Source organism: Etheostoma spectabile, chromosome 3, assembly GCF_008692095.1.
Source record: "Etheostoma spectabile isolate EspeVRDwgs_2016 chromosome 3, UIUC_Espe_1.0, whole genome shotgun sequence".
Taxonomy (NCBI): Eukaryota; Metazoa; Chordata; class Actinopteri; order Perciformes; family Percidae; genus Etheostoma; species Etheostoma spectabile.
Genome location: NC_045735.1, coordinates 16,589,349 through 16,712,812, shown reverse-complemented (window position 1 = coordinate 16,712,812; position 123,464 = coordinate 16,589,349). Strand labels below are relative to the sequence as shown.

General features: G+C 39.3%; 1 protein-coding gene across 2 annotated transcripts; it reads left to right on the top strand.

Moving 5' to 3' along the window:
- The first annotated feature begins 4,995 nt into the window (after nt 1-4,995).
- On the top strand, nt 4,996-122,039 carry cntn5 (contactin 5). 2 transcript variants are annotated; one of them, XM_032509553.1, is made up of 26 exons: nt 4,996-5,094; nt 5,280-5,421; nt 5,516-5,677; nt 38,553-38,671; nt 51,785-51,991; nt 58,721-58,844; nt 58,945-59,120; nt 67,679-67,774; nt 75,156-75,359; nt 81,883-81,985; nt 87,354-87,535; nt 90,865-91,001; nt 91,154-91,283; nt 93,674-93,818; nt 98,783-98,910; nt 99,314-99,501; nt 103,360-103,480; nt 105,152-105,310; nt 108,906-109,055; nt 109,881-109,951; nt 116,744-116,978; nt 117,073-117,182; nt 117,623-117,809; nt 117,967-118,079; nt 118,942-119,110; nt 120,671-122,039. In XM_032509553.1, exons 4-26 carry the CDS (start codon nt 38,617-38,619, stop codon nt 120,772-120,774), a joined length of 3,294 nt encoding a protein of 1,097 aa, XP_032365444.1. In that variant the 5' UTR covers nt 4,996-5,094; nt 5,280-5,421; nt 5,516-5,677; nt 38,553-38,616; the 3' UTR covers nt 120,775-122,039. The 2 variants fall into 2 exon arrangements, with proteins under 2 accessions (XP_032365444.1, XP_032365453.1); XM_032509562.1 differs by lacking the exon at nt 4,996-5,094 and having other exon boundaries at nt 5,155-5,677; nt 99,314-99,489.
- Nucleotides 122,040-123,464: the final 1,425 nt, after the last annotated feature.

Genomic DNA, 123,464 nt, shown 5'->3' with positions numbered 1-123,464 from the left:
CTTTAAATATTTCATCCCTCAGTGAGACTTCTTGCAGCCCCTTTGCATACATAAGCACTCTACCTAGTAGATGTTGGTGTTACCAGTAATGAAGAGAATCAGTCCACCAACCAAAATATAATTTACCACCTCTATCTAGTCAGCATCTGCTGAGCAATAAATATAAATTGCTAAGCATGTAAATGTAAAACTCACCATCTGTACTAGTACATTTATGCTTTCCTGATGTTTAATTATATATCTATATATATATATTTATATATATATAATCCAGAGACTGTGAATGCCAGACAGATGCAAGACGTCTAGAAATAATAAAACACTCTTTCTAACTTAACTTATATCTCAACCATATATTAATTAAACAGAAATGTATAATATATAAACATACATTTCATTAGATTGCATCAAAGATAAATGCTATCTTTCCATGCTGGAGTCAGAGGTTGGTGCAGCAGCCTGTGCAGTAGTGAAGTGGAGAGCAGTGTAGCACAACACAGCTCTCAGGGTGTTTAATGAAGATAAATTAAGACGTTTTGTTCGTGGATACTAGTGCTGTGTTTGCTCAAATGCTGAGGATTGCCATCTCCTTAGCCTTTTCTTGGGAAATTAGGATTCAGTCAACTGCAACATCACACACCACCTTGCAAACCGCAGATGTCAGATATGTGTGTCTTCAGAAGTGTGAAAGTGCTCATTCCCACACTGACAGAACGAGACAGACTTGAGAGAAGTAAGATTATGTAAAGAACAGGGTCTGCCAAGCGACATGACGGATCAGACAGGTGTCGCAGATGTGCTCTTGATTCCTATTTGACACCGCTACAGTAACCCATAGGACCGCATGCTCTCAGAACAGTTGGTTTGGAGCAACGTGCATCTTAATTATAAAGGACAATTTAAACCCTTATACAGTTCCATTCGTTCGTTGAAAAGTACACAAAACAAGTCCACCATTCCGCCAGCTCACTGTTTATCTGATGACTGAAGGTGACAGAGCTGTTGAAACAGAGGCTTCTACACTCTGGAATGCTTTGCAGCTAAAAGAAAAGCAGCTAAAAGACATATCTTTTTAGTCAGGCATTGGTTTACTCACATTGTTGACTGCACTGCTATGTATTTTATGCCGTTGATATTTCCTATGATTTTTTTGTAGTTTTTAATGATCATTGATTTGTTTTAATGAACTTATTTATTTTGCCTCTGAAACGCGTTGTGACTCTATAAACTCTATAAACTTCACATACTTACTTATGCACTTACAAGTTTGGTTTTCTAGTGAGCCCACATCCAATTCAAATGATGGGTTGTGTTGGAAATTTTAGTTTCCTATAGTTTCCTCCATTCTGCCAGCAGCTCACAGATTTTACCCGCCAACGTCATATAAAGTTTGGCTAACAGCTTAGAAAGTCCTGCATCCTGTCACACAACTCATGTCCACATGTGTCATGTGTTTGTCAGGCCATCATTTCTAATAATTGTCTCGCTGAAGAGTACCACCTCTGTAATTATGTGGGACTGCTGTGTTCTTGCCACCAACATGTTGTCATTTTCTTCATTTTGGAGGAGTTTTTTTGGGACCTTACTAAAATATAACAGTGAAAGTTCAAGCTGTCCTGTTTACTATCATCCTTGAAATTATGTTAATTATGTGTTTGCAGTTAATTACAATGTTCAAGAGAGGAAAGAAAAGCAGATCAGACAAGGGGTGGGAGGGATACCATGCAAAATCAGCATGGGAGCTTCGTAATGGTTGGCTAAATGTATCCTTTATTCCAATTAGTATGCCAATATATACAGTAGCCTAACATGTTTAAGCTAGTGTGTTGGGCCCAATTACAATAACTAACTGCAAATGAGTTACAGCAACATCTACGGACCATCCAGATTGAGTTCCTCGTAAATACTTTCAAGCTTCTCAGGTATTATGGTCACCATGACAGTCTAAAGCCTGCAATATACTGCAAACAAATCCCATCTCACAGGCAATATAACAAGTTTTCATCTAGAAAAAGAGATGCTGCAGTGGACTGTGATGTGCGAGCAGGCCTGGTATCGTATTCCTGTTGCCTGGTTAAAAAAAACATGTGATTAGTGGTGCTTTTAACATATGGCTTGAAAGAGCATGTTTCCGATTTATTGTTGGTTTAATTACACCTTCTTATCTTAACTGGAAGTTCGGTAGGTGGACCAGTAAGATAAATCTGCTGCAGAAAACTCGGAAAGAAATCCATCCACTGAATCTGGCCCCTGGATGTGTACATGGTGTTGTTTTTACAGTTTTATCTGCATTGTAAAGCTTCACAATAATGTACTTCATCCCCAATATATTTCTGTGGAGTCAAAACATAGCGTTTGAGACAGAACTGTGTTCATAATTATTAGTATTTTGACTGCTTGTGTTTTTTGCTTCAGGACCTTTTCTTTTGTCATTTTTGCATGTACAAAAAGGACTGCTCTGCCAAAAAGATGCCACTGCATTATACAGTAGATAATTGTTTAGTATATATTCACTGTGTTGACACGATAACACTGAATAGTTTCCTGCCATGTAGTTTTAAAGTACAAAACAAATTGAATACACCATATGTGAATCTAAAACATTACTCAGCACTGATGGTCAGAGCCCAAAACTACTAAGCTTAAGCTAAAACACATACGTAATAATAGTCCTGTCTTGTGAAACTTATATTCACTGTGCATACTAGAAGCAAAGCTCTCCAAATGATATCAATGCCAACAATCAAAGCAGTAAAGGACCCTTAAAAGACTGCTTTTAAAAGATGGCAGCGAGCTGATAAGAGCTACAAGCACGGGAATGGATCTATTGTGCAATAAGAAGAGCACTCAGTCATGGGTACTGTTTAATTAATGATGGAGGATAGAGATAGGCTGTTAGCTCCATATTGTCAGTCAAAGACTCACAGCAGAGGGTGGCAATATGAGCTATGTAACTGACACATGAAACAGAAGGAACTAATCTATACTCCCCAGTCTAGTACCATTACTGTTCTGTTAAGAGGTTGGCTGCATGACACACATTCATTTTTTTCTGAATGGAGAAGACTAAACGCAATTAATACATTCAGCATTAGAAGAAAATATGGAGAGTTTTTGTGCTGCTTCACGTTGGACTGAACATGCAACTTTAATCTTGTCCATACTTAATATAATTGACAGAAAACATGACACCTTTTAAGCTTCACACAACTCTTTGTGCCAATGTACAGTACAAACAAGTAATCCAACAGATGGAAATAATACAACCAATTTTCTTTTATGTTATTTATGAATTATTATGTTCACATTTATCAGTCTGGTGGTTCGCCAATATATTCACCCTTTTATTTAACATTTCTTACTGTTTCTAGTCTAAATGAAAAATGAACATAGGATTAAATTAGAGCATGAGAGAGCTGCTTCAAAACAAACAAATAATTCAATAGGTAGGCTGCAAATGGAACGACAAAGAAGAAAAAGCTGAACGCTTCAAACAAAAGTCTTTTTCAATCTGATTCTGAACTTCAATTAGGAAGTCAAGTGTGCCTATTGATTAGGAACATGCATGGATCTGCGGCCAATAGTAACCACTGGCCTTCAATAGATACCCGTCCTGTCAGAATATCCCTGTGTAAGGAACCCCTACCTGTCACCTCACACTAATAGAAGTCAGTTTGTGGTAAACAGCTAACTTGTCAAGATAATTTGAAAGGAAACAAACACATGATTGGAAAATGGTCACATTAATTCCCAATGTTCAGTGCACATAAGTGTAAACAGTCAGACAGAACCAATAATGAATACCAGAACTTAAGCAATACCTGTAATACGGAAGCCGAGAACGGCCATGGATTTTTTAAATTAATTTGTTATCTTGATATAACAAAGTTTGTTTTCTCGAGATAAATTAATTATTAAGTTATCTCAACCTTGAAGATCGTTTTATCGAGATAACAAATGAATTAATAATGTGTTCATCTTGAATTGAAACTACTGCGCTGCCACGAACGGCTTCCGTAGAGCCACTGGCTGTAGCTGTAGCTTATATATTATTTATATATTATATAGTATTTGTATGATTATTAGCGCCACTGGCTGTAGCTGTAGCTTATATATTATTTATATATTATATAGTATTTATGTGATTATTAGCGCCACTGGCTGTAGCTGTAGCCTACGGTAAGTATCCATACACAAATGGGAGGCTGAAAAACTCTGTATCAGCAGCTTCAGCTAAGCTAACGTAAATGTAGGCTAACGTTAACTTAGCAATGTGATGCAAAACATAAATGTTTGTTAATTCATTCAATAGTGTTTTGTACAGAAGCCGTTTGTGGCAGCGCATTAGTTTGAATTCAAGACGAACACATTATTAATTAATTCGTTATCTCGATAAAACTATCTTTGTTATGTCGAGACAAAGAAATAATTCATTCGTTATCTTGAGAAAACAAACTTTGTTATCTCGAGATAACAAATTAATAAGTCATTATCACGAGATAACAGTGTATTAAAAAAAATCGCCAGAGATGTAGCTAGCTAGCTAGCTGGTATCTCTTTGCTAGCTAGCTAGCTAGCGAAGAGATACGCGCTGTTATAGTCAACGAGGTGTATATGCACTGTGGCTACCTGAATCCATATTGTCTGAAATGGTAACATTAAAGATTTGTATTCATCTCACTTTTACTGGTGTAACGTTACTGTTATTTAAACCAACTGGAAAAAAACGGTTTCAAAATAGGAACAAATCAATGCTAGCTAGGTAAATCAATCCAGGTTATGTTGAGTGTTAACGTTAGCTAGCTATAGTGTTAACTTTATCTTAGTTAGCTAATGTTAAGTTGACGCTAACAACTCCAATTTTGATTAATATATAACAATAAAAAGCTTGCTAAAAATAGCAAAAAATCTTCAGCAGTCAGTTAGCTAGCACTGCAGATGATAACTTCAGCCAAACTTCAATTTTAGCAGTGCGTGTCTTCCATTTTGCTAACGTAACATAGCTATGTGCTAGATGGTTGTCATAGCAGCCAAAATCAGCCTTATTGCCTGCACCTGTTAGTGGAAATAATGTGCTTTTTGCACACAGCACAGGTAACGTTATTGTTTTCCCTCCTTTTGTGAAACCAACTTTACTAACGTTTGCAATTTTGCATTTGCAGAATGGCAACCACCTACAAACAATACAACACATTTAGACAAGGATAGCCAACGTTACGCAGTGGCAGAAAAGGATGCCACTCCTTCTAACTAACTGAGGGCCACCTTTTTTCCCTCAGCACCAGTGAGACGGGATGCTGCGCAGCAGAAAGAGCCTCAGCCGGCTGCAGCGGTGTAGGCAGAAGAGACCAACGTTACACCAAAGCTCCGTCCACCACGACGCACAGCCCCGCCAGTAAGCTCCCTGAAGTGGAAGAAAAGGTTTGGTTTCGCTCGAAGGGGAAAGCGCTGGAAATAATGTCTATGAATTCCTATTTTTGTACTTGAGGATTTACTGTTTACGCTGGCTAACCAGATAGAGCGACAGAGACGAGGACCCGGACTTGATATTCTTAATACCGCTGCCATTCCGCCGTTTGGGTCGGGAGGGAGAGACACTACGGCGGTCACCACAACCGGGATAACCTGGGAGAGAAGAGCCAAAGAGACGACGGGCGACTTTTTTCATTTCATTTCCGTGAGTAAAGTATTTTACTTTAGTCTTTCCATTTGTTTTGTGCATGTTGTAACGTTAATGGAGCTGCAGCTGTATGGGTGGACGCAGGTTGTTAAAAGAGAGTTCTGCTGACAATACTCGTGATAATAAGATATTTTTGGATGGTGTCATTTAGCTAGATATCAAAGTTAATGTGGTTTTTACTGTCTTCTGCTCTTCAGTTTGGGTTATTTCTCCCCTTATTGTTTCAATAACTTCTGCCTTTTCATAAAGAGTGACTGGAGTCCAAATTAAGCATGTGGGTGATAGTGTCAAGATGCCCAAACACACCACAACGTGTTAAAATTTAACATGCTATTTATCATGCCTTGGGGGAATAACCTTTCCAGGTTTGTGCTCAAATTAAAGGTTTCATACACTGAACCATCCATACACTGAGCCTTACAAGAGAGAAAAGAGGTCTGGCTGCTTTTGATAGGAGCTTAAAAGGATACATAAACATATTTTGGTAAAGAAGAGAGCTCTCCTGCAAGGGCAGAGGCAGGTCCTTTTTGATTTTGGTAGTGCATCTTCAGGTTAACAGAGCAGGAGGCATCTAACAAACCACTTACCACACAAGTAGACCCACAGGATTGATCTAATCAGAGATGCAAATTTCCCAAACTCTAATTTTGTGGCTTCGCTGCGGTTGAATGTTTAGTATAATGCTATCATCTGACTGTGCTGGTGACAGTCGAGTTGTGCATCATGGCTTGGGGGCGCACAGACTCTTGTTTGATCTTATTGATTTGGCTTTTCCAGAACTGTTTTTGGAGGCTGCTCAGACAGCAGTGTGGTATTATTAAGCCATTATTCAATTAGGTATATTATTTCCAATTTATTCTTGAAGTTGCTGTGACTTTCTTTTAAATGACAGCAATTAGCCAAGTGTTGACAGGTAGAATAGAGTCTGCCGGAGGAAAATACAACCTTTAAAAGTGTGTCTGCTGTCAGTGAATCCCCCTGCTACTTTCAGAGACACTGAGGAACAACATCATATTATTTTAAGGTCAGCTTCTAATTTTAAAGTCACTTACTATGTCGCTACAATTAAAAGACTCCTTCATATTTAAACCACAAACCTTTGGATCAGTTATCATTTCTAAAAATACCAAAACTAATGCTTTGTTCAGTCTTTCCAGACTTTAACTCAAATATAGTTGTACTTTGGAAAAATTAAGGCTGGGCAATATATTGATATTAAATGGATATGGTCATATGAGACTAGATATCATCTTATATTTTCGTATGACAAATAACATAACTGCTGTCTTTTCCTGGTTTTAATGACTGCATTACAGTAACGTGATGTTATCTTCTGAACTTACCAGACTGTTGTAGCTATTATTTGCCTTTACCTGGTTAGTCTTTAAATGTCCACATTATTTAATTAATATTATAATTGTGAAAATGTTTTGGGAAAGCACTACTTGTCATCCCTACAATATTGTTGAAATATAGATATCAAGGTGTTTGGTCAAGAATATCATGATATTTGATTTTCTCCATATGGCCCAACCCTAGAAAACACTGCTGATCAAACATCTCTGATGTAAACGGCATCAGAGAACATGACAGATGTACTGTAAAATTCCGTCATGTGGCTTGTAGGCTGACATTTCACCAGAAAAAGGGATTTGTCAACAATAAGAGAACATGTGATAGTACAGAAGAAATATCTTTCTATGATTTCTATGAATCATGATGCTCAAAATTCTCAAATGTTGCATGTGGTGGGTCCTGATCCCCAGGTTGAGTTATATACTATGTGGTGTGTATGTACAGTATGTGAGAGTGGGACATGCACAGAGAAAAGTAGCCCACTCAGTCTTTTCTTGCTTCAAGCGCAATTTCATTCACATTCTTTGAAGGACTGTGAGTTGAGCACATCTTCTTCACATATTCTTTGCTACATTGATGCAGTCAATATACAATTTTGCGACTATGTAAAGAAATTGTAGCCAAATCAGCAAAACCTTTTTTTTTTTTTCTTACACCGACTGCTCTCTTAACTTTAGCCGGGTTATATTATGTACGGACACCAACCAGTAAATCATTTCACTGTAAAGGCAGGCGCAGTGTAAGCTAACACTGTAATTAAAGCATAGGAGCCTGTTTGACTCAGGAGTGCTAAACATACAGTATGTTACCATGCAAAAAATAGTAAAGGTCTGTCCATAATTTACAGCAATATAACTATTTCTTTGAATGTTACCTATGCGGCTGTAAATCAGTGTTAAAATCTTGTAACCTATGTCACAGTCTAATGCTGCCACGATTTCCTGTTAATGTTATACAGCACAGCATCCATTAAGACTTAATGATGGAAGCCTTGCAAGGCATGCTTGTGATTTCAAATGGGCCATAATTTGCCATAATGTTAATCTAGATATATATATATTACATGATACCTAATGTGCTTAAACGGTTTTTATATCAGCCTACACCGCTTAGTTTAATTTCCTGAAATCATCTGAAAATGGTTTATCTCACCAAGAAATGTATAGTTAAAGTTGCCTGGCATAGTCCTAATCACAAGGAGCATCACCTGCATATCAGGGGAATAGATGGAGGGAATGAACAGCTGGGCCTGTTTCACTTGGCACGAATTAGAGGTTACCCCCATCCTTATCAGATGTAAATCAGTTTATTTGCTTGCAATACATGCTGTAAAATGTTTGTAAATCCACTTGGGGGCAGGTGTGAGATGAAATGCAAATTGGTAGATCGGCTAACCTTGATTAAAAATTGAATATGTCTTGAAGTTACAGCTGTCCCATCTTCTTAAATTAAATGATTATTGACATGGGCCAACAGACATGGATTTATAGCTAATTGAAAATGACAACTCTGGTGCAGGCAAGGCCTTAAAGGCCCTTGGGACACTTGAGAAACATGCACACAAGCAGTGACAAGAGAGAGGCTGAGGATAGAAACTGTCTCACTTAAACAATGGCACCCAAGGGAGTACTATTTTCACTTACAAATCTGAGACTAATAAAAGGAAAATGGACAAAAAATGTTGTGCAGCTCACACTTTGAACTCAACATGTCCCTCTTGTCTTTTTTTCTTACAAGGTTTTCAAATAAAATTAAATTTAAGTTAATTGTCATTCAACGTGTTAGTTCAACATGGAAGTTGCGGAGCATCCTGAAATCTGTAAAAAACATTTCTTTTCACTGTCCAGAGCATGCAAGTGTGCAACTTTGCTCTCAAAACACAACAGTGACTAAGAATGTAGGTCCTGGGCCTCTTTCCCTGGTAAGATTTGAGATGACATGCATTTGCTAGATTATGGACTTTCTTTTTAAGGAATGTTGGTAATCTTGACAGTGGCTAACCTTTCTTTGGCTGCCCTCCTATTTAGTACTTTGTAAAGGAAGCCCACTGCTGGTCTCGCACAGGCGGGAAGACAAATGTCCCAAAGGATCCATCTGACAACTTAATTTATATAATTGCTCAGAAGCATCTGCGTAAGAAAGTCTGACTTTCAGCACCCTCCTCCACTCCACTTGTCACTATTATGAATTTCTTGGATTTGATGTCCAATGAGTCAAACCGACAATCTCAAGTCACACTGATGTTGTCATACCGAAGCATGTGTGAACTACATAAGAAGCACTGCTAATTTGATTACAGTGTTGCATCCTTCTGATGGAAAGCAGTTTCAGTATTCAATCTTAATCTTGAATTTTGGTCAGTGCTCTAATCTTGCTCTTGTGATGCAGCCAGCCGATTGTTGTACAATAAATCCTTGCACCATGGAAAATGTGTACATATGTTAAGCAGTAATCTAATTAAAGTGAGTGACATGACGGCATCAACGTGCGGATCTTCTCTCTTGATTTATTTGCAGCCTACAATCGCTTTGATAGTTAGCAGCTGATCTAAATGGCTGAAATAACTTGTTTTGGTTAGCTACTATGTCCCACAGCCTGGGGTTGGTTAATTATGCAGTCCCTTTATCTGTTTGTCTTTGTGCTGTCCTCATTGTGCTAACTGTGAGCAAGTCATCTGCAGATACCTGCAGGCTCATGTGCCACAGCTGAAATAGCTGGTTGGGAAAACATTTATTAATTGCATTTATGGAACGAGGCAGTGTGATAAGAAAAGCTCACACATGCAAACGTGGCTATTAGGCTGTTTGTTAAGATATTACAATCTATTTGGACATAAGAACCATTGCCTCTAATATTAAAAAATTTAAACAGTAGCACCCTTTACACAAAGGGTTAATGCTGCAAAGATGAATCAATTACTTGTCGACATTTAAATTAATTGCCAATTTTTTTTATAATCTGTTTCGTTTTTTTTTTTTATGAAAAAATGTTTGATTCCAGTTTGTTATATGTGAAGATTTTCCAGTTCTTTTACTCCTCTGTGACAGCAAACTTCTTTGAGTTGTGGACAAAACAAGACCTTTGAGGACGTCATCTCGGGCCTTGGGGAATCACTGATCCACATTTGTCGTTTGTTTCGGACATTTTATAGACCAAACAACTAATCCAGTAATCAAAAGTAATAAACATATTAATCGACAATGAAAATAATCTTTATTTGCAGCCCTATAAAAAATTTCTACTTCAGTCACATTACGTTTGTTAATATAGGTGGTACTGAAGTAGGAACTAGTTTGTCAGTGAAGTGAACACCAAGTGTTGTGGAGATGGTGTGGAGAGAGTAGTGATGATGGTGATGGTAGAGAATAGCCCGGGGATGGAGTGTTTTTCAGTAGGCAGCTCCTGATTTTATGTGACAGTAAAGGGCCTTATCTTCCAGGGCCATGATGAAGCACAACACTCTTAGATTTTTTTTATCTTATGAACGTCGAACAATCTCATGCTCTAGACAGATTAGTGAGATGAAGGTGTAAAACGGGCTATGCCGTTTCAGGGGAGTCAAATACAGGGTCTCAGGCGATATCTGCATCATGCTGATAGTAAAAAATAAAAGATTAGCTAAAATTACTGACGCACTTTTGACCTTCAGGTTCAAGGAAGTCAAAAAATATGATTTGTTTTATGACATGTTTTGATTATGTTTTTGCTAGTAAACAACTGTGTGTGGCAGAGAGTGAATGACACTGTATCTTAAACGTTCGAAAAGCTAGAGATAAAACATGAATAACACTCGAAAAGCTTAAAGACCAAACTTGTTAAAGAAGTCCACTGAGGACCAACTTGCAATCATCATTAGAATAGAGAAAAGTCTTTTAGTTAGTTTTGATGCTCACATTTATTCAGCTTAGGTGGTTCCCAAATGGCTTAGGTGCTGCAGCTAAGCCTTATTATGCTAGGGAAAACCCAGCAATAGCATGAGAGAGCGTCTCACTCCCAGTCTCTTTTGTACTCTACATTTAATTCTGTTTCTCATTACCTCAGACAGGGCATTTATCCCCTAAAGAATAAGTTGGGTGTTTTTATTTTTTTGTACCCACTTAAAATTCATTGGAGCCCGAACCTTTCTTAACAAGTCTTTTTCTAGGTCTGTGGTATCTTAATAAGTCAAACCTCCAAAGACATACAGAGTAACTCTGGGCCAGCATCAGCAGTGTCAACAGCAATCAAAGGCACCTCGAGAGATCAATGAAATTTTTCACGTAACATTTGTTATTATACCTGATTATGTGTAATTACCTTGTTACATTTTGATCTTTAACCCTAATAAAAAACGTCTTTAGGCTCTGTTGATTAACAATCCTCTTTGCCAGCTTGTTAATGTTAAATGGCTTCTCAGCTTCTTGTAAAAGCACCGACAACATCCTTGCACAGTATATTTTCAATAATTTATTAGATCCGTTTTTATTGTGATTTTCCTTTTTACCCATTTTAAAACTGATCTCTTTGTGTTATATGTTCCTGTTAGATTGTAGGTGTGGAAGCATCACATGAGTAAGATTTAGTTTGGCTCATGTGACAGACTGTTAAAAGGCATGTCAAAGCTTTTTTTCTTTCTTTCCGAACCTAACCAGTTTTTGAATCCATAAAAGGAACCCCTAAGGTCAAAATACCGCTCAATAAATATCAGATATTTATTTATTATATATTATATTATGCACAGTGGTATCTTTTGCAACCCAGTGGGCATTTTTTTTAAAGAAAGCAGGGATGCTGTGCTGTACATTAATAGGAGGAGGATTGTTTTAGGGTAACCTTTCTTACAGTACCAAGTCATGCTTCCTGCAGGCTTATGATGAGTTGCTACGTTCCACTCTCATGCCTCCTTTTTCCCGAGAGATGAAATGTGTATGGCGGTATCTGTCAGAATACAACTACAACAGGGCGGCTGTGCTTAGCCGTGCTTGTGCAGTACCTCTGTGTTCATCGGCGTGTGACAAACACTGGATTTATTCTACTAAAGTGAGGGAGATGTAGAATAATTTCCCCAATATCCTTCTAAAATGGCATGACATAACGGCACTAATATGAATAGATAATGATTGATGTTTAGTGCTTTTATGTTTTCTACCAGTGACTTTCTGATGAAAATCTTAATCTGATACATTGACTGTACAGAAAGTGAATGACCCATGTGTGAACTGGCATATTATACAAAAAACGGCATTGTATTCTAAAGGAATACATCAGTAAACAAAATACATGCTTTTACAAGTGTAGGACTTAAAACCAGTAAAACATCCTCCAGATATTAGCATGATGTGAAACTTCATTAGGCATTGAGATAAGACGGAAGCACGGACGCATTTTACAGGAAATAAAGAAAAGAAAGCTGCTCTATGAAGCTTGTTTTCAAAGCTACTATTGTGTGGGGAAGGCTGAGGTTTGATATGACACCGTTTCCTTATCAGCTGTCAGCTTGCTGTGGGTAGCATCATGGCTGCAGTCAACCTGAAAAAAATATTACAAAAACATTGCTTTGTGCTGAGATGGTATTTCTCAGATTTTAAATTATTGTTCTAGGTTTCATGGTAGCTCTAGCGTCATTTCAATATGCACAGTTGTTTCTTCACATGGTTGACATTTTAATTTCCAAGTCAAAGTTCACCCTTCCTTTTCCACTGATTAGCCCTTAATAAAACCATAAGACGAGCAACCTGTGAGCAGCGGCTGAGAGGCTGCTGAACTGTCTAATTTTCCAGCAGTCCGGTAGATCAATAAATGTAATAGTTAACATAATGGAAGATTAATGGGAGATGTGACAGCAACAATATTGGTAGCAGATGAATTGAAATGAAAATAACAGAAATCATTTTGGCCATAGTCGGTTGTAAAAATCTGATCCTTTGATAAGCAGCTTCCAATTGGTCAACAACTGGATGTTTGTAGTTAATCAGCTACTTTAAACATCTGCTGCAGAGTAGAGCCCGAACGATAACAGATTTTAAGTCTGATAACAATAAAAATATTTGGTTATTTAAAAATCTGATATTCCGATATATCGGCCGATATACAGTATATTTAAAGATAAAAACCAGAAACGCTTAAATAAACAGATTCCCCTAACATTAGTTATTTGTAGTCCTCATTAAAGTTCTCACTGAGTTCTCACTTAAATAATATGAAAATAACGTTTTATTGCCACAACAGAATAGAGGATTATCAAAATATATCAAGTTCTGATAACTAAAGTGTAAAATTACAAACTTAAGATATGAAACTTAAAGTCCTTTTGAACAAAACTACAACAGGGACGTTGTAGAGCGTCCTCTGGTGGACAGGCTATACAACGCCATCACTAACAGGGACGTTGTAGAGCGTCCTCTGGTGGACAGACTATGCAACGCCATCACTAACAGGGACGTTGTAGAGCGTCCTCTGGTGGACAGGCTATACAACGCCATCACTAACAGGGACGTTGTAGAGCGTCCTCTGGTGGACAGGCTATGCAACGCCATCACTAACAGGGACGTTGTAGACCGTCCTCTGGTGGACAGGCTATGCAACGCCATCACTAACAGGGACGTTGTAGTGCGTCCTCTGGTGGACAGACTATGCAACGCCATCACTCATAACATGGTTGATGTTGATTCTGATAAGTGAATATTTCCCAAAAGAAAATTGTAATTTTTATTGGCCATAATAAATTCTGATACCAAAAGTTGGGGAAATGCCTAATATCGGCTGATTTGGCCTGCTGATATATCGGTCGGGCTCCGCTGAGTATGGTAGTGTATATATCTGTGTATCTAGTTAGTTTAATTCGTTTTTCAATTTCAAGTAACTTTTCATTTATTAATTCACACACACAAACTAAATGCTTTAGGTGCATACTGTACTGATTAAATATGTTGTTTAAACTAAGCTGCTGTAAAAACAGCCAGAAGAAGAGTTATCAGCCAAAATGATTACCGTGTGTTTTTATCTAATCGGCTGACTGTTTTGGTCCAATGCTGTTTAGGATGAAGATTTCTATTTGCATTAATCACATTTCTATTGGTGCATCATCATCACATTTACCTTTAACAATTATCTGTAATTTTGTTCATTAGAAAAAATGATCATGGGATGTAAAAAATGATGCAAAATGGAAACCTCCAATTCAGTTGCTTATGTTAACCAGCAACATCTTCACTGTATTCTCCATAGACGAGATGAAGGCACTTGATCACTTAGGGAGCCAGACAGTGGAAATCCCATTCAAATACACTGAGATTTAATTAGTTCTATATATCATTGCCCTTGCCACAAATGTGCCATGGGACTGTACATAATTGTACTGGGGACGAGTGTGTAACACAGAAACTCACGGCTACATCTCAGTGGCTGTGGTGCTCTACTATTCAGCCGTGACTCTTAAAAAGTGATGGCACGTTTACAATGCTGATCCCGGTCACAGCACTATCACATTTCTATGAAAGCAATCTTTCGAGGATGACCGGAGATTGCTGGATTTTCCAAAAGCACCTTTAACACTATACGTTACTTTACTATAGTTACCATAGCAACTTGTGCCCTTTTGATTTGAGCAGGGAAAATCAGGTCAAATTATGGCTGTTAGACGTGAACTTTACCTCACAATAAATCTAATAGTCGGTTTCCTCTTTCCAACCTGTCACTCAGCGTGCATCTCTCCATCTTACCTTAATTGCCTGCATTCAGTCTAATATCAACAAAATTATGAAACATTCATTGGATTCAGAAATAAAAGCATTTTGGCTAATTCACAGAGATTCTACCATCAAAGCAAGGACTTTTGAAAGACCATCTGTGCCTTCACTTCTCTTTGCCTTCAGTATGTCATCAGGGGATTTTACAGTTTGTACCTCTGCTATCTCATTGTTAAATGGATTTTGTAAAAGACTGATAAGTGGGAGCATATAGCATCACTACAGACTTGTCATATTCAGATATATTCTAAGATTCTGTTACATACAGGAGAGGAAATCTCGTCCTCAAACCTAAACCATGCCTCGGGTCGATTGCCAAGGAATCCCACGACACCATACAGAATATGACTATTCTAGGTAACATCGTGAAACATGCATTATGCTGCGTTGTGGCCTTTTGTAAAACCTGTCCGCTTTGGCAGTTTGAGTCATGTGACCGTTTTTATTTACCGCAACAGTCCCAGTTTTAGGGGATTGGCTGAAAAGTTGTCACGGACATAACTATGTCATGCACTTAGGCCAGTAACAAAGCCAGTTATTTAAAAATGTGACCGATGGTTTTAAACGGGACACGATCGCCAGCCTCCTTGTGTTTGTTTGACCTTTTGATTTCACCACCCCGACCTGCTTTACTCCTTTTTCCGCACAAAAACTACTATCTCCACTTCTCAGCCTAACGACAAACAGAAATATGGGGGATATAAGCAGCTTGCACAGTGAACCTCTACGGGCGTTTTCTGGGTGAGGACATTCGCTAAGAAGCAATTCGGGCAGATAGTTTAAAATGTACGTGGCTTACATGAATATCTGACGGTGTTGCTATGCGATGAGTTATTGTTGCTAAAGTAATTGATAGCTGGGATTGTCTTTAAATTAGTTATGACCATTTAGTTTTGCATCTTGCTTCTACATCCAGTTACTGCTAGTCTGTATTAGAGCTGTCAGTCTTCCTCTATAATTTTTTTTTTGTTGTTCAAATAATATTTGAATATTTAATGCTCATACGCAGCCTGTTAATATGTACTACACTACTCAGGCTTATGCAGAGTCAATGCCGTTATTAGCATGTAGTAGTAATAATAATACATACAACATACATACATTTTATATAAAGGCTCCTTTCTCAGCACTCAAGGAACCATACAGGGATACATAAAAACATAAAAAAATAAAGAATGCAACAAAAAACAACAACAGTAAGAGGCAGAGCAATTGACATCAAGTGGCAGTTTTAAACCGATGTGTTTTGAGTTGCAATTTGAAATTGGGAATGAATCAATGTTTCTAAGTTGGGGTGGTATTGAATTCCAGGGGTGGGGAGCAGAGCGGCCGAATGCTCTGTTCCCCGTGGTGGGGAGACAGGCGGAGGGGACAGACAGGTGTATGGAGGAAGAGGCTCTGAGGTAGTGGGACGCTGGAGGACATCAGACAAATATGGGGGGGGGGGGGGCAAGGTTGTGCAGAAGGACTTTGAATTGGGATAGTGCACAGTAGATACAGTACGGTCAGGTAATAATCCCAGCTCTCTCCAGGAGATGGAGGTAATAATCCCAGCTCTCTCCAGTAGATGGAGGTACTGATTCCTGCGCTCTCCAGTAGACGGCGGTAATGCAACACTCCTCCGGCAAGTTGATATTTATATTTTCAGCATCATTGTTGCCGTTCATTTATAATTTGTTACATTTCGGCGCGTGCCAACGTTCCTTATTCTTGATCAGCGATGTTAACGTAGCTCGTTAAAGTCTGCCCTGTCACATGGGCTTTGCCTGGTCTTCGTATGGAATTGGCAGTCTGAAATTTTATAAGCGCTGCTTAAACCCGTCGGTGAGCTATATTTGTTATCACATGAAACTAGACGATCTAAGCAATCCATTGATACAACCATGTCATCCTTGTCCATAAAAGAGATATATAAAATAAGGTTCCAAAGTAAAGCCGTTTTCAAAGGAGTCACTCTTACCTCAAGATATCAGAAGAAAAATGGATATCACGTTTTACACTGTTGCCATAACTACAGATTTCAGGATGTTGCAAGTTAAACTATAAAGAAGAGAAATTCATAATTTGCTCGACATATTGTAAACATGTTTAATAGTACAGTAATTTCCACTCACCAGGGTAAATACATGCTGCTCCCATAAGACTAAATGTATGCGCAGTTGTACACCCTGATAAAAAATAATAGTTTAATCACTGGCTTATCAGATGCTGATCTGAACACCTGTTTGATGAGGTTTACCTGGACCCACAAGACTCTCCTCCAGCATCAGGAGAGACCCAGTATCCACAGGATGACTTCGTTGACCTGAGAGCGTACATGACCAGTTGACACATCTTCACCCTTTAGGCTGGTGGAGGACATGATCCGGACAGTTAACATCTGCTACTCTGTGCATTATGTAAACCCACTATATATTTTCATTACATTGACTTTGGATAACATGGTTTTATTTCTAAGCAGGGTTTGGTCATTTTTATGTGGAGTAAAGCTCCTTAAGTGCTATATAATATGCTTATTTTCACAAAGACTGTAATTGTTTATGCTGGTGATATGTCTGATTTAATGTTTGTTCAAGGATCAAACACTAAGTCCATTTTACATCCTGACTATGAAAATGTAATCCTTGGTGGTGACAGTAAGCAACACAAAACATTTGTTTAACAGTTAAACTTCATTGTTTTGACAGATAACACTATGAATAAAACCGTATTTTGAATGGGGAATCAAATCTAATCTGCAGCTTGAAAAACATTTTGCAACATAAATATGACAATAACAGACAAATAAAAACTTCAAGTGAAAATCTCTAAGTAACTTTGTGAAACCAGAGTTCTTTTCACGCAGCCTGGTTAATGTCTATGGACAGCCTAGTCCTCAGTAGCTGCTGATACTTTAGTTACTGAGCAGTTGAGAAGTATGACACCGTTCGAGCAATAACTTCCTCCTGATGGCTTCTCATGCTGTGAGTCTGGTGGGTCCAAGTACACCTCCTCAGTGGTCAGTCAGATTTGTAAAACATGGCAGATTCAGTGTTAGATTAATCTAGGCTATCTTTTTTTTTTTCACGCTGGACAACGGAACATACATTTTGTCTTGAATAATGGAGCTGCATATATTTATTTATTGTGTAGCAATTACTGTTCTAACTGTGAATAGTAATTTCAGCATTTGAATAGTATTGATTTTTTTATTATTCGAATTACATTCTACATTCGGAATTCAATCCAACAGCCCTAGTCCGTACACTACTTAACAGATTAAAACATCATTGATATCTAAGTTTGTTGGATTCAGATGAATTCATTTTAAGTAGCTAGTCCTTTTGATGCTGACAGTGAAACATCCGTGCACAAGTGGGTGAATTAAATACTCACCTGAGCTGTACAGATCCAACAAAGAGCCTTGAGACAGTCCCCTCGTGCCAAATCACATACTCATTAAAGCTCAATTTTCAGCAGAGCTCACACAATACTAGTGAGACACACAGGACCTGTGTTATTTAGTTTCCTGTGAATAGGGAGAAAGTCAACCATCGCCCGATTGTTATGAGTTGTGTTTTTGAGACAACGCGCTACCAGCTGTAACGCTTATTATGAATGAATACATAATTGAACTTGAAATGTAATTTGTTCAAGACTCCTTCTTTTTTGTTTTTAGACTGCTTCTTTTGGCGCCTTGAGCTGTGTAAACTGTTCCACTCCAGACAACTTTGATTGTCTATACATAACAGCTTTAACCTGCTGCGTTGGCTACTTTAAGGATGCAGTGCAACATGTAGTCTCCGGTGTTTTTCAGCAGTTTTTTAGGATGCTGATTATTGTTATTTTTTGAAGGGTCAGCAGCCCTATTAAAGTACCTTATTGTTCTTATTATGGATGGTATATGTGGAAACTCTTGGGTAACACAGCGTGTGTTAAAAATTAGCAAGAGTTGGTGCAGTGTTAGTTCTTTACTTTTTTTTAAGATGTTCTCAACACACACTTACCATGAACGAGATGTAGCACCTGATGTTATATAGCTATAGCTATTATAACTATAGCATGTGGTGTTAGGAATGAGTTTGGCTTTTACTGTGTGAAGCAGGTGCAGGATCTGTGTGTTAATTTTGTAGTTTCTATTAACAGCATACTAACATCACAGTGGGTCAGCCATTAACTCCAACAGCTTGTATTTGCTAGTTTCTGCACACACCTGCAGGATGTTTATGTGTGTTATCGATTTTTCTCAAAGGACCATGCTTCTTGGCTGTCAAACTTTACATACTAGATAGAATGAGTTTTTGTTTACATACTTGAAAGTAAGCCAAAGAAAGAATGGCAACACTATGTCCAATAAGCAAACCTGAATCACTGCACATCAGCACGTTTTTAGCTTACAGCTTTATGTTTGCACTGAAGCAGAGTTTTATCACAATATCCTATTAGAAAACGTAAGACAAGCCGTCTGTTTATCTTCCTGAAACTAGTAAATATAACATGTCTGAAGATCACTCAGGAAGATGCACCACTCAGCAATAGAAGAGTGAGTGGTGCATCCTTGACTTAACTCAAGTGATCGTCCACAGAGAGAGTTATTTTTGGAGAACAGAGTTTAAATAGAGAACATTTACCTGGCGATCTTTCTTTGGCGATTAGACTAAGAAAGGGTTCAATTAAATTTTGGAAAGTTTGGATCAAATTGTTTACACATCTCTGACTGAGTTCTTATTTTGATTGATTGAGAATTAAAAGGGTTGATTTAAACCTAGTGATAAATAAGGTTAATATGAGATAGATCTTGGAAAGGGATGGCAAACAATTAAAATGTATTAAATGAAAGGTCAGAAATGTTGATTGATTAAAATAAAACTAAATCATGGAAAACTAAAATATATGAATGAATTATCAAAGAGCAACCTAAGATAATTTCTCAAATTTGAACATGCAAAGTAAAACGTATCCCAACAAATCACCAGCTGCTCATTAGATCTAATGAACGGGAGCAAAGTTGGCTCCTTAATTAAGCTCAGGTGTCATCTCAGGTGTCATCAGGCTGTTGCTGGAGGTAAATGTGCCATTTACAGCCCTGAAGGTCTTCAGTCAGTTGCCACTCTAGAATCTAGTTTTGCTGTGTCACAGATGGGAATCTAGTAAAATAATATGGCTGCTACAAAAATAACATATCAGAACAAATAAGGCCACTTTAGATGGAGTCATGCTAGGAATGTTAATAATTTCTGACCGATTAATCACTTAAAAATACAAACAAGTTCATTTAAATTTATAAGTTTGTTTTCCTTATATGAGAAGTAGGGAGGCACATCGTCATTCCATCACACAGGTGGACTAAATATGTCACACCGACAGTAGACGTCACGGCAACATCACGTGACGATTCTAAAGACTGCAGAGTCAGCAGTCAAAACCGTCAAAGTATGACAAAAAAACTGTAAGCCTGTTGTATAAGAAAAAATCACTTATAATCAGTTAAAAGTATAATTATGCAGGGATTTTTTTAAAAACAATAGTATAGTATAGAAAAAGTCATTTTGCTGTGTGCAGGAAGTTTTAGGGCGTGGTCAAAGAGCCTTTGGGCCATCAGTGGGTGTCTGACCCCCAGCCAATAACCGAGTGCAAGGGGTGTGCAGCCAGTTCTCATTCCCAACCGCCACTTTGCCCCTCAGCCTCTTACATTGCTGCACAGACGCATTAACTCAAAATCTGTCAATGGAGGCGTGGGTCTGATTATTTGTGCTTTAGAAAAATCCTGCTGCAAAACAATCAGAAAACAGCGTATGTTCCTCTGATTACTACTTAGCATGGCACCCTCTCTCTTCATTTGGGCCAGTTCTCATTAATATTCAACCAGCTAAGCTGCTTGACTCTGATTGGCTAAGAGCTAGCAAGTGAGAGCCTGGCTATCAGCATCCTTTACCCAGTTCATGAATATTAATGAGCTCAGGCAACATGACATCAGACTGACCAGCGGTTGTGATTGGCTTGATTTCTCCTCTTATTTATTTCTAGTGGCTAGAGCTGACAGAGGAGGTAGCAGTTCATCGTCACAATCACCACATAACACAAACACACAAAATTTTTTGAGTAAAAACGTTTTTGTGTGGCAGGGCACCTTTTAAGCGTTTTCTTTCTGCAAAGTTTGCGATTCTCATTACCGACTGCTAGACAACGCTCACACCTGAGAGCTATTGACCATTACATGCCGCTATATGGATGAGGACTGGCAGGTAGATTCAGCTGTCCTACTAACACAAAGTGTGCCAGGCACACGCAGCTGACAACCTCAAAGCTAAACTAATTGATGCGATGGAGACTTGGGGACTGGGAAAGTTGCTAACTCTCCCACACCGGTGAGCAGGGACTCAGTTGGCTGCTTGTCTGTTAATGGTCAATGATCGGTTAACAAGGGTCAGTTATCGGTCAGAAAAAACCTCAGAGAGGCCAGTTTCTGCCCAGGTCTAGGCAAGGCAAGGCAGGCTTTTCTATATAGCACACTCAGCAACAAGCCAATGGGCTTAACATAAAACATTCAGGAGCAATTAAAATCAGTTCAATTCTTCAAAAATTGAGAATAAAAACAAACTTAATAGAAAAAGACAGGTCTTCAGCTGCAGTTATCCTCTTCTGGAATGACATGGCTTTTCCTCAGGTGCCACTTTTACTGGACTAGTGTTGCTATAGCAGGGGTATTCAATTAAAATTCAAAAAAGGGTCCAGTTACTAAAATTTCTTCCCAGCAAATGTCATAACCTCATAATATCTAAATTGCATTGCATGGTCCTGTGACTGCCCTGCCAGTAGTTTGAAACTTGGTTGGAATGGAGGTAGTGCCATTCTCATGCACATGTGCAGGTGCTCACTGGTGAGCCTGCAACGGTACTTGGTTAGACCGACCATGGAGAAGCGTCTCAGACACAGTGGGTAGGCAGAGGGCAGCAGGTCAGTGGCTTCATGCTCCATGCTGTCGGCTCTCTCACATCTCTCTGTTGTTCCCTCTAGCGCAGTTGTTCCCAACCTTTTTACTTGACCCCTTTTTCTTTCACTTTATAAACTGACAACCCTTAACTAAACTACTGTACATATTGTATGAGTATTTCACATAATATTGTATATAAATATATTATACTGTGTACTATATATATTTATATGTGTGTGTGTGTGTGTGTGTGTGTGTGTGTATGTATATATATATATATAATAATTGTATACACATATGTATAATTAACCCAAACAGGACAAATAACGCAGTAACTGCTGGCGATTTGGATGAATTTTGAGTAGATCATTTCTTGTGAATATTGCATCTGAGATGAGTTTTCCTCTTATTTTTAATACAGTTATCTAATGTGATTAGGTGTGTTTTAATTTTTATCAATCATACATACCATAGGCTTCTTTATTGAAAAACTCTGTGTTTTATTCCACCTGACGCCTTGCCATTCCTGTACATTTGGCCATTGCTCTTTGGTTGTTTTTCACAGAGAGGGAAGGCTCTGGGTATAAAGCTTGTTTTCATAATAATCCAAATTTTAAAAATAACTTTCATTTAGTTTTTTTTTCGCACAACTGTTAAAATCTAGAAAGCCTTGCAACCCCCCCCCCGCCTTTGAAGCTTTGGTGACCCCTAGTTGGGGTCGGGACCCCCAGGTTGGGAATCAATGCTCTAGCCAACTGTGCACGGTTAGTCTCTCATTGCCAGACCTGTCTCCTCAGCGCTGGGGAGTAAAGTCTGGCTATACACCACAGATGCATTCTGGGATAGGAGAAAAAAACATTGGGTTGTTGGCATTTCTTTAAACCAATCACAATCGTCTTGGGCGGTGATAAGCTCCAGACGCAGCGAAGGTGGCTCTGCAATACACTGTCAACAAATATTCTAAATTCAAATATATAGTATAAAGAAACAGACTTTAGACTGGGAAAATTTATATTTGAGTTTTATAAGAGGGTAAATAACTGCACTACCAATTTCAGTTAGTCATGCAGTGTCTGTTTTCGTTGAAATACAGATTCAGACAACTTTTTTATCAAGTGTAGCTAATTAACTTTAATTGTGTAAGATGAAAATCCTGACTGATGTCTGGTGTGTCCTCTGCAAGATGGTGTCAATACTGTTCAGCCTCGACTCCAGATGGTTTCCTAGAGACAGAAACACCACTCGGTCAGTCAGTTCTACAGCTAAACGCGTTGGCAGAAATCCTGAGTCAACGTGTTTGTGTCCATGTACAATCATGCACAAAATGAGTGCTGGGCAGTTGTTCAGATTTTAAACTATAGCAGAAAAAATTCAATTTCTTTTAATTACAGATCTCTACAATAACAGTGCTGGAGATAATTTTGGAAATGGCACATTGTTTCCCTTGCAAAACAATGGCGTGGGTTGGTTATACCGGCATAAATCCTCAAATAAAAGCCGGGGCCTTTATTTACCTGAACCGCACAAGGTACCCGGCTTTTATTTTATTTATTTGGTATTACTTATTGTTATCAATTTCTCTAGACAGTTAGCATACTGCTGTCTTGCTGTTTTTTGTTGCTTAATTGTTTTAAATCATAGCCTTATTACAAATGTTACTATTATTATTATGTAAGACTTTCACTGTGTGTGCATTGTGTGCACACAAACCTGTGGTGTACTGGGACAATAGGTTTGGGATCATGAATTTTCTGGCTTAATGGATTTGGCATAATAGCCTCATATGTTCATACACAGGGGCATGTACAGTATATATGCATTCACTATACATAAAAAACATTCAACAGCTTACCTTTCCTTATATTTTGAAGACAACACTTGGATTTATGAGCCATGGTGAAATGGCTAGATAGATCATTTTAATGTCACTTTTCAACCTTTTACAGGTTTCATGATGGTGTGTGCTCCCCTGGCAACCATCTCTAGCTCAGGGCTTTGCAATTCCCTAAGTAGCCTCTGCAGTGAATCCAAAGTTAGAATGACTTGACATCCTGGTTATTCGAAGAACTAATACAGTAAATTGTGTGGAAGAGAGAGTTGAGTGGAAGAACGGTAATAGGGTGCATCAGTCAGAATACATTTTTTAGGGTTTTGTTTGTTTGGCCAGTTACAAATAGTTTGAGTGGTCTCAAAAGACTACATGGCAGAGATGACTGTGAATGTACTGCTATGATGACAAGACAGATGATATTTAAAGTGATTTTAAAATGTGTCTGAGTAGGAATGCAGTTTTTGCGATGCATCATGATATTATATCACATCATATACAGCTATTTCAGTTCAACTTTACTCACTTAGCTATATTATCCAGCATTTTCCAACTACTATTTGAAATTTTTATTTCTTTGAGACATGGAATTGGCCACCTCTTCATAAATACACTTTTTTTTCCTTCCTGTATTCCTGACAGCTGCAGAGATGATGAACACCTTTGTGGCTTACTCCTCCCTCAGTCCGGGAAATGACTGTTATTTCACCATTCAGCCTCAGTGTGCATCCCTGCATTGATTCTTGCAACAAACACTGATGGATTTTAATAACCTCAGACTAGCTATGTCACGATGATTTAGGTTAATGGAATATGCCTCATTTTTACTGCAATGACTTTTGGCACAATGAATAATTGGCATACTGCAAGGTGATGTTAAGAGAATTTTCAAAAAATGAGTTTCAGTTACTTAATGGGAGAGGAGTGTATGCTTGCAGTCCCTCTTAACCCATTTTCCAACTCATTTCGGCTTGCCCTGAATTCCTCCACATAACTTCATGTATGTGTGCCACTTCAAACAGTAGCACCTTGCTCATCGAGCTTTGAAGTGTCAGCTGTGTCAAGTTTTCATATTCAGTCTCTAAGGAAACATAAGCATTTCAGGCACATACTTGATGCTCCCTTCTTTGTCACGAAAGCCATCACTGGCTGCACAGGTAATTTTACTACTGTGAATGGTGCTAGCTCCATTCAGGTGTGCTCTATCGTGTGTTGAACACAATAAGTGCCTGTGCTGCTCCTCTCTTTGGTAATTGTCTTTTGATTGAGGTCATCGGGACAATTAAAACCATTGAGGGGTGAAAAGTGGTAGCAAGAGACTTGATACAGCTATACTAGGTAGTAGAAAGGATGAACAAAACGTACAGACGAGATAATTGTGTTTCGGGAGCCTTGCTGAAGTCAGGATAGGGCACTGTACAAAATAGCTTTGTCTGCTGCTTTATTACAGCGTATTAATCATAGCCTTATTCAAAGAAGCTATCAAAGGTGTCATCAGTGATCAAGAGAGCTTAATTCTCTGATTTTAAGAATTATAATTCTGTAATGTCATGAATTCTCTTTGACTTCAGCTCAAGTGGCACATGGTATAGCACGTTTTATAACCATGAACGGTTTGGTGCCAAATGGCGAGTCTAAATGATCATGACTTGAATCTGTGATGTCCCTCAAACATAAAACAAGGAGCTGACAAATAAACAAACTAACTAAAAAATGCTGTCAACCAGCAATAATGACAACATTCACTTTGTTTCCTAAATCTGGAAAAACACAATTGGTTGTGTCAGTACTGGGGAATTTTCTCATGATTTGCATCTCTACAAAAACCCATGATGGTATGTCACGGGAGATATGATTTCCTTCATTTGTTGTAGGGCCCTTTAAGCAAATCATTGTAATTTTGTGAAATGCTGGTTCTTAAGAACATGACACATCACTCAAGCAAGTTTTGTCAATATTGGGTCAGTAGTTTCTGGGATCTCGCTATTGACTAATGAGCTAGAGACGGATAAACTGTTCAAATAATGAATAGTTTCTGAACATTCACACACCGTTTGACTCGAGTGCATTCATTCAGCTGAATGTCACGTATGAAACCAGAAAATATACACTCAGCTCCAGGAATTCCTCCTGTGATGTGTGACAGTCACATTGCATTTGTTATCTACTCTGGCCATTCTGTGTGAATGTGTACCAGTGAAGCGTGGGTAGAGCCAAGTTGTCTCTGTGTGGGAGACGGCGGTGGATCTGTACTAATACACACTAAATAGTCTGAGGGTGCATGAGAAACAACGTTCAGGCTGAAGATTTGTAGTTTTCATGTTGTAATGATTTATTGCAAGGCTACAAAAAATAGACTTAATTGTCTTTGTTACAAAGCACTCATCCAGTTTACACTATATACAAAGTTTCTTAACAGAAGCATCAAAAATAGCAATGAATCAAAAAGCTTTCTCATGAACAGGTTTGTGTGATATCGTACAATAACTTTCATACAAAATGATGGCGTCATGTTGCATCTGGTCTCTTGACTGTTAAGTTTAACAGTCTTTACAGTTAAATGTAGCATACAAAAGGTGACTATGAGCCGGGTCAGGGCACCGTGAGGTTACGGCCGTGGCAGTTACAAAAGGTGACTGTCCTGCTGCCACCACAGTTAAGTTTATTCACCAAAATGACTAGTTAAGATTAGAAGAACGATTGTGCTTTGGGTTAAAACACCGGCCCCCTTAAGTCGTACTCCCTGGACACAAACACCGGTTTCCCGTGTAAAAGCCTTAACTTCTTCCAGGGCACAAACTCCGCTCCACTGCTCGAAACGTTCCAGGACCCTCAACTCCCTACATGGATTTTTGTGCTTTAATACAGTGGCAGTCAATGTACTGCATACAGTAAAAGATAGGTGGAAAACATACCAATTACTCTGATTACATTTGGTAGCTATGTATGAATGGTTTATGTGAACAGCCTAAATAAATACACCAATTGAAAGCATCTCACCAAGGCTTAAATACATAGCCCTGATGGTTATAACATTGCAAATTTCCTAAAGACCAACTAATTAACAAAGTGTTTGCCCCAATTAGATTTTCATTACCCATTTGGATAACCATCAATGACCCTTTTTTAATAATCATCCCTGGAGTTGGATTGTTATAAGGGGTTCGGCCTGTCTTCACACTCATTGAAGAGTTTTGTGAATAACAAAAAGGCTTCAAATTGGAAGATGTCATCTTCATAGATTGTATGCCTGTAAACCTCATTAGTAACACACTCATCATGAACATTCATGTTGCTCTTGTTAGTCCAAATTCTCATCAATGTCATCCTGTAACGGAGACTGAATAGGGTGTAAATGATTGGCTACTTGATACCACTTAAAATGAATACTTGTAAATGTTTCAGTGAACATGTACAATGACAATACAAAATCCACTTGAAACTGAACTAAGATAGTGCTTTTCAGAGTATTTTGAACAGTAAATTCAGAACAGTGCCTCCCCAAGCTGTAAAGCTGAGCATCAAGACTTGAATCATGATGTCATCAGGTGACCTTTTTGGAGCTGATCCAGTGAAACTGAATTAATGAATGATGCTGTGGGCTCAGAGGATTTTCGGTTTAAATATTGCATCCAAATGAGTTTTTTTTTTTTTTTTTTTTAAAGTAGGGCTTTCAGCTGTGATTCAGAAAATGTCCCTGTGTCCCTGTAAAATCACCATGGGTGCTGTCGTCCAGTCCCAGGAGTTGTGTCATTATTCACTGTCCACGAAGCAGCTCCAGAATTTGCCTGTAAATGACATTACCACAGTCTGACTCTGCTTTTCAAGGACAGACTATTCATATTCAGTTTATTAAGCTCTGGACTGCAATATTACAAAAACATGTTTGAAAGGTGCATGTCCTAATGTAGCTGATGCCACTTAATAATCAGTAAAAATAGTAAAAGTTATAGTCTTATAATCCATTAATAAAAAGTCCATTTGGGACACACATTTAATCGTCTATCTTTAAACGTCTCTTTTGAATCGCCTATGCCAACGCAGCATGTCCCCGACCCCAAGATGGAAACGTGGTAATGATATAAACCAATAGAACTGCTTCAGCCTAGTTTCTGTTGCACAAACAAGTGCATGCTGTATCTTCTAGATTTCCTCTGGATTTCCTGAGGCGGAGCAGAGATTTTCTGGGTGTGTATGCGTGGTGTAGGCCTAGGTGCAGACCTCCACAGGCATGCTATTATGCATATTGGAGTCATATAAGAGGTAGCAGGAAATTAAGCAAAGTGTATTTTCTTCACGTTGCACTTGTTGACACCTTGCTTTGATGATTTCAAGTTTTCAGCATTTTGAACTTTGCGGTAATTATAATAAATTATCTGAACTTCTACGGATCTTCTTCGTGCTTTGTGTTTTCTCAGTGGAAAATAAACCACTAACCGCATCCACATTTTTACTTTTTAATTTTGTCTAAAATATTTTAAAACCAAAAAAGCTTTATGCTTTTCATAGATGATTCTTTGAAATTCATTTACTTTATTTATTGTTATTAGTCCACATTCTTCGAGCTCTTTAGGAAAGGCAGTTGACTACTTATTGAAAAGAGAAAACATATTGGCAGAAAACATACAAACTCATTTTTTACTACATTTTTTTAAAACCTTTTGACTTTTCATTGCTCAACAACTTTACTGCAATCTGGTTTCGACGTTTTCTCCATTCATTAAAGGAAAACCATTTCTTTTCTTCCTTATTCACACCCAAAAATAACTTGTTCTAAGAAGAGAAACATGTACAGTTCGTAAACATGAAATTAAATGTTAATGAGTCATTCCCGTTACGCTGCTTAGTGTACTGTACAAGGCAGTTGAACAGAATTCTCCTCAGATGTTCTCTTACAGAATGTAGAGCATGCTCTATAGTAGAGGTCTGCATTAATGCAGGACTCCCACAGGTCTTTCTGGTCCGAATGCAGTTTTGAGTAGTGGAGGCATGTTTTAATAGCTGTGGGCGGTGAAGTTGGAACACTTTGTGTGTGATTAAAAAAATAATAATGAATGTCGTTGACGTGGAGATAGTGGGATATTTTATTGATAAGCTTGACCCTAGTCAGAAATGTTCAGAATGTTGAGATGATTAAAAAATCAAAAATCTTGTTAATCTACAGTATGTAAGCTTTTTTCAACAAATAAATAATGCAGCAAATTAATTTAATTTCCCAGTGTTTGCCTGAAATTGGCTTTTCAATGGTTTTATTTGCATTTAATTTCCTGGTGTTTCTGACATGGGCCCAGTCAAGAAGTCTACTGGCCACAGCTTCGGGAACAATGGGGAAAGACAATAGAGCACCAGAATGTGGAAATGTGCAGCAGACAGGACCCGTTCTGAAACAATATGAACATTTCCATTGCTCATAGATTGGCTGCGTTCACCAGCTGCTTCCACAACACCTTTGATGGCTTTATATATGCTGTTTACCTCATCCCTGGGCTACGTGCCATTTCTAAGTAGACAATTTATCAAGATGAGTGACAAGTGGAGGAATGGGAACTCTACCAACTGAGGGGGTTGATAGTGAGACAAATGATACGCAACCTGCCTTAAAGGATAAAGTTGCATACTAGCTTTCATCCTATGTGAACCCCTTCTTAATCTTCCATTGGTATTTGCCGAGGGAGGGAAGAGCTCAATTTAAGTTACTCATCTACTGTTATTCATCCTATTAGTTGTTTTTAAGAGTTTGCTATGGCTTTAACACAACTTAGCTAAAGGCTAATCTAGTAAATATGTTCATTTAACAAAGAGCTTGTTTTGGTCAAAGGGAGTGAAACTGCGAGAGTAATCCCCGCATTATCATGTTTTAACTTTGATCCCCTTGCACTCGGATTAAAACCTCCAGTGTGTGCAGCAAGACTCATCCCAGTCGCTTGTTTAGGCGGAAATACAAAAATGGCTCAAGCAATGGTGGCTGTCTGTAAACTACACATTCCAAAACATTTGTTATAATGCATACATTTTATTTTTTTCTGGGAACCACTTGAGTAGATAGGGACATGTAAAACAGATTGTATAGTTGTGCAGCTTGACTGTTGCTGGAAACCCATTTAGACATACAGTACGTGTGTGTGTGTGTGTGTATACACTTTTGTTAAAATATTTTATATATTTTTGTTTCTTCCATGTCAAACTAGTTCCAAGGCATTTACAATAACAAAAAACCCACATTACCACACAAAAAGTCCTAATAGTTTGTGAATTACTTCTAATACACAGAAACTAACCTGTCACTATAACTTGTAATTGTGACTAATCACTAGAGCTGTAACTCTTCACTGGTCTCACAAGTCAATTATGATTATCCTGTCAGCGAATTGATCCAATATCACGCTGCATCAGCTCCTCAATATTATATATTGCTATACATGGTTTTCATCAACAAATGAACTCCCCTTTTTATTATACCTGCTTTAAAAAAAGTCAAAATCAACAAGTGACATCATGAGGCAATAATCGATTATGGTCTTTCACTGCATCGGTGCAGAATCGTCCAGGTCGGCATCGCGATGCAGTGATTAATTTCCATCCCCCTAGTAATCACCATTTTGAAATAGTTGTATTTATTATTTCCATCAAGCTCCCTATCGGGCTTTGTTTTAGACAAAAGCCATAACTTTGTGTACTTTACCCTAACACGTTGCTGCTTTTGTTCACACTAGAGCCATAGAGAGAGAGTTACACAGATCTCCTCAGGTCTGGAGTTAGCATAGTAACTTGAAGGATAAATCATCACCAACTCTTGTTTTATGCATGATGACATACACAATTTCCTTAACATTTACAGATGAGAGTATATGTGAGGGGATAGAGAGACCCTGTATTGTCCAGGACCAAGTGTCACTGTAAATTTAAGCTTTAAAGTAGGTCATGGTATGCTTGCGGGGGGGCTCTTCAAGTGAACTCTGCTACACTGGCATGTGGTGCTTCTTTGTGTGCTTTGTTCCAGGTCTGTGTCCACCTGCAATATAGGCAAATGTATCTCAATGTATAGAGTACATAATATTGTAGAACTAATTAGCTATGCAATGTCAAATATTTACAACATTACAATGTATTAATTCTACACAAAAACTAAATTCATATTAGTAGAGCAAATACTAATGGGGATTTGTACAAAATATCTGTAATATACACACTCTGTCTTCAAGTGTTCGTGTCACAATATCCACAATCAATGAGCAAGTACAGCAGAGATGAGTATCTCAGAGAGCAGTGAAGTGGCATTCACTCACTGCCTCTTACACATATTTTTTAGGATGATTATATTGAAATGGTTATTGAGCAGTAAGATGTTTGCTTCTGGTACTGCTAGGTTCTTGTGCCACTGCTATTGGTTCCATTACAGATGCTACTAAAACTGTGCTATTACTATCATTACCACTACTGTAATCACTACTGCCTCTACCACTTATTATTGTCATTAGCACAAATTACATGGTTGGTGTAAGCGCTTGCATCTAGTATTTTTAAGAAAAAACAAAAGCCACCATGTTATCTCTATTTTTATCATTTACTTCATGTGTTTCATATAAATACTAGGAATGTCACCCGATTCAAATATTGACCCTCCCTTCGCCAGCAATACATTTTTCTATAACCCTCCAAAATAATTGTGAAAAGAGGCATGACCCTCCCCAACAATTTATTGATGTCTTCTTTTCTGGTTTGCGCTTGGCAAAGATGTACAGATAGCTGCTGGTTTTTAACAACCATAACACACATGATTTAACCTCTGCTTTCTCATCTTACACTGTTATGGGGGGGGCGTTTCAGTAGATTTACTCACTATGCATGGAAACGAAATGCACACTTCCTGCATTACTTTAAATACCAATGTACTCCTCTAGTAAACTAGTATTCACATGAAATTAAACAATAAAACATTGAGACCATTCAACAAAGCACACTGGTAATACTACATTCACCACATGAACTGGTTGCTATGGGCTTGTCACTAGGCTTCCTCAGTCATTGTATATTAGCATAAGTAAAGCTGACGAACATGATCCAAAGCTCCATTTCTCAGACGAGCTTCAATTTGGGAGCTCGCATGCTACCACTCCTTCCTTCTCAAATGTCTCGAAAAGGCTGTGGTTTGCACAGTTTCAAATCACGGGGACCTAGTCGCGCGCTGTGGGCGTAGGAATCAGAAATACAAAGTTTGTTGGTGTCCAAAACTGCTATTCAAATATGGGCTGTTTTATGAAAATTGATGGGTAATTGCAAATGTAGTACGAGTCTGACGTGATAGCCGGCGGGTGCCTGTCAGGGTCGCTGGCGCGTCCTCCGAGCCTGTCCCCCTTCACAGATCCTGAAACGAGGCCTTTATTTCCCCGATGGTTTGTTTAAATAACTTAACACATATCCATTATAAGATTAACTGAAACCTGTGGTTTTTTGAAGTTATAAATGCTCCACAAAAGACTGCGGGCGTATTAAAGCCCGCTGATTGTGTGTTATTGACTCCAAACTCGTGTTACTGTCATGTTGCGTTCTTTTTGGGTCAGACTTATCTGCTAGCAATGGGGGGCCGAGACTGAGAGCTACATGGTAAATATGCACCAAACAAGCCACTTTGAAATTTTGCTGTTTTCATGAATACAAAAGTTGGGTGAACCCCCCCCCCCCCAGACTAAAATGTTGGCCGACTCTCCCCTTGACAAAGAATAAAAAGACATGACCCTCCCCTATTTTCTTTCAGTGGTCCATTCCATAAATACAGAACAGCCCCTAATCGCAATTAATCGCTCATTTTTTATCTGTTCTAAATGTACTTGGAAAAGGATATTTATTTAAGTTTTGAATGCTCAAGTGGTATTTGAGACTCAACATGTGTGCGTGCATGTGTACTCTACTACCATGGCACTGATGACATTCTTGGTCTCATTCTAAGATCGACTCACCTTCCTTGATGCATAAAATGTATGCTAATTGGTGAAATATACCATATGTGTGCAAATGATAATTACATTGTTATTATTAGATCTGGGTATATCTTGGTAATACAATTGTCAACCTGGCCTCCACTTGGCTTTATCACTCAACCTTTGTTGCTCTAATACCTTTTGGTAAAAAATACAAAGGTTAGATCCGTGACATATTTCAATAGAGAGACAGCCTAGTTGCTAAATAATCCATTACAAGTTGGTGAATTTCCCCAATAATACCCACAATGTCAGCGCTGACAAACATGGAACATATACAGTACAACAGTACAAAAATACAGGCTCACAGTGCAGTGATCTGATCATTCATACAATTTTAACAAGGCTGTCAGACGCCAGAGATGTTCACAAGTCTTTGAGCTTGAGTCCAAGTCAAGTCTCAAGTCTCTGGCCACCTGATCTGTCCCTAACACTGTATTGTTAAATATGATTAATTCAAAGCATGTCCTGTAGCTGCCATCCATACAGTACAGTACCAAAATCAGTTGTATGATAACTTGGGCTCTACTTAACACATCTCTCTAGCCCTCGGACCTGGTGAAGTATTAACCTAAGCCTGTCTCATCGTATGAATACAACTATTAAGATACAATTTGCCTGTTCCCAGCTTTAGCACAAGACGTTGCGATGGTTAGCTTGTTACCGGTGACGATAAATGCTAAATGTAACGTCTCTTTCACATTAGCAAGTGCCTGACCTATCTGGGTGCGTTTTGAGAGAACTGATGGAGCTCCACGTTGTGGATCCAGCATCATTTCTCTTGGTGCCACACACCTTGCATGTAGCTGTTGGCTTACTGCCACTGTTTACCAAGTTATTGAAAGCAAAACCAACAACAAAAGGCCCAACTCCGGGAGGACGTGGTGTCGCCATCCTCAAAGCATTTTTGATATGTGAGTGCACGCACATAAAGCATAGGGCATGCGTTTATGTTGCACATTATGGCAAAGGGCAGGGGACATGCAGCTCGTCATACGTTTCCCCAACGTATATGTGCCAATAAAAAGAAAATAGAAAAACATGAATTAATTTAGATTTAAAAAGCAATAATTGCATGAAAACAAGTTGTTGACGAGTCTCTAAGCTCGAATCCGAGTCAAGTCTGAAGTCAGTTGTTTGTGCAACTTAAGTGCAACGCAGGTGCGTTTTCTTTTTAAAGGTGACCTGCAACACAAAACCGTTTTTTTTAAAGTCTGTTAGGTCCATATGTGTGTGTGTGTGTTATTTGATGAATGTGTCAGCTCTAGCCACTGAAAAGAAATAAGAGGAGAAATCAGACCAATCACAACAGCTGGTCAGTCTGACGTCATGTTGCCTGAGCTAATTACTATTCATGAGCTGGGTGAAGGATGCTGATAGCCAGGCTCTCATTGGCTAGCTGTTAGCCAATCAGAGTGGAGCAGTTTAGTTGGTTGAATATTAATGAGAACTGGCCCAAATGGTGCTGAGTCTTCCTGCAGGCTTTCTATACCACGCTAGAATGGCTTGAATCAAGGTCACCAAGGTTACAGAGTCCATGGTAGAAGTGACGTGTGGCAGGGCACCTTTAAACGATTTGGGCGCAAGATGGGAAATTAACAACTGCATCGGTTTAAAATAGACATTTGCGACATGGCCCATAGTGTGATTCATTAGTTGCCAGATTGTCACTCTCCAGCGGTATCCCTAGTGTGTCTTTCCCAGTGTTTTTGTAGACCTCTAGCTTGTATTTTTTGACTACGTCTTTTGCCTGGATTGTACAAATAAAGCTCCATTACATTTTACTCTATGCTTTGAGTCGTGCATTTGGGTCCACTGTTATATCATGACAAATAATACTGCTGCAAGTGGCTGTTGAGAATAAGAGATGCGGTGGTTATCAGGCGATGTTTGTGATTTGGGAAACCAAGTCTGCTTTTGTTTCATGTGTAACAAGCCCTGCGCAAACACAGGCATGAGAATAAAGTAGAGGCGTCGCATTCAGAACCATCAGTGCACCCTGCGCACTCCCTCATTAATATCCATCTGGCCGAGCTGTGGCAGAATCCAGCTCTACAGCCCCCTAATGTACATAATATAGCACATACCTGGAACAGTTGCTGTGTACTATGGAGTGTGCTGTTTTGAAGGATATTCAAATTAGAATAATTGTCTGTAAAAGTGGTGGATTGTGTATTTGTTATTGTAGTGACCCTTTTGCCTATAAAAAGAAATGCCACCACCACGGTTGCTGATTGAAAGCCTCTTTGTTTTAGACACGTGCAAGTGATGACGGAATGTGCCGGGGTTTCAGTACAAAGACAATTGTAAAAAGCTACTGCCCCAACTGGAAGGAGGTTCAAAACCAACATTAACCAAAATGTCTCTTACAGTTAGGCCATGTTTATGCTTTGCTTGTCATTACCTGTCATTAACGTTATCTTGTTGGCAGGTATTCCTACCTAATTAAGACTTATTTTCATGTCATTATGCTCTATGCCTATACGCATTGCATAAGTTTGTCTCTGTCTCTCTCAATATCAAAACGATTCTACCATTTATTTCTCCTGTATAAAGTATATGGTTGACTGGAAAGTGAAAGGTGAGACCACAAAGGACATGTCTGGCAGAGTTCTGTGAGACACTGAGCAGTCAAGGAGGGTGAACTTTACATTGTCTGAGTGCAGACCAACTTTATTTGATATACACAAGGGACACATGCTCTCTGATAAAACCTTGACAGTAGACAAGCGAGATTCCCTTCCCAAACCTCAGTTACTGTAACTCACCGGTAACTAAAGAAGTAGTATTTTCAAGATAAAGCATCTTCGCTCAACATTGTGTTTCACATTTACTGTAGTCATGACTTGTACTTTACATCTAATGTGCAGTTGCAATACAATGTACTTTGACACCTATGCAACTTTAAATATTACATTATTTGTTACCACGTTTTTATTTTTGATACTGATACCTTCACAATGAGTATATGTTCATACCAATACTAATCTGATGCTCATTCCTTCTTACTCTTCTTTTTCCTAAACCTTTAAATAAGCCACCCATATGCACCTTGCTTGTGTGTGAGCTAGAGCTGCAACTAACTATTATTTTAATTGTTTATTAATTTCTCTATTTCTTTCTGGAATAATGGATTAGTTGCTGGGTCGAAAAAATGTCAGAAAACATTGAAAATGCGGATCGGTGTTTCCTAAAGCTCAGGACGACGTCCTCATATGTCTTGTTTTGTCTTCAACTCAAAGAAATTCAGTTGACTGTCACACAGGAGTGAAGACACTAGAACATGTTCACATTCAACAAACTGACATCAGAGAATTTGTATTTTTTTGTTATGAAAAACAGACTTAAACAATTGACCGATTATCAAAATAGTTCCTGATTAATTTAATAGTTGACAACTAAGTGACAAATCTTCGCAGCTCTATGGAGAGCCATGAACCATTTAAGATTGGTGCGCTGCTTTAGAAGACTTAACATCAAACTGTTTTTCGTTATTAGTAGTTTATGGAATCGATATTTGGAACCGATATGCATTTACTGTACGGTAAAAAGGAAAATCTTTTAGTCAAAATTAACAACTTGGAATGTTCCAAACTCCAACACAAAGGTTTGTTTAAATGCTTTAGGCACATGCCAACAATTTGTTTGCAGGTGCTGTAGTGGAGCTAAAGTAGCGCACCTTTTAATGAATTAACAATATTGGTTATCTGTCAAATAAAACACAAATACAGATAATCTGCAAAAACTGCCAACTATTGAACCCAATAATTGGTGGATCCTTTGTATAGACTGATGGCTCAGCAGTGTAATTGATTATGTTGTTTGTCGGCTGTGCATGTCAGACATGTTCATTTTTTTATATATATGTATATGTTCTGACCTATGCAGCCAACAGCAGAGTACATTGCTGCACTGCTACGGTATGTTTAATTTTTATGTGAAGCTTACAGTGAAGGATAATGCAGACATTTTCCAAAAAGGAGAATAGTTTTTACCATCCTGGGTAGACAGCCGTCTAGACAGCAGACCTTTGGCTATTTAATTCTTTTAAACTTGGAGATAAGAGTAGCAGAGGACATATAGCAAACAACGTGCAAAAGACAGCTAAAACAGCTTATATTACAATGACAGAAATGGATAATTGGATTTCTCTCTCTCTCTTTGTTAAATTCTGTTTTTCTTTCCTTCTGTTTCTAAATAACAACCCTAATTGCTAAGTAACTAATTGTAGTAGCACTGCAGGTGCATTCTGGGAGGATAGGGAGCAAATGAGGTGAGGCAAAGACAAGGAGGCATAAATGATGAATGTGAGCCGGCTCCTGGTGGATCTGGACATGCTTCCCTCAGCCCTCAGAGCTGTCTGTGCCACTGCATTAATGATCTGAATGACAGGCAACCCCAATGAAGATGAGAGAGCCTGTTAGTGAGATAAGGAAAGAGAGAGAGGGAGCATACATCCAAACATGTTGACAAAGAGACAGAAAATATCAGATGCATGCAGAGGTACTGCTCTTTCAGTGGAGATGAATGGCACAGAATAAGAATAACAAGCTCAGCACATCTTACTCTCTTATTAAATCAGCAGCATTAGAATTGTTTGCAAATATAAATCCATAAGTCCAGAGAACAGTGTTTTTGTCCATGAATATCAGTGTTTTAGTTATGGTATAGTTATAGTCAGACTTTGATGCTGAATTTAAAAAGGTGCTATTGAATATTGTAGCAGTGTAAATCCTGAAAGTCTTTTTGGAATAAAGTGAGTGATGCATTTACAGTATATTTACATTTCTTTCAGTTCTTGTTGGTGCTCAACCCCAGAAACCCCAGAAACCGGAACTAACAGAAACCTAATGTGTAGGGCTGCATAGATGAATTGATAAGTTGTCAACTATTAAATTAATCTGCGACTATTTTCAATTGATAAATCGGTTTGAATACTTTTTTTATGATGATGATTCCAGCTTCTTAAATGCATTTCTTCACTTTTTACACATATTTCATAATTTTCTGACATTTTATAGACCAATCACCTTATCGATTATTGGAGAAAATCATCTACAGATTTTAGGGCCAGTTGAAGCCCTACTCATGTGTGTCATTCCCTCCCAGTGAAAGGCCTGGTTTGACTAGTATGTAATGTGCAAGACTTATTAAAATGGACGCAAATAAAGCAAGAAGAACAAATCTAACCACAGGTTAAACTAGAAACTACTGAAAAGGAGAAGTGTCTTGAAACAGAACACTGTTTTCAAGACACAGGCGCTCCAACTTGTTCATTATTTTTGACACGCCTTGTCGTCTTGAAATGCTTATGTAGATGATTATTGAATTCATGTATCTATTATTATTCACAGCAGCAACACATTCTTTAGACTGCAAGCTGTACAAACTATTCACACTGTGTGTGGAGCATACTTTTGCCAGTTTGATACTCTGAACATAAGAAAACGTGTGTATGTGTTTGTGTGTGTGCGTGTGTGCGCGTGTGCGCGTGTGTGCGCGTGTGCGCGTGTGTGTGTGTGTGTGTGTGTGTGTGTGTGTGTGTGTGTGTGTGTGTGGTGTGTGTGTGTGTGTGTGTGTGTGAGAGAGAGAAACTGTGAGCTGTGATGGACTGCAAGTAATTAACAAGTGTGCGTAGTACCCTTTAAACCAGCAACATACATAAAGAGCAACATGATCTATGTTAAAATGAAATATTTTAAATAAAAGATGTTTTGAATAGTAATACTGCTTTTGCACCACATACAGTATGTTCTTTAAATAACAAGAAATACAGGCACTGGTGACTCTGCAAGCCTCTTTCTTTTTATACATAATTTACTGCAGATGTAACAAAAACTGCTGTATTTTTTGCACAGTGAGGTCACAATAAAAAGCCTAACTATATTTAATTATTTTACAAGAACTAGTGGAATGGGGGTATCCTTTATTGATCTAAAATGTAGATATGTCATTTAGTGTTATTAGCACAGTGATTTGGATTGACAGTTGTAGGGCTCCTGAGCGGGCTTCTGGATGCGTGTGATAACCAGACGTCCTCCCACCAATGGATGTTTCTCTCTGTTTGTAGGCACAGCTTTAATGAAGAAGCAGACCTGCTAACATTCTTGCAGAAGGGACCCTCTTCAACAAGTATGGGGTCACCATGGAAACCATTTCTCCTCCTGTCTGTCATCAGTAGCCTTTCAGGTAAGAAATACAAATGTCACTGTTCAGAGATGATGGCAAGAAATATTTGTCCAGAATATGTTTAAACACTGATATTAGAAGAAATGGTACAGTACACACTGCAATCTACTGTAATGGCATAGCATATTGTAAATGTGACACAGCTGGGAGATCACCATTTATGGATGTGAGAGGTCACACTTGGAGTGGCGGCATCAACACCTTTGAAAAAAGAATGTTGCATTTAAAGTTGAGTAGAAGTGACGATGTCATGGCTCACTGAACATCCCTATTCTGTTAGGCTTTTGAGTCTCAGAGATTTGACAGAGGTTTCCCTGCCTTTTCAGTGAATGACGTCTAAGATGGCTGTAAACAGCAGGTGCTCTTAGAAAAAGCATCAGCTAGTAACAGGGCCACGTTCCTACTGTAGTTTCATATTTTGAAGATGGAGACAAAGAATCAGCAGGGCTGATTAGCCTGTCGAAGTATTGAGAAATACTTTCTTTTGTTAGTGCCTTAGTGGCCCAGTAGGAATCGAAAACCTCTCCATGGCAGGGCTGTGCTCCATCCACTGAGTTGAGTTTTCTGGTAGAATATCTTTACCGGTGCGATTAGTACTACATGCACAATTTGATGTTCCACATCAAGCGTTTCCCTTGGTCAGTCTGGAGCATGTGTTTGCCGGTCTAATGGAGTCTGCCCTTTTAATAGTTCTTTCAACCCACCAGAGGAGGGTTCATGCACTCTGTGGCTCACCTCGAGCTTTGTTTCTGGGAGTCAAACACAGCGCTGACCTTACTCGTTAAATGGACACGACTGTTTCTTAGGTTTTGCGCCTTCTGTCTAGGGACTGTTAGATTCTGAATCAGTTGTGTATTTATTTTATTTTTTTAAGATTATTTTTTGGGGGCTTTTTCCCTTTATTTCAAAGGGACAGTAGATACACAGCCTACATGCGGCACACACTCGTATGGGTGAGCTAGAGGTCGCCCCAGTTGTGTACATTTTTAGAGGAGAAAGATGTTTTTTATATGTATGTTAAGTATGATGCTTTGGTTAAACAAACTGTCACAATAAGCAGTACCAATCCAAGGACGTAACAAGGTCCTACCTTTGTATTTTGTATTATGAAGATGAACCAAAGTTAATTATTGTAACTTGAGTGCTGGAATGGGTTGTCCAACACTGTCACACTACTGCTCTCCCTGAGGATGCTGGTCTTGGTAAGACAACTACTGCTTTTTATTGGAGTATTTCTGTTGGCCATATTGTGCATTTTGCAATGATTAATTTTCAAGGCTTCTGAATTTCATTGGCATTAGGAATGTTAATGATTAACTGTTATCCAACAATAACAGTTTTGACTGAATAATACTACAATGTTTTTTGCAACTTTTTGTTGCATTGTAAAAGACAAAAACGCTTACCAGTGGTTCCCAAACTGAGGGGCACGTCCCCTGGGGTGCTGCAGCGATGCTAAATATGAACAAATAATGCATGGTTCTGCCATTTGACTGGATAGGACTCAACAACACACACCCAGCCTCGCCAGCCTCGTGGTGCATTCAAAGTTATAGTAAAATACCCTTTTCCCATCCAGTATTTTTTTTTTTTTCATTTAACAGCAATTTATTGCTGACATAAGTTATTATTATTATAAGTTATTGTTATTACATTTTTCCAAAATCATTTAAGTTTGACAATCTTGACAATACATATACAAGAGCTATGTGAAAACATGCCACTATATCTGTGAGCATAGACAGGATAACAATACTGTACAAAAAAACACAAAGCAATAAGAACAACAGCAAAGCTATTTCAGGATGACATCTTTGTTCCAAGATAAGGAGCAGTGTAAGGCGTCTATAGTCAGAGATGGTGTTAGCCACTTCAGCATTATAGAATGATGCATATAGTACTGTGTACTCTAAGAAAGGCCTGTGGTGTTGTTTGCATAAGCACTAGAAATGTTTTTGTAATCTAATCATCGGCATTTTAAACAGTTGTCTTTAAAGTGTAGATCTTGCCTCGCCATTAAGTTTGTGAAAGTGATTTAAGAGAGGCGGGGGGACGTGTACTGTAAAAGAAATGGTGAGGCTACTTGAGGATATCTTTTAAAGATATCTTCACCAGCAATAGACCTCACTGACTGCATAGAACTAGCAGTGTGGTGGATATCAGCACACTTAAGTAAATTGCCGTACTGACAGTTCCCCTTCTGGATTCTTGAAGCAGATCAAGGCTTGATAGAGTACAGTAAAACGACATTCCTCAAGACGCCTTCGTTATCTGGTTGTCACATGTGCACATTGTGCTGCCACCCTCTACAAGTTTAAAGCATAAAGAATCTGTTTAATTTTTTGATCAGCCTTTTAGATTAAAAAAAAAAAGTTTGGTCGTTTAGACCTAATTATGTGCAAACCTATTCAGTCAGTCAGATTCCAGAATGACTCAGAATGATACACAGTCAAGGACATAAAAAGATGTTTTAACTGCAGTGTAACTGCAAAGTCCAATGACTGATCTTTTCAGACGAACACAGGCACTTATCAGGTCTCTCAGGCACACCTGCTGCGGGTGTCTGTCTGATTGATATGAACAGCAACGGCCACGGCGTCCAAAGTACAGTAGGGGCTGTCGTTGCAAACCCCATGGGCAGAGAAATGGGAAAACTAAAGGAAAAATCAACACACTCCATCCCAAAGGCTTCCCAAAATCTACTGGAGGACTGGACAAATAATAGACCCCAGGTACGGTATAGTATTAGTGTTGTTATGAGTATGTTATAACTATATCTATATAAATGTAAATGGTCTGTTCTCATGTAGCGCTTTTCTAGTCTTAACGACTACTCAAAGCTCTTTTCCATAGTACAGGACCATTCACCATTCACACACATTCATACACTGCGGCCGAGGCTGCCGTACAAGGTGCCACCTGCTCATCAGATACACACTCACACACATTAACACTCTGATCTAGGGCCAGGGATCGAATCACCAACCTTCCCTTTACCATCTCCAACAGAAACCACTGTTCCCAACCTGCTCCGAACAGCTCTGTTGTAGTCCAGCTTTTACTTCAGAGACAAACGTACGTCACTTTGTAACACACGTTATAATGCTCACTTAGCTACTAGCATGGCATGCCCTCACACTCTGCTTCTGACTGGCTAGTAGTCCTTACCTAGGTACTGTCAGGGCCCTCATACTCTGCTCCTGACTGGCTAGTAGTCCTTACCTAGATACTGTCAGGGCCCTCATACTCTGCTTCTGACTGGCTAGTAGTCCTTACCTAGGTACTGTCAGGACCCTCATACTCTGCTTCTGACTGGCTAGTAGTCCTTACCTAGGTACTGTCAGGGCCCTCATACTCTGCTTCTGACTGGCTAGTAGTCCTTACCTAGGTACTGTCAGGGCCCTCATACTCTGCTTCTGACTGGCTAGTAGTCCTTACCTAGGTACTGTCAGGGCCCTCATACTCTGCTTCTGACTGGCTAGTAGTCCTTACCTATCTACTGAGCATGTGCGACTCCCAACAAAGATTGAACAGAAGTGAGATGTCTCACTCTGTAGCAAAAACAGAGAGCTCAACACACAGGGTGAAAAGAGGAGCTGCAGCAATGTGCAGAACACCAAAAGTATGATGTTTTTTGAAAATGAAACCACGTAAACCTATTCTGGTAAAACCTCTAAATACATTTATGAACCTGAAAATGAGCAGAATATGAGCACTTTAAACTAGTTCAAGAGTTCTAAACAGGGACTTTGTGGTTTGTGCAGTTAATGTGTTTCAGTTGAGTAAATTCTGTCTATTGATTTTTTATCTCAGCATTTGGTTCTGTGGTACCTTGGGTGCATGAAGTTGACAGAGTTTACTCCGCTTGTTCATTATCGGTGTCTCAGCCCTCTGTTGCTACATTAACTTCTGCTGTCTTACTGCTTTGCAAAGTATTTGCCTTTCAGTAAAAGGGGTCGTCTCTTTCTCAAAGGCCTTATAGGGTTTTATTATGGGATTGATTTTTCCACCTTTACAATTCATTCTCATGTGGAGAGTAATGTCTTCTTTTATTATCAAGACTGCCATTTCAGCCACCAGAGGTAAAAAAAAGAAGTAGATTTTCTGGAACACAAACTAAATATTCCAAGTTTCAGACAAATTTATTACAAGCTCATGTTTTTTTTTAATGTTTGTAAACCTACCTGCCGCTCTCATTGTTGAACACTATTGCCGATTAAAATGTATCTTTTTAAAGACGAGTTTATCTATTATTATTTTTTATGTTACGCTAAGTAAAGTTTATTCATGTCATATCAGTCTAATGAAATAGCAGCAGTGTTTCCCACATTATAATGGCCAATGGATTGTTTTTTTATGGAGAGTTGTTCATTTTACCAAACTATTACTTTACAACACTTGCTACTAATGTTGGAGCTTAGGTAAAAGTTGAGGTTTTCCAAAAAACAGCACTTAGAGATGAGTATGCTTTTAGAGCTCACAACTGTCAAAAATATGTCAAGATTTAGTAAAAATGTTGCACTTGAAACTAGTTTTCAGTAATATCAGCAACATGAGCCTTGATCAGCCACTCCCAGAGGTGTGAGGCAGTCTTTGTCTATTATGGTACTTTTGACAGGATGGCTTGTGTAATGGATTATTGAGCTACTGTTCTTTCTAAATATTCTGAAAAACACTCACTTTGAAGACAACCATTCCCCTGTTCTATTTTATTTTCCTATCTACCTGTCTCCACTGCCCAGTCCTCATTCGTTGCATAGATATTAAAATCATGCAGTTGCAAAGAGGGCAGCACAATTAGATTTCTCTCATGTTTAAAAGTGGGCTGGGCAGGCATGATATTGGGGGCCATTTCTTTCCTCCCCCCCTCCAATCTGCCTCTGATTGAAATACATTGCCTGGAGTGTTAAATGTGGAATGGTAATTCAACTGTTCCTCAGCTAACTCTGAGTTCTCTCAATATTAAATGTGTGTTGTTGGGAATATATATGTGTAGTGCTGTATAAGTGATGCATGAAGTCATTTTCACCAAGGGCAAAAGAGTCGTGCACCAGAAATATAGTTGCATGTGTGGAAATGGATGAGTATCTGCATGCACTACACAGCTTGACCATGCAATGAATATATTGCTGCCAATGTATAGGCTACCTTTAAACATTAAAATACAGAGCTTTGTTAAAAGTCACTCCAAGCAAGAGAGGTTAATGCCCCAACACGCCAGTACCCAAAATAATATAGTGGATACCTAAAACAACAATCCATAGCTGTAGGTTACTATATTTGTGTGTACAAATACACACCCTTTGGGATTTCCATTTGGGTCCCACCATCAGGGACTAATGGACATTGCTCCAACTGGCAGGAGAACCAGAGCTGTGACAGCCTCTCTTACACTCACAACTTGAGCCAAGGAAATGAAAAAAGGAAAGGAAAAAAAGTAATAGTTGATTTCTGTAAGCATGATAATTTGGGGTAAACATTCAACTCTTCAATTATATTTGTTGTGTACAGTGACTTAAACTACAATCAGTACCCGGGAACTGAATTTGGCATTTCAGAGTACACAGATCTACATTGAGCCTATGCGCTGAAAAAAATGTAGCCTTGCTTAGGGCCGCAACAAACTATTATTTTCATATTCGATTATTTTCTCGATTAGTTGTTTGTTATAAAATGTCAAAAGGGTGGAAAATGTGGATCAGTGTTTCCCAAAAAGCCTGAGATGACGTGCTCAAATGTCTTGCTTTGTCCACAACTCAAAGATATTCCTTTTACTGTCACAGAGGAGAGAAGAAACTAGAACATATTCACATATAACAAACAAAAAGTGACTCAAACAGATTAATTGATTGACCAAATAGATGGCTATTTATTTAATAGTTGACAACCACTAATTGATTAATTTTTGCGGTTCTAGTCTAGCTGTCACGTTCCACATAGTCTTAAGCCAAGTGCAAAAGGTTGTTGACAAACCTACGTCACTTTGTAACATACGTTATAATGCTTGCCTAGCTGCTAGCATGGCATGCCCTCATACTCTGCTTCTGACTGGCTAGTAGTCCTTACCTAGGTACTGTCAGGGCCTTCATACTCTGCTTCTGACTGGCTAGTAGTCCTTACCTAGGTACTGTCAGGGCCCTCATACTCTGCTTCTGACTGGCTAGTAGTCCTTACCTAGGTACTGTCAGGGCCCTCATACTCTGCTTCTGACTGGCTAGTAGTCCTTACCTAGGTACTGTCAGGACCCTCATACTCTGCTTCTGACTGGCTAGTAGTCCTTACCTAGATACTGTCAGGGCCCTCATACTCTGCTTCTGACTGGCTAGTAGTCCTTACCTAGGTACTGTCAGGGCCCTCATACTCTGCTTCTGACTGGCTAGTAGTCCTTACCTAGGTACTGTCAGGGCCCTCATACTCTGCTTCTGACTGGCTAGTAGTCCTTACCTAGGTACTGTCAGGACCCTCATACTCTGCTTCTGACTGGCTAGTAGTCCTTACCTAGGTACTGTCAGGACCCTCATACTCTGCTTCTGACTGGCTAGTAGTCCTTACCTAGATACTGTCAGGGCCCTCATACTCTGCTTCTGACTGGCTAGTAGTCCTTACCTAGGTACTGTCAGGGCCCTCATACTCTGCTTCTGACTGGCTAGTAGTCCTTACCCAGGTACTGTCAGGGCCGTCATACTCTGCTTCTGACTGGCTAGTAGTCCTTACCTAGGTACTGTGGTTCTGTAGCTAAAACAGAGAGCTCAACATGCAAATGTAAATGTGCTGTATTTATACAGCGCTTTTCCAGTCTTAACAACTGCTCAAAGCGCTTTTACATCATACAGGAAACATTTACCATTCACTCACATTCATACACTGTGGCCGGGGCTGCCGTACAAGGTGCCACCTGCTCATCAGATAAACATTGATACACATTCACACTCCGATGCACAGTACCTGGGGAAACTCGGGGTACAGCCGCCCCATGAGGTACTGCAGGGTGAAAACAACTACAAACAAACAAAATCTTTTTTTGTTTGTTTTTTAAACCATGTAAACCAATTTTTATATAACCTCTAAACACAACTATGAACCTGAAAATTAGCATGATATGAGCACTTTAAAATTGTAGATACAGAAAAACATGTGACATCCAATTTTGTGTCACGCCACTGTAGAATTATGTCGCACCTCCAATATGACCATTGCATTTAAAGAATGAATCTTTGGTAACACAGCATGCTGTATAGAGACACCCAGTCTTCCCATCAAGAGGCATGACAACCTAATACCATACATCATACTGCAGCTTCATTGTTAATCTGGCAAGGTTGAAGCAACTCATACAATTACCATAGTACACCAAGGATCAGGAAAAAGACGGGGTTTTAGTAAGTAGTCTGCCGGGATAGGAGGTGAGGTGAGGTTGCATATGATGTATGGATTGTTCTATCTGTAATGATATTCCGCTGAATAAATGGTCTCAAGCATAATCAGCTTCAGTCAATATAATCTCCCTGTGAAGGTCTTCATTAATCTTACATGCTATGGCTAATCATGTCTATCTACTTGATTCCCCATGAGCGTCTCACCTACTTACATTATGTTATTCTAATTAATTTTTAGCAGCGCGGCCGTCCAGGGGCTGCAGACAAGCCCAAGACTCGCACGTTGTCTCCTGTGCTGTGCCAACCCAGGTCACTGGGTTATACAAGTAGATCTAATCCAAGAAGATGAGTTCCTCACTGTTTCCCCAGGTCTGCCCTCTGTTCACTTAAAACATGTCATCTTCCCTTAGCCTCACCTTATTTCAAAGACAAGTAAGTCTCCTCAGGTGGTCAAACTTTATGAAAACCTAGACTTTATTTAACGCTGAATTTCTATAGTATACCAAAAGGTCATTTCCATTGAAGTAAACCTACAGTCTAACATAAGTATGATAATAAGGACAAGGTACAACAGGATCGTTTGGCTTTTTGTTCTTTGTTCAGTATAAAATGGCCCTTGTCTCCGTTGGTGATGTTATCATGAAAGGTGGTGTTGAGACCTGAAACGATCACCGATGGCATTGCTCTAGAGCTCCCTAAATGCAGCAGGTGCAGCCCTGTCTACAACAATGAGTGTGTCGGATGTTGCACCCTCTGAAAGATAGGGATCAGTAGGGTCTGCAGGGGTCATTGCTTTTATCAGATGAACGTGGCAGCTGACAAGAGCAAGTGCTTCACAAGAGTCTGCTTCACGAGTCAAACAAACAAAAGAGGCTTTTTTCAGTATGCCGTATTTGTCAGGGTTTAGCCCCAGTCTGGAATGTTATTTTTTAGGTAAAAAGGAAATTGACCTTTATAACTTACAGTTTTACAGAACAATGTGCAAAATTTACATGCCCTTATTGACAGAATATCCCTGTAAATGTATGTGTATCCATGTGTATGCTAACACGTACAGTATAAAATAATTGACTTGTCATTATATATATTATTTATCCACAAATGGGAATAAACATCCATTAACACTTAGAATTCTGTGTTTTTTTATAATACTCCCTACATTTACATTTGGGTGCACACTGAAAGGCTTTTACTTTTGAGTATTGTCATTGACGAAACCATACCCAACCAAAAACATACTCATATTTATTCACAATTTGATGTTATGTCACAAAACTCAATCACCATGGCCATATTCTTAAATTGGGGTCATCCTTGTAGTAAGATTTGTTATTGGCTTGCATCCATCAAGTATAAAGCTATATCAAGTATATAGCATATATAATATCCAATAAAACACCTTTCACCTCCACTGACATTAAGTCACATTAAGATAAGCTTTTATTGATCCCCAGAGGGGGAATTCTGAATTGATATTAAGTAGTATGGGAATATTAGAAAGACCTTCTTCTTTTTTTTTTTTTTTTTTACATTATATGCAGGCACATGCACAATTAAGTAGCACATCAGAAATACATCTTTGAAAACCATCACTGAGTCAAATCAACCCCTCTCTGACACTATGCAAACACAACTGAATGTATCAGGATTGTGACAACCACATAACCATAATCATATCACAGAACAGTAAAGCTTGGATCCATTGCTTTGATTATGTCACAAATGCACACTGATATATTAAACACTCCTGTAGATTCTTTACGGCTTTGGCCCGGTCTAAATCTGCAAGAGATTGCTTTAATGCTGCATCCCAGTGTGTTATTAATAGGTTGTTTGTATCATCCTCTACTATTTTATCCAATTTACTTCTCCGTGTCCAGTATTACTTTGGGCTGGGCATCTCCAGGTATCAATTTGAGTTTGATTCAGGATGCAATAATTTAATCAGAAAACATTTATTTGTATTAATGGAAGAGAGTCTTTGATTTCCATTCGTTACTGTACAGTTTAAACACATTCACAGTAACATAATCATTATTCTCAATCAAACATGTAATTTAATAAATGTACTTATATTATAATTCCTTACCATGACAGCAGTATGCCAACTGGCCTTGAGATTATATGGCATGTTTATATCTTCCATTTAGTACTGTAAGAGAAAGAATCCTTTTGTCCCGACGTGGTATTTCAAACCTTTACTAAACGCAGTGAGTGCAGCTGTCATCTTTGAAAAGATCTACTTATGTTATGACAAGCTGTTTCCTTGTCATCTCTCGCTGCTTTTCTCAAGCACACTGGAGAGAGATGCAGGGTTTGCTGTCACATATTCACAGTGCCTGCAATGGGCCCATACTCAGCAGTACTCACTAGTACTGCCGGCACATCTGATTTGTGTCCACATTAGTACCCTTACTTCTAATTTTTATTACCAGTGTTATTAATAGGCTGATATCATAGACTGTATGTACAGTCTGGTATTTATAACAAAATTGTATATATTTCCTGATGTAATGGGAAAAACCAAGCAGTTCTTTGTAACATCAAACATTTAGCACCCCTATATTGGCCGATGGAATGATCCTTTGTTTCATAAGCACATTTTCAGACACTGACGATTCAACCGTGAGATTGGCAGTCTAATCGGGCTCCTTAGATCGAATAATCAAACCTACAAGATATACTTATAAATATATCAAAAACACATGCGTTGATGATGTTATGCAATTCATTCAATTCAGGCATTGTATATATATGGGTGCAATAAACTGACTAAAGTCCAGTGGGCAGCTGCTGTGGGAGAAACAGGATGATTAGTGGGACCGGTGTAAGCCCCACAGTCCAGATGTGCATGGCAGCCCTGGGAAATTTGTATGGAGGACAATAAATGTGGAGTACACTAAATATTTAACATGATTAATCACTCCTTCCTTGATGATACACATGGTTAAATTAAGTTAAACTAAACAAGATATAGCTTGCATCACATTTATTATGTTCAATCAATAACCTTGTTACCTCCCCCATTATCTGCTAAATATGACGTCACCGTTAGATGGAGGCAAGTTGGCAACTGACGCTTTGGTTGAATTTGGAGTATCATGTGTGAGAATGTATCAATTTTCATAACCCTCCGTTGTTTGGCTGCTGTAATTTACTGTACATTTTCAAAAATCCTCACTGAATGGACCTAGACGTGGGACAAAACTGGCTAAGCAGAATTGCCTTAGAGGCTTATAAAGCTCAGGAAGTCTACGTTGCCATAACATAAATTGTGCCATAATTTGTAATGAAAAAAGTACATCTGGACAAATCAATAAACATATCCAAAAGGATAACAATAGCTGCAATAAAGAGGCATTATACAAAGAAAGAAATGTCATAAATCAGTGAATACACAGACTAATTAGATATAAGGAAACCAAGCATTCTGCAAAACCTTTGTTCAGCATCTTCAAATTTGAGATAAATGAATGTCGGCCATAACAAAATATACAGTACTAACATAGCTGCTCCTACGTCTACATGTTATGATTAAGGTGGGATTCAGCGATGCATCCAGCTGTCAAAGGGAACAGTGCAAGGCTCTGCATTGTTTAACCAACCGTGGTACCACAAGCAGGGGTACTGTGGTTTACACCTCAATTGAGCTGATTCTCATCCAGATACTTATTTAACTTACTACCAACCACAATACCTTTAATTTTAAACAGAGTTCCATATTCTGCTTCTCCCAGTATGTAATACAGTAATTGCCCACTCTCCATTTGTAGATAGGAGTATTTTTGCAGCTGACAAGTCCCCAGGGGCATGCAATTATTTCTCCGTTTTTGCAGTTCTTTTATAGCAGTAGATCATGTTGTGCAAAACACTTTTGCCCCCCTTTGCAGAACTCTGATTAGACTCTTGCTGAGTTTAAAGCATTTAGTCCTTAGCATTTTTCTTTAAGCATTATATCCAAACAGTTCCATATCAACAGTGATTTCAGCTTTTTGTTTTAGCTGTATTGTATAGTCGCTTTATAAAATATGTATTGATTTTGTGTGAAATTTTGACTTGTTACATTTATTGTACCAACAAAGACAACAGATTGGCACATTACCCTACATAAAGTGACTTGAATTCCTCAAAAGAAAGTCGTAGGAGACTACAGTGACAGCAATGACTAGTGACAGCCTCAAGTGTAGTTTACATTTCAGAGAGGATATTATTCTGAACCTCCATGGACTTTTACTCTAAAGGACGCTGTTTCTCTCTTGTTCTGTTACACTGACACCATTAAATGGGAGACTTTGATGACTGTGATTTTCAGAATAATGCAGAGTATGTGTTGTAGCGTGTAAGAAGTGAATTTATAAGTGCCTTTACACGTAACCTTTAATGGTGACTACTGTAAATGCTAGATGCTCCAGAAAAAGACTGACTTGGTTGGAAGCCAAAGGGGAAAGACTCCTAACATCGTATTAGGAACAGAGAATAAAGAGGTTTTCACATAAGAAGTTTATGTATTTATTGGTAATTTCTCTTCTTGGGCAATGATTTGGAAATAGATTTTTACCTAGATATTAGGCTTAATGTAGAAGTGATGCCTGGTTGTGGATTTTTCTTCCGATGTCTACTACATCACAGATACAATGCCAATGCTTTTTAGCAGTAGTTGTATTTTCTGCATTCTAGGTTTTTCCTTCTATTCTGCTCAGAGCAGTCTCTGAATGGTGACACCTTATTCTGCTGTCTCTACTCTTTGTTATTGTTCACTACGGTTCCTGTCTTGCAGAACACTAGCAAATTATTCCTTTTTACAGTAGCATGGGAAACTGATGCATGCTCATCCGTTTTATAGAGGAGGATAACACAGAGAATATTACTAAAAATTACAGACACGTTTGTAATCTTTCTCTCTTTGATTTGACTGGAATAATCAAAGATACTTTTCCAAATATTCATCCAATACATTGTTTTTCAGTCCAGATTTGAGTCACATTTAGGAGCAGATACAGCGGTTTACTCAGTTATGACTATAGTCAAGTTTCTTTATACAGGCCGATATCACAAATCATATATTTGCCTCAAGTGGCTTTACAATCTGTACAGTATACAATACCTCTTACGTGTCCACAGGCCGTGTAATTTACAAGCTTCCCATATCGATGTAAACAGTCAAGCAATGCATTCTGATAGCGCCGCGGCGACTTTCAAGGGACGGGGCATCAAGTTGCCCGCTCCTCAAATGCAAAAAGTTGACGTGCAGGCTACTTTTTGCAAAACTCACGAAAATGTTTTAAACTGACCGTTGTAGATCTGAAATGCAGACCGATTCAGCGACTGCACATATCGAAAAATGTTTTCAGAATCAAATTTTAGTGACTTATTTTCGTAAACTAAGCGAAAATAGCCAAACGAGCCACCACATTGGTCTGTCTTAAAATCCACGAGCAGACAGCCCAGCGAGTGAAGCGTTTGTCCAATCAGGAGCAGCCATCGCAGTTATCTAAGGGTGTAGCCTGTTGCCTTTGCTTGTCAGTGGCACTGTGCCACTGGACACGTACTGTAGCCCCTCGCTTCGGTACGGGAAAAAACCTTTAATGTGGAAAAAATGGAGGAAACCTCAGGAAGGGCAGCAGAAGAGGGATCTCTCTCCCAGGATGAACACACATGCACTAGATGTGTTTGTACATTATAAAGTTACAGTTTTTTTGATACAACTCCTCACTGTGTTTCACCCTTTTTTCCCCAGACTTTGCAAGAGCTGTTGCAGCCCGGCCTATATCATATGCAGCTGTGTTACGGATGAAAGCAGACAGCTCGTCAGTGCTCAACTCACACAGCAGACCTCGACAACACCACAGGGGTGGGCTGGTGACTACTGACTGGCCTGCTTTCTCCGGTCATCCCCTTTCAGCCCTGAGTCTGCTCAGCTCTCAGGAGGACTACAGGAGTGAAGGTAAACCTAAAGGTGTGCTCCATCCACACTCTTTGTTTGCTCTTGTCTGAAACAAAAAAAAATTTTACTTTTTGGTTTGTTAAAGTTCATTCACACTTACAAACACATTGTGCATACATGTAAAGTAAACCTCACAAATAGCTCACTAATAGTACTTCAATAGTAATTTCAATCGCAGATTTAGCAAAGGATAGTGAACACTTAAGTACACTTTGACATAATATGCCCACTGTTTATTCAAGAAAACGGGAAAAGGAAGCGGAATGTGATTATATGTGACGAGTGGTTTGCCTTCGGTTTATTTTGTGACGAGTTATTGTTGTTATTGTTTGCTATCAAATGTCAGCATCTGCCTTCTTCTGCCAAGAGAGCTTGGAGCGCGAAAAATTATGGTTCCGTTGAGTGGATAGTAGGCTTAAAGAGGAATTGATACACTGTGTTGCCTGGTTGTGGATTTTTCTTCAGATATGTAGCACATCACAAATACTATGCCAAAGTTTTTTCAAGAGTACATGTATTTTCTGCAGACTTTAGGAAATGCATTCTAGGTTTGCCCTGCTGCTCTGCTCTGCATCTGCTGCCTTCTGCCAAGAGAGCATTGCATTTTTGTGTAATGTCCCCATAATAAGTCCTGGATTACATTATCAGTTCTGATGGAGTGCCTTGTACTCCCATGATACTCTGACCTGAATTTTTTCAGGTAGTCTTACTGCGAGTTTCACTTGAGTTTAGATGACATTGTTCCTACCTGCCAAAAATGAACCAAAATAAAAGAGTGGGCACCCCAAAACACAAACACTTCAAACTTATTTGGTCTGAATGCACTCTGCTGTCTGTGCTCTGTGCCAACAGTCTGCCATCTCTGGTCTCCCTTCATGTGTGCAGGATTCCTGCCTGTTTAGATTGGGTCTGGAAATGAATCTTACCTATCCATCATCACTGTGCATGGTCTGCAGTGACCAGGGTCATGCCCTTTGTGAAATTGAAGTTGGATCATGGCAATATCCAGCTCTCTCTGTGTTCCTGTCAGTATAGAAACTATAGATATGATGGATATCTTTGTCAAAAGGTAAGATCTACTATCCCCAACACAGCATGGAAGCACACTGTCATAAATCTACATGGGTCACTTGCTTACATCCTGACTTACAGTATGAGTGATTCTAGATGATATAATGACACATTGATGCTTGGATATATGATTAATTACATCATGCTTATTGCATCTGGAGTGCTTAATTATCGTAATGGAAATCTGAAGTAGCTGCTGAATTGGCAGAAAGGATCTTTGGGAGTAATGAGTTTGTCACATTAAAAACAGGCAGAAAATAGGAATAACATTAAAAAAAAATCTTTCTTTCTGTTTTTTCTTCCCTATTTCTTTCTTTGCGCCTCTGTGTCAGTCTTTGTTACTTTCTGACAGCATTATCACTATGTAGCCATAAAATGACTTACATATCTATTACCAAGGTGAGAGTAATGTCTCTCCGTTGTCAATGGTGACAACAGCATTATACCATTGCACTGGATTGATGTGCTGTGGATGAAATGGATGCCAAAAAGTAATACACCTTTGGGAGCTTAGGGGGAATATTGCTTTTTTTGGCTCTGTGACTGACAGATGGCCATGGCACTTGAAGTTGAGTGATTTATACAACTTCTATGCTTGAGTATGTACGTGTGTATTTCATACACACACAACCACAACATGTGTCCTTCAGCAATAAAAAAAATATTTAATCCATCTCTTTTTTTAAATAATCACAAAATATATTGGACACATGTAGGTGGACACAGCTCCAGTGATTAAGCAACAAGATGTCCTATAAAAAACTGAAATTTACAAGTAACTTTGTCAGTGCTGTTCATTTACTGTACTTGTTGGGACACCTCCGTGACTATCCCTAATAAGATGTCTGTGCTTTAATTGTCCATTTATTAACTATTTTGATGTCAATCTAGTCAAGTATCTAAGTATACTGTAAGTTATTACTGATTTAGATCAGGTACAACTGCCAAACAGAAGTACTGTGCAGTCAGGAGAGATTGGCTTTGTGCTCCAGTACACTGGATTTAAAAGGAAACAATAAACTTTCAGCTTTATTTTGAAGGTGTTTACAGTCACATCAGATGAACATAAGGGAATTGTTGCCCTTCTTTATGCTTCATCCCCCGATTTCAGGGTGAATAAACAAATTGAAAATGTAACATGAAGCGGAAATAAACATCATCATATTCAGACATGTAGTTCTTAGCAGTTAACGGCATTAGCAGACATTTGGCATCTTCCAGTTGATGCTCTGCTGGGCCTTGGTAGCACCTGAACTCGTTACTCATTACAACTTTAACCATATTGTTTCCTTTGGAATATAAATAATTTTATCATACATCATGGCCCGGTCCACAATCTTAACAGTGGCAGATGGAGCACACTGGTATTTGGTTACTTATGAACTGTATATGCATGGAGAGACAGAGAGCTGTATAGAGGAATTTAGAAATCCAGTGCTGTTTGTTAGTGTTAGAAAAAAGCACTGAATTGCTTTGCTTCATATGCACAGCAAGGTTTGCAACTTAATATCGGCTCATTTTCCTCCACTGATTAGGGTGTTATTTCAAAAGCTTTTTATTTCCCTGTAGAGCAGTAAATTGCTGACAAAGGGTTAGTGAGATTATACATACCCTGAGAAAAAAAGCCAAGATTCTTTGTTTGTCATCAGATCATCATCAGCCCTAAATAGTAAGAAGTACTCCAGACTGGTGACTTGCAGTGTTATATTATTTATGCATCGGATCAAATTTAATGTCAACCAAACCTAAATGCTTGATATAATGACGTCTCATGAAAAAAACAACATGAAAATCTACTTACTGTCAGATATTCAGCTGCTGTATGGTGCCGTCACAAACACGGCACATCATTAACTCTCCGTTTACTGGGCTTATGTTCTTCATAAATCCATTAATCTCATAGAGAAACAGTTCTACTGACGAGCACACGATTCAGCCGTCTTCTGTAGGGTCTGTGATCATGAGACGCAATATACCTCCAAAACTTTCTACAATAAGTGCATCACTTCTGTGTTAACAGAAGGCTAGATCAAAGAGAAGAGCACTCTGAAGGAATAAAAGACAATCGCAACAGGGACTGCCAGGCAGAAAATACTCGTCCAGCAGGCACATCGATACGTGGGCGTGTTTGTGTCGACAAGAGTTCAAGTCTTACATGTTTTAAATCACCAACTGGAGCAGCTTAGATCAAGAAATAGCAAGGCAAGGCAAGGCAAGGCAGCTTTATTTGTATAGCACATTTCAGCAACAAGGCAATTCAAAGTGCTTTACACAAAATCAGTTAAACAGATAAAACACAAGTAAAACAGTTAAAAATCACAAGCATTAAAAACCGTAAAACACATGAATAGACAGTTAAAACACAAGAGAAACATAAAACACAAGAATAAATTTACAGTGCAGCATAAGAAATTTAAAGAAATGATTAGTCATTTAAGAAAGGCAGCATCAATAGAAAGGTCTTCAGCCTTGATTTAAAGAACTGAGAGTAGCAGCGGATCTACAGGTTTCTGGGAGTTTATTCCAGATATGAGGAGCATAGAAACTGAAAGCTGCTTCACCCTGTTTAGTTCTGACTCTGGGGACAGAAAGCAGACCTGTCCCAGATGACCTGAGAGGTCTGGGTGGTTCATAGTGTAGTAGCAGATCAGCAATATATTTTGGACCTAAACCGTTAAGTGATTTATAAACTAGCAAGAGTACTTTGAAATCAATTCTTTGAGACACAGGAAGCCAGTGTAAAGACTTCAGAACTGGAGTGATGTGATCCAGTCTCTGGTCTTAGTGAGGACTCGAGCAGCAGCGTTCTGAATCAGCTGCAGCTGTCTGATTGATTTTTTTAGGGAGACCTGTAAAGACCCCGTTACAGTAGTCAAGTCTACTGAAGATAAAGGCATGGACAAGTTTTTCCAAATCCTGTTGACACATAAGTCCTTTAACCCTTGATATATTCTTAAGGTGATAGTAGGCTGACTTTGTAATTGTCTTAATGTGGCTGTTAAAGTTCAGGTCTGAGTCCATGACTACACCAAGATTTCTGGCTTTGTCTGTTTGTTTTTAACATTGTTGTTTGAAGCTGAGCGCAGACTTTTAATCGTTCCTCTCTTGCTCCAAAAACAACCACCTCAGTTTTTCCTTCATTTAATTTCAGAAAGTTCTGGCACATCCAGCCGTTAATTTGTTCGATGCACTTAGTCAGTTTTGTATTGGACTATAGTCCCCTGGCGATAAGGTTATGTAAATTTGTGTGTCGTCCGCAAACTATGGTAACTTATTTTGTTTTTCTCCATAATCTGAGCCAGTGGAAGCATGTAGATGTTAAACAGAAGAGGCCCCAGAATGGAGCCTTGCGGACTCCGCACGTCATATTTGTACGCTCAGATGCATAATTACCTATAGACACAAAGTAATCCCTATTCTTTAGGTAGGATTCAAACCAGTTTAGTACTGAGCCAGAAAGGCCAACGCAGTTTTCCAATCGGTCTAGTAGTATGTCGTGGTCGACCGTGTCAAATGCAGCACTGAGATCAAGTAATACTAAGATTGAAATTTTGCCATTATCTGTGTTAAGGTGGATGTCATTAAGCATGGCTAAGTCGTGGTCCTACGAAGAAATCATACGTCATACTGTATGTATTAAATAGCATTTCACAAATTTTACATTATATTGACAAACTAACTGCGAAAAACATGAATATCCCAATGTCACTTTTTACAGTATTTTTAAGTGCAACAAGCTGTAACACATCGTCTGGCTGCAACTTCAACTAGCTTGTTGCTAGGCAGTGAGGAAATCTCGTTATTTTCACATTTTGTTTCTCATTTAAAGTTATTTTTTGGGGTTATTAAATCATGCCTAAGACCTATTTGCTTGTGTAATCGTAACTGTGGTACTCTCTACAGTAGTGTTATTTATTCTGTCTCAATGATATTTATGTAGATCTCTCCGTATCTCTGGGTATTTGTATTAGTAATCTTTGTCAATACACTGCCATTAAAGCCTCTTCACTTGTAATGGTTATTGCCAACTCCCTTTTCCCATCTGTGGCCCAAGGGCAGAGCACCCTTGCAGCCACAAAAACAACAAAAGTGTGGCAGCACTCCCTTTGTAATTAATGGCAACCTGTGTCTGAAATGACCGGTCATCAGTGCTCCAAATGTCAAATTTCAAATAACTTGGGATACCGGCACTGTGCTATTGTTACGGCCACTCTAATCAAACACAAACGCTCTGAAATTACTTAAATAATAATAAAAGATAAAAGTAGCCCAAAAAAGCAAAATATGGGGAAGTCACTGAGCCAACCCCTCGTACTGTAGACACTATGAGTAATATTAGTGCCCAAAGATAAGAGCAGTATAAGAGATAAGAGCCCAGAATTGACCAATGTCTGAGTCCCAGATGGGGGAATTTTACCACAGGCTTATTTTATTTCATGTAATTGTGCTTGTTGAGCTTGTTATAAAAAAGAAAATAGAGGCCTGCCACACACTATTAGGAGGATCGTAAACAATGTTGGTTGTTCTTGTAACATTGCCTCCCTTACCAATGAAGAATTGTCAAGTTTCAGTGGTAGGGTGGTCCAATTATTCTGTAAAAGGACGGAACTAGACAAATGAGAAGAGAAGTTAAACATTATCTTGATACTAAATGTACTACCACGATTACTAATGTTATCTAACATGGTTGTTTACCACTGGAAAACATTGTTTGAACAAGTTTGCTTTAATGTAAAATGTGAATTTGGGTTATATTGGGAAACAAGCCACAGAAAGAGCTGATGTGTTCACCCCCAAACCAGGCCAAGAAATATTACTGCAACGCTGTGTCAACACTCATGTTAACGGCATTGTTCACTCTTCACTTGGCCCTCAAGGCAAACAGTGAGCCCAAAAAATGAAAAAGTAATTAGATAATAGCTTCAAGGTTGAGTTTAAAGGTGTGACATTTGTAAACGTGAATTATGTCCAGCCAGGTTAACTGTATCCTCACAAAAGATCAAATCTAACGTAAGAAGGTGTTATTTCTCCTTTATGAAGCACTGACTGGTCATGGACCAAAATACATGCTAGATTCGTTGGTTTCCTGTGAAGCATCCAGACCCAGACCGTCAGATTGTCTGGGTCAGGCTTGTTGTGTGTTTCCAGAACTCAGACCAAACAATGTGAAGCAGCATTTAGTTATCATGCTCCTCACCTGTGGAACAAAGTCTCATTTAAATCAGGGCTAAACACCTTATTGTTCACTGCATCTTTCTCATAAATCTCATTGGTATTTCTCAACTATTGATTCTTGTCCTTCAATGTAGTTGTTAATTAATTATTTTAATGAGTATTTTATTTGTGATTTTAATATCTATGTTATTGTAATGTTTCCACATTTGAACTATTCTTGTCCAAGCTTTGTCAGATAAAACAAATTAAGAGGCAGGCTTTGAGGATGACCAGAATTGTTGTTTATAATGTCATTTCAATATGGAGCTGCGCATCTTCCTTTTCTCTTGTTTCCTATGTCAGAGATTGGTTGGAAATATGCACTTGCACTAACCAAACTGGGGAATAATAGAAAAAGTAATTGGATGTTAAAACGGAGTGGCGCTCATGTCGTGACATTGTAATTGCAATCATCCTTGTCTTTATTTCTTTTTTTCCTCATAGAAAGTGAAGAGTTTGGGCCGGTTTTTATCCATGAGCCAGACGATGTTATTTCTCCTTTGGATTCTGAGGAAAAGAAAGTGGTGATGCACTGTGAAGCACGCGGGAATCCTCCACCCACATACAGGTGTGACAGATATTTGTCTGTCTCCTAATTGCAGTTCTATTTTCACAGCTCATAAGTGTGCCATTCATCACAAATATACAATCTCCTGTTCTCTTTTCAGTTGGTACATTAATGGGACAGAAGTGGATGCAGAGGCAGACTATCGCTACAGCTTCATTGATGGAAACTTAATTATTACCAATGCAAGTGAGATCAGTGACCATGGGAAGTACCAGTGTAAAGCAGAGAACAGCTTTGGAACCGTCCTAGGTCGAGAAGCTCTTTTGCAGTTTGCATGTGAGTAGACTTATTATCTATTTTTTCAAATGTGTACAATTCTACATACACAAGATCTAATAATAGATTTGATATACTCTATACAGTAGCATGTAGTTCTGTATGTACGTGTTGAAAAATGAACATTTTAGTCTGTTAGACTTAGGGGGGGGGGTTAAGAACATGGCTCTCATGCAAAGCCTGCAAGCTCTTTGTCTCTCTGAGTTAAAATAAACCTGTTTGGTTGCAGGGGTAAATAACCACTACGCTGTTTACAGTAAGGATAAGTTGCTGAGTTTAGTTCCCACCAGCATCTGATACTGTTGAATTGCAATGCTAACAGGGTATGTGTCCTTAAATGCCATGTGTCAATGGTAAATGAGAGCAAAAAGCGCATTTCTTCCCCCAGTAATCCCCTGGCCTAACTCCAAAACATCATCACAGGCTAAGGCAGCACACACAGAAAGACCAGGGGCACTGGGCTCAAAAGGAAAGTGAATTGTTGGTTTTCGCTGCAGTTTCCTCCGGAGCAATGGCCATAATTGCCTTATTGGCATGTCTACAGGGAACATACCGTTCTCACTTTCTGAAATGTTGCTAGAAGGTAGAGTACATGGTCTCATTTGTGGTTATGGGTAGAGTTAGGTGAATTTCCAGTGTCACTGGTCCGTTCTGGTGTATTTTATTTTATGCTAACTGGTTGAACTGGCATTTGTCACTGTGATGGCTTCTGGCAAATGAAAAAGTAGTACATTACCAACCTGTGCCGATGCCGTCACAGCACTAAATCACACTCGTATTGCAACCACTGTTAGGCAATAGCATGACTAGTTTCACTTCTTTTCAGTAGCATCGCTGTTTTCTGAAACAAATAGCGTTTCAGTAGCTTAGCTCCCATACTGATCATGAAGTGGCGCCGTAGCGTCCAGACGAGCTACATTTCCCAGAACACTTCTGAAGCTCAATCACAGCGGAGCTTTCTGCTGCAGTCTGAGATAAAACTGCTAGGATCACTGACGCCACCACCAAACACAGACGTGTGTGTTGTGTACATGGATTTATAAAAAAATAAATAGCTGTGACATAGTAAACTACTTTTGCCATGTTGATCTAGCTTCAGTGTACTAAAGCTTAATTGAATGTAGAATAAGTGGTATATTAGCTCACTAATCTTTATAGTAGAAAAAGGAAGTTAAGTAGCTTGCCTATCACTGGTAATAAGTAGTTTAACAACATGTTTAACATAATGTACTAACTAACGGAGATGCTAGTGTCCCTGACAGCCAAGCGAGAGACTAGGAGACGACATTTGGCAGTCTCAAAGAAAACTAGAACTGAGCCGTTGATATGGAATCATTTTGGATTTCAAGCCAACAAAAGAAGTTAGCTGAAAAAGACGAGGTAACTTGTAAACACTTAAACACTAAATAATAGAGAAATGAAGTCCTGGCTTACAGGAGCGTCCCACCACTATGTGGTCTGGAGCCTCAGTCTCAGTTTGAGCGTGTGCCCCATGTACCAAGGCTCGGTCCTTAACACAGGGGCCTGGGTCCAATTCCAATTCACGGCTCTTTGTTGCATGTCGTCTCCCCTCTCTCTCTCCTTTCCTGTCTACTGCTGTCCTTTCAATTAAAGTCAAGAAAGAGCCAAAAAAACCTTTGAAAAAATATATCCGGTACACTGGTCTGGTAAAACCACTTTAAACATTTTTGACGCGGACCCAAGCATTGTTATGGGGACTTACAGGTATTTCTTAGGAAACAAATGGCTAGATTAGCCTGAAACTGTTTTTTTGCTCTTTTGTTATATTTGTTTTCCTTCCCAAACTTTCATATATATGAGCGCGTTCAAAAAAATCAGTACAAAAAATCAGGAGAAGACCCAAATCAAATATAAGAGGAACTGCATTGGCAGGCAGGGAAGCCCAGATGGTAAAGCACGGACACCCACTTCAAAAAAGTGCTGCTGCTTTCAGAGGGACAGAAGCTGCGTCTGAACATGTATACTTATCTGTCCTCTCAACTGTCCAGATTGTTTCCTCCCCCTCTCTCCACTTTGATTTGTAGCCTATGTAGAGAAATTGACTCTTTTTCTGGTTGAAATAGGCTGAAGATGAGCAATGTAACATGGCACTCAAGCTGAGACATGGACAGCTATTTTTTATTTTGTATAAATACAGTGCATTTGCACTATATCATCCATCAGAACCATTGTGGCTGGATGAAATATTCTAGGGTAGTGTTTCGCCAACATTTTAGTTTTTTGAAGGCAGTGTGGGTTTTTTCTATGCACCTTCTTTATTGTGCAGTTCATTTGTTGAAGTTTGCATTTCTGTAGGTATACTTCTTTTTCTGACTAAGACATCTGCAGTTGCTCATTCTGTCCCACTTAAAACAAAGCTTACTGAATCACAGATGTGTCATGTAGTGAAAGTTGTTCCTTAGAAATGTACTGCAGCATTTACTTGTCTACTGAAATGAAATGGAAACCTACTGCTTAGAAAGAATGACACAAATTGGAAAGTATATACCTTTTCAACAACTGTCTGCCTAGCAGCAACTTACATGACTACTCAAGTATCTAAGTCTACCGCCATAAGATGCACCCCCTGTAATGACTGCATCATCCTGGCTTCAAAAAATATCTGAATATGTTGAAGTCAATCTGAAGCAAACCAAATCTCTTTATATTCAAATGAGTCCAAATAGATATTTGCATCTAGTGAATTTATTCTCTATTTTTCTATTCTTTTAATGCGCCTTGGCATATTTGTAGTCTAAAGTCTTAAAGCATTTCAAGGCTTAAGCAGAGGGTCTTCGGGGTCATGTTTGGTTAATTGGCAGGTGTGTCAGCAGAGACGATGGCCTCTTGTTTGTCAAACATCAGCTTCACCTGAGCTCCCTTTGCGCAAAATTGGATTTTCTTTCTAATAACAGTCTGTTGTTGAGGGCGTGACAGGGCGTAATGTGGAAAGATGCATCACAGACAGGCTGCGCAGAGTTCAAGGTATTACAGCAAAGTATAGCCTATAATCAGCTATAAAATGATAGCATTAATATTCCACCCTGTTGCCAAATCACATCATTTCCTTGCACTGTGACATAGTGGCAAATTTCCAGTTTGGAGCCCCACTGAATAAACGTGTGGCTGTCTCAGTTGTTGAGTCAGCAACAAATCCCACATCTCACCAACTGTTGTTGTTGGTCAGAAATGTGTGGGAGAATGAATGATTCTGTGTAATGGTGGCGCGTAGTTTCATCCCACTGTTAAAGAAACACTGAAACTATATGTGTGTATTTATAGGAAATAGAAGTGTTTCCGTAAACATCTCAGGTCAAATCTGTGTGTATATGATACAAAAATGCAAATTATGAATGAAATTATGTTTTGTAATCATGTAATAAGAAATTCGTATTACACATTTTTTTATTTTTTAAAAATCATATACATTCCTAAGTAAGCTTGACTTGACATAGGAGCTTAACAGTTGACCTGACCAAATTTCCTTTTCCTTCTAATCTATGGTTATTTACCGTATAAAGTGAGACATTTTGGCGTGGCTGATTCTTCAGCTTTAAGCAGTACAGATATTCAACAGCATCGATGTAAAATAGCCTCATACTAAGTCTAACTTTCTTTAAGATGTGGCGCTTCAAAAGGCTAGCCCCAGAAACAAAGAGGGGTGCCCTGCAGCACACATTTGGATGCAGAACCTGCCGCTCTCTCTCAGCATAACGAATGGGGGATATTTATCACCCAGTGTGGAGCTCAACTTATCCCTCCCTGTTCAGGTTGGCACTGCACATTTTCCAGGCTTGACACAGTCATCTACCGCTTCACCTGGTTCATAAACTGAGCGTTTTAAAGAAATAATGATATGCTTGTATATGTTCTGTGTCTATGTCTGTGTCTATGATGTGTAAATTAGTGAAGCATAAGATTTAGTATTTACTAAAGGTTAAAAATAGAGAAAGGGGGTCGGACCTGATAAGTTGTTTATGAACTTCTTCCTACTCCTTCTTGAACATGGGGATTTTTTGTTTGAATGACTTTCAATCATTTTGGAAGATTGTGCTTAGAAGTACATTACCTTATTTATCTGTCACTTTAATTAGATATATATGTATATATGTATACATGAATTTATGTATATGTATTTTTTATTTTAATGTTTAACATCTTCAAATAAACTACTTCTATATGTTGTTAAGACTTGAAATGGACTGGTCAACTTATTTGACATCCCATACAGTCCGCTGGCTCCTTGTATCTCTGTTTTTAGTTGGGGAATATTATACTCCCAATTACAAACTCTACCTTATATAATTTCAAGCAGATGCATGCTAATTCCTAGAGATCTTCAAATTGCACTTGAAAACTAGGTTCCAACGTCAAGGTTTTTTTCCCTGGAGCGTTCAGTCAAGTAAAGACAAACTCTAATTTTTTACTGGCCCCTATGCAAATAGTTTTTGTTATTAGTGGTTATCAAATAACGACAAAGAGTTATTTTGTTTGGGCTGGGTTGGTACAGAGGAGGAAAGGTTCAGTCAAGATTTGCCACAGTAAATTCTATTCACTGGCCGTGTACTCTGCTCCAAAGATGTTTCAGGGGGATGCTTTTTTTTTCTCTTTGTTTTGAAATTCGGAGCTGCTGAACTCACACTCTGGCTGTTTTTCAGCCGTGACTTTGAAGGCAGCAGGCAGAAAGGAGGCCTCTGATCTTTCTCCCCTAAGAGTTGTCTCTGCAGACGTGAGTCTGGCTGAGGCTAAGGTATCGAGCCACTCTGAGCACTACAGTAGTAATGAAATTAATCGGATGCTTTGACTTGAGCATTGGAAGACCCACACACACACACACACACACACACACACACCACACACACACACACACACACACACACACACACACACACACACACACACACACACACACACACCCCTCTGAAATGTTCTGCAAATGTGGAATGATCAGTAGTTAATGCCTATTGATTGAGTCCATACTGATTATGAAATAACTCATTTGCTTTGGGCACTTGCTCCTGTGGATCCTCCGGATTTTAAACCTTTATGGGGACATAAGTTGGCGTTAATGACCGTGTTGTTTTCACAGGAATAAAAAGTCACTTACATACCTGTAGTTTGCAAAGAAAATAATTGGTCAGAAAGCCTCATCTCATGTTTCCATGACATATGAATGCTTCAGTAATGACATCCTTTGACGATCAATCATCTGATCCACTTCCTCAATGCATACGCAGTTTCTGGCTAAACCGTTCTGTATGTGTTTTCAAACGGGGTGTCTCTCCCCTCTTTGTGTAGGGTGTTGACACAGTGTATTGCATGTGTTATAAAAGTAGAGTAGTGTGGGCGTAGCGAGTGTTTGGTTAAGGGCGAGAGAGAGAGAGAGACGGAGACAGACAAGTGTTGGCCATCGGAGCAGGTGAAAAATTTGCAGGAAAGTTATCATGTGGTAGGGAGTGTACAGTTTGTCCATGAATAAATGCTGCAAGTCTCCCCTGCAGCTTATTTACAACCACAGTGTGGAAGCTGAAGCAGGGAAGTTATCTTGCTCTGTTTTCAGAAAGACCAACATTTAAGGCTGTGGATTAAAATGGGAGTTATTGTCATGGGCTATTATCTAGTATCTTATGTAGTACTCTGTAGTACATAAGATAGTGGACATTTTAGATAGGGCTTTTGTTTTCAGTTGAACAAAGAGCAAACAGTTCTCCTTTTGTTGAAGTCAAGGAGTTGATATGTCTGTAAGTAAAGATGTGAAATGTAGTTAGAATAAGTGTTTTGATGGGCATTATTCTGTGAAAGAAAAATGTTATTTCAGTAGCTTAGATGAATGTAGGCTACACATGCTGGTCATCTGCTTCACTTTTCAGCTCCATAGCTAACTTAAAGGTGCATTCCTATGGAGGCCTGTGCTGTGTATGACAATTCATGGTATATACTTACCCGAGGTACTTACTATACTGGATAGTTGTTTACCACGTTTTAGTCATGTTACCTGTGAAGAGAAGAGGTTAAAATGCACATGCATTTTAGAAGTAGTTTATATCATTACATCAAGTTAATGAGCATTCCATGTACATGGAACTGTTTACATGTCATTGTTGTTTCATATGCCTATGTGTGTGCAGTACACTGACACATGCTTTGTGTTTACAGAAACATCAATAAAGCCACATCTTTTCCACGAACACAGTTTTATTGGAGTGTCTTGCCTTGCTCAGACATCCAATTGTGAGGACAGAATACATATATTTAATTAAAGCAGTCCTCAATTATTTAACTCAAACACATCTCAACCAGGCCATATGATATGCTCCTTCTGTACATTTAAGAACAAATATCACTACAGAAAATAGCAGATGAGCCGAGTTCACATTACTGACACCAATGACTATCTCTGTAATAACTTGGCTGCAATTTAGCACATTCAGTCCAGTCATACACTAGTCATCCACCTAGTTTTGTTTTTTTATGGTGGCTGTTACTGCTTATGCTAACTATGACTTCTTCATTCCAAACAACCAGTGGAGCTGCTGCCTGAAATGTAAAATGTATTATTTCCTGGAGATGTATTCCAGGAAAGACCTGCCCTGTTACTGGGTGTTTTCAACAACCAGCGTAATGGGTCTCTTAAAGTGGATAAACTGTGCTGTAGATGGAATTGTTATCATGCTATTGTATTTTTAGATAGAGAGTAGCAAAATGAAAATACTTAAGATGAAAATGATATTCAATATTTATCAAAATAGGCCAGCACTTCTTAGAAGACGTATGGTTCTTCAGTATGTACCCCAGCTGAATAATTGAAGGGGAAGGGATATCTACGAAAACAAACACACACACACACACTCTCATTCATATGAGTCATTACTATTATACTGTGTATTTGCTAAGGAAAGCTACAGTAGAGGAAAGGAAAAGAAGAAGCTATCTATGCTGACAGACAAAGGACAAGGTGGTGACAGCTGCCGGTGAACATTACAATAGGACGAGCCAGCAGCCCCCACTTAGAATGGAGGCACCTTACATTGAATTGACAGTCCAATCTGTGGGAAATGAATTTAAGGTAAAAGGTTCAATCAATCATATTCATTTTAAACCATATCGGAGCCAAGAGAGGGGGTCTACAGGCATCTGCATTCCAGGGATTTTTGATTTGTGTGTTCCAACACTGTCACACTGGAGCTGAAAGACTGCCTCTTTAGTGTTGGATATGGCTTGTTTTAAGCACAGGAAGTGCTTTGTTGTGTGGAATGAATGCTGGTAAATCCAGGCACTGTCCTGCTTGATTCTACTGATGAAGTGCAGTAAACCACATGAAATATTTACTCTTCCACTATTCTTTTTTCTAACATAGTTGCGCTATTTCTTCTTACCAATCTTTCTAAGTGTTCAAATTAACCTTTTGTTTTGTATTCTTTTCTTATATTTGAGCTTATTTTTTCTTGAGAACTAAAATGTTTATAAGACTTTACATGACCATTACAGAAATAGTTTTAAAAAATAAAGAAATACAGTTTGATATCAACTGTGTGCTATATTTTAAGATAAAGGCCGCCATGAACTATGATTATTAAACGTGCCAGAAAATTTGGAGGAAGGTTTTCAGGTTTAACGGTCCCGGGTCAGCAGCCCAGGGCCGGTCTCTGGGCCACACGTTGGCGCTGCTTCAACTAGAAATGAAGCAGGTGGCATCGGGGTCCAGAAGGCCTGAACCTGCCTTTTTTCCTAATTCCACAGACAAACAAAACGACCACATGAGACCACATTCATGTTAGTAAAGGAGATTTGTTACGAGAAAGGAACATCACATTGCAGGTTTTTTTCTATGAATTGAATGATTTATCATAAGTCAATTCTAGGGCTTAAATGTATTGATCTAAATCAATTCTTCAGCTCTTTAAATGATAGGAAACCATCTAAACTTAATGCAAGCTGCAATAATCCTCTTTTCACACTAAGACACCAGTTCAAAGAAGTTTTGTTATTAAATTATAATTTTAACAACTTTAAAGGGGCTGCACTAAATATTTACAACACTACTATATTTGTGTAAAGATATAGGGGAGTAATTGCTTCCTGTGCAGAGAATAAGGTCGACTTCCTCTGTGTCTCTTGTAATCCAAGTCTGTTTTTTTTTTTTGATAGTCCAGCTGAGAGTAAATGCATGCGCCGGTATCTGACGCAGAGTGCCATTGTTTTTTTTTTGTCGGTCTGAATCTCGAGTACAGCCCCTTTCAGGGGTTCCTTGCCTCTTGTTCTGGCCCAGGCTTCCCTTAGTATGTTCACATTGGACACTGAGATACATGATATACGTCCATAGCATTTCATGCAAATGCAAAAGAAGGTAGTGTGCCATGCTTGGGCTGGGCATGTAAACCGTTTGATGCCAAAGACCCACACTCACTTTTTAACTATGATGATGATCAGTTGGAATTGCAAGTGCAGCCACAAGGACAACTCAAAATTCAACTATGTCATCTATGACTTCTAATATGTATAACTGTCTTATATTATACTGTATTGCAGAGTAGCATTGTGTTTGTGTGCTGTTCCAGATCTCGGGGCTTTCAGTGGGAAGACCAGAGGCGGGGTTTCCGTGCGTGAAGGCCAAGGTGTGGTGCTCATGTGTAGCCCTCCTCCTCATTCCCCAGGTAAGACGTTAGACCTTCACTCAAAGCCAGAAAAAAATCATGTTTTTTACTCTTCCCTGCTTAGGATTGTCCATAGACTCTTCCCTTTTCATCACCATTACTATAACAACAAGTAATGTTGTTATCACTGTGCCAGGTGAATGATTGGTTTCATTATTTATTTATTGCATTGTGTTTCCATGGTTAGTTTTTGCACCCGTCCGTTCTCCTCTCCATCCATCCATGCTATCCAAATGATAAGCATCATAAATTATGGCAATGCCAGAGCACCAATTCTCAGAGATCAAATTTGATGGATCATTAGAAATGTAAAAGAAATGTTACACAACCAATTATTTCACTTAGGCAGAGCATAGGCAGCGCTCTTTAATGGCATACCTTGAATATTCCTCTCTGCAGTTGTCCTCTAACGTAAGCTCTTATGTGAGCCATGAATCATCCAGGCTTTCTGTTTGCATCAGCAGCACTGCACCCGTGGGAATGTTTGCCATGAGTGCTCCTCAGCTCCTGTTCTGGATGCCATTTTGAATGACATGACAACCAGAGAATTAGTGACAGAGTAGCTGATAAAAAAAGAGATAATTAATAAACAGGGATGCTTAGTGATTGGCAGATTAAAGTGTAGTGCAGATGATTCTCATCCTTAAGGTTGTTTATCAACTACAGCACAGGTGTTGCCTTTGCTCCAGTTGAATGGCATTTTGATTTGATTGGTTTTCAGGTTTCAGGTCTGTATGTCCGTCCCGTTTTCTCGAATGCGTTATCTCAGGAGCCCCTCAGAGGAATCTCTTCAAATTAGGCACAAACGAGGTTCAAGGTTTACGTTTCTTCATTTGTCATGTGCACAACAATAACAGACATAGTTGTTGGCAATGGAAATCTTCACAGGCCTCAGACACCTCCCACAATGCTCATTCAATAATTAAAAAAACATATGTTAAAGCAAAATCAGAATCTAAAACCGAAGAAAAAAAAAGTGCAAGTTAAGATATAGGGCTAAAATATAACATATGTAACATTTGTGTAGACAGTTTTGTCTGGACTCAAGGATGAGGATTAGAATTCAGTTGTCAAGGTTCAAGGATTATGTGACCTCACATAACACTTTTTTGGCCATAACTCAAGAATGCATGCGCTAATTACCAGCGTCAGCTGTTACTCTAGTTGCTGGCGGCTAGCTAGCTTGCCAACAAGCTCTGTTCGTTTATTCAGTATTCTTAAACCAAACAGTATTAAACCCCAGGGTATATTATGACAAAGGTGTCCAATAGGATAAAATGATGAAGTGATGACATTTTATAGACAAAAGGGCAAAGGTCAACTTCACTGTGACATCATGATGATCTTTAAAAAAACAACAACTTCTGGCCATTATTCAACGCCATAACACAGGAACAGAATGGGAGACATTTGATCGGGTGTTGAATTAGTGACACTAATCTTGAAACTGGGGTAATTTTGTAGATCTTCTGTGCAAAGCATCCATGTTTCGTAAAAAAATACACATAAAACCTCCTAATAAATTGCTACATATATTACATATGAGCATGGACAGACATGGACGTAAACAGCAACTTGACTGGTTAGGTAACACACTGCATTTGCAAATATAATCTCAGCAGATACACGTTTTTATTTTTCCACCCCAACCAAAGTTTCCTCTTAATGGTTAAAAGAGAAATTGACATGAGATTAGATTCAAACACCGGAGATGTTGTTATGTGAGATCAGTATAATGGAAATAGTGATTTTCTGTCATTTAAGGTTTGTTACAGTCTTGCTGATGCAAGCTGTAAGCTGTAAAAATGGACCCAGGCTTCATGATGACATACTGTGAGACCCCATGTACCATGGCTTGTGTTAGATTGACTGACTGGATCAATACAGAATATGTTATATTAATAATCAGTCAACCGCTTAAAGTGCAATTTAGAACAATGACACTTTACATCAGATATCATTCAAATAATCTCAGTATCCAACATCTCATGTGGTGAAACACTGTAGCGAGTCATTTTAATACTTTATTCTTTGCTTTCTGGTTTTTATTGTCTGTATACATACATTCAATACGTTCGCAAAATGAAATGTGACAGAGGTTGTCAAATCAGCATGTATTGCCCAAAGACAGTAAATAATTAAGAACAGATCTACAAAGTAAAACTCATGACATTCAAGCCCAGAATAACTTCCATACTTCCATACTTACATTAAGTGCTGCCATGTAATAACATTGTGACTTTTAAAGAAACAGCAATCAAAAGTTTTGTTAGGTTTCCTATTTCCTTTTAAGGTGATAAAAAAATGTATTCAATGTGTAACAGCAGTGGAAAACAAAATCTGATATATATATTTATATTCAGTATCTAAATAATCTTATATATACTGTGTGTGTGTGTGTGTGTGTGTGTGTGTGTGTGTGTGTGTGTGTGTGTGTGTGTGTGTATGTATGTGTATATATATATATATATATATATATATATATATATATATATATATATATATATATATATATATATAGTTAAAAAAGGATTCATATTTTACAAGCTTAATTGGTCCTTCAACCATAACTATAAAGCTTTTACAGCTCAAATGTGTTGGCTATATTTAAAACAAGCAGTGGTCTTTTAACCATCATGCTACACTCAAGCCAGCATTGCTATACTAGCTTTGTCACATAAAGATTATTAAAACGGTATAAAAAAAACTAAATACTTGCTTCTTAGATCTTGGTAAATGGCAGTCCAGCCTCAGCTGGCTGTGGAGCCTATTTTTCTTTGAAGCATATTTTTTGTACAGAGTGTACTCCAATACACAATACAGGTAGGATTAGAATGTATTTGTTCAACGTTGCTGACATCAAATGAAAAATTATGCCCAACAGCTAAAATAATTAAAAAAAGAAACGCCACAGCCATAAAATGGGCGGTGTGATGAATGGTTGGTGTGTCAGACCGTGTCACTATTGAAATGCACATTGTATAGGGGAGTGTTAAACAATGGTTGGGTTAAATTGGTTGTGGGAGGAATCAAATACATTAAAATGCCACTTAAATCCAATAGGTATCATGAGTGGAAATAATTTGGATTCACTGAGATGTGAAAAGTTTATTATTTTCTATTTCATGGCTTTGAGCACCTGTCATCAGTTTTTATGTGTGTCCAGGTAAATAGGGTTTACTTTAATAAAGCTAAAGTACTTTGTACAAAACTATTCTCTGGTATCTTTTGATGATTCTAATTCTCTGTAGCAAAACACATTTTGCCATTAATAATTATAATAATATGGTAAACTTTATTAGTCCCGCAAGGGGAAATTACAATTACAATGAACATTACGATGATTGTATATTCTATGTGTTAGTCTCTATTTTATAAAGAGCAGTTGGTCTAGTTTGTGCTGACAATCTGGATTACTAGTGTGTGTGCTCCAATTCTGTTCTTCCATCACTGCTTCCCTCTTGCTACACAACAAATGTACGCGTCACCCGTTTTAACCCACCTTAAGTATTAGGAGCAGTGGATCCAGGGAGCAACATGGTGTCAGTGTCTTGCTCAGGAAGACTTTGACATGTGGCCGGAGGAGCATGGGATCCAACCGCCAATGTTGTGGTTGAGGGGCGACCACTCTAAGTAGTCCTTTCAGTAGAGGACAGTATGCGAACTGCAGCCAAGGACTTTGAGCTCACATCAAGTGTTGAATTGAGTTAAAATCATTCCGATCTGAGCAGGTATTTCTTACTTACCACGAGGTCATTGCTAGTCTAAAGAAGATAAAGACATCTCCAGAACAGTCACATTATGCATGCATAATCAAAGCTCATCAAGAGTTTTGAAATAGTGGCAATATTGATTAGATTAAGTTGTCCCTGAGTTTGACAGCCACATTAGTTTTATATAATGATGAATGTGGTTGTGTAGAACTACGCACATTACACACAAAGCATACTGCATGCTGCCATTGTCAACTCTATGTTTATCATACTCATAGTCATGCATCCATCCGTTTTATTACCACTCATTCCTATTCAGGGTCACTTTGCCAACTATTGCTGGCCCGTTTTTTCCTCATCTTTTTTTCTTCTCTGCAAACCCACATTTTGTTCTAAGCAACTGTGTAATCTTTCTTTTTTACAAACTTGATTGCTGTCATCAGCATGCGTTGTAAAGAATACTAAGTACATATCGCACATCTGTGCTGCCACGTCTGCCAGGGATCAGGAGTTTATATTCTACACTATCACACACTGTTATTCATGAATAAAATATAAAAGATTCAACCTAGATGCAAATACTTTAATAATCTGTCAAAGATTATTAGTTCTGAAGTCATAGAAAAAGCTTTTTCTGTGCCCTGTCGTTTTTTGGTCAGAATTGACAATAATTAAGAGAAGAGTGCTTGAGTCATTTAATGACCCATTACACACACACACACACACACACACACACACACACACACACACACACACACACACACACACACACACACACACCACACACACACACACACACACACACACCACACACACACACAGGGACCCCAACCCACTTAATATGCAACTCCACTGTATACTACTTCTACACTAGAGGAAGACATTGTATTACTGTATTTACCTGAGATTCAGAAAGTAATCAAGAATGTAAGAATGCGCGCGCCAGACAGAGAGAGAGACGGTGTTGTGGATTGGATTGTTAACAGATTTAACATTTCAACAGACGTATTTATATCCATACAGGTTTAGTTTCTTGACGGTTAACGGTTAAAGCAGGGGATTTGATTCGGGGGGGTATTTTTCCGACTTAATTAACCCGGCTCAGGGTGAGTCTGTTGAAAACTGATGTGTCTGCCCGGTTCAACTCTGAGAATTTCTCGCATGGCACAACGCTCTGAAGGAATAATCTCTGAGATTAGGCTACTATAATGCGAGTGCAGGTTATGCAAAGATGAAAAATAAACAGCAGGCAAGGGTTTTATTCCATTAACCACTTTTGTCTTAGATGGTGATACAGGTTACCTCAAAACAGTGGCATAGGGCTTAACACTCTGTTCCAGCTCCCCCTTAATACAACAAACACACACAATGAAACAAACAATATACACCCATAACTCTCATAAACAAAGATGTGTGTCCAGAGTCATTTACTGTAAGAGACAGTCGGCCTCAAGCTCACTCAGTAAGAGTGTTCGCCCCGTGTAGGCTGAGTCCTGCAGCGGCCGGGGTTCGAATCCAACCTGCTGCCCTTTGCTGCATGTCATCCCCCATCTCTCTCTCTCTCTCTCTCTCTCTTCCCCTTTCATGCCTATCAACTCTAATAAAGGGAAAAAGAGATAGGCCTTCACACTATGAACACAGTACAAACAAACGTTCACACACTTCAATCTTCAAACCGTGTTCACAGTTCACATAACACAACAGTATAAATAAGATCATGCCCATAACAGGATTCACACATAAAATTAATGAAGCCTAAGGGCCCGAGAGGAGGCACCGGCCTCACGCTGCCTAGTAATCAGCGTCCACAAACATTATCCTCCAGCTGACGCTTGCTTATGCCGTCATCAGCAGCTACCAACCACACCTGCACCGGCAGCGCCTTATACTACATTATGTTCTGTCATGTAATACAATAGCAGGAAAAGAGTTCCCCCCCCTCCCCCCCGCTGTTCTAAAGCGTTCTGCATGTGGCGTCTGCTGATGTGCAGGTTACCTTACTCCCCCAAACACGGACACACATATTATATACAGATACGTCTGGCTTCATAATGTAAATAGCCTGCCTATAAGAGACATCACACTGTTTGTGCGTTGCATGTGTGGGATTCTGAAAAGTTCTGCAATTCGGGAATTCTTTGTTTATTCAAAGTCAAAGACAGCTGAAAGTAGTGCTACGTTGGACATATTAGCTGCCAAAGCTCCGCTGCTCTATGTCTCTTGTCCTCAGGGGAAGGGGGGGAGGAGCCAGCGTCTAGTTAGCTTCATATATGTAACAATATTTTATGCATTTCTAATTCAAACAACGTCAAACTTGGCACCGCACTCTACTGTACCGCACTTGCTTAAATCTCATTGCACAGGTACTGCACTTGTGTATAATGACAATAAATGCTTTCTATTCTATTCTACTCGAGTCCATAGCAAGACACCGGTCAAGTTTAAAATCGGTCTAAAGGTTTGAGAGATATGCGCATAACACACATACACACACACACACACACACACACACACAACACACACACACACACACACACACACACACACACACACACACACACACACACACACACACACACACAGACCTTCCTGTAATTTATAGATAACCTTGCTACCAATAACAGGCGCATTAGGTATAATTGTTATTTTACTGTATTATTTTACAAGTCTTTGTGCAGACTTTCAGTCATTTTGCTCTGATGAGCAAGCTGATTCTTCGTGCAGTACAAAGCCCATACTCATTACTTTGTTCAGTTATCATCCATATATTTTGAGCAGTGACTAACAAGGCTGTGCTACATTATCAGGGGTTAATGATGTTGTTAGTATTTGTTGTGGGTTAAAACAGTATGTATTCTGCTGAAATGTATATGACTTTAGTAATTATTTGCCATGCTTTGCAAAAAAACTAAATCAATCAACATTGAATACGCCATACACTCGTCTAAGCTAATATTATTCTTCAAGGAATGACTATTTAAATTAATACTGCCCCGCTCCTTACGATGTTCAAATTCTTTTAAAAAGCATCTGAAGACCTTGTTAACAGCTTTGAGTTGACAAGGGTTATGGCTGTTTGACTCTGTTTTCCTTTGTATTCATATGTCTACATAATAAACTTTACTTATTTATATACTTACCTATTGATAGCTTAAAGGGCATGACTGAGGGACAGTTGCTAGCTAACAAACTAGCCAACCCCTGCTCTGCAGACCTCAGTTGATCCTTTTTCATGTAGAAAATGAGGTCTTACAGAGTTTTCTCAGGATCACCGGAGTTGAATGCTTTTATGAATGTTTCTGGAATCCTTTTTGTTCCTCTAAGCGGATGATTGGTAGACCTAGCTTTACCAGAACTCCCTAAGCAAGCAAGTTTCCAGGTAGATCCAGGCTGGCCTTTGTGGTTACCATAGCAACCCGGGTGGCAGAACCACCATACTTTGTCCTGCCTGACAATCCTGTACTTTACCTGTGTCCACATCTCATGGCTTAGATGACGGGTTGAATTTTGGAGAGGCACCAGAGAAAGGTCACTATCACTCTATAATGCACATGATTTTAACAGAGCAACGAGGACTCTGACAAACACCAAGACCAAGTCACAAGATGAATAAATAAATCTAGGTTCTGCTTTTTGCTAATGTTGATGTTCTCCACTTGCTTTTGTAGAGATCATCTACAGCTGGGTGTTCAATGAGTTCCCATCCTTTGTTGCTGAGGACAGTCGGCGCTTCATTTCCCAGGACACGGGAAACCTGTACATCTCAAAGGTGCAACCCTCTGATGTAGGAAGCTACATCTGCCTGGTGAAGAACACGGTGACCAATGCAAGGGTTCTGAGCCCTCCAACACCTCTAACACTGAAAACCGACGGTGAGGCGCTCAGATTTATAGCACTTTTCTCAGACGATAGGCCCTGATTTGTATAAATGCCCTAGGCAGACAAATCGAATGGATTTCATTGGATAAACCACACAGAAAATATCCCATTCCTCTCGCTGTTGACTTGAAAGAGTAACATTTATTTATTTAGATCTATTACGGTGCTTCCTCTTTCTGAACTTGTTTAGCGCTGATGAAAATCTAAAAGCATATTTTATATTCTGCTGCTGCATTTTATTGTATTATAATGCGACCGGATAAAAACATTTCAGCTCAGATAGGTTAATAAAAGAGGGTCGGCCCTCTGCTTTCCACTGAGCCTCATGTAAGTGGAGGGCGTTATGAATTCCATACACACTGTAAATAGATAGTGAGCAATGCTTTAACATTAGTGTGGGGAGTCTTCTTTGCTCACAATGTGCTTTGTGAAACTGGCCGTCAGGGAAATCATTTTCCAGCATAAAATTAACTGAATCAATGGCCCTTGCTGTGGATGGGATTTTGCTCTTTTATAGTAGCCTCTCAGGAGCCATGCTGCAGAGCTGTTTGTTGGATTCAGGTGTGGATTTCACCTACAGGCTTTTTACATCTGACTACACAGAGATACGTCCATCACTTCACACAGGTGCCTGTCATTGTCAGGGTTCTTAAAGAGCCACAGTGAAGCTGGGAAAAGGGCCTCTGTGCCTTGGAACCACATTTGTTCCAAATGTTGCAACATGATTTTACCTCTTGCAGATTACATCCCTTCCAGCAAGATTCCTACTCTCTATTTGCATAACCTTGTATGAAATGGCCCTCAGAGACATACATAATACTTAGCACATAAACTGTGGTAAATTGGTTTGGGCCGCTCATTAACAGATGAAAACAGTCAGAAGGGCACGTGGTCAGTCTGCTTTCAGCATTTTAATGTGGTGGTTGGATGAAGAAACAGAAAAATGTTTTCTTGTTGTTAATCATTTCAATGATGATTGAACACCTTTGCAGCACCCATGATGTCCATCTATAATGTTACGATGACACTTGTGCAGAAGGACAACGCCGTCACCTGCAACACAACATGGTCAAATCAAATCTTTACAGCTGTAGCTCCATTATGCCAAAGAATGCCTAGGCATCACTCGCTCCTGCAAATCTTATGATGTTCAGCAGTCTTCTATGCAGAAAATTGCATTGGCACACCTCACAGCAGACACCCAAATGTTCCCATGCTGTGTGCAAACCTCAGTCATTGGAGTCTGTCCAATCAGACACTGCAATCTGTGCCTCAGTAAAAGTGAGTGATTATTACACAGTAGACAGTTCAAGCTGGATCTGTGTGCAGCTCACCACTGTCAGCTCCAACCCTGACTCTCTTAATCAAAACAAGCATCTGGGCTCCATTATACCCTGCTGGAAGCCATTGATCGTCAATTCGCAATCCACCTTGAGCAGAGCTGGGCTGAACTCTGCATTAATGCACTTTACGTTTTAAACGGATATACAGTTCTCCTCAGAAACACACTCCCTTTGATGTATCTGCTTGGTGGAAATAGAAGCAACTGCATAATATAACTGAATAGCACTGTGAAATGGCACTAGATCAGAACACGTGTAAAGCAATACTACAGCTAAATGAAATTGCTGTTAATAAAACATTCCGACATGTTTTTCTGTTATGCATCAGTTATGATAACGGTCTTTTGATTAAAGGAACATAAGCCTCAGAGGTTTACGATGCAGTGTTGTACCACGGTGTGCAGGTGAATGGCGTGGCTTTCCTCCGTGGCCGCACTGCGCGATTAGTTAGCTAGCTAGTCACCGAGGACAAGTTGACGCAACATGCCAAATAATGAATTAATCAACATATCTGTAAATGAGCCAGTGTTAGCCAGTCGGCAAATTTTCAACTGTGGTCCTAGTTACCTAGCATGCTAGTACTAGCCAATCACAGTAGGTTGAAAAAACAATCCCTTTCTGACACACAGCCAATCACAAGTGTTACATCATCTGCAGTCTCGCTTTGCCAGACCCTCCTCCAAAGTGCACTAAAGGAGGGTCTGGCTACTCCACTAGCATTTGGGGATGGGAGGAAAACGTGCTCTGGTTTAATGGCATTTCTTTAAACCAATCAAAATTGCCATGGGCGGCGTTAAACTCTGAGGAGCATTCAACAATAGCCTTCATAAATCCACCAAATTAAAAATTCCAAAACCAAGAAAGCAGAAGTAAACGGAAAAGGAACGCGAAGGACATAGACTGCGTTGTCTGTAATCACGTGACCACGAGCCGATCTGGTACCTGCACTGGCTGCAGACGGGTCTCGGCCGATCAAAAGAGAAAGGACACTGCAGTGCCGAGACTGAGAGAAAACAAATGTCAATTTCTGATTGTTTCACAGCAGATACATTCTAAAGCAAAGTAGCAAATCGATGTTGTTGCCCGGGGGCACGGCCACAGCTAGCCCCCACCCAGCACATCCTAGCGCCGGGAGCTAACCAGGCTAACGGCCAAAAACAGAAAGTTCGCTGATCTGTCGGGGAACAGACCATCAGACCCCAGATGCTGGTGTCTGTGTCACAGCGTTCTGCCTAGGCGCAAGTCCGTGCTTCGACTGACAGACGCCTGGCGGTAGAACATTACATACTGGACGTTTAGGTACTTTTGTAGGCAGTTGTTTATTATAAACCTATTCCAATAGAGATGGTCAAAGATAACAAAATCATGTAATACATGGCGTAACACTCAACAGTACCTAGAGCTAAAGATCTGTTTACAGCAGTAGGTCTGTGAATTTTATATATATATATATATATATATATATATATATATATATATATAACTAAACCTCTTCAATTACAGTCATGTGAATATATCCAAAATGGATGTTTTCAGATTGGGCTTTTAACCTTTGTTTTTAGATACAGATAAGTGGTAAAGCTTCCAGTTGGGCTGCATTACTGATGGTGTTATTTTTGTCATAAGACGTTTTCTCTCTCCACACCGACAGTGAAACATAATGTTTGCAGGCCCATGTTATCTCCATATGGGCATGTTTTCTGTACTACACTATAAATTGTTATTGAACCCCAAAGGCCCATAGCCATATTGGATGTCAGCATGAGTATTTACAAAGCAACATGTTTTTAGTGGTGTAGTCAAAACAACTGATTGCCTTTTGCCCTGAATACACACATTCTGCTATCTAGAAAGCACTAGTGTACACTTTATACATACACCACTGTTATCTCTGTCAGCAGTAAAAGTACTATGTACTACCTTAACCCCCAAGAAGCAATGTTTTTTGTTCTTTTTAATTGAATCATCAGAAATCAATAATCATAGTCACATTATCAGAAATCTTCTGGTATATTGCAACATTTTGTGCAATGTTAATCATGCTCCTTTACTTGTATAAAAGTATAGAAGGAGGATCAGTTAATACCTGTACGTATACGACTAAATGTAAGAGGGAGTTGTTAGTAAACTACTATATGTGTAGTATTGCATGGGGAAATCAGATTTTTGTTCTCTTGTTCTTTTTTTCTGAACAAAGTTGCAAAAGTTATCTTGCGTTAGTTCTTCTGAGAGGCTCTAATGAAAACGCCTGTGCATTACTGGATCAGAGAGCTAATAAAATGCTTACTAGATTGGAATAAGTTTCAGTTCAGGCATTTTACCTTGAAATTGATTTGCAAAGCACAACAGAAAAAAATGACATATTCATGTGATTAATAAATGAAACTGAAACTATAAAAAGGGCTGTTAATGTCTTAGCACACCAAGCCAAGACATTTCTCTCAATTCTATCAGGTCCAGCCACTGAGACTGAATATGATATTGAATATACTATGACATGAGGCAATGAAATATTGAAAATTCATTATATGTGAAGGGCTGCTTTGGAGCTATAAATGTTGAGAATGAGATTGAAATTGAAAAGTTCTGTGGAACAAATATCATAAAACTCCTTTCTTTGCAGCATTCATTTCATAACATAAAAAGTGTCAGGTACACATAGAAGGTGTAATTATGGCTTCACAAATGTCATGCCGGTCATTTGTCTTACTGATCATGTGTGTTACAGTGCACGTGGCGCAGCACTGCATGTGTTGTGTTGGGAATTCAGGACGGTACGGGGTTAGCAGTGTGTCCATCAGTGGTGCTCACATGCAAGGACTGTGTGTACTTTTAACATTCTTAATACAAGAACAAAATGCTCATGTAATATTTATATCGCAAACTCCCATTTAATAACAGTAATTAGATTCCAGATGAAGGTGTTTTCCTTTGTTACACCAAATTTTCTCAATGCCATCTGACATATTATTCTGGCAAATGGATATAAATGGCTGCCTCGACATACAGATGAATAAACAAAGAAAACCTCTAGCTATGACGTGAAGCGGAGGTGCTAGTCATTGTGGCACTTAGCAAGACTGATAACACATTTTCACTTGTGTCCTTCACAAGGTGTTTGGAAATTGTAGAGTGGATTACTAATTCCTGAGGACAATACAGTACATTACCCTGTTGTCACCGGAGAATATGTGTTAGTACATCATCTTAATGGTTTGTGTATGGGATGTACCATGGCTTTGCCGTTTCTCATTCGGTAGATTGTGGTTGCTACTAATATGCTACTGTACATATGCAGACTTATTATTATGCTTCATAAAAATAATAAGAGTGCTGTCAAAATTAACGTGATTATTGTCTATATCTACGACCTTCCACTTGTTGGGGATTGGTGTCGGAAATTCCGACTGATGTCCTTCTTGTCGGCCGGATGTCCGTTACCTTACGCTTTCTTTGTGTTGTAATTTAAAGTCTTTTAAACTGCTCCTCAGATCTCTGCAGGGTAAATCCAGACAGCAAGCTAGACTATCTGTCCAATCTGAGGACTATGGTTACCTGGTCCTCAGATCTCTGCAGGGTGAATCCAGACAGCTAGCTAGACTATCTGTCCAATCTGAGGACTATGGTTACCTGGTCCTCAGATCTCTGCAGGGTGAATCCAGACAGCTAGCTAGACTATCTGTCCAATCTGAGGACTATGGTTACCTGGTCCTCAGATCTCTGCAGGGTAAATCAAGACAACTAGCTAGACTATCTGTCCAATCTGAGGACTATGGTTACCTGGTCCTCAGATCTCTGCAGGGTAAATCCAGACAGCTAGCTAGACTATCTGTCCAATCTGAGGACTATGGTTACCTGGTCCTCAGATCTCTGCAGGGTAAATCCAGACAGCTAGCTAGACTATCTGTCCAATCTGAGGACTATGGTTACCTGGTCCTCAGATCTCTGCAGGGTAAATCCAGACAGCTAGCTAGACTATCTGTCCAATCTGAGTTTTCGGTTACACGACTTCAACAAAAAACAAGTTCCTTCCCGAGGCTGTTTTGCAACAGACGATTGTGATTGGTTTAAAAAATGCCAATAAACCAGAGCACGTTTTCCCCCCATCCCGGAATGCTGAGTGGACTAGCCAGACCCTCCTCTGCAGCGCTGTGGAGGAAGATCTGGCAAAACAAGTCTGTGATGATAATGATTTAACACAAAATCCTTTTAATGGCACGATTTTTTTTTGATGCGTGATTAATGCACGAGCGTTCTGTGATTTGGGCCTCGGGCAGTTCTGGCATTTTTTATCAGGAATTATTATATTGTGATATATACGTCTGTAAATCAGTAGATACTTTTTTTTTAAGAGTGTCACAACCCATGTGAAATGACTCGTTTCACCATCTGAATTCAATCCATGCCCTCATATAACATTTGGAAAGTCTAGAAGAGCCGCAAGATTAAATCATTTAATCCCCATACGAGTTAGAGCCGGCAGAGGCCTCTACTGCGCCTGCTCAATGGGCCCCAGAATCATTCTGGTACATTTTGGCTCCACGAAGGCTTCATGCCCCACTGAGCAACTCCCATAGGAATGAATGGGGCTCTTCCTCGAACACTGTATCTATATATCTGTATCTTTATTGGTCTGCTCCCATGTTAATAAGAGATACAAAATGTCTGATATTTGTGACTTAACTATGGACAATCATGGAATTAATTCAAGATTGACAACCTCAATAATAAACATATATTAAGATATCCTGTATACGCTTTATTCTAATATGCTACTCTGTCTAATTATCCCATTGCTCTTTATTTTATTTTATTTATCCTTAGATGGATAGAAAGATACGCCAGATGGTATGCATAATGTGCACTCTAACACTAATACACCGTACACTGCATTATTTATTGTGCCATTTGTAAACAATACATTAAAAAAAGAAAAGCCTTTACATCAGGCAATTTGGATTCTTCTTTTTTTCTTCTTTAGTTGCTTACATACTCATAAAACAGGTGCCTGGGCAATAGGAAGTGAGCCTTCCTGTTATTTTTAAATCACTGTGCCCAGTCTCTGTGTAGGACACTGCAAGAAAAGACGAAGATGATGGGAAATGGGGGTAAGTAGCAGTTTCAATCAGCTTGGTTCTAATGTCTGCAATTCCTCTTTCTTAACCTTTTCCAGGTGTCATGGGTGAATATGAGCCCAAAATTGAAGTGCATTTCCCTACATCTGTTCTGGCTGCCAAAGGAGTCACTGTCAGGCTGGAGTGCTTTGCTCTGGGGAAGTAAGTAAACAAGGAAATATTGCACCAATATACAGAAGGTAGTTGTTTATTATTACATCATATTAATCACCAGGAACAGTAAACTACATTCTATCGCTGATCTGATGCTAAGAGATCATTCACATAAGACTCCTTGTGTTTTTCTCTCTTCTTTAAATTACATTATTCCATTACCTGAAAGGGAACCAGGCATATCTTGTCTTCAGGCGGGATGTTAAGTGAGTGAAGAGAAGTGGAGCTCGTCTGTTAGGTGGCATGTTAGTGCATGGGGGGGCATAGGGGATTTAGCCCTAGGGACCCATGTGTTGTCATAATTCAGAGCCCTAATGTATCTGTGTTTCCTGGGTGCTTTCAGAGTCTGATGAATGTAGAAAGTCAAGGTTATGTCTATGGAAAAAAATGAAGTTGGTAATAGTTGTCTGCCAGGAGGGAAAACATACTTTTGTCCACAGAGACTTCAATCCAAACCACTTTCCACATTTACTAAAGCTAAAGTTAGCATTGCTAGCTGTAGGGTTTAAAAACAACATTGTCTTTTTAAATCAAAATATATACTTTTTGTTTGATTCAAATTATTTTCATTAAAAATAAATGCAAATCATGTACAACCTGTTCTTCTCCAAAGCAAGGAGGAGGGGGTGTTTGACATTACAAGAAATATTTTTCATTGTGCAAGATAATTATCATCCCCACTCCATTAAGTTTATAAATATTCAACATGAATTATTCATTGCTGACTCCTATCTTAAGTGCAAACAGTCTCTAATCTACAGATGACTAAGAATCTCATCATTGTTGTCCTTGATTTCAATTAATTATCCACATTATAGTAAGTCATTTCCTAAATATATAGACACTGCATTATAATCTCACACCCCTTATATTTTCATATCAAGCTGAGGAGGAGTCGTTGGATGCTTGTAAGAACAGCCAAATGGTGCAAATCCTTGCTCTGTGCTTCCCTCAGTGAAGTCAGATTGAGTCGGACAGTGATGCCAGGGACCTACCCTTTTACATAGAGATGAATGATTTATCAATGGACACTATTAGGAGATGCCAGTCTTTATATAGCGCTGAAAATGAAGTTAAAATGGGTTTTGTTCTCCTGTTGATCAATATTTATGATGGCACCAGGAGCTGAGACAGAGCAGGAAAGCTGTTTGTGTGTGAACGCCAAAGCTCCTTGATGTGATTGTCAGTTGTGATATTTACCAGGGACAGCACTTTGTAGGCCACAGTCAAGAGCAAAGAGAACAACGAGGCAGTGGAAACGAAAAAGAGAACAAACCTTATAATGTCATACTTTATAGTAATGTCTGCGAGACAGTCTATTAATTACAAATTTGTAACTTGTATGTTTGTGTAATCGGATGATCTGTCGAATGATAACCCTTGTTTACTATTGTGGAGCATCACTGTGCTGCTGCTGTTTCGATTGCTTCGTATACATGAAAAGATAAATATAACCAAGCACAACTTTGGCTGTAGAGGGGCCTCATTAGCACTTTCCTAATAGACTTATTAGACATCTTTTGTTATAACAGTACTTATATTCGAACAAATAATGTGTGGCCTAACCTCAATAGTCATTTTACTCTACATGAGAGCTGTTAATGGACAGCCCATTTCTTTAAGCAGTCAAATATATATACATTGCTCATTTCACAACTAAATATACCACCGTTCATCTGAACTATTAGTTTACTGTTTTTTCTGGCTTCTAGCTTTCAGTTGGTGTTCTCTCTGGATGGATATCCATAGCAAGAAATCTATCCATAAGAGATTCTTGTTTGCTTCTGTCACACAAACAGCCTTTACTTAAATAATACTAAAATATAGTTTGTTATTTAAAGTAATACATGGTGTTCTCATAGACATTTTGGTTCTGCATCTTATTTGCCAGTTGATGCAAAACAAGTGTCATTCCGCCAGTGTGTTTTATTTAAATTAACGATTATCAGGATAGTGCCCATGAAGGATTATAGCCATCCATAGATGATGGTATACTAACTATAGATTGTTAAACAACACAAATTTCAGTTTAAAACTCTATACAGTCTGATTTAGAAGAAACTGTGGGAAGTGCAGTGCTGTTAGTTGCATTCATTTCAAGGGATGTTGGAGTATGTAGTTCAAAAGGCCTTGCACATTTGATGGGTTACACATTATCCCACTCATTTCTACTCAAAATATAATATGTAACATGTGGTGGATGCTTTCATCCAAATTGCTTTAGAGTAGTGGATATACTTTTAGTTTCAGTGACCCCAGAGGGAATCAAACACTTGAAACCCTTGCAGTTATTTCTCATTGAGTTATACGGGACCACAAGGACCACATTGTCAGCAGCACCATGAAGTGCCTCTTAACGACACACATATTATACTCTTGGTACTATGGATACACGTTTTTTTGCTCAAATCTTGTAGGTAAAATGTGGCTTTGTGCAGATGCTACATTCTCCCTAAGGGGGCTTTCATATCTGTAGTTAGATTCATTTGGTCCGGCCCTAGGGCAAAGAATTAATAATTGTAGCATCGTTCAACCATTCCAGTTCCTTTTCATACCACACTGTTTGCTCTGGTCCGATCAGTTGATGAGTTAATGAAATGAACCATAATGCAGCAACACAAGTCAGGGACAACATTCACATCATCGGCCACACCAAATTCATATGAGGCTCTGCACCTCTTTACGACGCCAAGATTGTCTGCGAGTTGCCAAGGGGATATGTTGCTAAAGTGCAATCTTGTCCTCATCCCATAATGCACTGCGCAGCTGACTGCGACAGCAGCTTTAGTCCAAAAAGGCTTCCAGCAGTTGGGTGTGTTGCAGGTTGGATAACGCTCTCACCACAAACCAACCGCTCCAAAAATGGTTTAAAGCGCACAGAGACCTCCTCATTAAACAGGTCTCGGTTCGCTTGTTTGGTCCGCTTTTGGTGCGCATCAGAGTGTGATTGCTGCATTCACACCTGCACATGAAACGCACCAAAGGGAAAACTAACTACTGTACTGTAGTGTGATTCAGCTGAACTAGCTGAGGCAGGTGTGAAGCCCCTTAAGAATAGTGTAGGGACCAAACATTGAGAGCTTAGCAAATGAGCTACTGGGAATGGAAATGGAATAATATCTAGATCGTAATGATCTGAAGCAAACCAATTTTCAACCTTTATTATAGAACAAGTCCAGATGAAGGCACAGCAATTGTGTGGAATGCTAATTGAGATGTAATCTACAAAGCCTGCCTATGGGCACATTCTTAAATTGAAAACTGTAACACCCTACATAAACCCCAGTGTGTAACACATTTAAGATGTTAGGGTATGAAATGCTTAGTTTGTACACTTTGATTAAAGGGAAATGACCTCAGCTCCTGAGTTCAGAAGTTAATGGCACATTGCTATACAGAAAACAGTGAGGGGCAGAGTTTCTCCTTTCTAAACTGGTTGAGCCTACAGTACACCCCCCCTTCCCCCCATCTCCTGCCTTGGACTCTGGAAGATTGACCCCTCATGTTCCAGCCCCTCAAGGTGTCTATAGATATGCTCTGTTCGCTAGCTAAACTCTCCATCAATAACATAAAATATAGGGTTTCATAACAACTGCATGACATATTCATGAGTACTGATTCAATCTGTGTGTCTGTTGTTAGCATTTATTTATGTTGTTCTTGGGGGCATTGGAATGAAAATGCCAAGTGCTAACAAATGGTCCCACATTAGACCATGGATATTTTATTTTACCTAAGGCAACGGATTTTTGCCCCTAGTAACCATCCAGCATGGGACGATGTTTGTTGTTGATTCCCCCCACTATGAAAATAGATAGCTGTCTGAACTGCAGATGGGGAGATACTAGTGATCACAGTGACTTATGATAGTTTCTAAATTATGTGACTGGATTAATGTATGGCTAATTGAAATAGGTGAATTTTGATTTGAAATGCATGTTATCTAAATGTAAATTAAAGTGACAATATTGGGACTACCCTGTCACATATAGTATGTTTTATTAAAAAACTACTGTGATTTAAATTTTGGATCAGGACATTCTTTGTTTAGGGATAAAACTTTGTCCAAATTCATGTGCAGACTTGTGAGGCTCCAGTAACTGAAGTGCGTTTGAAACTACTGCCTGTTATTCTGTGTGTTGCTTCACGGTCTCAGTGATGTGAGGAAACCTAAATGCATGCTGCAAGGTAATGACTTAGCTATTCAAAAACAGCAAAAGCAAAAAAACAAAAAACAATAAAAATGTGTGACTCAAAACTTGTGTCCAAAATGAAAGAAACTCTTTGTAAAGAAATGCCTTGTTTAATACAAAACATGCTCTGAATCCTGTATTGACTCAGTTGCCGCCAAGAGCGCTTCAATGTCCTCGTGAATTTAGAATTTAGAAGAGATAAAAAAGCTCAGCGATGTAACATTTCCATCTGGGCTGAATGATTGATGGGTTCACTGGAGGTTTGTATGGTGTCACATTTCCATCTTTCAGACACCTGTCAAATCTAGTTATCATACAAGAGCACTATTGATACTGACCTCAGACTTTCTCTCTCTCTGCATGTGCAAGTCATCTCTCATACGGATCTATAGGGCAATCCATAAATAAACAGGGATGGATGACATTGGTTGAAGACTTATAGCCTAATAGTTAATAGCCTGATTTGAATCTTTTCCCTGTCCCCGGGCTCTAACGTGTGGGTCCTTTAGTACGGTGAATATGTCATGAGTGGTCAAAAGGTCAGCGAGTCACATGACGAGCAGGACTAACATTAAATACTCATCATGGTCGGTCAATACCTAATTACAAATGAAGGACTTCTGGTGTAGGAAGATGTTATCATTTTAAAATCTAAATAAATAATGATTTATATTATTGAATAATCTAATAATTTTTTTAGTATCATGTATTTAAGAAAGAAATGTGAAAATACCCACAATAATTTCCAAAAGCCTACCGTGATGTATTCAGATTAGTAAAGTTTCTTTCTCCAAAGAAATAAATTGATAGAGCACGAGGAATGAGTTGAACCTATAACCTGAAATGCAATATATGAAAGAGACTTAAAATTATATTCTCCCACAGATGCTCAGGGTATCATTTTAAAATTGATTCAAGATGAAGGAACATGAACATTTTTTAATTATTATTATTATTACAAGATGAGGTCATTGTAAGATTACAGATTCATAATGAGTACATATATCTTCCTTAATGAGAATGTTCCTCTTTTAAAGAAATCAAAATGATTATTAATAGTGAATTACATCATTGCAGCTCACATCCTATACTGTGTGAAAATACTTCTTGCTCTTGTAACACTGTACTGTTGAGTAAATAATTCTTCTCTTCCCTCCTCACAGTCCAGTGCCAACAATCACATGGAGGAAGATAAATGGCAACATCCCCAAAAAAGCAAGACTTCGGAAGTCCCAGGCTGTGCTGGAAATTCCCAACATTCAACTGGAGGACTCGGGAACTTACGAATGCAAAGCGGAGAATCCAAGAGGAGGCACTGCTTTCAAAGGACACCTACAGGTCTACAGTGAGTCTGAGCATGCTCTTATTCTCTGTGTGTTTGTTCATCTTTTCCAAAGGGTTGAGGGCGCCCAGATAGCTCAGTTGGTAAAGCAGGCGCCCATATATAAAGGTCTACACCTTGACGCAGTGGTCCCGGGTTAGATTTTGATTCCTTTGCTGCATGTCATCTCCCCTTTCATGTCTTCATCTGTCCTGTCATTAATGGCCTAAAATGCTCAAAAAATAACCTTAAAAAAAGAGTACAAGGGTTGATATGTAGTGTTCCAGGTAGGGCGGTACGACGTGAGGAAAATGTACAATAATGTTGAATATTGCAATAGTAATTTAATGTGCAACCCCAATTCCAGGAATATTGGTCTGGACGTAGAGGTCTTACCAACAATATAACTTTTCAAGCTATTTTGCTATTTAGCTATTCTTCATAGTTTCCAAGTATTATTCAAGATGTTACCTTTGCTAGTTACTATATTCTCAAGTTTAGTCCTAGTCCCGGTTCATTTTCCTAACAGTCCAAGGACTAATTATACACACATGGTGTATATGTTCATCACCTCAACAAATGAGCTGTTTCTTTTATGAATCTCTTAAACCAGACGTGTTTTTGTTCAAAATGTTCTGAACTATGTCTGCAAGTTGTTTTAATAGACTGGTGTGGTTAAATGTTAAATGAACATTGTCATCTGTTTTAATTACATAACACATTAGTTTGAGGTTATTGGGAATACCAATAACAAGGACTAAACCCTCCTGATTGATTTACTGTCACATTGTAATGTTCTCAGTTTACATCTAATGCAGGTCTACACTATAATTATATATTCTACTACCTCTAAATGTATCAAGTGAAACTTTGATATTTGTATGAACTCAGATACAATATTAGACCTCACCTAAAGAACAGTTTCTAGTTTTCTAACCACAGAGAGGTACTAGTAAGCCGGCTGAATTACTACTTTTGCCTATTATAGATAGACTAATCTATGAGGGTGTGTGTCCTCCATTCCTCTCTGTCTGTGCCGTGTGCACAGCACCAAGATAATGGACTGCCTCAGCCTTGGTGGAACACATTTCTAAGGCCATGCACTTCTTGGCAACCTCCATTCTGTTGACATCACAAGGAGAATAGGGAGCTAATTTGTAGCAGCCTCACGCTAAATGTAATTTACACAGGTCAGCTGTAAGTTTGAACTCGCATTGTGAGGGAGACCTTCCTGACCATAATCATTCAATCAAAGCACACACAAAAAGGTATTCTACCGACGGTGCCGTATGAGAGAATAGCCCAGAACGTGCTTGGCATGTGACTGTCGGAGAAGCAGCTCAGTGGCGGGGTTTCCTCCTCTCACACACACTGTACAAGTAACACACCACTATGTACACCATTGGGTCTTGAAAGGGGGGTTTTACTATACACTAATCAGGATACAAATGATTTTTGTAATTGTTATAGTTAAAAGAAAACAATGATATAGCAAAAATATATCAGAAATCTGTGTGGCAGCTTTGTCTAAATGAAAAGTCAGAGCCAGTAATCCTTCTGGGCTCTCTGAAATCTTCCAATTTGTACCAATTCATCACATTGAAAATATACTATTATAATTTCATTATCAAAAACAATTTAATTTGTCCCAAGAAATTTAACCAAATGGGTTAATGTGTTCCTGTTGCACATGTTAAATTCTTATTGAAGTTTTCAGTATTTGCATTTATAAATGTCCAATTTGAGCTTGAAAGCATTTTAGAACAAAAAGTATAATTTAAGGAAGATTAAAATACAATGGGAAAAGGCTTGGATTAGTGATTGAGATTCCTTCCTCTACACAGAACTGGCAGAATGAGCCAGTTCCAGGAAAAAGCTCTTGGAAATGTATCTAAATATATCTTTGTAAATGTACAGGGAAATGCCCAACTGTATGCGGTGTAAGAAAGGGACATACTGTACATACAGCCCATACAGTCCTCAGATCTTTTGTTGTTGTTGAGAGCTGAGACAGATTCTTTGCAGAATGTGGAGTTGGACAGTGAATCTTGACGTAGCCTTGGAAACACAAGCAAGTAGACTAAGGAGAAAAAAGAAAAGAAGAAAAGCTCCATGGATGAGGGCCCCCTAGGAATGGCAGTTGCCTAGTCTGCCTATTCCATGGGCCAGCTATGCAATGCAGGGAGAAATATACAAAATACAAAAAACATAAACGTGATCCACACTTGAAGAGGACAAGGAGAACAATGTAACCCCCTCAGCAGTAAAAATCTCCACGGCATTTTCTACGATATGCAAAACAATATTAATAATTGAATCAAACTTACTGAATGGTTTGCTCCTCTTAAAAGTATTTGCCTGGTTGTCTCTAATAAAGGGTGCTGTATACTTCATCCAGGTCTCAGAAGTCATACTCCATTTTAAACCTTCTCCCTCCTATCTTTGATGTCTGCCAGTGAACCAGCACCTCATTAGAAAAGGTGTGCATGTTCCTTCAGTTCTCCAGGGTTAAAGATCATAGCAGAGGAGGGGATGTCATATTCCTTGATACAATGGGTGATTTATAAAGTATCTCAGGAGCAATGAAAGTCAGTGTTTCAGGGGTGGATTTCAAGGAGATTTATGTAAAATGACAAGCATCAAAGTACTCTAAAGAACAATGAAAACCCAATGTGTGACATAAAAAGGCAGCACCAGGGGTTGATGCATACTGTGTAGACTGTGTCGACTTCTAGATCGCTCCCTAGTGGCTGGCTGCAGTATAGGTCATAAATCCCGCCCCCTCCATGTTAGCGGACGTATGAAAAAGGATTAGGGGCCACATATGAAAAATGTATTTGAGTTCAGAGTTTAAAGTCAGAATTGTGACATTAAAGTTAGAATTCTGAGAATAAAGTCAGTCAATTTTGACTTTAAACCCAGAATTCAAATATATTTTTCACATTGGCCCTAAACATTTTCCGCATGAATGGGTCATAGGCCCAAAAAAAAAACAGAGCACACAAAATTCTAACTTTTATCCCAAAGATAGTTTCTGTCACTTTAGGTAGTTTGTACCTCACTGGTGTTTTTTTAAATGTTAATTTTTTTGGAATTTTTTTCAAATTAAAATCATAACACTCAGGCCACTCTTTCTATTTAAGTATGCCTACCATATTTTTGTTCTTTGGGGGAATATAACATTGAGAGATGACAAAAAATTACAGTACCTCCACGGTCTTAAATACAGCTTCCTACATTGTGTGTTGATGGTGTGTTTGTGCATGCCTGTTGTGAGGCGATCGTACTTGTGCCTTGTGTGTGTTTCAAGGATATATTACCTATTCTATATCTTTTTTTTTTCTATCTTCAAGCCCTCCCTCAGTGGGTCAGAATGATTAATGATACTCAGATGGATAGTGGAGAGAAGCTCCAATGGGAGTGTAAGGCCACGGGGAGGCCCCGGCCCACCTATCACTGGCTTCGTAATGGTTTGCCCTTGACATCCCAGGTACCTCCCTTACTCCACAGCACCCTCTCCTTTTGTTGAGTGTACCATGAAACATCTGAATTTTTCCTATGAAACTACACGTCCACTTTATGCAGTATTCACCATGTGTAGTAAATCTATATTTATATATGATGCTCTTCTTCTTGTTACAGGGTCGAGTTGAAATAGTGAATGGTGAACTGACCATTCACAAAGTGCAGCAGACGGACTCAGGAATGTACCAGTGTGTTGCAGGAAATAAATATGGGACCATCTACAATAATGCTGAACTCAAGATTTTGGGTAGTTACTGTACACCTTTGGTTTCTAACACAGATTGCACAACATACGGCATTAAAAGACACGTGTAATTTTTGTAAGGCATCTACCGGCCAAGCATATTTCTTGATACCCTGCAAAGAACAGAACGGCAGACTGAGTATTGGCATCTACATAAGGTACCGGATGATAGGTAAGGGAGATTGAAATGCAAGTGGGGAACGCTGAACTGTGAGATGTGTTGATTGCCAATCAATGGCCCTTGATTTAATCCAGGCAGTGGACAGCATGAATAAAAGAAGGACCCTTATGGTTATATTCAATGAGGTTGTCTGCACGTATCAAGTTGAGGAGAGTCTGGAACAGTTCTTCGTTATATCCGAGGAGAATGAAAAGCAATGACTTGTAGGTATAGATTTATACTAATGGGAGCAAACACTTGAAGAAAGACATCAATGGTTTCTGTGATGGAGTTTAATGACTCCATTAGCCTCTATCATTTGTCATCAAAGCACAGCTTACATCCCAATCCTCATTACTTAGTAAATACAAACTTCACTTCACTGTATCAGGTATTTAGGAGTATATTATCACTTCATAATCAGTTATAATTATCAGTAACTAACACTTTCATCATTTACAGCAAGAATTTGTATCATTTTTTGTAAATAGCAAAACAGGAGTCACATGCATTTAAAAAATAAATAAAAGGACACTTGTGTCGTGCTCCTCAGACTTGCATGTAAGGCTTCAGGCTAAAAACATAACAGTGGTACTGAAAGGATGTCCACTGTTCTGTGTTGCACTATTTTCTCCTTGTCATCTTCTATGCTGGGATACATCTGGTGACACCCATTCCCCTCTCGTGTTTCCCAGAGGGACAGTTTGATTTACTGTCTGCGTTACATGCCCTTTTTGAAGGGGAATCTGTAGCATTTTCAAAATCTTATTGCAAATGGACAAAGGTTTTTGTCCAAAATCAATCATCGTTTGTCCCTAACCATAATGTTTAAATCTGTGTGAAACAACCACGTTGACTTAAATTCACATGGTTGTCTGCTAGAGTGAGAAGTTTAGTTAGATTTTAATAAGCTTTATGTGAGCTGATGAGTGATTTTGCCCTCCTTAGAGTCACAGTCACAATGAAGATATTTGGAAGCTGGTGATGAATGTTTTCATAACTACACCCCCCAGGCATGTCTTCCAAGTGACCTGTGCTCTGTGGCGCTGTCCACAAGCAAACACTATCAGGACAGATTACATGGCTAATAACAGCCTGCAGATGAGCGATCACTGGAGGCTACTCAGGGGCAGCGGCTGCCCTCATGTCTGTGATCTTGTCCCAGATCCAGCTCTTCTGGGACGGTGGCGGGTGAAGCAATAAGGCTACTGCTGCCACCAGCTGCAGGCCTGCTCTTATTTTGATTAAAACAAATACACACAGCAACTGCTCTGTTTTCTGCTGCTTTTTATGTCTAGAGGGACCGCTGCCACTCAGGCAACTACTCAGCCTCAAAGACACAAGTGTTAGAGGGAGCGGGGTCAGCCTGTAGCTACAGATGGGATTGAATTGTCATTGTGTATAATGTCACCTATAAAGCATCTTTCAGGATTTGAATAATCACAGTTGACAGAGCCTTGCAGCCTGTAGATGGCCTTGATGTGTAATGCAGCTGTATACCAGTACCACATCGTCTTCAGTGCCCGAGGCCTTATTTAGACCATTAGTGCCTAATTCATTCTCTTGAGTGGGCCATGATTGTATTTATTATTCACTCAGGCAGCCTAGTTAAATATGGGTTAATTTACGGGTTACAATTTTTACAAAAGAGGTTCAAATCATCCAACCATGTCATCATTAACATTATGACAGCTATTAAGTATTTATAGAATTGTAGTGGATACTGAATTAGCAGAGAATTAAGACAAAGTATGGTACATTATGCAGTATATAAAAGCATATTTAGCCAGTGTTTGTGTAGAAGCATGCTTTGGAATACTTCATGCGGGAAGTCTAGTTATTTGTAACAAATTAGCATTTTGATCAAGCAGCGTTTTGGGTCATGACTTGTCAGTCTAAACCCTCTAGCATTCTTTAAATAATTACTTTAAAATGCCACAGTTGTAGACCTGTTACGAGAATTCACTTTATAAATGTATTACATTCGAACAACACACATTCAATTGAAACTACATTTAGAATGTCGTACCACTAGGGGACAGAAAGACAGACAGGCTAGTCAAGTTGTGCTGAGGTGTTTCTGGCGCATTCAAAATGAAGTTAACAAGAGCCAAGAAATAATAAATCACATGCAATATGAGCATTAGTTCATGAATATTAATTATAACAAGATATGACTGCATTATTTCCTTTATTTTTAAATGTTAAAATGCTGTGTGTCTGTCTTCCACAGCGTCGGCTCCTGTCTTTGTCCACAATCCCATACGGGTCATTGCCACACTTGGAAAAGATGTATCGCTAGAATGCAAACCCAGAGCGTCGCCCAAACCCCGGGTAACATGGAAGAGCGGAGACAGAAGGATACAGCTGAGTAGAAGGTACAGCTGCAACTTTTTAGGGGTGTCATGAGGCACTGTGCGCGTGCATGCGTGTGTGTGTGTGTGTGACAATTGGAATGCATTGTTATATGAAATAATAAAAGGACATTGAGGTATTAACCAGTGTAAGGAAATTCTGCATTTGCAGGCAGATGTGAGATACTGTGTAAAGATATTTTAACCTAAACCACAAACCTTTCTATACTTAACTGCGTAATTTGAGTACTGTTTTTAAAATAACAAACTGCGACCGTTTCACAACATTAATGTGTTTGAACCGTAACGTTCTCTGGTTTAGATATGAGGAGGGAAACGCTCCCGTAGGTCTTAGAGGGTAGGAAGAAACAACCCAAATTATCTACTTGTGATTGAATATGTTATGTGCTTCATCACATTAGTGGCTTAAAGATTTCCTCTTCATTGATTTGCAACATTGTTGACAATTACCTAATATAACCAGACATATTAAAGAGACGGATACATACCTCAGTAGGAAAGATATAGTCTTTACAGTAATATATATTATATATAATATAATAACATCCATGTAGTGTCACTAAAGTCATGATCTGCCTTGAGCCCCTTACTGTGCATACATAGCCAGTGGCAGGGCATGTCTCGGTGTCTGAAATGACTTTTGGAGCTCTGTGTTATTAATAGTCAGATTTTTATGTTTCCTCTGCACAGTTTATGAGAGAAAGTTAACTGTCATGTAAAATATGTATGACGTCAAGAAAAGTGTGTCTCCCTCAATATCTTTATATTGTTTTGCATCATAGTTTCAAGGCAAAACTTCAATTGTTATCATTCTCAGCTCCGGCCCTTCAGGAATTGTATACATGTCTTGTTGGAACACATCACAGTTTCATTACTGTAACTGAAATTAAGTGTCAGTACTAGAATAAAACACCTTAGGTACTGGCAAAGCTCCGGAGACCCGTCCTCAGCCCATCCTCCTGCTCAGGGATGCTGACAATTTAGACCGTACAATTGCATTTGGAATTCACACGCAGTTTGATGCATCATCTTTTATGAGAAACACCTCCCGTTGCACCTCGAGCGGGCTGAGCGGTGCAAGGGTCCATCAATCACACTGAGCGACACCGCTGAAATTATCAGTCACTGCTGAGCATCCCAAGTTTTGAGTGAGAGAACAGGACCTTTGTTTATCAGCCAAGATCCAGCTGCCTGTTCAACAGCAAGGGCAGCCAGTTGATTATCAGATCCTCAGTGTGTCGCTCCTTCAAACAGGCAGCGAGCGACAAAACTTCATGCCGCTAACAGGTGAAACAAGAGTACTCAGAAATGAGTTTAACATTCTAATTTCAGGGGTTGGTGCAGATAATTTATTTTCCATTAAAACAAAAATCAACGCTAATTTTGGTTGTCTGTAGTCTATAAAAAGAGCTGGCCTCAGTAGAACTGATGGATGGGGATAAGGTAGTGAGTGTGTTGCCCTACAATGTTGATTAATGACCCTGGCATGTCTGGATCTGATAAAGCCTTTGAGGTATTTTGTCAAAACCTCACAAATCTATTTTACAGTGTTGTTGGCGAGCACCGCGGGGAGATTCATACCTGTCCAAACGCCTTGATCTTGTTTTTATCTGACTTCAGATAAAGCCATGTCTTAAGAGGGCAGAAAATTGTTCACAAACAGTATTGGCAAAGCAGTTAATTCCTCCCCTCAGAGTAATTTATCATTCACTATTAAAGGGATAGTTTGCCGATATTCAACTAACTTAGTATCGTAATAATGTTGGTAGTATGTGTAAAATAATTGTGTTAAAATTCCCTCTGGCTTTCCGTTGCCTCAAGATAGCAATACTCAACCATGGGCACACAGATGGGCTCTGGGGCTGTTGCTGTACCTACAGACACTTACAGACACGTAGGGCCCTGTCTCGCACAGCGCAGCCCAAAGCCCGACGCAAGTGTCTTTGCTAGTTTAAGACCGACGTAGTTTCCTCTCCCCGCACCCAACCTTATTTAAATAGCAAAAACCCCTACGCCCATCTCTGTGCCCATGGGTGAGTAGTGCTATCTTGAGGCACCGGAAAGTCATCGACGCGCCATTGACGCGCCTGGCTTTTAAAGGGAATGGGAGCGGACCTCTGATTGGTTGATTGTACGTACGCCCAGAACACACCTATGATTAATGAAGACACTAAGTACAGCCCTTTAGGACCATGCGCCCGGCGCACCGACCCTTTATTCTGCCATCAAACTAGCAAAAGTGGATTTGTACACGCCCTAAACACACCTACCCCAGGCGCTTCCCTCCATGCACTCAGATCGTTAAAATAGGGCCCGAAGGGGATAGAAACAGATTGGGGGAGAGAGAGAGAGAGAGAGAGAGCGCTCTCAAACTCAGACCAAACTCAGATTAAACGGTAAATCTAGACAGTGCTGATCAAATATAAACCAAGATTATATTTCTGTGTATAAGTGTTGTAGTACTCGAGATCTTCAAAAAGTGGTCCCAAGACCTGTCTCGAGACCGCATTTTTACCAGGTCTTGTCTCGGTCTCAGATAAAGAGGACTCAGGATTTTATTGCAAGACTAGTTGATTATTTTCTGAAGGCATTTCTCATGAAACACTTTTTATGGGAATGTGGATCTTTCCGATCAGTGTGAGGAGTGCCTATGGTTAATATTTTTCACATGTTATCGTGGCATGTAGTGTAGGACTGGCCCAGGCTGATCTCTAAATTGTTTTTTAGTGCACTGTTTGCCTGAAATATGAGAGTTAGTGAACAGGAAGTGGGCGCCATGCCGTTTCCTGTATTGCAAAACGAAGGCGACGAGAAACAAAGCGTTCATCGAGCTCTCGTTAAATCACCCACCAGCAGGAGCATTCATTAGTCCGGTTCTACTGGATATTGAGTTAATGAATGGGATAGCCGTGTTTAGGGGGGCAACTAGAGATCAAGGGTGATTTCTATCTAAAAAAGGTGAAATAAGCATACGAGCCAGGGTGACTCCTGCAAAGATTTTCTGCCATTACCTATGGTGAAGTAAAGAGTTTATGGATAGAGAGATTATTCTTGGAAGAACAGGGGGGAATCGAAACAGCTTCACGTTTATCTGGCATTGACAGCTGTGCGGACTTAATGAAGGTTTGTAATTAACATGGATTTCCGCTAATGTTCAGGGCTTTTGTCTCCTAAACAGAAAGTATTACTCCCATTAGTTTGAAACTATTTGAAAACCCACACACTCTTCTTTAGACATAACAGACATCATTTGGCATTTTTTTATAAAATCTTGTGAAATGTTTAAAAATGAATTATAGGTTACTGATTTTATGTGTAAATAATGAGCATTCTATAGCAATCTATTTGGCTTAACCTCAGAAACCTTGCTTCAGATTGAAAACTATATATGTTTTCAAGTTTGTTGTGATCTTCTAATGATTCTTTTACATTTCCTAAGGTTGAATTTATTTGCATGCTCTGTGTACCCAGCAGTCCCTAACTTGTCCTTTCTGCCTCGGTGTCCTTGTCGGATATGAATTTCCTCCCTAATTTGAAAAATGTCTCGTGGCTGCAGATTGCTACTGAATCGTCTGTGGCAAGATGTGGTCACTCCTTTGTGAATTTCAATCACATTGCTCGTGACAAAAGATAGAGCTTGATGTTGTAAAAATAAAAGCCAAACACTATGAATGAGGAAAAAAAGAATACCTCACCTCTGCCCACCATCATTTTGATTGGATAAGTAATAACAATAATAAAAAATATTCATCCTGCCTATGTAAGCAATGCTGTAAATCAAATGTGATATGAATATTTATATTTTGCATCGGACATTGAGATTAGAGCACTGGCTCCACATAATTCCCAATACTATACTTTTATATGATTCTTGCTCTGCAGCCATCTGCTACACACCTGCTTCCAGTGTTGTTATATGCAATACTATCTGATGTCAAATACTTCATTCTCCAGCTGTTATTTACAAGTCAGAGCAACATGTTAATACCATACTGCTCGTGTCCTTCGGCTGGAGAAACGGGCTACTTATGAATGCATGCATGCGTGGTGTTGTTTATTCTCTCCATTACACTTGCGTTTCCCTGTAGGACAGCTTGGTGGTATGGACATCTTGGTTTGACAGCTTTTGTTGTAGATTCATTAAATGCAGCAATATGTAGGGTTTCTCAAGTGGATTCTCAGAAAGTTTATTTAGGGTTGTGGAAATACTAAAACAGAGAAACAACAAATCATAACATGTTTTTATCCAATGTTGTGTAGTGTTCTTCACAAACGGTATTCTGAAAGTTTCCTTTAACGATGTTTAGATTACAGTGTATTTACTCAAATGGCAGCCTATTGTTTTATTTCAAAGGCACCATATAGTGTATAGTGTATATAGTGCATCACTGTACCCAAATTGAAAGTCAGATTTCTTTGTTCTTGGCATCAATACATCACCTTATTTATATTTTTATTTAACTGAAAAGTGTCCCCATTACCTTAACCTCTATCTGTAATAGCATCTGTGTTTTAAACCTTTTCAAGAAAGAGCTACTTAGTGCTATCTGTAGATCACATTCAGTAAAACATTTCAGTTGTTGATTTATCTTTACTGAAAAGGGTTTATTTTCATGTTCCCTTATTGAAGGTTACACAACAAACACAGACACTGTTCTTGACTTCAGCATCCCTCAGTCCACTGAGCTTTTTCCTAACACAAACAACTTACCGTCAGACGCTTTTTGTCCTTCAATTCAATGATAATAATGTTCTAGCTGTAAACAATTTTTTTATATTTCATATTTTCCACTGGAATCTCTAGTGGATGATTATTTCAAAAATATCTGAGCAGTTCATTTTTATCTCATCCCAAGTGAGTATTGCTATTCTTGTAACCCGACCCGAATGCCTCAACTTGTAGAGCAACTGTTCATACGTGAATTTGTTTCTCATACCAGTATTGATTTTTGTGTCCTTTCTCGCAGGATTATGTTGTTACGGAACAATACTCTGAGAATTGTTAACTCCAGCCGAGCGGATGAGGGGAGCTATGTGTGCCGGGCAGAGAATCAGTTGGGCTCGGCAGAGATGACGGCCATACTGTGGGTAAAAGGTAAGTGATGCCCTGGGGGACTTTATTTTCTGCCAAATTAGCACAAGTCAGCCACCAATAAACAGTCCCCAATGTCATTTCCCCACCCCCCCCCACCTTTGCTCGGGTGCCAAGAAATTTATTGTGCTTGCTCAACCGTGAACTAACGGCTCTCACATTCAAGAATCATATTACAAGGTCACACTTTAACAGCGTAAATACCTCTGTCTCACGACTGCACTGTACCCAGTCTAGACCAGAGCCAAGCAGGATATTTAGCCCACAAAGGTGAGTGTTTTTATGCCCAAGTTAGGGTTTGGGCATCTCGTGATTGCTCTGTCAGTGATGCCACAGTCAGATGCAGCTGTCTGACACTAGCTTTTGGTTAGCCTGAGGTGACAGTGCAGCAGCTTTGTGCTTCCAGAGGCCATGCGTGTGGAGCTTAGCCCGAGCAGAGTGGAAGTGACCGTGGGGGAGAGCGTGGTGCTGAGCTGCAGGGCAACACATGACACATCGCTGGACGTGGCTTTCCAGTGGTTCTTCAACCAGAAACCAATCAACTTTCAACAGGATGGCGGCCACTTTGAATACATCCAAACAGTAAGAGCAAGAGTAAGAGAAAAATTAAGACTAAGAGTTAATGAATCATGTTGGTTAAGGTCCTTTCTCTTTATCTGTCTACCTGTCTGTCCTGTCCATCTGTCCACCTGACATCCATTGTGTCTCTATCTGTCTGCCTGTGTAACTGTTTGCCTGGTAAGGGTAACAGATGGCGGTTTTCTATCATTGAATTGACTCCTTGACCATATGTGTTGATCTTGTGGGTCAACCTATTGAATGAAGTTCAATTATTTTCCAGGGTTTGACTTATAATCTGAGCTTTGTGGGGGACTCTAAAATAACTAACGTTGGGGGTGGAGATCAATTTTAAAAAATAGGGTTCACGGATCGCACACACTCATCAGCAGGCATCGTTGGTGCAGTATAATATAATAATAACGGAATCTTTTGGATTCTTGAAGCGTATTTATCCTGTTAATTTAAATAATACTAAATGCATTGACAAATGCATTACTTATTTTATTGTATTATTAGCGACCCTTACAGATGTATGATTTTACAGCAGTAATGGAAGCTCAGCTCCCACTAGCTCCCCCATGTAACTCAAACCCTGGTTGTTTCCATTTGCACTTTATAAATATTGATTTTAAATAAACTTGTAATACATACAAGAAGAATGCCTTCCGCTAAAGGTCAGACTACCTCAGTTATCATCAAAGATATGCCTTGAACCATATAATCATGTACATCAAAGACTAGTCTATTATTTTGAATTGCACCTCTGAAATTGTATCTTTTTATGAAAATGAAAACACAAATAGAGAATGACTCATACTGGCTTTGAAAGGTAATGAAGCTTGAAACACACAATGGTTTTAAAGAAGAAATAGGAAGGAAAATCAAACATCGTCCTCCTTATTAAATTAGTTATTTTTTTAAAACATGGATACAAATCCATTAACAGCAGTACTCCAAGTGATATTCCTCAGGCCCTCCTGAATTGTACAAGTCTAATTGTACTCATTGACTACACTTACATGCACATAATATTTGCTTTTTTGCCTTAATTCCGAAAAAGACGACATTCCGACTAAGCTGTTTACATGGCTAATGAATCTTTTCGGGGTTTACCAGCGGTGGTGGACTTGTTTGACCGTGCGAACACAGCATCCCTCTTTCATTTCTTCAATTAGCTTCTTGAAAATGTTGGCGTAGCGATGTGTGTGCATATCCAAAGACTGATATCCAAGTCTTTGATCCTTTTAAAAGTTTCTCCTTCGTATCTGGTCTGCAGCCCTGCAAACTGTTGGCTGGTTGGTTTGTAAACAGAAATCATAGCAACGCACAGCGCTGACCGTAAGCCTGCGGTAAAAAATACCAGAATGAGACAAATATTTCTAATGCGCTGTATACATGTCCAAACAATTACTCTAAAACCACAATAATACTGGAATATCACACATGTCTTAATAGGAAAAGGCTATATTCAGAAAAAGGCCTTATTTGGAATATCCAACAAGTATATGCTGTTTAAATGACTTGTATCAAATTTGGACTATTGTCATATTCGGAAGAATAGTGGAATATTGAGTGTTTCTGTTGGTTTGCCTGTCTGTTTGACTTTAGTCTTCTAGAATAGGTCAGAGATACAGGGTCAAGGGTCCTCTCAGGGAGATGTCAAATAAACTCTCCCAGCCAAAAACTGAATCTACCCAAACAAAGAGGCATTTACCATTTGCCTCCCTGTAAGGTCACGGTTGCATTGTTAACTCTGTCATTCCACCTTGACCTTGAGCTTTTTTCTCCGTAGTGGGCCCCTGCGGGCCTCCATGTTTTCAGTGTTCCTTTTTTCCCAGGTTAACAATATTTGGTGTCCTAGGAGAATTAGAGTGATGACAGTCAAACATAGAAAACATCGGAAAATGTCACAGAGGACAAATTTAAATGGAGCACCCAAATGCAGGAGACTAGTTGGCAGGTTGATTGAACAAAAAGCAAGCTTTAATAAAAACAGCTAGATTTAAAAAAACAGACAAGTCTATTCAGAAACACTAGAAGGACAACAAACTGGAGGAAACTACACACAGAAAGCCAGGAACAAACGCAGACAATCTGACATTGAACAAGAGAACACGTCTAATATACACAAATAAAGCAGGGTCGTAACCATAGACAGTGACTGAAATGGACCTACAGACCCCGTTGTTCTGGACGGAGACCAGTGAAGTCTATTAGAAGCTCTTTCCAGGGGATGCTGAGCGTTACTGCGCAGCTTCCAACTGAGCTTGAAGACGTAGATGTGACGTGAGCAACCTGTCTGAAAGCTGTAAGTCTTCTGGTAGCTGTGCAAGAGAAATCTCAATCATTCCCAATCAGCAGAGACGGAGTGGTAGGCATATGTTAGGAGATAACATAGGCACAGGCTAATTACTGCTAACTAACTTGCTAGTTAACATTAACATAGACACAGGCTAATTACTACTAACTAACATGCTAGTTAACATTAACATAGACACAGGCTAATTACTGCTAACATGCTAGTTAACATTAACATAGGCACAGGCTAATTACTGCTAACTAACATGCTAGTTAACATTAACATAGGCACAGGCTAATTACTGCTAACTAACATGCTAGTTAACATTAACATACGCACAGGTTAATTACTGCTAACTAACATTCTAGTTAACATTAACTTAGACACAGGCTAATTACAGCTAAGTAACATGCTAGTTAACATTAGTAATTAAACCTAAACAGCTAATGGAAGTCCAAACTGTCTGTGTTCTTCTCCTGACAATACGGTGATTTGCCAACTATGGGACCGTAAGTCACTTGGTTATGACACAATCGTTAGCCTATTTTTATAAAAACGTCTGCTACGGAGCCGTAACGTGAGATGCAAGGTAACAGAACCTTTTATACATTGTTGTGTTTCTTTAGAAATAAACAACGGACCAATAGAGTCTTTAAACGCTTCAGATGTAAAGTTATTCACTGGCAAAGTGGCGCCAAAATTAATAGGAGTCAATGGGAATCTAACAGGTGATGGCTTATTAGCATCAAAATGGCGCCATTGGAGCTACGCTTCATGGACTCTTACTTCTCCCCCTTGGTGGTAACGAGGGACAGGTGACCTGAGGAACCAGTGAAACACATCAGGGCGGGGCAGACAGTCTAGGTGGGAAAACACAAAGGCAAAAATAAAACAGGAAACTAACAAAACCCAGGATCTTGACAAAGTGTTATACGCTATGTGTTATACTGTTGTACTATTGTATGTTATACTAATTGAAATAGTTTACTCTTTTTGATGTATATTTAGATGCAAACATTAAAAAGACATTTTGAGTTTCAACAAGCTTACTTTAGTTTTGTATTTTTACAAAACAGTATCTTATATTTCCCCTCTCCATAATACTCATTAGAAAATCATTAGTGACTAAACTATAAAATGAAGTTGAAAACAAATTTGTAAGCGAGTGGGGAGTCCACTTTATGTCCCTATTCCTTTACCAACAGTGGACGTTAAAATCCCATCTGTCCTGATGTGTCCTCTGCTACTACCCATGCTCTGGAGAAAAAGGTATTTGCAGTGACAATCCTTTACAGCCACAACAGATTCCTGGCTGATGCATGGTTTGTAATTTTAATCAGGTTTCGTGCTAAACAGCTGCCTGTAGACCTTGAATTATTCCCAGTCTTGCCTTAGGCGTTTCTCATTTCAACAGAGTGAAAATACGGCTAGCTGAAGAATGTAGCAGCAAGCAAGCACCTGAATTAAACAGGAATCTCTCAAGCCACATGAGCCTCTACAAGATGTAAAGCAATCACACTATTTCCTGTCAAGCACATTTACTCTGGGCTTACTTAATACCTACTTTTTATTCTTTTCTTTCGCAATTGCAGCAGTCCTCCACAGTGGATCTGATGATTAGGAGCATTTTGTTGAAGCATGCTGGGAAGTATGGGTGCCGGGCCCAGACCAGTGCTGACACTGTGTTTGCCGAGGCGGAACTTCTGGTTCGAGGTGAGCTCGTTATGTGTGTCATTGCACCAGTACACTGTGATGTTGTGTACACTCTTTAGTAATGGATGGGAAGCCATCACCAACAATACTGTGAAATAATGTTCACGGTGTCTGTGAATGTAAGAAATTGGCTCCAATTTGTTAAGTTTGCTCCTGGTGGAGACAATTGCACAGCAGTGATTTCTTCACCCCCCTTTTGACCTTTACATCTTGTAATTTGCTAGGGTCCCTCTGAGTATGGCTGTACAGACGGTCTGTCTGCATGAACAAGTTAAATATGTGTTTAACAAATTGGCTGATCAGATTCTGGGGCTGTTGAGTCTCGCATTGCCAGAGTTCTCTCCACAACGCTGTGGAGTAAGGTCTGGGCTGTGAATATTTCTTTAAACCAATCCCAATCGTCTTGGGCGGCGCTAAGCTCCGGACACAGCGACGGTGGCTCTGCTAAATAGGAGGTGATCTGAAATATTCTTTATAAAACATCCCAGTTAGAGAGGAGATGATCTAACCTAGTCTTTATAAAACATCCCAGTTAGAGAGGAGATGATCTAACCTAGTCTTTATAAAACATCCCAGTTAGAGAGGAGATGATCTAACATAGTCTTTATAAAACGTCCCAGTTAGAGAGGAGATGATCTAACATAGTCTTTATAAAACGTCCCAGTTAGAGAGGAGATGATCTAACCTAGTCTTTATAAAACATCCCAGTTAGAGAGGAGATGATCTAACATAGTCTTTATAAAACATCCCAGTTAGAGAGGAGATGATCTAACATATTCTTTATAAAACGTCCCAGTTAGAGAGGAGATGATCTAACATAGTCTTTATAAAACGTCCCAGTTAGAGAGGAGATGATCTAACATAAATATCTTTATCACAAAAATATGTATATTATAATTAGTGACATTAGCTTCTCCCATATAACTTATCTCTAGTATAGTATTTGATGTATTCAATGATTGTCAACATTAAACGCTAATACAAGGGAGGATCTATGCCATGGTGTGGCCACACTTAAACAAGGGTACTGTTCCTATAGCGACACAAAATGCATCTTAATGGTCTGAAATACAAATGCACTTCATTCAGTGCACCCTTCTACTGGGCACTTTTTGGGGACACAGCACATTGGATTTCATTGAGTAGAGCAGCTGCCAGGTTTTCATTTACAGCCGTTCCCCCTAGAGACCTTAGACGTTTGCTGCACTTGCAGATTACGTTTCTTCTGAAGACTGAGGTAAACACATGTTCAGCTGTATTAAAACACATGAAGGGCTGCCACACAGTCATGATCAGCAGAACTGGTAAACGGCTGCCTTAACTCCAAAAAAGAAAGCTTCAATGTGCCTGAATCAGCGTGAAGTCCTTGGCAGCTGATCTGTGTCAGCCCCAATCCTGGTTCAGTTTAGTATGTCGTGTTCTTGTCTGTTAGTGCAACAGAGAATTGTTGTTGCCACCATATGCACATCCTACTTAATGCTTGCATGGTTGCATTCATTAGTGTAGCTAACAGCAACAAAGCAGGATTAAGACATCACAATATGGACCAGGTGGAATTGATTCAAACAGTAACAGAGATTGGCTGTGTTCGTCCCCTGTGTCATGACATTTCTCAAGTATTGCTGGTTCAAACCTGTAATTTGATCTGTCTCCTACCCCTCTTTCCACCAGGTCCTCCTGGACCCCCTGGAGTTGTAATAGTGGAGGAGATCACTGATACCACGGCCACCCTGTCCTGGACTCGTGGCCTGGACAACCACAGCCCTATCAGCACCTATAATTTACAGGCCCGCAGCCCATTTTCATTAGGCTGGCAAACTGTCAAAACAGGTAATCAATAAGGAGCAAATTGCAGCCTCTAGATCTGTGAGGTTAATGTGGGGCCATAATCCTGCCTGAAGTCAAGTACGGAGATGGTAAACCAGCCCAGCAAGAGCAAGGTTGCTGCCTTCAAATGCCACAAATAAACATTGTTGTGTAAAGGCATGTTCATATATCTAAACACCGAGAGGACTGTGTGTGTGTGTTTGTGTGTGTGTATGTGTGTCCGTGTGCGCGCGTGTGCGTGTGTGTGTCTCCCGCGTATGCATTACAGCAGCGGGGGTGGGGAGTTACTACATCCCTAAATGGCTGATTGTGGTTCAATACTAATAGAGGGCCTACAAGCCTGTGTACAGCAGCGGGTTGGGTTAAAAAAAAGCGTCTCTCTGTAGAAGATCAACGCCAGTATTGTCGAGAGAGAGTGAGGTCGGTCTCACCGCTATCTGTCTCTTCTGTTCAGTCAACCGAGTTGACGGGCGCCATGTGGTGGGCGTGTCGTTAGTACTGCAGATAGGAAACGTAAAATAGACTCTCTATGCGTTTGGGGATTTTGTCAGATGATGTTACAGTTATTAAATCATGATTTCAGCAGTGGAATATCAATAAATAAACAAACTAGGAACTAAGCAATCGGCCCGCTCCAAACGGGCACTGCACTAGTTTTCACAAGGAGACTTTTAAATCCAGAAGTCATGGCCAGGTGTCTTACACTGTTGCTCTGGACAAGAGTCATCTTTTCTCAGATACCTGGTGAAGAATTTGAAATGCAGGTTTGTTTTTCCTTCTCTTTGGTTTTATATGTGAACTTGGCTGTAAAGTAATTTGGAACCAATACCAAATGTCATTCCTTTGAATTTTAGTCAGCGTCATATCAGCGATTAGTGGAAAATTAACCTTTTGGGCTTAAATTATAAGACTTATCCATGTTCATTTAGTATAGATGCACTATAACTGCATAAAAAATGAATTCACTTCATTTTTTCCCTGTACCTTGACAGAAAAACCATCAATTACTATCACTTAGCGTTAAAGGAAGGCTTGCTAAGCATTGTGTGTAATCCATCTTAATATGCCTTGTGATAATAATAGCAGAGTTTAACGTGTGATAATGATTCATCCCCACAGATATATAAATCACACTTTGTATACACTCCTCTCACATCATGTCTCTTCAACCACATTTAATTCGATAAAGCACAATTAAGACTCTGTGATGTATTGTCACTGTTGAACTTGTTAAGATTAGCATGAAGGGGATTGGGCTTTTAGCTGGGCCTCCTTGCAAACAGAGTTATCAGCTCATGTTTGAAGAGCAGCTTGCTTGACAGAGTGGGCTCAGTATGAGCTGCTTTGGATGATAAGAGTGGGAGCTCCTTAGTTAGCACACAGAGACCTCTGGTTCGTTTGTGACATGGATATGCTTTCAGTCAGCGTTTGTTTGTTGTCGCAGGATCAATATTGACGGAGGTCTACTTTGGCAGCCCTCCGGAAACTAGATTAGTTGTGTTACCTGCTCGTAGTTCTCTTCAAAATACATTAAATTCAATTTTATTTATACTATCAAATCATAACAGGAGTTATCTCAGGACACTTTACAAATAGAGTAGGTCAAGACCACACTATCAATTACAGAGACCCAACAATTCCAACACAATGCATTCATAAATCTTAACTTTCTTTCAGTCTCGGGATGTGATTTGTAATTGCATAGATCTCCTCCAAGTCCTCTGTAGATACTGTGAAAATGGAGTTATACTTTCTAATATGGTCTAAATCTGTGAGTAAGCTGCTGTACAGACATCAAACAAACATTTTTAAGTAAATGATGTATCCACACCACCTGGTGTAAAAATCTGCCAAGTCACAGTGGATCTGGAGACAAGGTGTCACACTGTGCAGTCCTTAAGATAATACAATGGTACTTTTTTGTATTTTGGCTCTGTACTCCAGCATCCGGGATTTGAAATAAAACAATGGCTATGAGGTTAAAGCGTCAACACACAGCTCTCACATCCAGGTGGAAACAGCGTAGGAATTATCCCCCAGTTTTAGGGAACAGAACAGAAAGTAATTGGACAAGTTGACAGTCTTGAAGCCGTCATATAAAGTCATAATATGTTATTGTGTATAATAGTTTGCAGTTAATGATTGCCTGCAGGCTACAGCCCAGAGACATCATTACACACTTGGTATCTTCTCTGGTGATGCTCTGCCAGCCGTCCTCCCTTATTGCTTGTTTGAGTCTGGCCTGGAGCAGGGAAACACACTCAGTTGCTTGATCGAGGTCAGGTGACCGCCTTGGCCAGCGCAGAACTTTCAAATGTTCAGCCATAAAAATACACCCTGGCTGTGTCTGAAACTGCTCCCTCATTCAGTCAGTCATTATCACCTATATAGTAATTATTAAATAGTGAACTGGACATCGGACACTCACTGAAAACACATCGTCGCGTGACTTGAGTCAGGAGACGCGTCATGTAAACAGATCAAAACTAAAATACTTCTGTTACGTCCCTGAGACCAACACAGCACTCCGGAGAATAGTAAAAGGTTGAATTAATGTTGCATGTTACATTTCCACTGTTTAGAAACGTCCGCTCCATTTTTCCTTCTCAGTTTTCGCTGGTGCTTCTGCTTCTTCTTCTCCTCCGGGAAAACACGGCCGCGTTGCATTGTGGTATACGGGAGTCAAATGTAGACTACATCGTATGTACACTCAAATTAGCAGTGCATTGTGGTTATTTCAGAGTGGACTATATAGTGAATGAAAATTGGAACACCGCTACAACATGGCAAACACACTATATGGAGCACTATGTCCTTGATAGGAAACAGTTTGGAACACAGCTCCTGATTGCAACGTCAATGGGTGAAGCATCATTGTCCTTTGGGGGGGTGTATTTTATATGAGCCATTACAGGTTTCTATAACACATGTACTTCATATCTCTTCAATGTAATTTGTATTTAAGTGTGAAACAAATAAACCACATAAACAAAAAACTTTCCTACACGTATTACTCAACATGGTCATGAACACTCTGAAACATTCTTAAAGTCTTACATCGAGGTTGCCAAATTTGGGGCCTGTGGGCCAAGTTTGGCCCGTGCTTCCTTTGTTTTAGCCCGCCATGGCATTTGACACACTCATGCTTATGCTCTTATTTTAGGAAGTGCTATAAAATCATAATGACTACAAAAAGTACATTTTGTGCAGCTAAAACGTACTTAATGTGAGTGGTATGGCAATGTAAATCACAGTGCTGGTAAACGTCATAATTACACTATGTCCGTAAGTTTTATCTTTAAAGAATTACGGTATTCTTTCTTTCTCCCGCTCTCCTTCACATGTTGTGAGCCATGCTTACGTCATTGACTTTGAGTCAGCCAAAATTTAATTTTAAATTTACATAGACATATAAAATATAATACAACTTCACATTTTCGGCCCGTGGCCATTTATCCAGATTTGTTTGGCCCTTCATGTGAAAGAATTTGGGCACCTCTGTTTTACATACTGCACATAATGTAAACAGTAGTACGGGACTTGTGATGTGGTGCTTGTTCTGGTTAAATAAATACATATGCAACCCTCTTGACTGCAGACCCAGACCCAGTGACGGGGGACATGGAGTCAGCCATGGCTGTGAAGCTCAACCCTTGGGTGGAGTATGAGTTCAGGGTGGTGGCCAGCAACGCAATCGGGACCGGAGATCCCAGTGCGCCTTCAAGAGGAGTCAGGACTAAAGAAGCAGGTAAAGCCATCACTGCTGGATAAACACTACATTCTAGTCACATTCTGACAGACATACACATTCACCCAGACTCAATATGGTGCTAATGATTTATTGTAGCTTGAGAGCTTCCACTAGCTGGTGACCCCACTTCATGACCATGTAATGTTCTCATTATTAATTTACTCAATTTTAATTGGGCAAAAAGGCTGAAAAAAAGCGTGGTGTTTCTGCTAAAGCAGCCTGTCCTTTAATGCCCTGAGGCAAAGACACAGAGAAGAATCCACTGTTTATGGTGACAGGAATGGACTGAGACGGTCTGGATCCAGCGTGCCGCTTCACTAACTGCTCGTTTCTCGTCCATAAAATGTTATAATTACAAAGGTCAGTGGTCACATGGAAGTGGCTTATTTATCCGTCCTATCTCTTCAGCATAATTAACAGACTAATTACTGTAACTATACACAAGTGTGCTAATTCATCCTTAAAATCCTAATCCGTTATCCAAATGTCAACAAAACATTCAAAATAGAGCACAGGAACCTATTATTACTCTCAATTTGATCGACAGGTATTTGAATGCATTCACCAACACCACATCAACCAACAACTGAGTTTTTAATGTTTTCTTATCCTGTTAATGTTTTTTTCTTTTTTTATTCAGTAGTGTTTTTTTAAATGTATCATTTAAACAGTGAATCCAACTTTATCTGGTCATGAAGGACATAAACTACTATATGACATTTTTTATCTGTGTTTTCATCTTTTCTTTCTTTCAAAAACTGGTTAAAGTGAGTTGCAGTGTTGGGTCAGTGGTGCATTGTTAACCTTTTCTGTTTCACACAGTCCCTTCAGTGGCACCAGCCAACGTCAGCGGAGGGAACGGCCGCAGGCATGAACTGGTCATCTCGTGGGAGGTAGGCTCCCCTGCAACACTGCCTCTGTAGCACAAGCGTGGCAACGTATACTGTATGTGCAAAAAACGCACATATCACAGTGAGTCTGTTGAATAAACAGTTAAAGTTAAACAGTTAGAGTTGATGGAAGCTTTTATTTAGTCTACTCTCACTAAAAAATAATCTTTGCAATCCTTCTATATCAACAACTTGACATTCCAACTGTGGAATGTTTTCAAATCTCCTCAGTGAGGATATAATAAAGATATATCTTTATGCTGTATAAGAGAGGGCCTTATTGTGCTTGAAATTAAAGATGCTTACTGTACAGAATAATATCTCTGTTTCTAAAGAAACTAATGCAGAAACTGCCTCAGGTCATGCATTAATTATACTGGAATTCAAATTCCAATTATAATTACTAGGAAGAGTTCACTAAAGTTACCAGTATAATTTGAGGACTTTGAATTTAGAACTTTACCATCTGCACTCTAATTAAAATGAAAAACATGTCATTCCAGTCAATAGATCAACATTTGGAGTGCTAAAGGTGCTTGCTCCTAATGAACCTGTGTTGATGTTGATGTCCATGCGTTGCATAATGTCTTCTGACCCCAACTAAAGATGTTATTAGTCATCAGAGGAGAGGAACAGGGATCAGTTGCTTTCATCTAATCCGCAGGTAATGAGACGGATAAGAAAAAGAAATGTGTTCAACTTCATGTCAGAAGATATACTAATTGCCGACAGGTGTGTAAATATGAAGCAACGTTTTTTAAAGTGGTAGTTCATGGAAAGTCACCTCAGTCCTTTAATCTTGGGCTCATAACAACATCACTGTGTGCAGTGAAGCCCCTGTGATCTGAAACTGATGGTACTAATAGGCATGCTGAAGTCCTTCAGGCCAGATTGACAAAAGAACAAGTGGAGATAATACATACAGAGCATAATAAATATAAATGCTGATTTGTCATCATGTGTTTTATGAGTTTATTTTGGTCCTGTACGCCAGTGTTTCTCAACCTTTCCTGCGTGTGACCCTCTGAAAAACAGCAGTGTCTGCAGTATTGAAAGCCCAGCATTAAAGCACAGAATGATCATTATTTTAGGATTTGTACATGATTAAATGTGGGAAGGGGCCTATAGGGTGTAAATATTCATCATTTAACTTGAGAAAGTATTACTCACCAAGATTAAAAATGTGTATGTTAGAGGAATTTATCATCAGCCACCTGCTGCTTAGAACACTCCTGAACCCCGCAGGTTGAGATTCAGTTAAATCCATGGGTGGAAACAAGCCCGCTAAAACAAGGTTCCCTTTAGACATCGATGCTGAAACGGCTCCGCTATTGTTCCCTTAGAAATGAAACTGTCACTAAGTAATAAATCCTTCATGTGAATATGACTTAATAATCATGTAGAAGTTGCTGCTGCATGTGCCTTTCATTAAAAACCTTCTCTTTGTGTTGCATGGGAATACTTGTCAGACATTATTAAGGAGGTAAAGCACGGTTGATGGACGACGCGAGTCCTTGTGGTTCCTAAGCTTGGAGGAAACAGTTTAATGATTTTATGATATACAGATGATTGCATTAGTTTACAGCCAGCTGCATTCACTTGGGGTGAGATATGAGGAGTAGCAGCCGTTTGACTCGGTGTGTGCCGGGGACCTGCGTCCTATTCCCAGAACCATGGTGGGATCTCATTAAAACAACAAGAGAAAGACGCAAACTCAAGGGAGAAAATGGCGAGTATTGTCTTAGTTCTAAAGGTAGGACGACGGATGTATATGTATTGAGCGATTTGCTGGAGTATTTAAGGAACAGAGTTAACGTAGGAGGTTGGCATCATCTAAACTCAGACTACGTCTTCCCTGCTGGTAACATCTTTTATGTTTCCTTTTTCAAATACTCAGTTTGGCTTTGGTCTTTCTGGGGGAAATTCAGCAGAAACTTGATCGATTCATAGATTCTCTTTTTTAGATTTGAATGAAAAAACAATAATCAATTATAATAGTGTTTTTCCTTTTTTTTCTGAAAACGATTTACATCAAATGTCCAAGTAGACCTTGGCCGGTGTTCTTGACTGAGATTTTTCTCATTTATATTTTTACGTTTTTATCTAATTGTCAGCTTTGAAATCTGGTTTCTTCAATGTGTCAACACCGAACAAACCCCCAAAACAACCAAAAGTAACTCCCAACAGTAAACAAAAATGTTTGTATTGACAACGACTCCATAAATACCGGTAATAGTCCATAAATAGTATAGTGTATATATTGGATAAGAGACGAGGTGGTTCTGTCCTGAAAAAACAAATGTTAATGTTAAAAAGTGTCTACATTTTTGCTGAGCCCAGTTTGGTGGTTGAGATAGAAGCTTCAGTCTGATTAGTTACTGTCGTCAGTGTTCCTTACATGTGAATGTCTTAATGTGTTGCTGAAGGATTGTTCTAAGGTTGAAAAATATATACACTCAGCTGATAACAGGAACACACTCCCAGCTGCACGGCCGTAGAAACAAAGACAGAATAACCCAGGTGTTGATGCTCTGCACTCCCAGGAAGCCCTGACCCTTCTGATAGAAAAGGGCAGGAGAGATGCACATTATATCCAGTGGGATAACACAGAGGGGGATGTTGCAGTCTGCACAGCAATCTGATATCAGGAGAAAGTCTTGGAGAGAGGGGCTTGTGAGGTGTGAGGGGGCCGAGGTTAGAGCAAAGTGACCTTTCTTCCATTTGAGAGGCAGGCCATGGTAAGCCCATCTGTTGCAGTGTTCTACATGATTTTCTCTGACTTGCTTTCATTAAAATGTAATTCTCCATTTGAGGGTTTGAGAAGAAAGGCTTTCAACTTTTCCAACTAGAGTTGTTCCGATGCTGATCCTGAGTATGGGATATTCCTCCCATTCTGCCTAAAATGCTGGATTGGGTATCGGCAAGTGTGTGAGTTTATGCACCAATATGATATCACGTAATTTCGCTCCAAAAAAATCTTCTCTTAAGTAGTTTATATTCTTTTTACGTTATGACTAAGTAGATAATAAAAAAAAAAGTTCTTTGGCATTGATTGTCTGTAACCTGAGCCAGGCCAAATGAACAATGATAGCAATCATAACATGTCCATACATATGGATGTATCTTATATATATACAGTATAGTAAAGTGTGTGTGTGTGTGTGTGTGTGTGTGTGTGTGTGTGTGTGTGTGTATTTACAGTATATATTTATTTATTTTTAACGCAGTGGTAACAAATCGGTACTTGATATCGGCTGATTCAGGAATCTTATTGGGAAGGAGAAATGGTATTAAAACATTTGTAGTTCCATCTAGGGAGCCAACCAGACCGGGAAGTGATTTAGTCCACTTGGGCAGGATGTCTTTCCACAGTATCAGAGGTTGAAGTGGTTTCTTGTAAGAAAGCACCTGTGTGAGATAAATATGTAACTGTATTGGTCCCAAGGGAAATAATGGCATGGCAGCAGCAACGAATATATTGGTACAACAAACAGAGCCTATTCAAACAAATACAACCATGTTGTATGTTGATTATTTAATACAAATCTCAGATTGACTTAAAATATTGACAGATTAATAGGTCCTCTGTGGATGCTGTTTACAGACTATGTGCATGGTGTTTTCTTGTCATTGGCTCTCGTGATTTTAAGATTTAAAGAGCTTTGTGTCCAAGTGTTGTTAGTTTTGCAGATTGTCATTACAACTTCAACTTCAACTTTATTTATTTGTCATTTTATGTACAGAGTGCATACAGAACGAAATTGCGTTGCAATACAAGCAGGGCAAACACTCCTGCTTCCTCATTAAGAATGGCACAACCCCAGGATCACAGCTCATTGCATTTCAAAGAGGCTCCCACTTATTCTGTTGGAAATTTGTTTAACCATCCAGGGTCTTAGAGTTTGAGGGCAACTTTGTCACAATTGCAGAATTTGCTGACAAAGCTCAAAGAAGGCCAGCTGGGCCGTGAATTACACAGAGCTGCATCAGCCAGGCCAGTGATTAAGATGTTGTTGGTCCCAGCAGAGAGGCCCAATGATGATTAACCTTGAATCTCAGAGTCGTTTCCAATGAATCCATTCATGTTTATGAATATCTTTTTGTAATTTTAAGTCTTGACAATGGTTGTACAAAACGTACCAACTCTCCCGCCAAGTAAAGACAAGATTAGTGTGAACTGTTTCCAAGTGGACAGTTTGGCTCTCAGCCAGGTTCAGGGCACAGCATGTACAGAATTACTATGAGCAATGCTGAGAATTTGCAATTGAGATCAGTTGAAGGGTATATTAGCAGGGGAACAGTGAGCAGATGTGCAAGCAACTGACAGTTATTCTTGTAGTTATTAAGTATGGGAGCCCAACTGCCACTGGGAAGATAACCTTCACATGAGGAGAAGTGCCCCTCAGTGGCACATTATGGGGGATAATGTCCATTCCAGATGGGAAGGTGTTTGGTGGTAGACCATTCCCTGTTTATAAATGAGAGTTATACTATGTAAAGAGTGTCATTAGAGGAGCACATATAACACAGTGAAGACCTCCTCATAAATAAATGCAGGACCCCATGTTGGAAGAACAATCAAGGGAGACTAAAAGTTACACACAACCATGATGGGTGCTTGGTTGGACATTAAACCCTAATAAAGTGTCGTTTCAAGCCATGCATGAATTTGAATAATTACAAAAAGGGATTCTTAGTGAAACCGTTTCTTTTTGAAGGCTCTCTTGATGAGACTGAAGAAACTGTCTATCTGCAGTTACAAACCTCCATGATTGGAACAGATTGTTTTTTAAACCTCAGTAAACTGAGTGTGTGAGTTTGATTATCCAGTTTTTATTTAGACATTTTTGCAGTACAGAGTGAAATGACATGAAATTACTTCTCCAAAAATGGGGGTTCTTCTCTGTCTATTGTTATTGCTAGAATAATTGGTCACCCATCAATAAGTCTGTCAGTTTTCAAGAGCATCGCAGGACAATGCTGAGACGCTCCTCTTAGATGCAGCGTCCTCCTTTTGGCACGTGCCAATTTTAGTCGTTTTAGTTCTGCCCTATTTCTTCTTGTTTCTGCTAAATGCTCTTGGAAATAAATCAGGACTTCGTCAGTGATCAATGGAGATGGATATTAAAGGAGACGGAGCAGGAATGTTAGGCCTTCTTGGCAGTCGAGGCATGTGAGCGCATGGCAGTTCTGCCTCTCCAATCATCTGTGGAGAGTTGTGGGAGCCTGGACGGCCATGGTGGGCAGGGTAATAAGCAGGATGAATGACTAAACGGTCTCCGCAGCTTCATTCAGCCGTCTCATTAGAGTCGACGGTGAGAGGACCATTAGTGATGCCCCTACAGTCATTGCCACTGAGCCCAGCAGGCCCCCCAATTTCATCCACAAGACGTGCCTCAGTTAGATCAGCCCTCTCACACTGGGTCCACACTTGTGACTATCTCAATTCCCAAACCTGCAAGTCTTTCTAGACTTAACTAGCTAATTTGTTCATGCTGTTTTTTTTTTCATGGCTTCAAAAGCATTTCCAGCTCTGACAGTAACTTTGATGGAAGCTAATTCATTTGCACTGATCATCCCTGTAATTAGCCACGGTGATTGGTCGTCGTTGAATGAAATGTGAACTACATCTCCATCCACCAACAACCCCTCTGTAGACTAGATGTCTAATTTGGGAGGTGCCTTCAGGGGACAATATTACTCTGAAGCCTATGCAAATCAACACATTACAGTTTGCAGAGTGTCTGTTGCCAAATACAGGTGTACAGGTGTTTGTGATTTATTAAATTTAGCCAAAGATTTAATCCCTGCAGCTTATCTTTTAATTAAATTCTAGCTCACTTAATGAATTGGCCTATGATTTGATTAAGCGCAGAGCAGCTGTGGCTCCCAGTTTCACCACTTCAGGAAAACCAGAGATTGGCATTGAAGCCAGCCCATAAAACCTGTGTCTCAAAAACCCTCCTGTCAGATATGGAAAGATAAATAGCTACATAATGGGCACAACTGAGCCAGATATGATTTGTTTCCATTATTTCAGACTGATGGCATCTTTATTAACACTGGCAGACAGTAACAGTAAATGGGTAGGAAATTGAGAGCTGCTTACTACCATAGAGGAAAATGTTTTGTTCAGTGAGAGCCTTGTTTGGGCCGAAGGTGTTATTCAAATGAGAACATCTGCAAATAATGCACCTTGAGTCACGGAGCTGTACAGTACTGGTGCTACTACACATAAGCCTGGTTTGCAGTTAATCTCAGTGGAAGACACTTTTTAGACAGAGGTGGAATGTAACTATGTACATTTACATTGATTTAAGTACTAATTTGAGGTACGTGTACTTTTCTTGAGTCTTTTCTACTTCTCCTCCGCTACATTTCACAGAGAAATATTCGACTTTTTACTCCACAACATTCATCTGACATCTTTAGCTACTTTACAAATTAGGATGGGGGATTTTCACACAAAACACAAGTAGTTTATAAAATACGATGTTTTATTATAAACTAAACCGCCCTACAGTACATACAAGTACAGCTGAAAGGATCCGTTGGTGAATCGATCAGACGACGGACAGAAAATGAATTGGCAAGAGGCCATTTACCTGAAACTTTTCTTTTTAATACTTTAAGTACATTCTCCTGATGATACTGACATACTTTTACACAAGTAACATTTTCAACGCAGGACTTTTACTTGCAGCCGAGTATTTTTACAGTGTGGTATCAGTATTTTTACTGAAGTAAAGGATGTGAATACCACGATGATTGTTTCTTTCTGTCCAATATGTTTAGCCTGTATCTGAGGAGTTCCAAAACGGTGAGGGCTTTGGGTACATCGTCGCTTTCCGTGCCAACGGAACCAGAGGCTGGAAGGAGAAGATGGTGACTTCAGCGGACTCTACTACGTACAAATACAGAGACGAGACCTTCCCTCCTCTGACCCCGTTTGAAGTGAAGGTGGGAGTGTACAACAATAAGGGGGACGGGCCGTTCAGCAGAGTTGTCATCATCCACTCTGCAGAGGGGGGTGAGTTCATAGTTGTGCTTGCGTTGATATTGTAAGTACAGAGGAAATGTGTTTCCGTATTTTATGGTTGTCACCATTTTGACTTGTTCCACAGAGCCGAGGGACGCCCCGTCTGATGTGAAGGCGTACAGCATTTCTTCATCCGAAATTCGGGTGACATGGAAACCGCCCAATCCTGGCCCCGGGAGACCTAGAGGATATGAGGTGCTTGTGTGCACTCCAAAGCTGCAATGATTAATTGATTAATCGATTAGTTTTCAACTAATAAATGAATCGCCAACTACTTGGATAAGAGATTTCTTTTTTATGAAAAAAAGTAAAAAATTCTCTGATTCCAGTGAATATCTTCTAGTGTCTTTTCTCCTCTGTGACAGTAAACTGAATATCTTTGAGTTGTGAATAAAACAAGACATTTGAGGACGTCATTTTGGGTTTTTTGGGAAACCCTGATCCACATTTTTCCCCATTTTTGGCATTTAATAAACCAAACAACTAATCCATTAATAATAAGAGAAACTAATGGATGGATTCATTAATAACCATTCATTTCAGCCCTAGTGCACACATGTACATTTACATACAGTAAAGTGTGTGTACTGTGTTCTTTGTGCACGGAGTTAGTCATTCATTTGTGTTGGTAACAGGTCAGCTACTGGAAAGACATGGAGCAGGAAGAGTCGGGGAAGAAACAAAGAACTGTGAAAAACGAAACGTCAATGGTGTTGACAGGACTAGAGGGCAACAGCCTGTATCTCATCAGCGTAAAAGGCTTCAACAGCATCGGCCAGGGTCCTGCCACTGCTGCTGTCACAGCCAACACCAGGAAGGCCCGTGAGTACAGCACTGACTCTAATCACGTATTACTATATGTGGAATACAGGCTACCTGTTCAGTTCCCTCTGTATTCCCCTGTAAGACGGGAAGTAATTGACCTAGTTGGTTAAAACTGTGTTTAAAAGTCTGTTTGACTATTGCGTTCTCTTCTCAGCTCCCGCTCAGCCGCCAACCAACCTCATGTGGATCCAGGAGGGCAACAACGTGACTTTAAACTGGGACCCAGTGAAGGCTACAGACAATGAATCAGATGTCATCGGGTACATGGTAATGATCAATCTCTAAAGTCACGTTTCTTCAATTTCACAACTTAAAGACACATTCATGCAAAGACGATAGATTTGCTAACTGAGAGGAGCCACTGGTTCCAGAAGAATCTTTTACCACTTTAAATAGAAACACAGGATTCAACTGGATCATTTAATAATGCTTTATGTTTATGTTATGACCTTTTAGTTTTAATTATTATTTTGTTTCTGAGAAGTCATGCTTTTACTGTCGAGTTGGTATGACAACAAGCTCTAAATGCTACAGCAGCCACCGTTTTAGCCAGTGAGAGTAGCAAATCAGAACTGCAGCATTTCAGAACCTGTCATCATCACAGTTGGAAACATCACACAAAGGTTTATCAAGGTGTCTAACATTCATCCAGAATCCATTCGGTAGACAAAATATAAACTGTTGAATATATTAGAAGGCTACTCTGAAGTATAAACCTTAGCTTCAGCCAGTTATCGGTTATCAGCATACAGCAAGATGAAGCTCAGTGATTGGACATTTTAACTGAAATGCCCTTTGTAATCATAGTAGAGTCGTCTCTACTAACACTAGCATGCACATAGTCGTGGAACTTTGACTTTGTGTTTAAAGAACCAGATATTTAGTTGTCTAAAGTTGTCTTTGCATAAAATAAACCTGGACACCAGAAATAACTCCTCTGTTTTAGCTACTCTATGATGTCTAAGATGATTAGGGCCCCAAAAAAATTCTGACTTAAATTCTGAGAAAAAAGGCAGATAATTCTGACTTTAAACTCAGAACTCAAACACATTTTTCCACATGTGGCCCTAACCCTCTTCCATAAGTATGAGTGTAATACATGTAAACCTAAAGTGGCCATGTCCTGTAGGTGTTGCTCAAACAGGAGGGCCGAGGCCACAACCAGGTGACCAGAACCATCAACCCTTCCACCATGCTTTCACTGCCAGAGGGAGGCACCTACATCATCGAGGTGCGCGCCCTCAGCGAAGGGGGAGCAGGAGAACTCAGCTCCCAGGTCCGAGTGGTCACCTCCTCTGGTAAGACCCAGGCTGCTCTTCTTTTTGTAGCAATCTTATGTTCTGCCCTTAATTGAGTCACCGCAGCTGTTGTGCGAGCCAAGTTTTCTTTGGCTAATACTCTTTTAATTACATCGCCCACACAAACCTTCCTGCTCTCGCACAGCCAATTAACTTCAAAGCAACTGGCCCAACAGAAAGTTTGCTCTTCTTTTCTTCCGTCCTTGTCTCCGTTTTCCTTCACTGTCCTTTTTTCTTAAGCTAAAACAACATGAGGACTATTTTATCTCAGCTCCAAACACATTGAGACCAACTCATTCAAAGGATCACTGGAGTTATTAAGCATTTTAAATTAATACAGTTCTGGCATTTGTTTTAGCAGCTTTGTTCTCATCAGTATTGATGCTGTCTCAAACCATGCACTTCTGTTCTTACACTTGCTGTTTTGAGTAGGTAGATACTGTTTCAAGGCCGATTCCGATACTGATTATTAGTAGTTAATGATAACCAATATTTGGAACCAATATGCATTTACAGTAAAATGAATCTTACAAACTCCAACATGAAACTTTGTTTAAATGATTTAAGCTATTAATTGATAAATTAGAAACTTTGAACATTAATACCCTTTAACAGATTAGTGGGGGGGGGGGGGGGACATTAAGTCAAACTCAGTGGTGAGGCAGAGGGACAGACACAGAGATGTAGCCGAGCCAAAGTAGTGGACCTTTTAACTAATTTACTTTATCAGTTATCAGGCAAATAAAATATATATATATATATATATATATATATATATATATATATATATATATATATATGTATATATGTATTTTATATATTTGTGTATATGTATCTATATATCTATATCTATTTGTATGCTTGCTATTATACATATTAATGTGCAATAATAACCCCTCTCAAGCTGTTTACTCATGCGCCCTCTCAAAAACTCTCTCTGCGCTCCGGCCATGTCTCCCTCACGCTCAGCCTCTGTCCTCTGTGCACAGAGTAATAATAATAAATAATAACACATTTTATATGTAATGCACTTTACATTTAAACAGATCTCAAAGTGCTAAGTGTGCGCAGGATGGCTTACTGTACCTTTAAAGAGACAAAAAAATGTGAATGCATGAAATGTATGCACTGCACAAGTGAATACACATTGTACACAGTGTACTTCATGTACAGTGGTGTGAAAAAGTGTTTGCCCCCTTCCTCATTTCCTGTTCCTTTGCATGTTTGTCACACTTAAGTGTTTCGGAACATCAAACCAATTTAAACAATAGTCAAGGACTATATATATCACTTTTTCACACAGGGCCATGATGGTTTGGATTTTTTTTCACCTTTAATAATAAACACCTTCATTTACAAATTGCATTTTGTGTTTACTTGTGTTGTCCTTGACTATTGTTTAAATTGGTTTGATGTTCCGAAACACTTAAGTGTGACAAACATGCAAAGGAACAGGAAATGAGGAAGGGGGCAAACACTTTTTCACACCACTGTAAGTGTACTAAACAGAAGTATCCAAATTGAGACACACTGAAACTCTCACCCCTCCCTGTCTCTCAGGTGTTCGAGCAAAAAGCAACCAGTGCTCAGTGCACGGCCCGCCACAGAGCCTCACATGGACCGCACTGCTCCTGGTTCTTCTGGTGCCTTCAGCTTCCTGGTGACGCCACTGTGCCATCCTCATTTCCATGGAGGGAGCCACCAGTCTTTTGCTCCCTTGTTCCCTCAGACTGCCTGCCTGCTTTGGCCTTCCCCCTCCCAAAGGGGCCCGAGGCCTGCCAAAGGGGGGTTGAGTCTGCCAGTTTTCATGCAGCTCTTCAGAGTTCATCCTTCCCTGTTTCGTTTGAGGCCCAGGACATTTGATTTGCAGAGTTCTTTCCAACATCCCGGTAGTGTTGACTGTAGTGTACATTGTGTGGAAAGATTTGGATTCATCATTTAATCACGTGTTCCTCCCATTGACTGGCATCTAACCACTTCCAGACGGCTCCTACAGCTCTGGGGCTCTACAGAGCATGAACAATTCCTTGAAAGCTGCTGTGGTAGTAATACAGGGATCAGCCGGCCTGTTTCTTTTCATTACTTATCTGCATCAATTTACCCCTTGGCTGCCTAACAAGCAATGCAGCAGAAGCTCAGTAGAGATAAGTGCATTGTTTTCTTATTCACACATCGAGGAGAAAAAACGTTTTTTATGGAACCAAGAATCTTACTATTTCCAGACTTGCTTTTTGTACATTGTGTTACCTTTAGAGAAAAACACAGTGGTGTGTGTCAGCTATGTCAAACTCTCTGTTTTATGGTAGTGATTAAGCAATGCTTGGTGATACAGTTTGTTGACTGCTGGATGTATGGAGATAGGAAACAGGTTCCGTCCTGTAGTGCCCGAACACGTCAGTAGACGAAGACAACTCTCGCTGTCTGTGCAAATAAATGTGATGTATATTTTTTAAATGGTTGTTGTTTGTACTTTCTAACATTTAGAAAATCAATATTTCTGACAACACTAACACATATCCATTACTTTCATTATTGATCGATCTGCTGATTATTTTATAATGAAGCGAGTCATCATTTTGTCAATACATTTCTTCTCTTCAGAGGCCTGGCACGGTCCGACCAACAGCCCAGGATCCAAAGATTATCAGTTTACATTCAAATAAAATTAAGAATAATATTACATTTTCCACATTTGAGAAGTAGACAATGTTTGGTATTTTTGCTTTTATTTGGAGTAATCTTATAGTCTTAATTTAAGAGTGTTAATCATTGGTTTTTATATCATTTTTAGTCCTAGTGTTAATATTTGTTCTTATTCATTTGTATGTCTTCTTTTTAGTTTTCATCAGAGTCTAAATTTTACTGTGAAGCATTTTGCGCTGCATGCTTGCAGGAAAAGTGCTACATATAAATAAAAGTGAGTTGAGTTAGCATAACGATTATTGGATAATGAAAATTCTTCATCTAACTGTCAAATCAGCTTCAGCATAAAAAATCTATCCAAATTCACCGTGACACTTTGGTCCTATATGTCAGCTGTAATAGTTTGTCGCTGGTCTATCAGACAGTTTGAGAAGCCTTTCCCAAGTCGGATGTAAACTTTGGGTCGGTTGAATTCCAAACATGTGACATCAGAGGCCACGAAACTTTCTGTGATAAAAGAACCGCTGCCGAGCCAAACGGGGCAGTATCAAGAGTATCTCTCCCTCCTCTCAGGCTCCTCTTCGCCTCGGCTGCACTAAAAGCTTATCTTTCACTGGGCACAAATCCAAATGAATTTGCCCCGAGTGTAATTAATGTTAGAATGGAGATCTGTAGTCCTAAACCCCGCTTGCTTGAGCAGACCTTCTGCTTGCTCCGCCTCCAGCTCCCTGGACTCTCCATCAGAGTCAGGCTAACCTGGCTCCCTGACTCGGGTTCAGACAGGGCTACTAGCTCCACCCAAAGAGATAGGACCACACAGACAAACAGAGGACAAACACTGCTCCGAGCTCTATCTATCCATGGATACTCCTCTTCTTTCACACCTCTCTGTTTTGGTTCCGATCCGAGGGGGAGGCCGGTGGGGTCGCTCTCCTTTCTAACTTGTACATCATTTCCGTCTGTAGTGCAAAGCATTAAGCTGTTTAATGTGGATGGAGGGGTCTTGCGCTGCTTTTAGCGTGTTCAATGATGCCGGCTCAAACACATACCTCCACACAAGTGCTAATGTACCGACCTTTAATTATTCATGCAGCACCTGTCTGTGTTGGTGCATCTGATTTATGATAATGGATTATGTATCCTGCAAGGGGACCTATTTGCTTCAGAGAGCCAGAAGGTATAGTGTCAGCAATTAAAACATGAACTCCCCCTAGGTTGTTTGTGTGTGTGTGTTTTGTGTGTGTGTACTGTAGTTTTTAGTTACTATATGTTATGTTAGATGGTTTTAGGGCTAGTGTATTCTGCTGGAGAGCAACAAAAAGTCAGTTTTACAGTTTAGATTACCTGATATTCAAGGAAATTGTACAATACAAATATATCAAGATCTGAGTCCCTATTAGCATTGAAATGTTATTTTTAATGACTTCACTGTGGTAAGGTGGTCCTATTTACGGTCAGTATCTGCTTTTAAAGGGGAAATAGTCGCATCCGCAGGGGGGGGGGAGCCAGATGTTGTTGGGGGGCTCAGCCCAAACCTAGAGGTTGTCTTGGAGCATGCTACATTTACGGCGGATATATATGCATGATTTTACAAGCCATATAATGGAATGACAATTTTTTTTTTACATCATTTGGGAAAAACATGATAGTTGCCTTGGGAAATAATCATCCTGTAGAGCCTACCTCCTGTTTAGTATCTAACTGTTCTCCA

Bases quoted from the DNA above. Each gene is read 5' to 3' on its own strand.
- cntn5 (XM_032509553.1), top strand. From the start codon at position 38,617: ATGGGGTCACCATGGAAACCATTTCTCCTCCTGTCTGTCATCAGTAGC. The intron at 75,360-81,882 runs GTGAGGCGCTCA...AACCTTTTCCAG, and splicing joins TCTAACACTGAAAACCGACG to GTGTCATGGGTGAATATGAG. The intron at 91,284-93,673 runs GTAGTTACTGTA...TGTCTTCCACAG, and splicing joins TGCTGAACTCAAGATTTTGG to CGTCGGCTCCTGTCTTTGTC.